The 103,719-nt window shown below is 43.8% G+C and overlaps 1 protein-coding gene and 1 pseudogene across 12 annotated transcripts; one reads left to right on the forward strand and one right to left on the reverse strand.

The window, feature by feature from the left end:
- Positions 1 to 6,369: 6,369 nt before the first annotated feature.
- SUSD6 (sushi domain containing 6) lies at positions 6,370 to 101,584 on the reverse strand. 11 transcript variants are annotated; one of them, XM_079127132.1, is made up of 9 exons: positions 101,331 to 101,584; positions 78,865 to 79,040; positions 67,769 to 67,847; positions 65,263 to 65,318; positions 54,152 to 54,353; positions 17,185 to 17,382; positions 16,014 to 16,152; positions 12,426 to 12,853; positions 6,370 to 10,447 (listed from the first exon to the last, which is right to left on the reverse strand). In XM_079127132.1, the coding sequence occupies exons 5-9, from the start codon at positions 54,270 to 54,272 to the stop codon at positions 10,422 to 10,424; spliced, it is 912 nt and encodes a 303-aa protein (XP_078983258.1). In that variant the 5' UTR covers positions 54,273 to 54,353; positions 65,263 to 65,318; positions 67,769 to 67,847; positions 78,865 to 79,040; positions 101,331 to 101,584; the 3' UTR covers positions 6,370 to 10,421. The 11 variants fall into 11 exon arrangements, with proteins under 11 accessions (XP_078983258.1, XP_078983262.1, XP_078983267.1 ...); XM_079127136.1 differs by having other exon boundaries at positions 78,855 to 79,040; XM_079127141.1 differs by lacking the exon at positions 78,865 to 79,040.
- On the forward strand, positions 56,812 to 58,692 carry LOC306653949 (cyclic GMP-AMP synthase-like; annotated as a pseudogene). Its single transcript has one exon. The product of its transcript is annotated as a cyclic GMP-AMP synthase-like (transcript).
- Positions 101,585 to 103,719: the final 2,135 nt, after the last annotated feature.

A 103,719-nucleotide genomic window follows, 5' to 3' on the forward strand; every position in this document is an offset into this window, starting at 1 on the left:
ACTTTCCTTACTTGTAAAATAAGCAAAATGGTGGTAGGGTTGTGACTGGGGATCCAACCCAGGGGCACCTTATCACTGAGCTACATCCTCTCACTCCTTTATTTTTTTATTTGAAAATACTTTTTATTAGTTGTTGATGGAACTTTATTTTATTTACTTATTTATATGTGGTGCTGAGAATTGAACCCAGTGCCTCACACATGCTAGGCAAGCACTACCAGAGTCACAACCCCAGCCCCTTATTTATTTATTTATTTATTTAGAGACAGAATCTCACTGAGTTGCCCAGGTTGACCTGAAACTACAATCCTCCTGTGTCACTGAGATTAAAGGTGTGTGCCACCATGCCAAGCTGATATCTGCCTTGCAAGAGTGGCTGAGTTGATTGAATAAAATAATATCTTTATGGCACCTTACCCAGTCTGAGAACCTTACAGGTGCTCAGCAAACATCAAGAAAGGGCAGAGAAAGGGGAGTTGTGTGATAGACGCTCTAGGCTGGCTGACACCCCACACAACTCTTCCCCAGATCAGTGTCTCTATTGGGGTACAACAGCATTGGCCCCAGGTATCTCTCTTCCTGAAGACAGACCCCAAGATCCTCCCCATGGAGACTGGGCTTCTTGGCTGTATGGGTAGGGTGGAGGGCAGGGCCCTTTCCCTAACCCTGGGTCATTGCTGGGAAGGTAGGCCAGCCAGCTCTAGCCCCCTAGCACTGCCTCTGGCCAGCAGGAGCAGAAAAACCTGCCACTTCCAACACAGGATAAAGGCCGCCTGTCACCCAGTGTTCCCCCTCACCCAGGGGCCTTCTTTCCCTAGTCCAGGCTGCAGATGAGCCTCAGCCTCAGGCCCAGAGATCTGGCCTTGAGAAGAAGAGTCAGAAGTTAAAATAAAAGTGTTGCCACAGATCTTAGATGCTCAGATGCACTCACTCCCTAGGCAGGGGCTCTCTCTTCTTGCCTCCTGTGTAAGTCCCTGACTGAAGAAACCAGGAAGGGAGGGAAGAGCTCCCCAGGCCAGAGACGGTTTGATTTTCTGCCAAGAGAACTTCTTGGAAGACATCCTCTGATGTCCTCCAGCCACTCTGGCATGGGGTGCCCTGGAGCAATGAGCTGTGACTGCTCAGGGTGCAGAGGGAAGCTGGGTTAGAGATGACCAGGAGCTGCACTGCCAAACAGAAGAGTGGACTTGTTGAAGGTGGTGGCATGGGGACACATACTGGTCCTGGACAGGAAGCCTAGAATTTTAGCCCAGCTCAGCTGCAACAGGCAACATGGCCTTGGACAATCAGTGTGTAGCCATGCACATCAGTATCCAGTGCTTCTAAAACTGGATGTTTTATAAATGACCACTGAGGTTTGTGGTTTCTTTTCTTTCCTGCTCTGAAGACTGAAGTGAGACTCAGAGTTTCAGAGGAAGAAAATGTAGTCATTTGAGCTGTCTTGGTACATCTGGCCTCAGTTGGGTGTTGTGGCTTCAGCCAGTCAGGTTCTGTTCTTGTGTCTTAAGGCAGACTGGATGCTGTGGGCTGTGCTCATTGAGGCATAGGGTAAGACGTGAGACTGTGAGATAGTTATGTTGGACCCACTTTCCATTGTTTCAGAGCTGGGTGACCTTCAGATAGTTTCACCTCAGGATTTTGAGCCTGGTTTCTCCACCTGCTATTAGGGTTAGCCAAGGGATGGGGGTGTGGCTTTGTGACGGGCTGGCATGGTTGACTCCATGGAAATGTTATGGGCCAGGCTACGTGGGCAATGACTAAACAGACTCCATTTTACTCTGAGACTCCATGTTATGTAGGGCACGCTTCTCCCGTGGGAACACCCCGCCTCTGTACCCATCAACAGTTGCTTAGTATAGCATGTTTGGCAACACAAAATGGCAATTCTTATATAATGTAAAATTGTTCTCTTTTTGGTTCCTATTTCTCTTGGACAATGTCCTCTATTAGCAACGATTGTCTAGATGTTAGTACCCGTTCTTTAACTTGTACCCCATTAAGGTCATTTTGACCCACTTCTCCTTCTGCTTATAATTTTAGGTCTCATGATGTTAGTTTGTAGTTTTGAATCATAGCAGCAGACACTTATGATTGATGTACTGACTGATAGTATAAAACCCCCTGCAACCCTATGCTCAGGACTGTTCTCCCAATAGCCATTTTGGGCGTTGTGTGCGACAGTCAGCTGGCCGGTTAATAAAGACTCAAATTTGGACTTCTCAGTGGTGATCAGCCTGTTCTTAAGTTGTGCCCCACAACAGCTTAGTGGTAGAGGGTCTGCTTGGCATGTGCAAGGCGCTGGGTTCAATCCCCAGCACTGTTAAAAAAACAAAGTTAGGGTTAATTATAATCCTGCAGGCCAAGAGCTGAGCAGTGTGCCTGGTGCACCGGAACACTCAGTATAAGCCATGCTGCCAGCTGCCTTTCGGCTTCCCAAATGTGTCCCTACCATCTCCAGAGTTCCAGCTGCTCCTCTCCCGCTGATGGGCCTGCAATGCCTACCACTGCCATGGCTTCTCCCAGGCAAGCAGAATGCTTCCCTTGACTGAGTCCCCACTGTCTTTCCCCCAAAATCCCTAGTGTTTTGGAAGTCATACCACAGTTCTTCATCTCCTCTTTCTTGCTCCAAGATATTTGCCCATTCCAGAAATGTCATCCAAAGTGTCACTTTCGTGAGCCCAGTTCAGGTGCCTTCCTGATGGCATGAAAGCTTTTGTGGTTTCTGCTCAGTTAGAATCTCCCTGTTGTTCCCTTCTATCCCAAGCACCCCCACCCCACTCACACACATCCCTGTAAGCTTTGGTGACCATGTCTCCTCATTTTCCAAATCCAAACCCATCTTAGCTCATTTTCCCAAGAAAATTTCTCAAGACAGTATCATGTGCTCTCTTAGCACCCAAGTCAAAGACGTGCTTTCCCTTCATCACGCTGGAATAGGAACCCATTAGGAAAACTGCTAGTAATGAGTAATTCCGTCTCCAGGTCCAGGGCAGTAACCTCCTTCCTCTTTGCAGCTTGCAGAGTTTTTGTTTTTTTTTTTTGGTTTGGTTTTTAGTTGGTTTAGAACCTTTATTTATCTTTATGTGGTGCTGGGGACGGAACCTAGTGTCTCACACATGCTAGGCAAGCGCTTCACCGCTGAGCCACACCCCAACCCCTTGCAGGTTATTTTACATACACAGGTACTTAGAATTGAGAAAGGGAATCATTGTTTTGACTTTTTGTCATCTCAAATTTGAATTTCTTCAAAATTTCCAAGATGGCTTTATTGCAAAGATTGTATGAACATAAAAACTCAAATTCAGGAATAATAAAAAAAAGTGTATTAAAACAAAACCATTCTTTTTTAAAAAATTATTCTTTTTGTAGTTGTGTATGGACAGAATGCCTTTATTTTTATACAGTGCTGAGGATGGAACCCAGTGCCTTGCACATGCTAGGCAAGCACTCTGCCTCTGAGCTACAGTCCCAGTCCATTCTCTTTCAACTGGTATTTTTAAAATCTCAATTCCAGTATTCCAGTGTTGGTGAGGTTGTAGAAAAAGAAACTTTCTGCTAATAGAGTATACCTTGGAGTTACTGTTAGGGTAGGTGATTTGTGATATATTAAAGGTCATTAAATGTATAGCTCTTGATCTGGAAGTTTCATTTTCAGAATGTCATTCTAAGGAAAAAACTGAAATGATTTTTGACATCCTTTAAGTCCCAATTACCAATATTATATGCAGTCACTAAAACTGATGTTTTGTGAGTACAATAGATTGTAAAACTTTATAAAATCCACAGAAAATATTATCAAAAAGTTTTGGTTATTGGTACTGGGGATTGAACCCAGGAGCACTCTATCATTGAGCCACATCCCTAGTCCTTTTTATTTTGAGAAGGGATCTCACTGAGTTACCCAGGCTGGTCTTGAACTTATGATCGTCCTGCCTTGGTCTCCTCCATCACTGGGATTACAGGTGTGGACCATCTTACCCAGCTAAAGTGATCTTTTATAAGAGGCAGATATGTGACACATTGCTAGTATGAGATGGTACCATGAGTGGTTTTAATATTTCTTCTAGATTATCTGAAATGAATATGTATTACTTTTATGTGTTTAAAGGTATTTTTCAGTTGTCTAAGACCCATGAGATGGTGACCACTTTTGTTGTCTGGGGTCTCCTCTTTCCCAGTTCTGCAGCAGGGCAGGAGATTCCTCTTCTCTCCACCCACACCATTCACACCTGAGTCAACCACTTCAGCCAGCCTTTTGCCTGGCTGCTCTGTGGGTTTTATTACCTTTGCCCCTCTTCATCTGTCATCAAGAAAAAGGCAAAGGTCCATGACTGACCGACCCTGCGTTGACAGTCTCTTCCCCCAGCTCTCTGCTTCTTTCTGTATGGGGCCAGCATTCCTTACCTGATGGGACACTTGTCTGCACCTGTTTCCAGAGATGAGATGAGAGGAGATGCACTGGTCACTAAGAGTTTTTCCTTCTGTGTTTTTTTCTTGTAGAGGAAATTTTCTTACCATGTTCTGCATGTCTTAAATGCCTCCTCCCCAACACTGCCATTCTTTAAGAGTTTATTTTCATCTCCCTGAAGCCCAGTGGTTGGAACAAAGACCCTGAAAGGCAGAAGGGAGGTGGTAACACCCTGGAGGGCCTTGAGAGAGGCAGGCAATGCCTGATGAGGAAGGAATGGTAGTCCCAGAACTACCTGGGTTTTTCAAGGCTGCATGAAAAGGCCATTTTGCTTCTCCATACCTCAGCTTCAGTATACTTGAGGGGATACAGGCAAAAAAGGCACGTGCCTCTGGAGTCACTGTGTGGTTGCCAGCAGCTTATACACACACAGCGCTTACAGGAAGCACTGGAAGACAGGAAGTACTTAAAAAGTATCAGCTATTATCACCATTTTTATTTTTTTGGCAGTGGGGATTGAACTTGGGGTTCTAAGCCACTGAGTCACACCCCTGGCTCTTTTTACATTTTATAGAGATAGGGTCTCACTAAGTTGCTGAGGATGGTTTTGAACTTGTGACCCTCCTGCCTTAGCCTTCAGAGTTGCTGGGATTACAGGTGTGTTCCACCACATCTAGTCAATCTCCATTAGTTTTTTTTTTTTTTTTTTAATTTATTTATTTTTTAGTTGTAGATTGACACAATACCTTTGATCAAACCCAGTGCCTCATACGTGCTAGAGAAGCGCTCAACCACTAAGCTACAACCCCAGCCCCATCACCATTAGTTTTAAAAGCTGGTGAAGTGCTCAGTAAACGGCAGCCCTCTTCTCTCCACCCTCCTCTCAACTGCCAACAGTGATGTTGTGCAGAATCTAGATGCTTTTTTTTTCTTCCCACATCAAGTTCAGTCACCAAATTGCCAATTGTACTTTCAGAATAAATCTCTCTTCAACTTAGCAACTTCTCTCCATCCCTACTGCCAACACCCTAATGGAAACCATTATCTTCTCTCAGACAAGACCAACAACTTCTTCCTTGATCTCCCACCTGATACAGCATGCTTCTCTGCCCCCCAAATTCCTCTCTTCCCTCCCCAAACTGCAGATCTTACAAAGCTACTCTGTCACTGAAAACTGCTAAGGTGCTGCTTCCTACTGCTCTTGGTGCGGGCCCTCACACTAGGCCCTGCCTCCCCTCCCTTAGCTTGGGTTGTGTGGGGAGGGAACCAGGGATTGAACCCAGGGACCTCACCCACTGACCTTCATCCCCAGCTCTTTTCTTATTTTGAACCAGGATCTCACTAAGTTGCCCAGACTGGCTTCAAACTTGTGATCCTCCTGACTCAGCACATCGAGTTGCTGAGATCAGATATTCACCACTGTGCCCAGCTCCCACAGCTCTTTCTGAGCCACCGTCTCCCCAGCCCTGCAGCGCAGCTCCACAGGGCTCCTTCTGGTTTCCTGAACAGAATGTGCTGTCCATTCCACTTGCACCTACGCACAGGGAGCGTCCTGCTGTTTAACCCCACTGTACCGGCCCTTCGCATCTCAGCTTCAATGCCATTCCATCCGAAAGGAGTTCTCTGCCCGCCCTGCCACACTCCCTGTGCCTCTGTGGTGCTCTGCCCTCCCGGCACGGCTGACGTTCCACAAAGGCCCAAAACACAATGTCTAGTGTTCTGCTGAATCCCAGCTTGAACACAGGTTGGCATCCTGAGAGCACCTGAACAAGGAATAAGGCAACGACGCCGGTGGCCACACTCCCTTGTGCCACAGCCCACCTCCCCACTGCATCTCTTGCCAGGCACCCTGCCCCAGAGTCAGTGCTTCAACCCTTCATGAGCTCATGCACACATCTGTTCTTTTCAATGCAGGGATTCTGCAAAAATCCTCTGGAAGGATCACATCTCCCACAACTGCCTCCATAAGAATTTTTTATTATTATTTAGAAATGCAGTTATATACATAGAACAATTAAAATTAAATTAAACTTTGTACAAATATTAAAATACTATCTTCACACCCACTGCAATGTACAGGATACCAAAAAATATATATATAAAATAAAATAAAGCAAACCCAAACTGATTGAGTGACATCCTGCACAGTCAATTATGCATGTGTTGTCTGAAACCATTACATGAGTACCATTCTGCAAAGGATCCCAGAGTGGCGCAACAATCTTAAGAAGCTGGGGCAGGGGTGGGCACTGCCATACAACCCACAACCATCTCACCTCCCTGCTTGGCAATCCAAGTGCTTTGCCCTGCATCCCCTCTGGCTAACTCTGCTCTTGGCAGAGGGCTCAACACTGGGGTTTTTGTTCAAAATTCTACTAGGGTTTCAACTGGAAATTAAAGAGTCACTTCCCAGCAAAGCTGGGCCTGCCACCTTTCCCTCTCTAGGAAACCAGCTATCATACCACTCAGTCCAAACATCTGCCGAGAAAAATATTCTGCAAGCCCTGCAGGAGGCCCAGCAGGCTCCACAGGCCCACAAGAAGTTCTTAGCCTTGCTGTCCTTGGCATGTGCACCTGGAATTCACCTGTGAAGCCTGTGTCACTTCCCTTCCAGCCCCTTTTTGCTCTTTGAGAAGGGGAGAGGGGAGGAGGAAAAAGTCTAGAAATGTCTGCAGCATATTCCATTCTCTATGAAAGGATGTTCCCCAGAAATGGAAGCAACATTGTTATGTAGGAAGCAAGTGGTTCGAGCACTCCGTGGGCATTAGGAGGAAAAGGCCAAGTGCCATCTATCCCCATGCCACCACTCATGAAGCAGGAAAGGTATACCTTTGTCCATCTTGCCGCCTGGTTTCTCCACAGAACTTTAAAGCTGGGGGTGGGAGGAGGAGGGCAAGTTGAATGGGAAGACAATCTTGGTTTAAGTTCTGTTTGCAAATGGAGTGCTTGTAGAATGTACATTGAAATGCCTCATAAAACCAAACTCACAAAGTGGCCAGGACTCGGCCCATTTCACAGTTCACATCCAGTGAAACAGGAGCACAGCACACAAAATACAGAAATGGCAAAAGACAGAGCCTACCTGCTAAACTAAGGCATGGAAGGGACGGAAATTTTAAGTGATTTTCACCATATTCTGGCTCTTAAAATTGCTAAAATGTGACTGCAAGTCACCAGGATATAAAACCTGCACTGAGTCAGCTCAAGTGTGCAAACAAAACGAAACAAAACGTCTTTCTGTAAGTCCTTTGGTGCTGACCATTTCTCCTGGACAAGTCTGCAGGGCTCCCCCAGAAATGAGCTCAGGAGAGCACGGCTGTGGCTACTGTTCCTTCCCATCTGCTCCAGGCTTCAGGCGGCCTCCTAACAGTCTGCCCGTGACACTGGCCCTGTCTCCAGCCAGGCCCCACCTCAAGGCAGCTGTGGAGTCCCCAATCCCTTGACAAGGGACAAAGCCCAAAAGGCCCAGGAACAGTAGCACATGGCTGATGGTTAAGAAATTGCTTTGGGGGAAAGAGAAGTAACTGTAGGAAGAAACTGACCCAGACATCAGGAGCAAAGCAGGCAGAGCCGCAGCGCCTGCACAAGCCCGGAGCCTCGGGAGGGCAGCCTCCTCAAACCTGAGGAGGGGGTGGCCCACTTGTTCAGGCTTCTTACGTTCCTACCAGGCAGGCAAGCCCGGGCTTGTGATCCCCAGAGTGGTGTCAATGCACGGCAAGAGAGAAGGAGGCACCAGAAGGAAGGCTGTTCGTTTTACCAAGGGCCATGCCAGTCACCTATGTGGCTGAATAAACCCCACACAAAAAGTGCAATCTTTCAGGGGGCAAAACCCCAGAGTAACCAGATAGAAAAGGGTAGGATCTTCCATTTAAAAAATATTCTAGAATAGAATCCAGGTTTTGAAAGACTGGAAAATAAAAGCTAAAGGCTCCAAAGTGAGACTTCAGCTCTCTCCTACCCACTTCCCCCTGCTCTGTCCTGGAAGAAGATAAGGACGGCACCAGGGTGCAGGAGAGCCCAGGGTCTATAAGGCAGCGGAGGGCCTCAGGACCCCTGGGGAGGGGGGCATGCCAGCGACTGCCAGGAGGTGCGTCTCACCTCCCTCAGGTGTCAGCCTTCTAGTTCTAGCACCTTCTCACCTCGTTCCCAGCTGGCCACACTTGCCTGGACTCGAGGCACAGCAGCTGGTGCTCCTGGGTAGGGGACATGTGGGAGTGTCCAGCAGGCACTGCCCTCACCCTGAGAGGAAGGAAGATGAGGGGAGGCAGGAGGCCGGGAGTGACCACGACCAGGGAGTAAAGTGCGCTGTGAGATTGGAGGCAGAGGAGGAGTGGGCTGGGAGGTGGCTGCTCCCCTATCTTCAAGGCCACCCACACCTGGAGCTAACCCTATTAAGTCAGGTACTGAAAATGCACTGGGCCTTTTATTATTTTTACCACCCCAGAGGCTCAGGGGAGGAGCAGAGGTACAGCACAGGGTCAGCTTAGAAGTTTCCCAGCCCCAGTGCTTCAGGGGATAAAAAAGCAAAAGCAAAAGCAAACATTCCTTAATGCCACATCTATCTTCTGAAGATGGGAGCAGCCAGTCGGAGCTCATCCGCCCAGCCTTGTTAGCATTCAACACAGGGCCAGGGGAGGCCCTGGCAGAAGTGGCTGGAACACCCCCTCATTACCAAGGGCCCACACCCAGGCTTCAGTCTAAAGGGGCCTTGGCAGTCAGGCTGCTGGGCACTTACTGGCCCACCTTAGCCAGTTAGGCCAGGTTTGCTATGAACCATTTTTCAGCTCTTCCCTAGGGTGCAGGGAAGACAAGGAGTGGCTTGCCAGCCAGGATTTATGTAGGGGTGCAGGGAAGGGCAGAAGTAGGAAAAGCAGTGGTGCAGCAGGGCACAGGTCACTTCCTGGGCACAGTTACTAAGGCACGTGACCGTGGTGAGGAGGATCCTCAGGACCGGGCTGGAGCTGCCTGCAGCTACCAGGGGACTTGGTCTGTGCCTCTTGGCCTCCCCTCCATCACCACAAACTCAAAAAGGGGCAACCTGCCCAGACTGCCAGTGACCAGATGAGCATTTGATGGCATCTCAGCAACTCTCCTGCCCTAGGCATGATGTGCCTCAGGCCCCTGTGGGCAGCCAGGAAGCCAGAGCTGCCTGAAAGAAAGCTCAGGAGGCAGCATGCAACTTCCCCTTATCCAGGGAGACAGAAAAGCGGTGGCCCAAGCAGCTGATCTGGAAGCAGGAAGTGAGAACTTGCATATTAGGAAGCGAACTATTATCAGTCACCTTCCTTCTCTCCCTCAGGATCTTCTGGATGTTTCTGGAAACTCTCAACTTGACAGAGCGAAAGGCTGCACCTGAGCTGGACAACTGGGTGCCAGGACGGCTTTGGCATAATTTTCCCAAATCCTCCATTTTTAGCCAAGGAAATGTGCCACCAGAATCAGCCGAGGGCAAGCCCAGGGACCCACACTTCTGCCCCAACGAGGGCCACTCCTCCCTTGGGAGCTCTCACTCTTGGACATGTTCCTGCAAGGGGCAGCAATTCCAGCCCCAGGCTCAGGCCCTGTGTGTAGGGGCAGCAGCCACCAAGGCCTATGGACAGCAACATGCCTGCATGACAGGGAAATTGGAGGGTGAGGGAAGGCACAAGTAAACACGGTGGCGCTCAGGCCCACAGGGACTGTGGGGGCTGCCACCAGAGAGCTGGCTGGAAGGGACCCAGAAGCTCAGGAAAAGGGAGAGTTCGATCCAACACATTCAAATATGTCCCTGACAGATGGGAAGGCTGAGCCAGGCACAAAGCCAGCTCCTCCAGCTGTCCAGGCAGATGGCGAGAATCTTCCTTGAGTTTCCAGCGAGGTGGTCTGCAGGCCTTCAGAGACACACAGATGTACAGGTGGCAGCTCAGGTGTCCAGGTGGGGTGGCTGGAAAGTACAGGGTGCTCAGACCCAATGGGAGAGGGAGGAAGGGCAGAGAGGACCCTTGCAGAAAAGGAGAGAGGCTGGAGGCAGCCCTCATGCTTCTTTCAACAGCGGGATATCTGCAGGAAGACAGGGAGGGAAGGACAGTGGTTATCCCAGGGGGTTCCTCCATTGCACTTGTGATCCATCTTCATAGTCCCTTACAGATACACTTCAAGGTAGTCAAAAATTCCCAGCCTCTTTCACAGGCTTTTCTGGTTCATCCCTCTTACTGCCTGTGTGATAAAATCTGAACATTTGTCCTGGTATTCAAATCCTTTCTAGTCCCAACAATAGAAACCTCCTCTCTGCCTCTGCTCCACTGGTCCAGTCATTTCCATTTTCTCTCCTAAACCCTCCCTCCACAAGGTCCTGCTTAATTCTCATCTCCTCCTTAAAGCCATCTGCCAGCTGTGTGACCTTGGACAATCGCCCCCTCTGGGTTTTGGTCTTCTCATCTGTCAATGGGAGGCGGTGTTAGACAGTGCCTCAAGCTCCTGGCATCCTATGATACCATCAGTCCTGGACAGCTCAGGCCTGGCCTGCCACAAACTCCCTAACCTTCATGTTGTGTTATTGAGCTCTGCGTTTTGATGAGAACCCTAAAATTCCTTGTTCCACTGGTTCCCTCATACAGGCCCCACCATCTTTCTGACTAACACTCTATATAGCAGAGTGTGTTTCCTATTTCTTTGTGTCAGTTTGGAAATCTCATCCAGCACCAAGTGTAAGATGGGCTCTCAAAAATGCTTGTTCAATACTAAACAAAGCAAGGCTGTGAGGAAGGGCAGAGCAGGGTACCTCCTTGGCTGCTTAGGGAGGACAAGGGCTGCAATTTGCTCTTAGACACATCTCCTAATACATGTGGTTGGGAGTCACTGGCCCCCATATCCAAACCTGGGTCAACTTTTGAGGTCCTTTGCCATCTCTCTAGCCAATCAAGAAAAAAGAGGGCAAGCTATTGATAGTTGGGAAACTGCAAACACGATCTGTGTTCAAAAACTTCCAACTTTCAGACACTCTTAGTGTGAGACAATCTTAGTGAGTGTCTAAAAGTATGAAATTTCCTCTCAGGCTCTCTGAGTATAGAGGGTGTTGTCATCGAAAGGGAAACTTCTAGGCTTAGTCTACATCCTGAACTATAATGGAATTTCCCTCTAAGTTATTTTATAAAGTGAAAGGCTCAAGTCCAAGGTTGAACCTCTAGACTCCATCAAATGCAGAAATGTAAGGGGGCAGTGATTTCATTTCATGGGTAGTTTGCTACAAAGGAGCAAAAGGAGCTAGAGTTACCTGGGAGCAGCATGGCACAGTAGGGTTAGAAACATAAGTTCTGGAGCCAGAGCCATCGGGTTTATCTCAGTTGTCATTTACCAATGGGCAAGTGACTTACCTTTCTTGAACCTGTTTCCCCATTTGTAAACTTGGGATGGTAATAAATGTCTACTCAGGATCATTGTAGGTTTCACTGAGATAGTACAAGAAAACTAATGAGCACAGAACCAGGCATGCAGGCATACTCCTTTTTTTTCTTTTTCTTTTCGTTTTTGGAACTGGGGATCAAACCCCAGGCTATGCAAATAAATGGGAGGCAAGCACTTTGCCCCTGAGCTGCACCTCAGCAGAATTGGGCATGCTCTTTATTATTCAGAATGAAGCTACAATCTGCACTGGAAGAGACAGACTCCTGTTTTCCTTGCAATAGAATCCCAGGTCTCCTTATCATTCCTGACCTCTTGGGAACATAAAAATTACAATAGGACACCCCGCCCCCACCCCACCATCCATCTTTTCATTTAGCCCAGCCTGTGGTCATCGACAGCAACAGAGACTCCAGACCATCAACATTCACAGGCAACAGTGACTGCTCTCCCTACACAAAGCCCAAAGTCCTACCTGGTGTTCTGAGGGTGAAATCCTATTTTATAGGCTAAAGCCCTAGGTATTTTCTTTCATTGCTGAAAATATACCAATGATTAGAGGACCATAGTCCTTCCTCACTCCCAGCAAGGACTCCAAACAACTAATAATTCCTCCTGTTCAGCATACACCACCTACCATCTGTGTACTCCTCCGATGTGAGGGATAAAAGGCTTTGTATGTCGCTATTCTCGGAATCTGCCACTTCTTTGTGCGCCAGTCGGCTGCTCCCTGAGCCCGCTGCCCAGGAAGAGGTGGTTGCCTGATGTACCATCACAGTCTCTGAGCCCCGGGAGCCCCAGGCTTCACATAGTCCAGACTGGCCTGGGGTCTCATCCTCTCCACTGGCAGAGGAGCAGGCCCCCTGGCCCTGCTGCTGCGGATCCCTCGGTACATTTCTTCCACTAGGCCCAGACCCTTCTGACAGCACAATCTGCACTCTGTGGTCAGCCGGTGGCATGCAGTGACCGGAACTGCCATACACAGCCTCCTCATATGAAGGTAGTGCAACCTGGACTCCATCCACCATAATGGAGACCTGGTCCCCAGATACTCCCTGGTCACGCCTGGATTGGAAGAGAAAAAAACAAAGAAAGAATCAGAATAAACACCCAGATAAGTAAAAAAATACCATAATGCCAACCAAAGCCTTGAATTCTAAGCATTTATTATGTACCAGACATAGCACTAGATGCTTTAAACAAATTGACAGGGCTGAGGTGTGGTTCAGTGGCAGAGCACTTGACTAGCATGTGTGAGGCCCTAGGTTACAGCCCCACTACTGCAAAAACAAAGTACACTAAAAAAAAAAAAAAACCCACTTTACCAAACCGGATCCTCACCAAGAATGCAGAGGAGGGCTGGGGATGTGGCTCAGTGGTAAAGTGCTTGTTTAGTGTGCACAAGGCCCTGAGTTCAATCCCCAGGACTGGGGGGAGTGTGGTGGTACAGATGAGGTTCAGAAGTTCAGTAACTTGCTCAACAGTCAGAGCTGGTAAGAGAGGGACATAGGACTTGAATCCAGTTCCACCCAATTTCAGAGACTGTGTCCCTAACCTATGGGTACATAGGCATCCAGACTTCTGTGCAAAAGCTAAGAGCCTAAAGAACTAGAAACAAAGCCAGCACAGCTAGGTGAGAAAATAAGAGAGTGATGGTGGCACATATCATAAAATACTAAAAATTCCTATCTTGTTTGGGAAAGGGAGCCCTGCCATACCCTAGACAAGTCATGCCTGTCCCAGCTGCTTCTGCTCCACACCACCCCAATAACCACTATCCTGACTAGCATGGAAATCACTCCTTTGCTTTCTAGTTTAATCACATTATTGTCTAAATATGAATCTTTTATTATGAATCTTTCAACACTAGTTCTGCACATTTTTGATCTTTTACGAATGGGATACAGGGTAACTTTAGGTGTTAGGTATGTCTTTGGCTTCTTCAGCTCAACGTTATATGTAAGATTTATCCACAGTTGTGTTACACACATACATATACCCTTTTTTGGGAACCATCTGAAAGTAAGGTGTGTAGCATGTACCTCCTCAGCACCATTTCTCCTATGCACTTGCAGCAACAGCATATGCCGGAAATTCACCACCAGTATAACACTGTAATAAGGATTCCCCAGACTAGCCAAAAATAGATCCATTTCAGCTGCAGTCCCTTTTGTTTTCATCTAGGATCCAATTAAGGATCATGCACTCCATTTAGTTGCCCCGTTTCTTTCATCTCCATTAATTTAGAATAGTCCATTTAGTTTTTCTTTTATGACACTGACATCTTTTGAAGAATCCAGGCCAGCTGTCCTGTGGGATGTCCAATAATCTGGATGTGCCTAACCATTTCTTCAGGACTAGAATTCAAGCTAGTTTTTGCCAAGTTTTGCCACACAGGCAATGCTGTGTCTCCTCAGCTCAGCATACTATGATCCGATCTTCTGAGAGACCACACTAGTTTTGCTGCACTGTTAGTAGCTCTCAATTTTCTTACATGAAATTGCAGATAAAATCCATGTTAATTTAAATAATTAAATTAGGATTAATTTAATTAGGGTGCCCTTAGGATGAGAGAAGTGGCACCCTTAGAGGTTTCTAGAAGGAAGAGAAACCTTGATGGCGAGGTGGCATAGAAAGCATGTGCATGTGTGCTGGCGTGTGTTTATCTTTTGCTATTCAAAAGAAATTTTTGTGGTTTAAAAAGTAATACATGTACACAGTACAAAGTTTAAATAGGGTCCATAATGAAAACCCAATCCCCCTTCTACTCAAGTCAGGCAAAAAAAAAAAAAAAAAAAAAAAAAAAAAATCAGGTGGTCATTTAACAGACTTACTAGTTAAATACACAGAATATAAGACTACTTAACCACTTAACCTAAATGAAATGCACACTAGATCAGTGGAAATAGCTGATTCTTTCAAGTAAACAGTTCCCTTAAAATCCTCTATTCTGAGGAATGATCTCACTGATAAGCAGATGATGACACTTAATGGGGGGTGGGAGTGGGACAAGAATGGAGGAAGGAGGGACTGTATAGAGGGAAAAGAGAGGTGGGAGGGGTGGGGGGGAAGGAAAAAAATAACGGAATGAATCAAACATCATTACTCTATGTAAATGTATGAATATGCAAATGGAATGCTGTTACTCCATGTACAAACAGAAACATGTATCCCATTTGTTTACAATAAAAATAAATTTTAAAAAATCCTCTATTCTATTAACTTTTAAAAATAACTGCTACTCTTCCCTCCAAAGCAAAATAAAAGGAAGAAAGAAAAATCACAGAGTTAAATTTAGCCCGATAATTATCTGTAAGTTCTAAACCTAGAGTATTTTATAGAAGGTTTAGTTTGGCCCTCCTTGTATGACGGTGACTGATGTGGAACTGTGAATGAACATAAAAGGTGTATTCAAGGGGCAGTGAGGTAGCCACCGGGGATGACAAGCAACCCGAGAGAGCTGTGATAGCCCAGCGGGGAAAGTCTGCCATCGGAGACACACTCAGGGTCACCGCCATCAGGGTGGCACCACTGGTTGCCCCCAACCCCTGCCACCTCTCCCAACACAGCCTGGCATGGATAATGCACTATATTAGAAAAAGGAGAGTGATAAATGCAGACAAGAAAACCTACTTCCTTGGTTTCTTAAATAGTGTAGTGCAAAGGTTCTCAAACCACAATAAAACCACTGAGAAGCTTTCTGTACATCAGGGTTCCACTCCAAACCAAAGATCCATTCAGGAGTAGAAGCCAAGAGTTCAGGGCAGGGGCTGGTAACACGGGTGAGTATCACCATCATCTGGAGTGTCTCATTCAGGCAGTCTGGAGCAGGGCCTGGAAATATGCATTCCTAACAAGCTCCCAGTGATGCTGCTGCTAGAACCACACTCTGAGAGCTACTGATGAAACAGAAATGACATGGCTTTGGAGTTGAACAGGTTTAGGACCAACCTCAGCTTTACGTCATTTAAAGGTAAGACCTTGAATGAATGGCTCAATCTCCCTGAGCCTCAGTTTCCTCCCTCAAATGCAATGTTCCTAGAGAATTGAGATAATGTATGCAAAGCATCAAGCACAGTGCCAGGCACACCAGGGCCCTCCCTGTCCACTTTCCTAGGACACGTAGACCTGGTAGGCCACCAGCCTCCCTAGGCCAGTCAAAAGCCGGCACCCACAGTGATGCTTGCTGCCTGTTCCAAAGCAGCACCAGAGGTGCTGGGCTCACCTGCTGTGATGGAAAGACTTCAGCTTCGGCTGCAGCAGCACAAACAGCACCACGAGGAGGAGAATGAGCGCCACGGAGCTGGCAGTGGAAGCCACTATGGACAGTGTGGGAACCCCAAGTGATGTGTGGGTTTCTTTGTCTATGAAAATAAGCCATTGTCAGAATCATTTTGTACCCAGACACATAAAACATGAACTTTAAAGCTGATACAGTTAAATGCCACCTGCAGAGTCATACATAGATATCTAGTGGCTATACCTTTTCAAGAGGACAATGGAGATGGCCTATGTTCACATGGTACCCCTGGAAAGGGAACATTTCCTTCTGTTTCCTGAATACTAAATGTTCCTCACTTCCAGACTTTTCAATACTTCTGATGCTAGCTTACTTAACCCTGGAGAGCTTACTTTTATAAACTACTCTGATCTTGCCTTCCATAGTAGGTTGATGAACATCAACCATTAAAATGGGCATATGGTTCCACCACATCGAGTCACCCATGTTCTCTCCCCATGGCAGGATAATTTAGAAGAACTGAGCTTCAATAAGCCTCTGCAGTAAGGTCCTACAGCTTTGGCTGTAAATGAGGCTGATGCCCACCCTCCTCTGGGTCGTCACAGGCTCAATGTGTTCTGTTCTAGAAGCCCACATATAAAACACGAAGATGGTCATGTTCTCTTCTCTTCAGGTGGCTGAATTTTCTTGTCATGTAAGATAGAAGGAGGCAGGAGGGAAGAAGGGGCCTCTAGAGTCTAGCTGGACAATAGCTCCATAACAAAACAGTCCATTTTCATCCAAGGAAAAATGAAAGAGACCCTGAAGGTGTTAGCATCACACTCACTGTGCTAGTAGAATATGGTCAAAGGTCACCAGGACTTGGCTAGGCAAACAAGAGATCCTGAACATCAAAGGGGTTTTACATAGCAGGGCAGATGCCTCAGTAAAGATAGGGAGCCCCTTGGTGGCTCAGTGGAATCTAATGGGACATGCACCAGCAACCCCAGTGTTTTCCACAAAGATATGAAATCCCAAAGGAAGGGAAGCCACAGGGCATCAAGTATACAGCTGTGCTGCAGCACAGCCATGTACACTCTGAAGGCAGAAGGCGCCACTTCCCAGGAGCTGAAAGAAAACAGAAGCCCAGAACACCCTTTCTCCTCTGCAGACTGACCCTCATTGAGATGGCAGCTAATCTCCATGGCCGGCTTCCACTCGCCATTCTTACACGTCAGGTATTTGTAGTCACCCTTCAACATGTAGCCTTCTGCACACAGGTACTCGATGACACTGCCTGCTGTCAGGGGGTCTCTGCAGGGCCGGGGGTGGCAGATGTAGCCACCATTCTCTGGCTGCGGGGGCAGGGGACACACTGCAAAGACAGAGAGAGCAGTGAGGCTTTTGGTGGGTATCTCCTCTCGATGACACGATGACATGGCTCTGAGGGCCTCAACAGGAGCCCTGGAATTTAGGGTGCCACTGACAGGGAAGTCCGCTTGAAACATTTCCTCTCCCTCCCCACTGTCTTCAGAGAACTGTATCCACAACTCAACAGGAGATATGGCTCTTTTTCTCTTTTGGTACAGGGGATTGAACCCAGGGGTGCTTCACCACGAGTTACATACCCAGTCCTTGTAATTTTTTAATTTTGAGACAAGGTCTCAGAAAGTTTCTGAAGCTGACCTCAAACTTACCATCTTCCTGACTTGGCCTCCTAGGTGGCTGGAGTTACAGGCGTATACCACCTCATCTGGCTCCAACCCTTTTTATTTTTTATTTTGAGACAGGGTCTCTCTATATTGCCCAGGCTGGTCTCAAAATTGAGGCCCTCCTGCCTCATTCTCCCAAGATGCTGGGATTACAGGCTTGCGCCACAACTCTCAGCTTGAGACATGGTTCTGAGTCAGAGTGAGAGGAGATGACAATACTGTTAGCTCATGAGGAACATCAATGCCAGAAAGAACTCTGAGGAATAGGAAGAATGTTCTGACCTCAGAGGGATTTCTTTTTCTTTTTCTTTTTCTTTTTTTCCTTGGGTACTGGAGATTAAACTCCAGGGCATTCAACCACTGAGCCACATCCCCAGACTTACTTTGTATTTTATTTAGAGACAGCATCTCACTGAGTTGCTTAGTGCTTTGCTTTTGCTGAGACTGGCTTTGAACTTAAGATCCTCCTGCCTCAGCCTCCTGAGCTGCTGGGATTACAGGCAAGTGCCACCATACCCAGCCTCAGAAAGAATTTCTGATGAATTTCTTGGGAGGCTTCCCTACCTCTGTGCACCATTCTCTGGTATCACTTGTCTCTATCCCATAGTATGTCCTGTATTTTTCTGTCCACATATAACAGTCTAGTTTTAAAAACACCTTTACCTCCTGTCTTATTTGTTTATCCTTACAACTCTATGAGATAGTTATCATTTCTCTGCTTTGAAGATGAGAACAACAAGGCCCACAAAAGTGAAGTGATTTTTAGCCAAACTCAAGGCAGGGTGAAGGCAGACTTGGGACCAGAGTCAGGCTGATTCTGAACTTGGGCTCTTTCCACCAGCATATCCTACTCTTGACCCAGGAGCAGAGTAGCTTGTAAGGGGTGCATGTATCAAGTCACCTCCCCTTCATTCCTTCAAACTGATCAGTTAAGAAGATGGCAATGGAGCCTACGTGTGGTGGTGCCCTGGAACACATAGCTGTAGTAATTGAAGAGGATCTGGAAGGTCTGCAGGAGGAGGCAGGTGACCTCTTATTCTCCTGGGGACAGAATGCAAAACTGAAGCTCCACACAGTGCACTGCAGGCTGCAGCCAGCCAAAATGAGAGGGGCCCAATGAGGACACTAAGGGATCAATGTTTGGAAGGTTGGGCTGGAGGAAAGCACGATGGACAGGCACCCACGAACTTCAACTTTTCAAACATCTTAAAATGCAAGATATACCAAATGTCTTCCAAAGGAAATTCAATTTTATTGACTATAACCCACCCCAATCCTGAATATCACAGACATCTATCTGTATGAGAACTGGAATGGTCATTTTCTTTTTCTCATTTCCTCTAACAGGCTTGGAGTGGCTGGGAGTCACACGGCAGTGTCTGACTATCCAAGATAAGGTGCTGGCTTGCTCCAATCCCCTAACCCCTTACAGCCTCTCCCAGCACCACCTCTCTCTAATCTAGAATGTTATTAGCAGGCTGACTGCCAGATGGGTTGGAGGTTAGAGACCAGATAGAAAGAGAGGTGACAGTTTTCTGCTTCAAGCTGCATATCATTGGTCTGTTTTGTTTTTGTTTTTTGGTACTGAGGATTGAACACAGGGGTGCTTAAACACATCCCCGGCCCTTTTAAATATTTTATTTAGAGACAGGTTCTCCGTGAGTTGCACAAACTGGCTTTGAACTTGTGATCCTGCTGCCTCAGGCTCCCAAGTCACTGGACAGGTATGTGCCACTGAACATGGCTAAAGTTGCATATCAGTGGAGATGCCCCATTTTCTCTTTTCTTTCATATATTATTCATTTTTGGTAGTGCAGGGGAATTGAATCCAGGGCCTTGTACATGCTAGGCACACACTTTGCTACTAAGCTACACCCCAGACCTAACATTTTAAAAAAACTGTTAACAAAAAGAGCTAGAGTAGGTGCCAAGGGATCCAGAAGTCTGGCAGTTTCTCTGAAATAAGAGATGAACCCAATAAGCCCCTCAGCTCCCTCTGACCTCCCCACCATATACCTGGGCCAGAGTCTTGACAGGAGAGCCAAGCTGTTCTGGGAACTAGAAGTCAGTGAACTGCTTTACCCCTTCCCTTGCCCTCTTTTGTTCAGGTGGCAAGCCTGCCACAGGCCTCCCCGACTTACTCCCTGGTTCTCCTCAAACTGTGTCTAATTAGCTCATTTCCTGAGAGCAGCAAGGACTCAAAGACAGGACCAATATGCTGGGAAAGAGGTTCTCAGGGGGAAGGGCTGCAGATTCTCGGGCTGTTTCTGCTCTGCTATGTATTTCTGCCTATAAAACCCACATATCAGGGCTGGGGTTGTGGCTCAGTAGTAGAGCACCTACCTAGCACACAGGAGGCCCTGGGTTCGATCCTCGGCACCACATAAAAATAAAATAAAGGTATTGTGTGTCCACCTACAACTAAAAAAAAAAAAAAAATGTATACACACACACGCGCACGCGCACCCCACATATCCACAGAATCTTGAGTAGAACCCTGGAGGTCATCTAGCACTCATTTTATAAGTGAAAAAAAGTAAGGTCTACAAAGAAGTGACTTGCAATTCAATTTAGTTTTAATTCAACTAACATTTATTGATTACTGCATAGGGATCAGTATGCTATGGTTCCCCCAATAAGGATAATAAGATAAGCACTCCTGGCACTTGCAGCCAAATAGGGATATAACATACACTCTCATACACACATTTAAAAAATTATTTTCTTCATGGTTTCTGGGTTTCCGTTTGGTTTAAGGACATTTTCCCTACTCAGAGGTTATAAACATACCCTCCAAAGTTTCCTTGTAATGTTTTATGGATTGGGTTTTTGTTATTTAAATAATACTTTTACCGAAAACAACTTATGGAGAAAAAATATAAGTACATACATACATATATATATACACACACATATATATATGTAAACACACATATGTAAATATATACTATATGAATATAAAATATTTAATATATTTAAATATATACATACTTCATGGGAAATATGTATAACATATACATGTGTATGCATATATATGTACACATACATGGTATAAAGTTCAAAAGAAAGGCTGTATGGCAAAAAGCAAGCCCCTCTTCTGAGCCCTAGCAGTTCAGTTCCTCTCTAAACACATCACAGACTTCTACTGTGTCCTTCCAAAGATACTCTGCATACACATTTATTCTAATGAGTCAAAGAATGTGATTCATGTGCCAAAGAGGACAAGATGAGAGCAGGAGAGATCGCATCTCGAGTGGGGAAACTCACAGTGGCTCTGGGAGGAAGTGGCACCTCAGATGGCATTTCATTTCATCAGGAAGGGAGGTGGCAGTTTCAAGTGGGAAAATGTAGGCTGAACCCAGAGAACAAGTAGCCGAGTTTAGCTAAACTGATTAATAAAAAAAAAAAATTGTCCCAAAAAAGCTGTGAAGAGTGATAAATTTGACAAGAGGTGGACGAGAGACTGCTTAGAATATAGCAACCCTAGTATACTAAAATAAATTCAGTATACAAATTCTTTTATGTTTATCCATGAAGGTCACACAAAAGAAATAAGCATGTCAGGGCCAGTGTCACAAGATGTTCCCTACCCCAAGTTCAAGAAAGAAAAAAGAGGACTTAGAAGGATCAGAAGCAAGTGGAGCAGGTAAGAGCATTTAAGACACCACGAGCACACACAGCACAGCTCTTTGGCCCAAAGAGCAGAGTGGGAGAGTCTGGCCAAGGGCAGGCATTGGAGTAGACCCCTTCAGGGACACCTGGCGTTAACAGGAAAGGGAGACATCAAGGAAGAGCAAAACCCGTGTAGCAAATAAATCACCCAGCTGCTTCAAGAAGCCATCGCTGTCCTGGGTAGGAGGCTAACAAATCTGTAACATTGGGTTCTCTCTCTCTGACAACTCTGAGTCCACAGACGGAATTCAAGTTCCTTGACCCCAAGAGGACGAAGAACTCATCTGATATGGCAATGACACAAAGTTTTTTTTTTTGTTTTGTTTTTGATTCACTGTACACAAATGGGGTACAACTTCTCATTTCTCTGGTTGTACATGAAGTAGAGTCACACTGTTTGTGGATCATACATGTACACAGGGTATTGTTTGTTCCATTATCTTTCCTTCTCCCTACCCCCTCCACACCCCTCATTTCCCTCAACGGGAGAGGGAGAAAGCCAGATATTAGAGAAAAGAAAGGGGGGGGGGCAGAAACAACAAAAACAAAAACTTCTGGCTTCCTCTTTGCATTCCATTGTTCCCTCAGGCACTCAGGCCCCCAGGGTGCACAGGGAGAGGGGATACAATCCCTCAGGGTGCCTGGTGCACAACAGGCATTCAGTGAAAGTGCATCCAGTCAGCTGAAGGATGCAGATGGGAGAGAAGATAGCCTGGCCAGACTTCCACCTCAGTCACCTCAGCCCAATGCCCCTCTCCCAAACCACCAAGAACATTCCTCTGCCCTGGGCATTGTGCTTTTGTTGTTTCAGGGCCCAGTCTTTCAGAAGGAAGAGGCAAAGCAAAACAAACACTTATAGCATTCCATAACAAGCACAGTAAAACAAGCTCCAGGAAAGGCCCTGGGGTCAAAGGGTTAAGTTTAACAAAGGAATAAATACTGGGGTCCCTTCAAAACAAGGTGTGGGGAGTGGGAAGTATGCACTCCCGAAGCCTCTGAAGAATTTGATATTTAGTGCACTTTCAGAAGACTCAACAAAAGAGGTTTCTGGCTGCCAGGCAATCATCAAGGAAACACCAGAGTATCAAAAAGGAACAGAGGACTTCAGAAAATGTGCTGGGTCAAGTATTCACTCAGGTCTGAGATATGTAGCTTTAGACAAAAGCTTAGGTTTCTTAGCACTTAGGACAAAGGGGAGCACACAGAAATAGGTGTTTAATGAAGATACTGAATGAATCAAACAACATTGCCCTATGTAAATTTATGATTTTTAATTAAAATTTAAAAAGTAAACTTTTAGTATTAAAAAAAAAAAAAAAAGAAATAGGTGTTTAATGAAGATACTGAAAGAAAGGAGGGTCAGAGAGAAGCTTTCCTAAGAATTCAAGGGAGAAGAAGTTCCTCCACAGCCTACTCCCCAAACTGCAGTTGTGATCATCAGGAGCACAACTGAGGTGGTCCCCACGGTCCCTGCTGGGCTGTAAATCCAATAGAAAGAGTGGGCCTTCTCCACCCTACCCTCTAGGAAGGCTGTACAGGTTAAGTGTGGCAGAACCACACCCTTCAAGAGCTTAAGATCTAAAGAAGACACAGACACACACTACTGCCAACTCTAAAGTAAACCAATGATATGACACAAGCGCTCAACTGTGAGCTTTTCTATTAGCTAGCCCAGGTATCCTTCCTGGTAGAGACGATCCTACTATCTGGCAAGAGGGAGGGGCGACAGGCTGGGGCAAAGAAGACAGGAGCACAAACTAAGAGGGGTGGGAGAGAAAGGAAAGAAGGGAAATCATCCTAGCACAGGCCACAGAAATATAATGTGGGCCACAGAGGTTGTCTTAAATTTCCTAGTAGGCATATTAAAAAGGTGAAAGGAAACAAGTGAAACCTATTTTAATAATATAGTCTCTTTAACCCGATATAGGGTTATGTTCTGTTAAACCCATTGTAAATTGAAAATATAACTCAAAAAATTAAAAACAGAACTACCATATAATCCAGCAATCCTACAACTATGTCCAAATGAAATGAAATCAGTATGTCGAAGAGACATTTGCACTCCCAAGTTTGCTGCAGCACTATTTACAATTGCCAAGAATGGGCAACAACCCGAGTGTCCATCAGCTGATCAATGAATAAAGAAAATGTGGTACATATGTACAACCTAATACTATTTAGCCATAAAAATGATGAAATCCTGTCATCTGGAACAACATGGATGGAACTGGAAGCATTACGTTAAGTGAAATAAGCCAGGCACAGAAAGACAAATACCATATGATCTTACTCGTATGCAGAATCTTGAAGAGCTGATCTCATAAAAATTGAGAGCAGGGCAGAACAGTGGCTACCAGGCACTGGTGAGAGCAGGAGGGAGGGGAAAAGGGTGAAGGCTGGTCATAGCTGCTCTTCTGCAAGCAGTCCTTTTGCAAGGTTACTTGCCCTACCCTTTGATATTCTAGAGAAGCTGCCCTTAAGTGATTAAGATGTTAACTGCTAAATAACCTTTCTTGAGATTTATAGAATGTAGAACATCTGGTGACCTTCAGATTACATCAGAATATGTATGTAAGTTCCTTCCTTACTCTTCAGTTCTGTACATCAGCTAACACAGAGAATGTAAACTGCTGTAAAGTTTAACTTGCAGAGAAGTAATGTCTCCCTAAAGAACTACAGGGACTAGGACCAGGAGGTCAAGATCCATTGCAATGTGCACAACAGAGAAGAGTGGGGAAAAGGAGATACATGCCTGCTCAGCGACCCCTGCCCCTCCTCTTTTCCTCTCTATAATACCCCTTTCATAGACCCGAGGTCCCCAAGGTATTATTTTTGCCTGGGGGAGGGGCAATAAGGGAGGTGAATGCTTCTTCCCATCTTCTAGGGTGCCAGTCCTTATATAAACCTGATTTTCTTCCCACCAACACTTGTCTCTGAGTATTGGATTCCCAAAGGTGAGCAGTCAGACCAGGGTCCAATAATAAATGAGTACTTACTTACAGACAGATAGTAGAAATAAGTTCTGATGTTCTTTGCCTTTGAGGGGATATTTGGGCACTGGCTCTTTCTCTCTCTTTGCTTTCCAACCACCATAAGGTAAAAAGCCGTGCTTACCACATGCCATTATGTTCTGGCAAAGGCCCAAAGCAAAGGGTCAAGTGACCATGGACTGAAACCTGAGACACCTCTGAAATCATGTGTCAGAATAAATCTTTTCTCCTTTTAAGTTGAATTTCTCAGGTATTTTGTCCAGTACCAGAAAGTTGCCTAACACAGGGCGAGTAAAGGTTAGTGTAGTGGTTAGCAGAATCTTAATGAAGGAGTTCCTGACTAGAACTCAGAGAATGGGTCCGGGGATCTGAAAATAGCAGAAAGAGTCTAGGGAATGAAATATGCAGTTAAAAAGCAGATGTGGGGGTTGGGACTATAGCTCAGTGGCACAGCACTTGCCTGGCATGTGTGAGCCACTGGGTTCAATTCTTAGCACCATGTAAAAATAAATAAGGCATTCTATCCATCTACAAATACAAATTAAAAAAAAAAAAAAGCAGATGTGGAACTATAATATATCCATTAAAAAAAAGGGAGGTAGGGGAAAACAGATATGATAAGAAGGTAGTATTTGGCACTGAGGATCCCGAGCTTAGGACTGTTTAGAAAAGCCCTATATTTATGTGTTTGCTCTCAAAATCCTTTCTTGGTATAATAAGTTCCAATTTTTGTTTGGACCTCAATAGATTATTAGGAGAAGAGAGCCAGAGAAAAAGGTGAAGAGATTACAGAGAACAAAGGCACTCAAATGTGCAATTTATAAGACAAGGAAAATAGTGGTTACTGTCAACAGAGTGTGCCACCCATGCCAAGCACTCTTATAAGTTTTGTCTGCATGAAGCAGGTACTCCAGCCTCTCCATCCTACCGCTAAGGACAAGGAGGCTTGGTGGAGTTGAGAGATTTGCCCAAAGATGCACATGTAAAGGGTAGGCAGTGGTGGATTCAGCAGCCACACTGGCTCAGACTGCAATCTCAGCCACCAAGTTAGGCTGGGAGGTCAGAACACCAGGAAAATCTCCAAAGGTTCTCTGGCTAACCCCTATCCCACCCCCTGCACTCAGCCTGTGCCTTGGCAACACCTGGCTGCTTTGCAAGTGAGAGGAGAGTTAGACTTCAGTGTGAGCTGCCTGGTTCAAATGGGAGGTTTCTCCTCAGTCAAGTGGGGTGGGGGGTGGGATCTCCCCAGGCAAGTTAGAATTTGAACATTCCAGACAAATACAAGGGGGAGAAGGAAGGGTGACCATCTGATTTAGTCAGAAGGTTTCTTCTGAGGCCTCCTTTAGAAAGCTTGGTAGTAACAGTCCCTGCTTATTGACCACAGGGCAGGCACTGATCTAAGCACCTGACATGTGCAACTCCTTTAAGCTTTACAAAAGCCCTGTAAGAAACCTGCTGTTACACTGTTACACAGATGAACAAATACAGCAAGGTCAAGGTCATCCAGCAAATAAATGGCACAGTGAGGATTTGAACCCAGAAGGCTGGTTTCCCACTCCATGGCACTGGGTACAACAGAAGGTTTTGGAACCTGACTTCTCACACATCCAAAACCTGCCAAGGGAGCCTTAGCAAGGAGAGTCCAGTGACAAGGACAATCTGGGTACTGGCTGTGATCACTTGTCTTCTTGGGCTTCAGTCTCAACACATGAAGTCAATGAACCAGACCACATCTGAGATCTCTTCTGATATTTGCAAATCTGTCTAGTTGGCTGGGTGGCTGGCCTCACCACCTCTCTGGGGTTCATCTATAAATGCACTGCAATCATATGGTTTCAAACTGAGCACAGGGCATGAGGGGCCAGAGACAACTCTGTCCATGCAGAAGCTCCTTCATTGAGGCAGATTCTTGCCATGGGCTTACAGTGGGCGCAGGAAAGCAGGCATGAATGAGTCCCGTTACTTAAAGAGATACCAAGGCTGCTTCTGTCCACAGTTTTCCCAGGCTTCTGCTTTCCTAACCTCTCACTCCAACAGTCAAAAGTCTAAAACAGGCTGCAGTGAAAGGGAAGTAAGATGACTGCTCATGCCCTTTGCAACCTTCCCCTTATATGAGACAAACCTTCCCAGCAGTCAGACAGGAAGCCCATTGTCCAGCCAGGACCCCTTTTTTCATGAGAACTTCCCACACACCCGAGAGCGGGGACAGGGAGCAGGGAAGCACAGACCTTGTAGCTCAAAACTTTCAGGGTGTGGCACTGGTGCTAGGGGTGGGAGAACACAGGGACAAACCACCAAGGCTTAGGCCATCCTCTGTGGCTCCTCTCAGTCCCCACTGCCATTTTCCTAAGAGAGGCCCAATCCAAGCCCTGCTCTAGGACATCAGCAGTCGACAGGTAGGACTGAACCAGAGTCCACCCATCTTATTTTAGGAGTGGGTTCCCTACTCTCTCTAGCTCACAGCCAGTAGTCTCAGAGCCAGCAAGGAGAAGGAACCATTTTCTTATTGCCACTAACATGGAAGCTCTTGTCACCTGGAGAGAGTCACAAAAATCCTTGGACATTCAGAGAAAAGTGCTTTTCCTCTTGGTTCCAAGGTTCCAAGGCACCTGCTCCAGGATACCTCCCAGAGGTTATCACCAGAGAGGATTAATGAGCAGAACAGGGTAGAGCCTACCAGCACGGGCCAAGCACTGGCTGCATGCTGCTCTCATGGTTATCCACTGTGCAGTTTCAGGAGATCTTCTAATCCTCAGTTTCTTCATTTGTATGTAACAAGAGGGACACAAAAGGTATCTACCTCATTTGGTTGTTACGCAGATTAACTACAATTACACAGGTCAAGTACCTGGAAATGGGTCTGTCGCACACTAAGTGTTCAATAAACAGTAGCTCTATTATTCTTCCTCTGAGTTCCCATAACATCTTCATTCCTCTCTCTAAACTACCAATGTATTAATGTCTCTGCAATTTCTCACAGGTGGCCCTTCTGCCATCTCCCCACTTCCCTACCCACCTACCCATCCATGCTGTGTGTAGGGCAGGACCCTGTTCTGCTCATTTTTGTATGCAAAGTGCTTGGCACATAATGTGGCAGATAATAGATGCTTAATAGAAAAGTGCTATGATTTGCAAAATTTTGCCTACTTGAAAATTGTCTTGTTTGTAACTACAATGGGACACAATAGTTTCTAATTTGAGATGAGTCAATAATAGGCAATGGCAAAGAGAATCCCCTCTCCAGGGTATATCTTGTATTCTCTAAATTGGTATCTAACCATAAAATTACACTTCTTGTAGTCAGATGCAGAGATGCATGTACTTGAGAGGCTGAGGCAGGAGGATCCTAAGGTTAAGGCTAGCCTCGGCAACTTAATGAGACCCTTCTCAAAATAAAAAATAAAAAGGGCAGGGGATGTAGTTAAGTGGTAAAATGCCTCTGGGTTCAATCCAAGAAAGAAAGAATGAAAGCTAGAAGAAAGCAAGCAAGGAAGGAAGGGAGGGAGGGGAAAGGAAAGGAAGGAAATACAGTTCCTAACAGGACTGGGATGCACAGTCAGACAGATGAATATGGTTTGACCCAGAGCCAGTTCTGTAGCCTATCTCTTCTCTGTCTTCTCTGAGCCTTACTCTTCAATAGCAATTCCTAGATTCATGAGTATGCTCTCCAGCATGGAGCTAGAAATTCAAAATAATAAAACTATATGTGAAACTGTCTTGTATCATTCCTAGCATGTACAGGTACTGATAAATTTTTATATTTATTTTCACATAGCAAACTAAACCCTTGTCTCTGATTTTTGGAATGGTGTAGGGCAAAAGCTTTTGGCAAAAACAGAAAAAAGGACTGTTTCAGGAATATCTGAGTATCTGGAAAGGAGGCAGGCAGAAAACCGAGCAAGATGTGCACTTAGGAAGATCTTTCTTTCCTCTGCCCTTACTCCAGGCTCAGCAAGAAACAGCCCCTTCCCGTTTCCCTTCTTGGCTATACAGTCCAGGCTGCTCTCGGCTGACAAATGGCCTCCATATGGCGTGTCAACCTTTCACCTCTCCTTGTTTCTGCAGCTCAGGGACCCCAGGGGAACAGGCTGTGACTGATTGCCCCTCCCCTCCCACTATCATGACTGCTAAAAGGAGGGGCAGGCAGGAGGATAACCTCTTCATCCTGCTGCTCCAAGTCCAGGCCTGGGCCACTCAGTGCTAAAGCCACCCCCATCCTAGTACACTGACCTAAAAAGTATAGCCTATAGCTATTCCCTACCTCTACCCACCAGGAGGGTGGGATGACCACAAAACCAGGGAGCTAGGTTATTACGTGTATGTTAACAAATGTTACCATGCTTCCCTTAAGGGTGCAAGAAGGGTTAAGAGAAGACAGAGGAAGTTCAGTTTTTTCCTTACCAGCAATGGCTACCTGGTCTCATCTCTTTCACCCTATCATCTACAGAGAATGCTCAGCTGTGTGCTCTGTGCCCTCTGATTGCCCCACCTGAAGGAGGACCCCAGTTAGCTGTTCAGATACCATTCAACCTCAGAAGGTAACTATAAACTGATGACAATTAACTGAAGGTTTAGTTTAAACAAGGATTGGATTTCTGGGTACAAAGGTCAAAGTTGTGGTTTAATTTCTAATTCTTCCATCTAACATTAATTCCTCATGCCAAGGCCAGTGCCAAGCATACAAAGCAGGCCTTTAAGAAGGAAACATTTAAGTTTCCAATGGGTGGTAGTGAGGAAGAGAATTAATATATATCACCAGGTACTACAATGGTTCCTCAAAATCATCCTCATGTTCAGTTCTCCCACACTACAAGGAAAGTGGTATAAGACTCAATTTGTTCAGGTGAAGAAACCAAGGCTCTGAAAACTTTACTGATGATTTCCGGTCTCATGGCTACTGAGTAACAGTGTCTGGATTTGAATTTGGCCTTGCCTTTCTCCCTGCCACAGGGGAGCTCCTTGATCACAGATGTTATTGGGCATTTATCCCCAAACCTGCAAATCAGGAGGGCAGGGGACATGGACAAAAGCTGCTATGACTCCTGTCTAGAGAAGAATACAGACTAAGGAGTTCACCTGTGCACACAGGACTTGGTCCATGTCGCAGTGGACTACATTTTCCCAGAGAAGTGAAGGGAAAAGGACCACTTCTTTCACTAATCTCTGCTCACTCCAAAAAGTGGAGATATTTAAAGATCACAGATACCAAAGATGCAATTAGAAGACATGGAGTAATTTTCAGCTGAGAACACAATTTTTCTAAGATGAGTATGTGAAAAGAAGGCTGACACTAAATGCAGAACTGGGATGTGACCTGGAATCGGGGGTGAGCCACTCAGCCACATACAGGATCACTGAGCTTCTCTGCCCAAGATCCAAATAAACAGCTGCTGCCAGGTAGTATCTGTGAGCCAGGCACTGTTTACTTCTCGCAGGTGCTCAAGAGGCCACTGCTACTCACAGAGGCCTGGGCTGTTGTAAAGAATGAAACACTGCTAAACACAGGTTATGGCTGGGCCACAGATCTGCTGAGGCAGTGACCTAACCCTGTAAAAACCACATTTTTGAAAAGCACTCACCAGTAGTAGAGGCACAGAGGTCCAACTGTTCTTTTTTGAACAAAGAGACGAGACTGGGTTTGAGTAGGGTACACAGTGATCCTTACATTCTATGGGGTATATGTTAGGCCTGGGCCGGCCATAAGACAGGGACAATGAATAAAAGGGACAATAAAAGGTTATGGGTACTTTAGTGGTTGGGAGGCAGTGGCTGAAGCTGCCAGGACTACAGGTCTTGTCTGTATCACTGGGATTATAGGTGTACGCCGCTATACCTGGCACTCTTTAATTTCTTACCCTCTAAAAACTGGATATAACTTTCACCCAAAAGACAGTAAAACACATTTACAAGTGTTAATCTAGTTGTCTTTGGGTTTTGTTCGCTTTCTTAACAGTAATTCCTCCATTAAATTGTCAAGTATCTATTGAGCATCTATTATGTGCCAGCGTGGAGCTAGAAATTCTAAAGCAAATTATACAGGGTCTGTCCTTGTAGAGACTTCAGTGTCTCTGGGGGTATTGTTAAGGAGCCCAAACCAAGTTACAATGATATAAATATATAATCATATAATATCTACTTTGTCAATCTTCTAGAGTAAGGAGTACATTTATTCTTCCATTCTTTTGACAAGATTTTACTCAGTACCAAAGCACTACAGTAGACAATAGGAGGATGAAGGAGGAATGATGAAAAACAGTCCCTGGTCCTATTCTCTAAGAGCCTCCTGCCTAGTAAGTGAATATAACAAGAATCAATATGGGTCACTAGAGGTTCTGAAGAAGGATCAACACAATGGGGAGGAGGCCAGAGGAGATGGAAGACATGGTAACAGAACTCCAACTTGAGGGGAAGTAGGACTGTGACCACAGGATAAAGGAGAAAGGGAAGAACAAATCAGTAGAAGATAAAGGCACAAAGAAAGCAGAGAAGCAAGAGATGGTTTGTGGTGGGAAGTAGCATGTTTCCAGGATTAGCAGGAAATAAATGGCAATTTAGAAAATCAATCCGGCACCAGGGAAGGTCCTGAATACAAGGCTAAAGAATGTGAAATCTTGGGTTTCTTCTCCATGAGAGGGGATTGTTAAGGACCTTTCCAGTCCTAAATTGCAAAGCCATGTTATTCATAAACAATAAAATGAAATTCTGCTCTGTAGAAATAATTCTGCCAAAGAAGTCAGCCATAGAAGTCTGCCTGCCTACCTTGGAAACCAGTATTTTTCAATGAAGAAATGTGCTGGTGGGGTAGAGTGGGGAAAGTAAAATGGGGAAATCATGTGTCTTGCAGTACAGATTCATCTTGCTTCTCACGTTTTCCTAGGTGAGAGGGGACAGAAAAAAACAGGAGGAGCTGGTGTAAAGAAAAGGAACACAAAGAGGTCTTGTGATCATTTTCTTTCCCAGGATTCTCTCACATGACAGCAGATGGTCTATCCCTGGAGAACTGGATCCCAGAAAGCAGCTGCTCCCAGGTCCTGGTTCTAACAGCTGGGGTCACAGGTCCTCTATGCACAAGTTGAATGCCAGAAATCAATGGGTTGCATTGTGCCTGCACGCAGAGCTCTCAAATCCAGCCTCACGCTCTATGACTGCCTGGAACAGAGGACTGGGAAAAGTAACACTACACACTTTGAAAGATTGCATTTGCAAATTAGTGGAAAGACAGACTATTATAAATCCAATCGTTTATAAATTACCTTGACTTTGCTAAGAAAGTACTGAGATGCCATTGTTCATGAAATAAGGAGGGGCGAGACAAGAAGGGCAGAACATAATCAGAGGAAAAGTCACTAAACACCTCTGGTTCTCTTTTTCCTGCGCAATGCACAGAGGAGTCTGGCTCCAGCCAAAAAGCAGGCTAAATGTTTCATGTATTAGAAGAGGGATAAGAATCCATAAAATGACGTGTATGTACACAGAGGAGTATAACTGTATGATTACATAATTAGGCATATTAAAGTATTTATACTGCTGAGACTAAAAGCCCCTACTCAAAGGCATTCCACCAAAGTTGAAAGGGGAAAAAGAAAATAGAAAATAAAGCATCTAATTGCAATCTTCCACAAAGCCAGACATCCCCAGCTGGTGCCACAGCTGAATTCTCTTAATTAACATGTTGTAACAGCAATATGAAAGACTCTGTATGCTTATCAACTCCATGCAGTGGCCAGCCAGGCATGGAAGAGGCCTGCTATAATTAGAGATTTTTTTTCCTCTTTTCTATTATAATGGTAACCCAGTGTGGGATGTCAGTTCATTTTTCCTAAAACCTGTGCTGTTTAAAGTACAAACATAATGATGCTATACCCACAAAGTAAGGGACTGAGACTAGAGAATATGGAAGAGTTCACAGTCTTAAGAGCTGGTTTACTTTTTGGTGGTTATTTTCTCTCAACTCCCCAAACTTGAGGCTTTACCTGGTAGAGAAGGCTAGCAATGTTTAAGCAGGCCAGCCTTTCATTTTATTTTTATTTATTTCAAAGCGGGGCAGGGTGTTGTGTATTGGGAATTAAACCAGGAGCACTTTAACACTGAGTTAGATTGCCAGTCCTTTATATTTTGAGACAGGGGTCTCACACTAAGTTACAGAGCTGGCTCCAAAGTTGTGGTCCTCTTGCTTCAGCCTGGGATTACAGGCATGTGCCACCATGCTCAGCTCAGGCCAGCCTTTTAAATAAAAGTCTGTCTCACAGCTTAAAATCACTTAGACATATAAATGTATCTAAGTGGAATAAAGATGACAGACATAATGGAGGGGGACATCAACATATGGAGATACTAGGTCAACATGTAATGTGTCCCAGGAAACAGACTCACAGTTATGGAAGGGTCTTTTACATTTATAAAGAGGGTTTTGTTTTTACACAACTTTTAGCCAGAGTAGAACGTGTTCCAGGAAGTCTCTTCCCTATCCTGAAAAGATCCCTCAAAGTCAAACAATAGATTTGCATACTACATGAAGCTTGTATACTCAGAAAGAAAAAAAAAAAAAATCACAAAATGCCCAATATACCTTGCCTCTGGTGTGTGTGTTCATGCGTGTTACTGGTAACTGAACCCAGAAATACTTTACCACTTAGCTACATTCCCAGCCCTTTAAAAATCTTATTTTGAGGGGGTAGGGATATAGCTCAGTTGGTAAAGTGCTTACCTTGCAAGCACAAGGCCCTGGGTTCAATTCCCAGCACCGCAAAAAAAAAAAAAAAAAAAAAAAAAAAAAAAAAATCTTATTTTGAAACAGGGTCTTGGTAAGTTGCTGAGGCTGACCTTAAACTTGTGATCTTCCTGCTTCTGCCTCCTGTGTCTCTGAGATTACTAAGTGTGCACCACTAGGTCCAGCTTATATCCTGCCTCTTAAAACACTGTAATCTGGGCATGTCTGACATTTTTCTTTCATTGTTTTTTTCCTTCTTCCCAGCTTAGTAGGGCTAGTGACTTGGTCAATGAGTATTCTATACACACTGCCTCCCCATGCTTAATGAATTCCAAAATCTCTCGATTATGTCAACTTTAAAAGACCTACCCTTCTCATAACTACCATCAGAAATTTCATTTTTCTATTTCAACTCAGCCAAATGATTCAAGTCACACAGATGGAGCAGGTGGCATTGTTCAGAGTGTACCACTGGCTGGTAGGCAGCCATAACTCACAACCCCTTAAAAAGTTTTTTTCTCCGTTGCCACTCCAAAGTCCAAATTCATTACAAAGATGACTGTCAATTTACAATGTACCATAGTACAGGTTGTTCCTAAGACAAATGTTTAGAAGTAGACTGTTCTGTTCCAGGTTCCTTCAGAACTCCCTCATAGGTTATTAAATTTAGGGTCCTTAACCCCTTACTTTCCTATCCCCAAAAGGTTCAGAATCATTTTGGAAAACCTAGAGGAAATATATTCTTAGGTAGGCCCACAAGCAAATGAGGATCATGTCCAAGACCAAGAATCTTTGGCACTCAGTGCACAACACCTGTGTTTCAGAGGCCAGGCCTGCATCCAGAGTCCAGAAGTTTGCAGCACTGCACTGAGGGAAGTCAAGCTAGGCAGCACCTGCACAAGCCTGTTACTCAGGGTGACAGCTCATCCCTATTTCCCTAGCCCCTATGCCCTGTTGATGGAAAACAGCTGTCAAACTTGCAATCAGGGCCCTAAAAACTCTTGACAGATGTCTCCAGTCAGATCATGCAGCAGACTAACATCAGTAGCAGAACAGATCCTTCCCCAACCAGAATCAACTTGACCTGTGGTAAACAGAATCAAGGTGCCTCCCCATACTACTCTCGGGCCAATTCATTTGTACTCCCAGTCAAACCCCTGCAAAGCCAAAGGAAATCATCCACCAAGGGCACGCACGAATGCTACAGAGCAACGGACTCTGAACTCTGGCAGCGGCTTTCTCCTTCAACACCTCCCAAGAACCCTCAATCTTCCTAGCTCAGAAAGAGAAAACTAAAAAGTTCCACTGTGACTTCTGCACAATGTGGACAGAGTCACTAAAAGTCAAGCATATTTTAGGGGGACACCCTGTTACTAGATGGTAACAAATACCTCGGAATGGTCTATCAACAATCTAAAACAGCAGCTTTTAAAAAGCTCTGGTCTTCATTAAAGGCAGTAAATAAGGTGAATTCTCAATGCTACTCCTTAGCACCTCTTCTACCATAAGGGCCCCAAACTCCTGGGCAGAGAATATAATAGCTAGCAGTGAAGACCTGGCCCGTCCTGCACCCCAGCCTAGCAATGGGCTGGGCTGATCCCCAAAGAGGAACCACTCACTTTCCAGGGCTTCAGGCCACCCATGGGTCTGCACCAGGCACCCGGGGTGGGCCTATTGGGACTGATAGCCCTGCCCAGGCCCAAGAGCCAGAACTGAAATTGTCATTCATTTTCTGTGGGCAGTACCTTCTGCTGGCATCATTTACTTTCACCACTTCTATGCGAAATTAATAGATCTTGGGATAAGAATAACATGTTTATGCTTGTTTGTTCCCACTGAAAAAATCTCTCTCAATAAAAATTTATTTTCCTAATATTGTTTTTCACCAATAGCAACTGTGAGATACTGTTATGAAGGATACTTTTGACTGATTCTCTTTTATTTTATTTATAATGTAAAGTTACCGGAATTTCTTATTTGAAATTTCAAGAAGGTACAGGGCTCAAAGGGAAGGTCATGCCCCCAAACACTGGCAAGAGTTTAAGGAAACAGCACTCTTTTACTGATCACTAGGTAGGAGGTGACTGGTTATCACAGCATCTAGGCAGCAATCCCTGGCCAATCTCATTCGACAATGACAAAATCAGGCCAGACCCCACTGGGTCCACCAGGAGACATCACTTCCACTTGAAACGGGACCTGGTCACAGCTTTCATCAGGGTGGCCCAACAGCTCATCCTACTCAGCCAGTTACAACCTCTGCCCTCAGAGGAAGTTAGATCCTGTCAGAGAAGCTGGCACAGCCACTGAGACCAGGCTTACCCAAGACAAAAGACAAACGCAGCAGCCTTCCACAGGCCACACCTTTCCAGTGCCTTCCTTCCAAGTTATCTATAGAGCTGGGGCTCCCTCCTGCTGCACGCATGGAGGCATACTCCAATTTACCTGCCTAGGCTAACCTTCCCTCGGAACACATCTTCCTCATGATGCTTTCTTCTTGGAATCTTCTAAAGGCTGTCGGTTTCCTTCTATTGCTCTCAGTGTTTCTGCTGATATGTCTCTCTGCACTTTGGCTTTTTCTACTTCTCCTATATCCAGTTCCACAAAGCCACCACCATTGGTCTTAGCTCAGTCTTCTGGCTCTTATCAGCTCTTCCTTTTTTCTTCTCCTTCAATATCCTCCCACTTTTTCTTCCATCAACTTAAACGCAATCCAAATGCAAGGAGGGATACAATGACCTCTTTTATAGGAATTTCCTTCCTTTCTGAATTAAAACATCCATTTCTACACAATTGAGCACGACACTATGTTCACTGTTTCTAGTGTGAATGGGTCTTGCCTCTTCAGAGTACCATAAATTCCTCAATTCACCATTCTGAGCACATTTAAGGCTCTGGACAAATACCTGATGGAGACTGTATCCAAAAGGGCTGGATCTTTTCATAACATGGAGAATCCAAAGGCTTAAAAAGTCCTTAGCTCTTGTTTCTCAGGGAGTCCCTTCTCCCGCTCTCCACTCATGATCCATTCCTGGCAAACTCTGAGACTTCTGCCTACGGAGCATGCATTCCAGCTTGCATCAAAGCATTGAACAAAGGATTTCACAACACCCCACCCCTGCTGCAGGCTCCAGAGCTCTTGAAGGACACCCTGTTTAAACAAGAGGTACAGTATATTTTTGGGAAATGATGAAGCAACTTCCCATAAGAGGAAAGAAAAAATCCCCCAAGTACAAAAAAGTCTTCTTGGAAAACCAACAGAACAGCTTTCCTGCCAGGGTAGAGAGAAAGGAATTCATATCCAGGCCCTTAGTCCCTGGCAAAGACTGTAGTGTAGGGAAGGAGAGATGAGGCTGCAGGGGATGGAGGCGGCTCCCTACTGCAGATGTGAAACTCTAGCTGCCAGAGTTCCAGCCCCATCAAATGCTGCATTTGATACTGTCTAAGGTGTGCCTGGGAGGTTAGCCCCCTACTTTTTTCATGACAGATATGATCTAGAAGTTGGGTGCAAAGGCAATCGCATTTTAGATATCTCAGAGCACTTGCTATTTAAAAACCACTTACAGGGTTGGGGATGTAGCTCAGTGGCAGAGTGCTTGCCTAGCATGCATGAGGCACCAGACTCAACCCCGAACACCACAAAATAAGTAAGTTAATAAATAAATACAATTGCACAGTGACTCCATTAGAGAATGATAAAATCCTTTTGCAATAATCACTCTCATTAAAAAAAAAAAAACTGGGGGGAGCGTTAATTTTAAAGTGCTTCATACATTTGGTTTGATTATGAGGTTTATTTTCTCACATACATCTTGCCTGCATTCCCTCCCTGCAGGCAAGATATGCTGAAAGGCAGTTTATAGGATGTTTACATCCACAAAAAAAGAAATCCCTTTCTCTTGCAACTACTAAAGAAATGGGTTACAAAATGACAGGGGTCAATCGTTTAAAAGGAATTTATGGGGAAGAAACTTGTGGGAGGAGGAGTAGAAATGTACCAGCTTTTTGAGTTTCAGAGTAGGGGACAAATGCTAGGGTAGAAGGATAAAATTCATATCATTCCACTCAAAATTCAAGGCATATCTAACTATTCCTCATATTTCACTTTTAAAGCCACTACTAATCGAATATTACAGCAACACTGGCAGTACTCTTCAAGTGGAAAGCAAGAAAAACAACAGCCACAAAGGAGTTTTTCAGGAGGACCTATGTTTCAATAACAGTCAACACCGAATTAAACCTGGTAACATAGCACTTGTGAAGGTTCAGACTCCACTTCTTAGGCATATACCTGTCTCTTGAATACAGAATTCATATCCATCAAGACTGTTTGTGTGGACTAAAAGGCGAAGTGCAACAGATCAAATCCTTTCTTTTCCCTAATCACAGAGACAGGAGAGGGTAATTTTCCCTTCCTTTCATTGTCCTACTTTCCCCAACTATATTACAATGACCATTCTCAAGAACTAACAAAAGATGACAAAGAACACTAATTCTTTCTTTGATATAAAGGTCAGTCTCCAACAAACTCCCCTTAAGGGCCCTCCCCTTCTTCAGCCCACCTTCTTACAGAAGCCACTTAGCCTGTGACTACTCAAACAGAAGCCTTCTTTCTTCAATTTCATGTGAATATCTGCTATAAATCTCTTTCAAAAAATTTAAGTTAACCGGCCTAATTTGCATGTCTAACAGATTTCCAGGGCTAACGAAATTTTGCTTTTTAAGGCTACAGGAGAAAAACAGAGCACCATCCAGAGTTCTTTCCCTGAGCAGGATCTTTCTGCAGGCAACATTAACATATATGCAACTCATATGCCACTTTTGAAATATGCCAGGTGCCCAATTTATTATTTTTCTAAATGAGTAATAAGTGAATTGGTGGTGGGGAAGGGAAAGGACTAGGTGTTTCCCTCAGCCTGTTCAGTGCATTCTCTTCCTGCAGGCAAGATATGCTGGGAGACATTTATTACCATGCATACATCAGCTCCTTAACCACTAAAAGAAATCCCCTTCTCTTGTAGCTACCAAAGAATTGGGTTGCATATGACAGGGACCAGTCCTTTAAATAGAATTTATGGGGAAGGAACTTGTGGGAAGGGGTAGAGATGTATCAGCTTTCTTCCGCTAACAAAGCCACAAATGAAACAAAGACAGAAATTAACTCTAAGGCTTCATTTTAATTGGAAAGGCTGAGTCAGTGAAGAGACTAAGGGAATTATCCTTTCAGAGTTCATTTTTGTAGAGTTCTGTGGGATCTGAGAGACAAAAAGGAGATCCCCAGTAGACAACTGGGGAGCAACAATGGAGCTGAAGGGAACAACATAAGCAAAGCACTGGGGGCACATGCCATGGTAGAGAAAGTGAACGACGAGGTGCCTGGGTAGAAAACTGAAAGCACAGCTAAGGTCATGTTCCTACACTGTACAGACCATACCCTAAGTCTCACAGTGAGAACTGAGGTTGTCTTCTTTTGTTTGTATCATGACAAGTCTGAGATTTTGAGTTATTCTGGCAACATGGCAGAAGGCAGATTTGTGGAGAGAGGGATGGAGAAGATGCTGGAGACAGAAAAACCAACAAGAGAAATGAGACATCTTGGATATTAGCAATGTTATTTTTATTTGGAGGGGGGCATCACTTTATACCTCTGACCGTAGTTAACAGCTGATATCTGCCTGCCCACCCAACACTTCAGCATAGACACCACCAAGAATAAGAGTACTAAGGCCTCTAGAGAAACCATAGCATGGCCTAAAGAGATGGTTCATATTATTTATTCCTTTTTAGAGCCAAAAAAGGAAAAAACACAAGAAAACAAGAGTTACAACCATGAACACACAGAAAGACAGACAACCTCAGGGACTACAGGCCTTAAGGTCTCTGTGTAGTTACTGCTCTACTGGAATCTCACCTCTGCATTTCCACCCAGGCCCAGAGGAAGTACTAGGGACATACTCAGTACTAGGATAGTGTCAGGCAAACCCTGGATAATCTAAAAATGTTGGGAATAAATGTAGGTGATGAAGCTTGCATAGCGACACACATCTGCAATTTCAGATACTTGGGAGGCTAAGGCTGGAAGATCACAAGTTCTTGCAATTTAGCAGAACATTGTCTCAATATAAAAAATAAAAATAAAAAAGGGCTGGGTTTGTAACTCAGTGGTAGAGCAACCCTAGTTTTCATTACTAGTAACCCCTTCCCCACCAGAATAGGGTGATGCAAAGTCTGCACATATACTACTTGGGACAAGAAAGAGTTCTCATGGGATCCCCCCACTGCTGCCACCTTAAGCACACCAAGAACCAAGTAACCTTGCAGGAAGGAGCAAGGTAAGCGAGACTAAGGACCCAAGTGGGTATGAACTTAAGTACAGCAATAGTCTCAGCTACTGGAAACACTACCCAAGCCAGACATTAAAATCAGCTTCAAACCATTCTGCAGTAAATGAAGAAATAGTGCAGTATCCAGCTGGGTCAGATTAAAGCAGGGTGGTGGGGGAAATGAGGAACAGTTAGGATTTCAAATTACTGCTAACAGGAGGGTGTTCAGAAGAGAGGAAATTAATGGAATCATCAAAAGGCCTGTGCTTTTACTTAAAATGAATTAACTCAATCTCAGTCTTTCCCTGTTTCAACAAAGACCTCAGGCTAGTCAGTGCTTGAGCTGCCTCAAAGCTGCCCAGTCTGGATCAGAGAGGCTAAGTGACAATTAACGATGGCTGGGAAATTTTCCTTCTGCTCTTTCAGACGCAGGCAGGAAAGACAAGGCCAGACAATGGTTCTGAGGCATAGCCTGCTAATTCCGCCAAGCCAGGAGTCCTTTAGCTTGCCAATACAAATGCTGTCAGGTTCCAGCGGGAAATAAACGCAGAATATGGGATTAAACTTGACCTGCAGAACAGGAAACTCCCCCAGGACAAAACATTCTGTAACTCACAGCTACCCTGGATGAAGTGGGCAGGAAAGAGAAGGGAAAGAAGACTGAGAGCCCCAGAGGGACCCTTCACACAGGTGACTTACGCAGGGGTCTTTGGTCATCACCTTGTGTGTGCCAATCCCTAACACACTCAACACACATGGACAGCTCTGCCAGAGTGCTGAGGAGTTAAGATGAGTGCAGAGGAAGGAGAACAGGGGAAGGATGAACAGGAGGAGGCAAACAAACGAACCATGTTAAGAAGAGAGAAACTGCAGGAAAGAAAAGGAGATGCTCGGATACAAGCCCCTATTCTGTCAAGGCATACCAAAAAAGAACCAAGCACTATGCCAGGCAGCAGAGAATGTCAAATAACAATCCTGGGCATCCTGCACAGCGTGTGTGGTCTTGCAGTGGAGTGTGATGATCCTGAGTAAAGAAAGGGACAGGGAGAGGCAGGTATTAGGGAAGCAGCAAGCTAGTCTTGGGATAGAATTCTGATATGGTACTGCTTACCAACAGTTCTCACCCAGAGAAACAATTAAAAGCAAGTCACAAGCAACCAGAAGTTCCTGGCCCTATGGGGGAGGAAGCTGTCTTAGCATTAAAGAGCCCAGGGCATCATCACCCTTGAGCAAAGTAAGGTACTCACTGGGGTGGTGCTGGGGCTGATGCCCAGCTCAAGCTCCTGTTCTTCATACCACAGAGACAATGCTGAGAACAGGCTCCCTAAAATCGTCTTTTAGAGCTCACTGCTGCCTAGCAGGTAAGTGGAGGGAGGGGACGCCCAAGGTGATCTAGCCCAGAAGCTAACCACGTCTGGCTCCTCTCTATAGGATAGTTCATAAGTACCAAATCACCCTGAAAAGATAAGGGATGGACCTGCCAGATTCACACTAAATCATCAGCCTTTTTCCAGGTTTATTTTATTTATTTTTTTATTGTAAACAAATGGGATACATGTTGTTTCTCTGTTTGTACATGGCGTAAAGGCATACCATTTGTGTAATCATAAATTTACATAGAGTAATGTTGTTTGATTCATTCTGTTATTTTTTTTCCCTTCCCCCCACCCCTCCCACCCCTCTTTACCCTCTATACAGTAGTTCCTTCCTCCATACTTGCCCCCCTCCCTAACCCTAACTCTAACCCTAACACTAACCCTTCCCTCCCCCCCATTATGTGTCATCCTCCACTTATTAGTGATATCATTCGTCCTTTGGCTTTTTGAGATTGGCTTATCTCACTTAGCATGATATTCTCCAATTTCATCCATTTGCCTGCAAATGCCATAATTTTATCATTCTTTATGGCTGAGTAATATTCCATTGTATATATATACCACAGTTTCTTTATCCACTCATCAATTGAAGGGCATCTAGGTTGGTTCCACAGTCTGGCTATTGTGAATTGAGCAGCTATGAACATTGATGTGGCTGTATCTCTGTAGTATGCAGATTTTAAGTCCTTTGGGTATAGGCCAAGGAGTGGGATAGCTGGGTCAAATTGAGGGTCCATTCCAAGTTTTCTAAGGAATCTCCACACTGCTTTCCAGAGTGGCTGCACTAATTTGCAGCCCCACCAGCAGTGTATGAGTGTACCTTTCTCCCCACATCCTCGCCAACACTTGTTGTTGCTCGTATTCTTGATAATCGCCATTCTAATTGGGGTGAGATGGAATCTTAGGGTGGTTTTGATTTGCATTTCTTTTATTACTAGAGATGTTGAACATTTTTCCATATGTTTGTTGATTGCTTGTAGATCTTCTTCTGTGAAGTGTCTATTCATTTCCTTAGCCCATTTTTCCAGGTTTAGAATTAGGTTGGTAACTTGTAGCTTCCTATTCTGAACCACCTCTCTCTTCACTGAATATAAGATGCCATCCCTCTGTCCCCACCTTATCAAAATTTGCTCTAAAATGGTCAGAGAGGTTTGTGTAAATTATGAATTGTGTAAACTGGTAATTACTAAAGTGTGGTCCTCAGAGTGCAACAGTCATTGCTGCATTTCTATTGAATTCTCTACCAAGTTCTTCTAATAAGAACCCAGTAGAAATGTAAATTTTCAAACCTCATCCAGATCTCTAGAATTTTAAGCCTGGGAGCCCACATAGCTGCCACTGGAGAAAGGAATAGCTTCTTGACTCGGCATATCCTTCACCTGCTCCCAGGCTTTAAGATCTTGTGCAAGAAAGCAAGCAAGGTAAATGGAAGTGCCCTTTAACCTTGGCCAGAGGCTAGAAAGCATGGGTTGGAGGAAAGTCCTGACAACCCCAAAGTTATATGAACAAAACAGAACTCTCCATGCTAAGCTAACTCCAGGCTAGTGAGACCAGCCTCCAGAAGAATCACAGGTAGGTTGATGGGCCTAGGAAGGCTGGCCTGAGGTCCATCTGCCTAAATCCCATCCTGCCAAACTGGGCTATGTACTTGTTCTGCAGCAAGACTGGCTGGACCAGACCCTCAAGGAGGTTACCGCACACATTCCCATTTCACCACTGAATCTGCTGTGGGTCCCCTGACTTGTCCAGCCTAACACAGCAGAGTTAAGAAGTACACCAGGGTCCCATTTGCCCCTCTGTTCTTTGTCACATATTGACTTTTCTTGGCCTTCTGCTTTTCCAGCTCATTTCCAAAAGGATTTCTGTGGTTTCTTAGAGGAGAATGAACTTCAGTCTTCCAGGTCACTAAAAACTCTGGCTATGACACCCTCCTTTTTAATGATCCCTCCCTTTCTCCTCTTATCATCTTTACTCCCAGAAATAAGGAAATCATTACATTTGGAAATCTACACTCCAGATAGAGACTCCAAATATTTGGGATGCAAACTCACTCGAGATTTGGGACTCTGTTGAAAATTTGGTCTAATCTTGTATACAAAGGGGACAACTGAATACCAGCATCCCACCCAAGAATGGACAGTGGATTAATCAGTTAGTGTTAACCAAGTGCTTTGAGTAACTCAGAAAAGAGATGCTGATGTTAAAAAAAAAAAAAAAAAATTATAATAATCACTTCCACTGGAATATACTTTCATTGATTATTAAATCAGTACACACACACACACATATATATATATATATATATATGTCTCACTTAATCCCATTATTCACAATCTTAAACATTCCTGCAAAGCCAAGGCCTGCCATTACTTGCAACCAATTTTCTGAATGCCAGAGAGAGTGACCAGACTGCAATGCCTCTACACTGCCTAACAACAAAGTACAGAGAACAATAGAGCAAAGATTGGGTTCCTTTGTTGAAAGCCATGCTAAAGAAATCTGAGACCCATCTCTGCTGGAAGTCACAACTGTTCTCTTCACCCTAGCCCACAAACACATCAAATCACAGACAATCCTCACCCCAGCTTCTCCAATCACCCCAGCCTTCTCCAATTACCCCAGCAGATCCAAGATGATGAACCCTGGAATCTGGCCACAGAGCCCCCATGCCAGCTGCTCCTTCTTCTCCCTTCCCCAATCAATTAAGAACCTCCCACCCCCTCCAGCCTCCCCATGGAATTCATGATGCCAACTAAGACCCACAGGGGACACAGTGGGTCAGGGAAATAAGAAGCCCTTGTCAACACATGCCTTCCACAGGCTGGCTGGGGTGAGGCAGCCAGGGGCAAAAGACATGGGCTCTGACTGCCTGTTCGACACTTACCCTAAGCACACTGGAATGGCCTCACCAGCCTGTCACTTCCTGTTCCATAGGCAAATAGGAGACTGACTGCTATTCTCATCCCTATCTTCTCCCACAACTTGTACTTAAAATTAACATCCTCCCCTAACACTTTTGGCTTTCCTGTTTAGACACATTTAACCCCTTGATTCATTAACTAGTGTTTGTTTTGCTTTCATCTTTTGATCCTTAGTACTCCAGCAGAGCTTGTTCTTCTTCCTCCTCCTCCTCAACTCTGACAACTCAGCTACGAAGGGGACCTGCCTCCATCAGGGGAATCCTGCCCTTCTAGATGCTTCCCCAAACTAGTTTTTGGTGATGTTCACCCTAAATCCCTGAATTCCCAGGCTAAGGCTAGACTTCATTTTTCTTTGTGGAAGTCCCAGCTTCTGAACATACTCCCCCAAAGTGGAGGAGACCACACATGCATTCACTCACAGAGCAAGGGGAAAACCAGTTGGGGATATAGTATACTGGATTCCCGGAATCCAGTATATACTGGTATATATATCCAGTGTACACTGGACACACTTCAATGGAAGTATATGGCAAGTTCAAGGGAAGGAGAGGAGACACTGAACTAACTCTCCTCTCTCTGCTAAGCCCACCAGAGGAAGGCACCACACAAGAACATTAATGAGTACTGCAACGCCTGACCTTCACCACAACCCTGTGTGGTATGTATGTTACTGTCCCACTGTTACAGATAAGATTGAGGACACACAGTTTGAGGGACTTGCTTAAAATTATACAAGATGCTCATGGCAGAACTAGGACTCAGACCAGCCAGTCTGGCCCAAGAGACTACATTCCTTTTTTTTTTTTTTTTAGTTGTAGATGACCATCATGCCTTTATTTTATTTTATTTTATTTTTATGTAGTGCTAAGGATTGAACCTAGTGCCTCACATGTGCTAGGAAAGCACTCTGCCACTGAACTACATATAGCCCTAGCCCAACAGACTGCATTCTTAACCTTCCTGTGCCATCTTGTGGCCCCTGATCACTCACTCCTACTAACTCCTGCTTGCCTTCAAATCTTGGTGTTGACTTCTCTCCCTTGAAAGGCCTTCCATTACCATCTCAATCTCAGTCAAGAGCCCCTCTTACCTGTATTCCAGAACAGGGCATTGACTTCCTTGACCACAGCAGGTAGCACATGGAACTGCCACAGTTTCAACAATGGCACAGCCTTGGCACTCAGCAGGAGCTCACCAAGTACGTGCAGAATAAACCACAGTGTTAAGCCATGAGCTCTGCCTTCCTTCCATGGCAGACAGAGCATGGTTCCTGGCTTCCACTGCCCTCCTCCCACAGGCTGATGGAGGTGGGATGTGTGGGAAAATACATGTGATCATTTCTGTCAAGAGCCAGTCCAGTACTTTGTTCCCAGAAAGACCTCCTTGTCATTACATACCTTCTGCTGCCCTCCCTACTCACCTTATGTCACCACATGCTACTTACGGACTTAATGCTAACTCTGAAAATACCAAACCCAATTTGCCTCACAGTGACCCTGGCAACTCTGGATCATTAGGGTTTGCCTCAAGTCTATAAGGTTTGTATTCTATGATCCACAGAACAAAGGACTCAGGATTCCCAATGCTGCAATTCCCCAAAGTTTAGCAAGTTGCCCAATCCCCTCAAATCAAAAACAGTCAAGGCATTGAATTCTGCCTCTCTCACATCCTCCCAAGAGAAAAGATCAGGACTAGGACCTCCTGTTAATTCCATTCAAGAAGTACAATCAAAGCCTACTCTCCTTTCTTCAATCCTATTAACCACAGTGTTAAAGATGGGGTGATGTCTCACAGAGAAGGTGACTCAGGCTGAAGAACACAGAGAAGTATGAAAGGAAGGGGGTGGGGGGGTTCTAGTTATAGAAAGACCAGGGGAAGAACAGGCTTGAAGGTGCTAATGGGGAATAAGGAGTCCCCTTAGCCTTGACCTTTTAGGTACAGAGGAGAAGGGCAGCTCTGAAATGCTGAGATAATCTCTCAAAAGAGGATGGCTTACTGTGAGACCACTTAGTGGCATCAAAGCACCAACATCTAAAAGGCACATTACACACTCTTTTCTACTTGTGGTCATGTGCAGAATGTCTGCAAGTAGCATTTGAGAATTCAGAGAATCAGAGAAACCACACAAATACCAGTCTACTTAGTTCTGTAGTGAACTGAATCAGACAGAATCCGAGAGATACAAAAGGAACAAGGCACATCTTCATCTGCATCTGTCTGAATCAATTAGCCGTGGCATCATCAAAGCAAGTATAGAATGGTATCAGCTGATGCTAGAATCTGATCTTCCAATATGAAATTACTTCTCTGTACACCAGGCAATGTTCCAAGTGTCTTAGAAATGCTATCTTATTTAATTTTCAAAATAACCTTATCAAGTAGGCACTATTACATTCCCATTCTGGGGAAACAGAATGTGACCAGGAAAGCTAACCAAGGTAACAGAGGTAGCAAAAAATAGAGGCAGTAGTCAAACCCAGACAACCTGGCCCTGGAGTCCATGCTTTTTTTTTTTTTTTTTTTTGGTACTGGGTATTGAACGCAGGGGCGTTTAACCACTGGGCTAATCCCTAGCCCTTTTTATTTTTTTATTGTGAGGCAGGGTCTCACTGAGTTGCTAGCGCTCCCTAAGTTGCTGAGGCTGGTCTCAAACTTGCAATCCTTCTGCCTCAGCCTCCAGAGTTACTGGATTATAGGCATGTGCCAGTATGTCCAGCTGGAGCCCATGTTTTTAATCACACTATGCTGCCTCTCTAAAAGTCAAGGCAGGGAGTAAAACATAATAACAGCTATACTGAGCTACACTTAGTGATCTCAGAAGCTCCATGGGAGTTACAGGTGACATTTACTTATTTTAAGGTATATATGAATTGGATCCTATTCTACTAAGAAAGAGACAGCTATGGGAAGAAATTCTAGATACAATCCTTTAAAAAAAAAAAAAGTTATAATCTCACCTTCATCTTCCAATGATTTCAGATTTCCATATGTTAAACTGCCTTAGGGTGAGGTCAACGGCCAGAGCACTCCTCATTCACACTGTCCCACCAAAAAAAGGTTGTCATTTAAAGGTGCCAAAACCATATTTTGGAGAAAAGACTGGCTTTTTAACAAATGGTGCTGGGAAAACTGCATAGATATATACAGAAAAATGAAATTAGAGCCCTCTCTCTTTCTCCCTACACAAAACTCAAATCAAAATGGACCAAAGACTAAAGAATTAGACCAGAAACTTTACAACTACTAGAAGAAAACATAGGGTCAACAGTCTATCATATAAGTGCTGGCACTGACTTCCTTAACAAGATCCCCAAAGTGCAAGAAATAAAACCAACAATCAGTAAGTGGGATGCCATCAAACTAAAAAGCTTTAGCATAGCAAAGGAAATGAGTAAGAGTGTGAAGAGAGAGTCTAGAGAATGGGAGAATATCTTGGCCAGCTACTCCCAATTTGGGGATTAATATCCAGAATATACAAAGAACTCAAAAAACACAAATGAAAAACACTCATCCAATCAATGAATGGGCAAAACAACTAAACAAACTTCTCAAAAGAAGGAACACAAATGGCTAACAGATACATGAAAAAATGTTCAACATCTCTTGCAATCAGAGAATGCAGACCAAAACTTAGATTTCATCTCACTCCAGGCAGAACGGTAATGATCAAGAATACGAACAGCAATAAATCCTGGCAAGGTTGTGGGGGAAAAGGGTACACTTGTACATTGTTGGTGGGATTGTAGACTAGTACAACCAGTCTGGAAAGCAGTATGAGAATTCCTCAAAACACCAGGGATGGAACCACCATATTACCCAGCTATCCCACTCCTTGGTATTTTCCCCAAAGATCTAAAAGCAGCTTACCACAGTGACACAGTCACATCAATGTTTATAGCAGCACGATCCACAATAGCTAAATTATGGAAATTAACCCAGATGCTGGTCAATAAGTGAATGGATTATACACACACACACACACACACACACAATGCAGTTCTACTCAGGTATAAAAAAGAATGAAATTATGGCATTTGCTGGTAAATGGATAAAAATAGAGAATGTCATGCTAAGTGAAATAAATTAAACTCAGAAACTAAAAAGATTGAATGTTTTCTCTCATAGGCAGAAGCTAGAGTTAAAAAAAGGAAAGGAGGAGGGATGGACAGGATAATAATCAAATATAAATTAGTAGGTGAGCAAAAGGAAGTGAAGCAGAGTAGAGGAAGAAGAATGGGAGAAGGGAGGGAGGACCAAAGGGAAAAGGGGGGAATATGAGCTGAAATTGATTTTTATGCATGCATGAGTTTGTCAGGATGAACACAACTACTATGTATAACTATGGAGCTCTAATAGAAAAAAAGAAAAAGAAAAGGTTGTCTTTAAAATGCTGTCATCTCTCTGGGCCCCAAAGCTAAACATAAGGCTGGCCAAGGTCACTCCTGATCTGGCCATAGTCCTGGCAGCCAGCCATAGCAGCACAGGCCACCTGGAAAGGGAGAGTTGTCCAGGATCACACTTCTGAGTGACACTGTGGAATGGAATCTTCTAAAGGTAAGAGGTAATGAAAAGAGTTCATCTGGAAACCTACCTAGAATCATCAGGCTCTATTCAGAGCCTAATTTTTTATTAGCACCCAATCCTAATTTTTTATTAGCACCTGGTGACTTCCTTTTGCTGAAAGAGTTAGGTAAGAAGAATCATCTCCAAGTTGGCAAGTTAGACTAGGGTAATGAAACACCGCTTCAAATTTGTGTTTGATGAGGGGTTTAACCCAAATGATACCCAAGTAGGTGTGGAGTTTGGTGAACTCTGAGTCTCTTGTTAGAAAGTTATTGTCAAGGGCAGTACCATGTACTTGTACTGCAATTAGCCTAACTTCTCAATGTCGTTTCATGACACCAGGGTTCAACCAGTCCTATAATGACCCAACCAGTCTCCTACCACAATCCCCAAGTCTTTTTATAGTCACAGGTAATTACCCCATGGAGAGATTACATCACTTTGGTCAGCTGGGTTTGCAGCTGACAGGAAGATGCTCTGTGGATGTTTTGGGAACTACATCCTCATTTAGCAAACACTTTACTATGGTCCCTATTGTTCCTTTCCAAGAATAGAAGTGTCCTGGCAAACCTTGTGCCTGAAGTGGAACCAAACAACCAAGGGCTACTGTAGATGAGAACAGACTCCTATGTTCTTTTTTAACCATGAGGAGAGAATGCAGGGCTTTTTGTTGTTGTTGATTGTTTGTTTGGGGTTTTTGGTTTTGTTTTGTTTTGTTTGTTTGGCAGTACTGTGGATTGAATCCAGGGGTGTTTTATCACTGAGCTACATCCCTAGCCCTTTCTGGTTTTAATTTTGAGACAGGGTTTCACTAACTTGCTGATAATCTCACTAAGTTGCCCAAGCTGGCCTTGAACTTGTGATCCTCCTGCCCCAGTCTCCCAAGTAACTGGAATTACAGGCATGTGCTACCACATCCAGCTCAGTCAGGGTCTTTCTTCCTCTGTCAAAATAATCCTCTGAAGGCTGGGCTGAGCACTTCTATCAGGAAACAGATGCCTTCCAATCAGCACATATAGTGTGGTTCCAGCAAAGATCATGGGCAACAGAGAAAGAGACAGGGGATAAATCCCAGCCAGTTCTACCACTTACAATCATACCTCCAAGTAAGCAATCTAACATCTTTGCCTCAGTTTCCCTTCTGTAAAATGGTCTTATGACCACCTAGGCCTATGTGTTCTAAGAGCTTACATGGGGTAATAGCACAGAGACTGACACAAAAATGATGGCTACACATGTGAGTTTCTCATCTGTCCTCTCCCCACAGTTCAGTGTATATCATCTGACTTCAGGTCCCTTCAAAGATAGTGGTGAGCCAGGATGCCCACCAACATTTCTCTGCCATGGTACTGCTGAGGGCAAAAGCCATGTCATCCCCCAAAGAACCTGGTTCTCATGATTTTCCACCTTCAAAGAAAACTAATGCCTGGCTTTCTCATTGTGTTGTGCAGAAATGAACATGCTTCCCCTGCTATTTAAAAAGTTGCTTTATGTGACTGTGATGTTTAACATGGCTCAATGTGCCATGGAAACATTTTAAGGGGGAGAAAATCAGAAACAAGGAAAATACTGAGTTTGTTCAGTAAATATGTTTAGGAAGGAGAGAATGCAAAGCAAAAGCTTTTTATGTGAGTCAGCAGGCCAGCTGGGTTGAGATCATATCAAGTTATGCAAACATGAGCTTTCTCGAAGGCAAGGGGGATTCCTGAAATGATCACTTTATTCTTTGGTCAAATTTGACACCTGCTCCTAAATTCCTAACCCTCAAACCAAATAATGACTCTGCATATTCAGTTGTGTGAGTGTGTGTGTGCGTGTGTGTGTGTGTTTTCGTACTGGGGAGAGAACTCAGGGGCACTCAACCACTGAGCCACTGAGTTCAATTCCCAACCCTCTTTTGTATTTTATTTAGAGACAGGGTCTCACTGAGTTACTTAGGGCCTCGCTAAGTTGCTGAGGCTGGCTTTGAATTCATAATCCTCCTGCCTCAGTCTCCTGAGCTATTGGGATTATAGGTGGGAGCCATCACCAACGGCTCAGTTGTGTTTTTATGACAGCAAAGGATGTCATCTGCACGAAGTCTCCTGCACAATGTGACTCAACAGTAGGTCACATACCAACTCTGTTATTGTTATTATTTGGGAATTACAATGCATGTTTTACATGCCAAGTGCCCTCCAATTATTTTTATTAGTCTACCCAACACCATCACCTAACATTCTTAAGGATGGATCATTGTTTCTGTTTTATAAGAGACATGAAAAGGTCAAGTGATTCACCTAAGGTTACAGCAGGTAAAGAGCTGTGAGACATGGGAGATGCTGCTACACAGCTAGGATCCTAGTCCCTCCCCAGTCCAAGAAAGGCAAGTTGGGTAGTATGTGCACACATCTATTTTTAATTCTTGTTTCTTCCCACTCACTGCATGGTATGACTGTATGTGAAGAATAAGATATACTTCCTTTTGCCACTCCTAAAAAGGAGTCTTCAACAATTCTTCCCCATTTAAAGGAAAGACCAAGAGAAAACTGGACCCCTGGTTAATGCCTCTCTTTAACACCTTCTCTGCTACAACTCTCAATCCCAAATTGTAGATAAGACAAACCATTATGGAACTTGATCCTGAAATATGAGCTAATTCTACCCCAGAACTCTCAAATGCCTCTTAACACAAGATTCTTTTCTATTCAACCTGAGATTATCACCAAGCATAGAGCATGACTGTGGTATTTATGATCAGAGACTTGTGGGCAAGTTGCCACCCCAAGAAAGTCCATTTATTTACCCAGGGTCTTTCAGGATTCTCAGTTATAAAGGAGCATGGCATATGAGCACATTTAGGGTCTATCAGAGCCTACTGGGGAAGAAGGCTGTGTATTTTAAAAGCACCTCCATGTAAAATGTTTCTGGAATTGTGCATACTCATGTAGCTACTCAGGAGACTGGGGCAGGAGGATCACAAATTCAAGGTCAGCCTAGCCAACTTGGCAAGACCCTATCTCAAAATAAAATTTAAAATATAAAAAGGGCTGGGGGATATAGTTCGGTGACCAAAAACCACTGGATTCAATCTCCGTTACTGAGAAGGGGGAAAAAAAAAAAAGCGGGGGGGGGGGGGGGGTTCCCAGAATGGGCATTCAAGAGTAGCTACAGGAACAGGTAAGAAATGCAGGAAGGGGAAGAAGGGACTTTTCCTGAATGGAACTGCCTTTCCTTGACTTTCCAGCATCTGAGAGTCTTGCTTTCCTGGCAAGCTTGCTTGGCATGCTGCTAGTGGCAGACCCAGTCATACAGCTGTATTCTGAGTTTCAGGCCAAGGAGTGGGCAACTCTCTCCCCCAGAAGCCACTCCACAGTGAGGGGAAAACACTGGCAGCAACTTCAAGCACTAGATCTAAGTAATGGTGAAACTCCTCTCCCTGCCTATACCTTGCTTTGAGGAGCAGAAAAAACTTGGGGCTGGGGTTATAAGAGCAAGGGGGATTCTTTTCAATGGGGGAGGGGTAAGAAAACAACAGAGCCAAGTTCCCCATCCTGGTCTGAGCCCACACTACAAACACACATTTTTCCACACTGGAGAATAATAATCCCTTTATCCAGCCAGTCTGGAACCTGATAATTGATTGCAGACCTTGGGTGGAAAGCGGGAAGGTGTGGGTAGATGGAAAATGGGGTGGGAAATGGAAGAAGTGAAGCATGGAGCCAACAAAAAGGAGGGTAGGGGAAGGTGGGATGGTTTAATGAAGTTAAAGAGGCTCAAGACTTCTGAAATTTTACCACTAATACTGCTGCCTAACATCCCAGAGCAGTTTTCCCAGAGGAGCTCTGGAGGAGGAAGATCACTGTAGTATGCCAGGCACTAAGTCAGGTTCTGGTCCTGGCCCTACCAAGAGCTATAAGAATCTAGACAAGTACATAACCTGTGAAGTACAAACCAGCCCTGTCAAGTCCTTCCTGGTCCGACAGTCATTCCACTCAGGCACGTATCTAGTGAGCATCATTTGTTTTGGGTTAGCTAGGGGTGGGGAGAACCTCTTTTATAAAGAGCCAAATATCTTAAAGCCTGAATATTTAAGGTTTTGTATGCCACATGGTCTTTGTCATACCTAGTCTACTTTGTCCCTATAGCACAAAAGCAGACACGATGTATTCATGAATGAGCATTACTAGATTCCAAACTTTATTTACAGATACTGAAATTTGAATTTCATATAATTTCTACATGTCATGAAATATTATTATTCTTATTTTTTCCCACCAGTTAAAAGCAGATGGAGGGCAAGATTTGGCCATGGTTTACTAACTTCTGCTCCACAGGTACAGAGGTGAGCAAGATACTTTGTGGTTCTATAACTACCATATCTAGAGGCTTCCTCTGGCTTTGGAGTGGCCTAATGAATGTAGGCCCTACTTCATTTTGTTACACACTAGTGTAGTCTGGTCTTATTTTCCTTTGAAACCTCATACAACCATGATGCCCATACCATGGGGTCCGAACCATCATGGCCCTGGGGGTTGTGCCAGGGTTCCTCATGGTTAGGGAGTAAAGGTTTGGGTTTGGTGTCAGAATGGGGTGGACGCAGAGGTAGCAGAAAAGGAACTGTGTATGTATGTGGTGGGGAAGGCTATGATAGTAGAATAACAACAACAAATATTGTTTCTTCAAATAATTTGGAAGGAAAAAAAAAAGATTAGATGAGTTTACCCCATTATCTGTTATGTGTTGGGTAAATAGATGACAGAAGTTGACAGAAAGGTAAGAAAAGAGCAGTAAGCTACAGGGACTCTATAGCCACAACATGCTGCTCCCCTGCCATCAATTTCAGAACCTAAGTTCCAAAATCCCTTTCTCAGGGAAACACTATCCAAGGAAGTCTTTCTAAGGAAGTCTGGTAGGGGCACCATTACTATTGAGCTCAATGATGACACCAGGACTCACAGATACAGAGGCAGGTTCTGGCACATTCCCTAGAAGCCTTCTGGACACACTGGAAAATGTTCTTTCTGAAAAGGATGCCAGGTCTAGAGGACCACACAAAGAGAAGCTAGAAGGGTCATCCGACCCTAGTCAAAAGCAACAAGGACCATAAAAACTCAAAAGAACGCACTACTGTATTTCCAGGCTCTATTAGGGACCCATCAGCTCACCATCTTCAAACAGAAAGTCCTTAGAATCATGAAATATAGACTGTGAGAGCTAGAAGAGAACTTAAAAGTTATCCAGATCAACACCTTTATGTAACAGAAGGAGAAACTGAGGCCACAGAATGGTTAAGTGGCTTGTCCAAGATTACAATGTTTATAGTCAGTTACCAGGTCCTACTCTGACTAAATCACAATACCTCAATTATGCACTCGCTCCAAGAAAAAGCAAAAACAGACAACAAACTAAAAGAGTAAACTGTTGGTACATGCTTATTGTGTTATCTCAGCAATCTTTACAACCACACTATAAAGTAGGTACTATTATTATCCCCTTCTACAGCTGAGGAGGTTTGAGGCTCACAGCAGCAAAGCAACTTGCTCAGCATCACAGAGCAAGCTGGGTTCTGAAGATAGCCAGTCTGATTTGAAAGCCTGCCCGCTTCCCTGGACATCAGGCCCTGGGTACTACACCTCCGTCCTGCCCAATGATAATGAGAGCTGGGGAAAGGGAGATAACATTATCACCAGTAGGCTCCCCACACCACCTCCTGCTGCTGGTTCACTAGTCCCTAGGAAGGACTGGTTCCTTGCTATATATCACAGCACAAAAGCCCCAAACCCCCTACTCTCCCTGAAACTGCCTGCCAAGAGAGTCACCTTATCCCAGGTGCCAGGAGAAGCAATGGTATGAAGTCTTTTCCCTCCCACACGCAGAAGGCAGGTTGGAACTTACCGGAGGCAAGTCCGTCTCCAAGCAAGGTGCTAAGGATCACCAGTGGAAGGAACACTCCATGTCCCACGAAGACCACGGCAAATGCTGAGGTGCTCTTTGGTGCTATCCTGCCATGGCACATTTTTTATCCGTCCAAGTTTTTTTAAAAGAAAAAATTTAAAATTCCAGAAGAATCCTATAGCCAGTCAGAGGGTAGAGTCACCTATAGCAAATAAACAAAAAACAAGGATTCTTAAATAAAGTGAAATTTTCTGCCATAAGTTAGAAAAGCAAGCTCACACAAATCACACACAAATAATCACATATAAATCTGAAAGAATTCTAGTCACTGAATCCCTGCTGCCTGAAGAGACTAGCACAGAACAGGCTTTTCAACTCCTGGGAAACACTAAGGCCTGCATACTAGCTGCTGTCAAGGTCCCATCCTGGAGCCAGATCCTTGTGATAGGACCAGGAGACAGCTCTGGCTCACCTGGACATCTTTAGGGCACAGCGTGGCTTTCAGACTTCTGGGCCCTGCCTCCCTACCAGCCTCTGAGACTCCAGCAGAGAGGCAGCTGTTGACACAGTGCGGCTACACCCGTCAGGTTCTATCTTTGCCACCTGGACTCAGAACAAGTTCAACTAACCAAAGGGAAAAAAAAAAGAGCGAGCACGTGTCTTAAAGGGAGAAATATACGGCCTAGAGAAGGAATGCAGCAGCAAGAGCCAAGACCCCGCCTGCCTGCTAACCTGCCAGAAGCCGGAGGAGCCCCCAAGGATCTGACTAGACAGCCATGAATCTCAAAAATGGCTAATTAATCAAGGCTCACCCAACATACCATTGACCAGAGAGGCCACGGTCTGTTGGCTGTCCTTGACAGCGATGTGGGGTGGACAACAGGCTGTAGTTGCTAATTAGCCTTACCACCCACTTTGATTCAGACAGACTTCAGAAGAGGAGAAACCAATATCTTTAAAAAACTGAACAAGTCAGGGGTCAAGACTTTTAATGGTTATTTTCTACATCCCTTCAAGGGTTGATGATACAATACAATGTGGGCCTACTATATTTTCGTTAAGTTACTTGACTTCATTTGCCAGCTACTCATATATTCTACTTTATAACAGGTACTTCATTATACTTCCTTTTTTTAAAAAAAATTCCACACATTTCCTTCTCTAGTAATAAGGCTATATGTGCATAGATAAGGGAGCCTGATATTCACAGCCCTAATGAAGGGTGCGACTGAGATGATGTTTGAACTACGAAGCAGACCTGATCTTAATCCACATCTGAAGCCTTGACTCAGGTCTATGATCCTTGTAGGGTGGGCAACTGCAAACAGCAACATGAGTTCTCTTAGTTCAGGGGAGAAGAGATCCAGGGGAATCAGCATATTCAAAATAAGCATTAGCCAGGGATTAAGAACAGAGCTCGTCAGGTGAAGTGACACACACCTGTAATCCCAGTGGCTTGGGAGGCTGAGACGGGAGGTTCATGAGTTCAAAGCCAGCCTCAGCAACTTAGCAAGACCCTAGGCAACTTAGTGAGACCCTGTCTCCAAACAAAATATAAAAAAGGGCTGGGGATGTGACTCAGTAGTTAAGTGCCCCTGGGTTCAATCCCTGGTATCAAAACAACAACAGAAAAACAACAACAAAACAGAACTAGCCACTAGTCTTCATTTCATTCCAGGTGAAAACTGAACCACAGCATCTTTGTCCTCGGCTTTTACCCAGACTCCAACTTGATGAGCCTTTAAAGTTAAAGACAGGTGGTTGGTGAAGAGATCTGTGGTATAGGCGGCAAGTGACCCAAACAGTACACAAAGCAGTCCATGTGTGAATGTGTGTACATTTATGTGGCTGAGAACGGCAGAATCACAATGCTTCGATTCAAATCTGTTTCCTCTATTGTGACCTTGTCTCCAAGTCAGAGAACCTCTATTAGTCTGTTTCCTTAGCTGGGAATGGGGACTGAAATCATAGTGAGGTCATAGGGTTGATGTAAGAATTAGGTTCAAAGTGCTTGGCAAAGTTCCTATCCCGTTCTGAGTCCTCAGTAACCCCTGGTTGCTGCTGTATTAAACCACCAATAATATCTGAGTGGTAAGGACATTTGAGCTCATTAAGTACCATCTTTTTATTGACAGATGTCCAAACCAAATCCAAAGATGTCAAAGGATGTGCCTGGGGCCCCAACTGGCTAGTGACAGGTTGGCAATGGGCCCCGATGTGTTGCCTTTTCAGAAGCAGTCACACCAGGTAAGCCTAAGGGGCAGTCATCATCTCCTCAAGGTAACAATCTATGGATCATCAAGAATGCCATCTGTACGTGCCATGTCACACCACCGCACCTGCACGGCACATATTTAAGTGCTGAGTGGGTGAGCATGTATGAGGCCATGCTTGGGTGTTGGGTGCACAAGTACATGCAGTCAGCAAAGGCTACTCTTGTGTAGGATGTGTCTGGCAGAAAAAAGAGGCGGGGAAGGTGGTATGAAAACAAGTGGATCAGGCGGGGCGTGGCTCCACGTGACCTCCTGGCGTGGGTTTCTCCTCAGTACCAACTCCCAGGCGACAGACGCTGCATTCCCACCACATTTCTAAGTTTCATTTCTATCGATCATTGCAAGCTCCTCCTCCCATGGCCTTCTCTGTCCCAACGCCCCCAAGTCGACTCTTCTTTCCGGCAAAAGAGAGCATCAGCCATGGAGCCTGAATGCAGAAAAGCAACTCGGAGAGCTTCGAAAGTCAGAGCTGCCACCCCCAATGTTTCAGAGCAAGGTACGAGGGTCACTCTGACAGAGCCCTGAGAGTCTCCAGCTGCTCCCCGGGCCGCCCAGCCCAACGCGGGAAAGTGCGGCCCAGTTGGGGAGTTGTGATGCTTGCAGACCAAGAGCGCCAGGCACCCTCAGAAGAAGCTGCAGGAACCTGCGCCCAGAGCCCGCTCCAATAAGGCATCTCTGCATGCGAAGGGTGCGCCGCAGGAGCTGAGGCGCAGACGATTCCCGCTGAGGCACTGGAGCCTCCAGTGGCCCGGGCCACTCCCTCCGGAGGCAGGGTCTCACCATGAGGGGAGAACGCATGCTCGGCTTGGGAACAGACACCCCCTGAAGTGCCTTACTCAAGCACACCCATCTGCGCCCCAAGTCTGGGCAGGAGGGAGGCGGCGCCGGGCGGCTGGAAGCCTGGTAAAGTGCTGGAGAAGTTGAAGCTCAGGAGTAAGGAAATCTCAGCCTCAGTCACAGACCGAGAACAAGGACACAGACCTCCTGCTTTGGAGATTGGAGATCACAGAACTACGATTCTTTTGAGTTCAAAGGTGTCAAGCTGCTGAACACCAGGAGCTACCACGAGCACGTGAAGATTTCTGCACCTAATGAATTCGATGTCATGTTTAAACTGAAAGTCCCCAGAATTCAGCTAGAAGAATATTGTAATACTGGTGCTTATTACTTTGTGAAGTTCAAAAAAAATTCCAAAGGAAATCCTCTGAAGCAGTTTGTAGAAGAGGAAATATTAGCTTCTAAGATGTTGTTAAAGTTTAGGAAAATCATTAAAGAAATTAAAAACACTGAAGATATAGACATCATTATGGAGAGGAAAAGAGGAGAGAGCCCTGCTGTAACACTTCTTATTAGAAAACCTGAAAAAATATCTGTGGATATAATTCTGACTTTGGAATCAAAAAGTAGCTGGCTTGTTAGCACCCAGAAAGGTCTGCCCACCAATAAATGGCTTGGACCAAGAGTTAGAAGCAAACTAAGACAAAAACCATTTTACCTCATATCCCAAGCATGCAAAAAAAAAGGAAATGGTTTTCAAGAAAAGACATAGTGGCTATCTTTCTCTTACACTGAAAAACCGTGGACAAACTAGCGTATGTTGTGAAACTAATAGAGTGAAATGTTACAGGATGGATGGTTTAAAAATAATGAAATAGCTTTTGGAACAGCTGGGGAAAAAAAGTTTGCAAACCAAAAAGAACTGGATAAATTCTTTTCTTATCATGTGAAAACTGCCTTCCTGCACATATATACCCAGGACCACAAGATAGTCAATGGCACCTTAAAGACCGAGTACTCTGCTTTGATAATTGTGTGATCTTCTCTCTTGAGTATCTCAGGGCAGAACAAGTTGAGCATTATTTTATTCCTGTTGTCAGTCTATTCCCTCAAAACCATATTGGCAAAAGAAGTAAAGAATTTCTGTCAAAGCAAATCAAATATGAAAGCAACAACTGATTTCCAATTTTTAATGAATTTTGAAATTTTATTTTAAGGGAAAAAAACAAGAATTAAAGTGACTGCAGTAATTGGGGATTGTCACAGCAATGATTGACTAAAATGAATGTAAGTACTCAGTTCTCAGTTTGTCATAAACAATCCTAATATAAAGGATTGTAGATAAAGTGTGAAGGATTGACAATCCTAGAAAAGAGATTAGTTAAGAAATAAAAAGCAGGGGCTGGGGAGATAGATCAGTTGGTAGAGTGCTTGCCTTGTAAGCACAAGGCCCTGGGTTCGATCCCCAGCACCCAAAAAAAGAAATAAAAAGCAAAACAAGTAAAGTGTAAAAACTTTACCAGGCCAGGCACTGTGGTACATACTTATAATTCTAGCTACTTGGGAGATTGAGGCAGGAGGAGCCCAGGAGTTCAAAGCCAGCCTGGGCAACTTGGGAGACCCTGTCTCAAATTTTAAGAATAAAAAATAATAAACTTAAATTAACAAATAAAAACTTTACCAGATTGGAAAGTGGAAAAAGGATAAAATACATATCCTCCACGATTAAGTTTATCAAACACTTATTGAATTCCAGTTCTCACCTAGCACAGGTATGTGGAAGATTGTGAGAGTCAGCAGTAAAAATCATCATTGCTTCCCATAAAGTGGTAGGCTCTGTTCACCTTAAAAATATACTTGGGGCTGGGCACCATGACGCATGCAGTAATCCCAGTAGCTCGGGAGGCTGAGGCAGGAGGACTGCAAGTTCAAAGCCAGCTTCAGCAACAGCTAGGTGTTAAGCAACTCAGTGAGACCCTGTCTCCAAATACAAAAAAGGACTGGAGATGTGGCTCAGTGGTTGAGTGCCTCTGAGTTCAATACCTGGTACCAAAATAAAATAAAATAAAATAAAATAAATTTTATATATGTGTGTGTGTGTGTGTGTATCTGGGGCTTTGGGAATGTGGTTCTTGCCTAGTGTGCAGGAGGCCCTGAGTTCAATCCCCATCACCACATACAAAAATGTGTGTGTGTGTGTGTGTGTGTGTATACATACTATATTTGAAGCAATGTCTGGTCCTATGCACTAGGATAGGAAAGAAGGAAATGAAAAAATAAATATTATATTGTCTCTACATGTCTCAGGAAATACATAATAATATAGGAAAATATAGGATATTTTACTACATGTGGCTAAATATAAAACTTTCTTTTTTTATTTTTATTTTCAGTAATACTTTTCTATGTGTTTCTGGAAGGGTAATACACATTACCATACTCAGAGGAAAGGGTGTGAGGTAAAACGTGACTCTCCTCTGTATTCAGGCAGCACTCAACCTAGAGGCACTGATGTTCATTAACTTTTTCTTTTGGTGCATTTTGCATGTTATCTTGTGGGCTGGTTTATCGTTTTCTCATTGCTTTGTATTTCTTTATGTGTTTTAGATACTTATTTTTTATTGCCACATGTAACATAGAACTTCTACCATGTGGAATGTCTTCTAGTAAACAAGGCTTAAAAGAAAAAAAAGTGGATCAGAATACTGTGAGAGCAGAAGGCACAGGAGCAGGATAGAGCTCACCTGAGGAGTCTTAATGCTACCCCCCGCCCCGCCCCACCGCCCACAACCAGATGGTGCTAACACGAATGATAAGCAGAGAAGTCACAAGATAAAATTCATTTAAGGCCATTCTGGCAGGGATTTTAGAGAACTGGTAGGGGTGGGGGTGAGGGGGAAGAGGTCAGTGACAAAATGATAAAGAATCTTAAATTTCCTATGTTCTAATCAAAAAATTGACAACTGTTTGGAGGACAAGTTGAAAATATCTGTCAAAAATCTCTGACCTATCAATTCTTCTAGACTCTGTTCTTAGAAATCAAATGTGTGCCCAGGCATGAAGGTCGGGGGTAGGACAAACCTGTAATCTCAGCTACTCAGGAGGCTGAGGCAGGATAGTAAGTTTGAAGTCAGCCTGGACAACTTAGAGACCATGTCTCAAAATAAAAAATAAAAAGAGTTGGGGATGTAGCTTAGTGGTAGAGAGTTTGCTTAGCATGCATGAGGCCCTGAGTTTTGATTACTAGTACTGCAGAAAATAAAGACAGACTGAGTATTTTTTATCCCTAATCCTGAAGCTCAAACTCCGTTCAAAAAGGAGGAAGGAAACTTTCCACTTCAGTATTCTTTTGGTACATTAGTAACTACATCCTCTAACTTTTAAAAATGATCACTGAAAAGGAAACTTAAACTAAGTCTCATTTTCAAAGCTAGCACTCTTCACTGGAATATAACATCTAAACTTACAAATGTGCAAAGAGAAGGGCTGAGGGCTGCCACAAGCCAGCTGGCTGGTCTTAAAGGCTCTCTAACCTCTCAGCCACAGAATTCTCCACTGCTTCTTCACTTCTTTGTGTAACCCAGGTCTTCCTACAGCAGCTGGCTTTCTCCTCCAAAACAGGTGAGGAGGAGACAAGGAAAACCTGCATTCACCCTTACAGTTCTCTTTCTTGGACATGAGTGCCACTGACCCAACAACAAGGCGAGAGTCAGCCTTTCCTACCAGTGAACCCAGAATATCGAAACCTGGGTGACTGAGCCCTGCTAAAGCGATGGATACATGTGGACAGTCGTATCAGTCCAGACTGCCCTTGAGCCATGGATCTGACCTTTAGGAAGCCACTTACCTCATCTCTACCTCTGTTCCCTTGTTTGTAAAGTGCTTGCTTTAATTATCTCACTAGACTCCGGTGAGGCTCAGAAGGGACAAAAGACAAGGAAATGTAAATTAGAAAGACCCAGAGCATCTATTTATAGTCTTAGGCACAGCCGAGACAGCAGAGGAATATCTGAGAAATGATGCCAAACATGGCAGGCTTCTGGTGCTAAGGAGAATGTGCACCTCAAGCCCAAAGTTCACATGGTTTACTGCTTGTTATTGCCACAGATGCCTCCAGGTTAACCCAACAGTCTGCTAAGATTAAAGGTACCCTGGAGTCATCTTCAAAACTGGCTCTTGGCCTAGGGAGGCAGCAGCAGGTATAGCACGAGACAAGAAACAACCATGGCACCCTGTTTCCTAAGCAGCCAAGGTCCAGAGGTTCTTAGCCCTTGTGCCTGGCTGCCTTGGAGTCTATCCCGTGCACAGAATACCACAGTCGTGCTGGAGGTACAGGTCTTGACACAATGAGCTTTCCTCTGTGAAGGCAAGTGAAGCCTGCTTTAGTCAAGCTTGGCTCCCACATGCTGGGTGGGCAAAGTCAACCTCAGTTCCCATTTATTTATTCTGAACCCAGCAGCACTTAATCACTGAGCCACATCCCCAGCCCTTTTTATTTTTCATTATAAGACAGGGTCTCACTAAGTTGCCTAGGGCCTTGCTAAATTGCTGGGGCTGGTTTTGAATTTGCAATCCTCCTGCCTCAGCCTCCCAAGCTGCTGGGATTACAGGCCTGTACCCCACATCAGGCTTACATTTTAGACAAATCTTCCTAATCTCTGGCTCATCTGTTCATTAACTAGGAAAGGGAACTAGGAAGAGGAAATCAACTTAAATCCTTTTCATACATCAGACTAATGCAGAAACTGGGTGGTGGTAGTCATGGTGAGAGTCTAGAAAAACAGAGTTTATTCCTTTGCTCAACCATCTTCACCAATCCCCATGCTACCACGTGATGAGAGAAAACAAAGATCAGTTCATGAAATATGAAGTTTAACCAGCTAATTACATCTCTCAGAGTATAAGGGCAAGAAGTCCAAAGTTCCCCTGAGGGGAATGAGAAAAAGTAACTAGCAAGGCCAAACTGTACACAGGCCCTCCCTTACCTCTCCATTTCTTCCCTTTAATATCTTCTCTCTCTACTCTCACTTTCCCTAAAATGATCAGGCTACATTTAAAACAAAAACAAAAAAATCTCCTGCTGTCTCCCGACAAAAAATAAAGACCAAAGTTAATTTTGTAGATGCCTTCTTTTCCTTCCCTTCTGGATCTATGGTTCTTCCCAAACTTGGGGCAGGGGATACTAGGGATTGCCCAGAGGCTCTCCACCACTAAACTACATCCTCAGTCCTATTTTTTAATTTTGAGACAGGGTCTAAGTTGCTAAGGCTGGCAGCAAATTTGTGATCTTCCTGCCTCAGCCTCCCAAGTCACTTGGGATTACAGATGTATGCCAACTTCCTTCCAGTCTTACTAAGCTCTATTTCCATTGTGCCTCTAATACCTCAGAGTTTAAATAGCCACAAATTTTCCTACTGGAATTTGAGATCCTTTGGCAGAATACTACCTTTATGTCTTTTAATCTTTAGTTCAGTTCCAAAGTTATAAATTTTTGTTGAAACTTTACATCATCCAAATCATAAGAAAAAAAAAACTACCCTCAACTACCCTTGGCTTTCTTCTTAAGCCACCTAAACCACTATAAGGTGCCAGAAGCTTTCTTGAATTGCTAAATTTATACCAGTGCTGGGGATGGAACCCAGGGCCTCATACACACTAGGCAAGCACTCTACCACTGAGCTATACTCACCGCACCCTCTGGGCATCACCACACTTTCCCCCCACATTATTCCCCACAGTCCAGATGGCAGCAACACCAGGCAGACACCACTACCATGCCCTCCCTAAGCTGACTCTCCCACAATAGCCAACACCTCTTTTTAGAGCCTAACAGCAGGATGACTGCAACAGGGAGCTGAATGTAGGAGGCAGAACTAGGTCCCAGATCCACAACTAAGCTGTAGCTTGGCCTCAGGCAAGTCAGTCAGTCTTATTGGTCCTTCAGGGTAAACCTGGATGATCCCCAGAGGCCCTTTCTGTTCTAAGGAATATGGAATGTCTTCTAGGGAATAGGAGGGGCCCAAAAGTATTTCCTCTGAAAATAAGTCAACAAAAGTTCTGACTAGAAGAAAGAAATGTTAAATATATTCTCATTGTTTGGCATGAGTGTCCCTTTCCCCTTTCATTTTGCAAAACCAATCCCTAGCATCTATCTCCCTCTGCAATGCAGCAAACCCAGGAAGAGTCCACTTTCCCGCTTAGAGCTTAATCAATCCATCAGCACATTTGTATGGGCCATCCGTACACAGTGTCCTAAAGTGCTTTCCAAAAATAACAAGCGTCTAACAAAAAAAATCCAGCCTCCACACACACAAGAATCACAGCAAAGCTGTAGGAGCCCAGGGAGGAAGAAAAAAAGAGGCAAAAGAAGGTCAGAAGAGGAGAATAAAACAAGACAGGCTCAAGACAGGAAAGGAACAAGAAGAAAGGAGGCTGTGCACCTGTGAGCAGAACTTGGCCTGCCATCCATTTCAGACCTGAAAGCAGGAAACCACTTCCCTAAGCACAACTTCACAAGGACTGATAAGCTGACCGATATCGAACACTTCATTTCCCATGCCTCTGCTTCCTCATCTGTAAAAGGAAACAGTTCGACTAAACAGCTCTCAGGGAGGCTGGGATCATGGAAAGAGTCTGAAAGACCAGGCCACAATCTCTGGTCTGATGAATACTATGAACTGGGTAGTTTAGGCAAGTAATTTCATCTCCCATCTATAAACTGGATAAATGATATCCATCTCATTGGATTTTGTGAGGTGGAAAAGAGACAGATATGAGATGAAGGATGGTGTCTGAAAATACGGGCACTCACGTAGTGCTGGTGAAGGTCCCTTTCCAATCTAACATGCTGGAGCTGACCCCCCACTGAGCCCCCAGAGGGCACTCTTTCAGCTGGTCTGGAAATTTAACTATGAGATTAGGCTCAAAACACAAGTTCACTTTGGACAAAAGAACAGTCAACAGCTTAAATAAGTGAAACTTCCAGATTCTTTTCCGACAAATTCCAAAAATGTTTTTAAGGCTCGTAGCACTACCCCTCTCCCAAAAATTAAATACCTATTTGTGACTCTACCACAGTTGTATTACTGTATGGGGGACAGAGAGAATATATCTATACACACATACTTCCACCCTCATTACACAAATAGATGATATTACCCCCATGTTATGGATAAATGGAATCTAAGGGATCTGTAAGATTTTCCTCCTCCTGCTTTCCCACAGAAAAGGATTCCCTGCTCTTTTGTTTTCCAAATAAAAGGTCAACCTGGGTTCTCTTCAGGGAAAAACCCATCACTTTAGCCCACAGGTCTAGGAGACTCTTCTGAAACCATACATGAGCACCCAGGCCATGAACAGGATGACCAAGTACATACCTCCCTGAAGCCCACTCAGAGCTACTGAGTTTTGGGGCACTACATACCCACAGGAAAAAATGCCTGCAGAGACCATCAATTTTGTTTCTCTCCAAGACCCATGCCCCAGAGTGCTCAATAAACACTTGCTACATGAAGATATATCTACATAGAAAACACAAGATGGCAAAGCAGCAGCAGGTAATAAAACTAGAGGGAAAAGGGTATAAATCCTCAAGTTTTGGCTAGGTAGCACAATAGATGCTTGGCACTTTTGGCTGTAATCGATTTCTAGGCCCCAGAGATAGATCTTATGTGTCATCACACCTCACTGCTTGGTTCCCAGCAGAGCCAAGTTCAACAGGCTTCAATACTGACTTTGCAAATAAAGACCATGAAGCTAACTTGCTCAAACTGACTTCTTAGTGCTCTATGTCTCCAGAAACTACATGCAATTCAGCAAATATTTACTGTCTTCTGTGCAAGGTTTGGGTGATCTCAGAGATGAAGTGGGACATAGTCCTTATTCTCAAAGAATTCACAGTATACTGGAGAGAAATTACATATTTATCTGTATAGTTTCAGATTGTTACTAAGGCCCAAAATATAGTCTTTAATGAATACTATGAGAACACAAAGGCGACAGGAACAGACTTCAGAGGGCAAGGGGAGAAAGGAAATGGAAAACTTTAAGCTGGATCCTTACCTCAACTGACACTTTAGAGTGGGCTACCAGACAGTGTTTTGGATGTAGAGAGCTACCTGAAAGATAAATAAACAGAAGAGCAATTCACCAAAAACATTTGGGGTGGGGGAGCGGATCATTCTGTCTGCCTAGAACCAACCGCTGAATGTTGCTGTCCAATAATTAGAAATAAGAATCTGCCGGGTGCGGTGGTACATGCCTGTAATCCCAGAGAATTTGGAGGCTGAGGCAGGAGGATCACAAGTTTGAGGCCAGCCTAGGCAATCTAGCAAAACTTTGTCTCAAAATAAAAAATAAGCTTCCTGTAATCCCAGCAGCTCGGGAGGCTGAGATAGGAGGATCACAAGTTCAAAACCTGCCTCAGAAACTTAGGAAGGCCCCAAGCAATTTAGCAAGACCCTATCTCTAAATAAAATATAAAAAAAGGACTGGGGATGTGGTTCAGTGGTCAAGCAACCCTGGGTTCAAGCCCTGGTACCAAAAAATAATATAATAATAATAAAAAATTAAAAAGGGCTGGGAATGTAGCTTGGTGGGAGAGCATCCCTGGGTTCAATTCCCACCAAAAAAAAAAAAAAAAAAACAAGACAGAAGAGAAAAGAAAGATCTATCTATATACTTTCACTCAAGTGTATATTTAAGAGCTAGATTTTGGTTTTCAAAGTACTTACAGTTGTGTAGGAAACACCTCCTCTGGGTCAAAAATAGCAAACCCAAGGGAACTGTCTGCTGCAGTTATGTTTACCTTTTACCATCTCTGTGGATGGCTTTCATAAGGCCCCCAAGTGGGATGGTATAAACAGGTCTGTGTCACTTCCTGGTTCTCAGGCCTTCTGCTACATTCCCAGTCAGTCTGGGAAGGCTGCCTATTTAAAAATAAACTTAAAAAACTCACCAAAAACCCCAACTGTAAACCACCCTTCCCTCTATTTCATTTAATTTCACTGAAATTAAAAGGAGCAGAGCAAGAAATGAGACAAAATGACCAGAGAGAATGAATCCTCAGGTCAAAACAAAAAAAATATGTGCTCAACTAAGTTCAAGGACAAGAGACTTGGAACCTACTTGTGTTTTGCTTCTAACTAGAAAAACTGACCTTAAGTAGGGAAGATGCTTCATCTCTGCACAATAGCTGCTTGTGCATATGTGTATATATGTATACATATATATATTTGTTGGTGGGGTTGGGGGTTGGACCCAGAACTGCTCTACCACTGAGCCACATCCCCAGTCCTTTGAATTTTTTATTTTAAGACAGGGTCTCACTAAGTTGCTGAGGCTGGCCTCAAACTTGTGATCCTCCTGCCTCATTCTCCCGAAGTCACCACACCTGGCTACTTGTGTGTTATCTTAATCCCAATATAGTTATCCAACCTTTCTGGATTTCAGCTTCCTCGTCTATAAAATGGCATCAATAAAACCTATTTCAGGATTTTTGTAAGTATTATAAGGGGAAATGTACACAAAACACTTAGCATAATGCCTGGCACACTGTGAGTCATCACAAATGGTAGTGACCATTACAGTCATCACATCCATCATTATTATTGTCGTTGTTACTGAAAACATAGGGTGGGAGTCCGACGTAATGATACACACCTGTAATCCCAGCTACCAAAGAGGCTGAGACGGGACAATCGCAAACTTGAAGTCAGCCTCAGCTACTTAGTGAGAAGCTATTGTCCAAAATAAATAAAAAGTGTCAGAAGTATAGTTCAGTGGTAGAGTACCTCTGAGTTCAATTCCCAGTATTATAAATAAAAAACAAAGATACAGGAAAAAAGTGTTTGGGGGGCAGCATTCAGTGGTAGCTTGCCTAGCATGTAAAAGGCCCTGGGTCCCATATTCAGGGCTTGAAAAAGAAAACACAGCGTTGCCACAGATTATCTCTATTGAAGAGCTTCTCTGGCTCCAAATCCTATGATTCTTTAAGCCACTTTCTCATCTTTTCTTTTTTTTTAAAGGGGGCTAGACAAGATAAGGGAGATAAACTAGCATGATATTCAAACACATATCCTCAGCCTTTATGTTAGAATTAGTGGGACAGGATTAGGAAATCTATCAGTAGCTGAAATGGGTCACATCACTCTCCCCAATGGAAAAGACTTGCCTATTTCTTGCATTAAACCCACAGCATTATGGCAAGTTCACCCACAATGAACTGTTTGTACTCCCATGAACACTAAGGACAATAACCCTCTGGGCCACCACAATCTGACCTTAGCCACCTCACCTTTAAATATAAAGGATTTTCCAAGCATCTCCTTAGGGCAGCCCTAAAATACAACTCACCCATTTCAAATAATGACTGCTCTCCACCAACTATTTCAGTTTAAAAGAGTGTTCTTGGGGTTGGAGTTGGGGCTTAGTGGTACAGCGCTTGTCTGGCACATGTGAGGCCCTGGGTTTGATACTCAGCACTATAAATAAATAAATAAAGGAGCCACTGACAACTTAAAAAAAAAAAAAAAAAAGTCTTGAGCTTGCTGGACGCGGTGGCACACACCTGTAATCCCAGTGGTGGCTTGGAGGCTGAGGCAGGAGGATCAGAAGTTCAAAGCCAGCCTCAGCAACTTAGCAAGGCCCTGTCTCAAAACAAAAAATAAAAAGGGTTGAGGATGTGCTAGTGGTAAAGCACCCTTTACCACTAGCACCCTAGGTTCAATCCCCAGTACCAAAAAACAAAACAGAACAAAAAACGAGTCTTTTTCTTCATGTAACTTTAATGTGGTCAAAGATTAAATGCACTTCTCAAAAGTTCAAAGTATAACCAGGAGCATTCAGTTTTACCAAGGGCAAGGTTCTAAACTGTAATTAAATTCAGGCAAAATAATAAATGTTTTATTTCATTCATTCAATTATTCATTGATTCAGTGTCTATGATGTGCCATGTTATAGAAGATGCCAAAAATTAATAGGATGGAGGTTGGCAAGATAGCTCAGTGGTAGAATGCCTGCCTAGAAGCATGAGGCCCTTGGTTTGATCACCAGTACCAAAAAAAAAAAAAAGAAAAAGAAAAAGAAAGAAACCCACAACACACACAATAGGATGGGGTGAGTGAAACAATAAAAGATAGTGCTGTTTTATTCTATTCTCTATTACCAAACTGAACACCACAAACTGAGTAATTTATAAAGAATAAAGGTTTAAGAGGGGTGTAGTGGTATATGCATGTAATCCCAGCAATTTGGGAGATGGAGGCAAGAGGATCACTAAATTCAAGGCCAGCCTCCAGCAATTTAGCAGGACTCTGTCTTAAAATAAAAAATAAATAAATAAATATAAGGTTTGGAGATGTAGCAGATCAGGGTAAAGTGTGCCTGGGTTCAATCCCCAGTATGAAAAGAAAGGTTTATTTATTTAGCTCCTGGTTCTGAAGGCTGAGAACTTCAAGGCCAGGTGGCCACATCTGGTGAGTACTTGCTAGTGAGGACTCTACAGCTACAGAGTCCTAAGGCAGCCCAGGGCATCACATTAACACACATCCTAGCTCACTCAGGTCCTTCCTGTTCTTAGAAAACCACCAATGCAGTCGTGGGCTCTCACCCTCAATGATTTCATCTAATTCTGATTATCTCCCAAAGGTCCTTTCCAAATACCATTAACATATGACTTTGGGGATTAAAATGCTAACACATGAATTCTAGAGGACACACTCAAACCACAGCAGCTATTGAGGTTTCTGGTCCAAGTCAAAGAATTTATGGTAGAAGCTACCACAGAAGAAAAAGAACACAGGTAGACAAGCAGATATGGGCAGGGAATGTAATGAACTCAGTTCAGATTATTCTTGAGCATGATAAGTTGGAGGTACTTGAAGGATAATCAGTGGAAAGTTCTAGCAGATAAATTAGGAATGAGTATGAAACCCTCAGAGCACTCAGCTTGGGGAAGAGCTCTGGTTGAACCAAACAAAATAGATGAGCTCACCTAGGAAAGAGAAGTGAGAGGAAAAGAGTGTCAAGGACAGAATCTTGGGGAGAACATTAATTTGGAAGAGGAATATAGAGGAATAAGAGCCCATGAAGGACCCTCCAAAATATACAGGGAAACCCGGAGCTTGTGCATCACAGATGCTAAGAGACAGAAACACTCAAAGGAGGATGTAGGAATGAGTGGTGAATGCAGCAAAGATTCTGTAAGATGAAAACTTTAAAAAGGCCCATTGGAAGGCTGGGGTTGTAACTCAGTGGTAGAGCACCTGCCTAGCATGTGTGAGACACTGGGTTCAATCCTCAGCACCACATAAAGATAAATAAATAAAATAAAGGTATTGTGTCCATCTACAACTAAAAATATTGGAAGAAAAAAAAAGGCCCATTTGATTTAGCCACTAGGAGATAACTGGTGAGCACATCAAGAGCAGTTAATTTCATTAGAGTGGCGAGGGCAGACCATATTGACTTGAACATGAATTCAAAATGACAAAGTGGACACAAAAATAACAAAACTATTTGGGAGGGGTCAGACATGAAGGAGGAAGATAGACTGGATAGTGGCTAGAGAGGATTTGTGTCTTACAACTATGCCTTCTCAGTTAACCTACTGATTTTAGTTAAGGCTTCCTGAACCATCCAGACAGCTCAGAGAAACTCCATAGACTAATGTGAACTAAGGTTTTTTCATACACTCTGAGAAGCAAATGCTAGCAAGAGGCTGAATGCTTTCTTGGTGCCTATCAGATGCATATCAGAGAGGTGAATGCTTCCTGGGTGTTCAAAAACAAAAACAAAAGAAGGTCTTTCTATCCCAGTATCCCCTCTCCTGAAATCGCAACATCTTCTGCAGGAATCGTTAGTCGGGTAAAAAAGACTTAACTCTAGTGGCAGAGTCAAAGAAGTGACTAGTGACTAGTGAGTGACTCCACTAGGGTTTCTCAGATAAGGTTCTCCACAAATATGGTTCCAGTTTATGCCATATCCCTCCTTCCTACTCAAACATCTGAGTATTTTCTCCTAAGGTTCATGTTTAGGAGTCTAGAAGCATGTTCTTTACCTTCATCTATTGAAGCTTAACAGCCTCAAAGAGGCTCAAGCCAAACAAGACTCTATCTTCTGCCTCCAAATGTTCTCCAACACATGAGTTCTAGTAAGTCTCCTAATTTAAAACCAAACCAGGGACACGTCCAACTAAGCTGCTTGTGACTGATTGACTTTGTTCTTTGCTTGTGTTTTTATTTTTCCTGTAATGCACACATTAACATTTAAAAAATAAATGCTATTTTAAAAACAAAAACAAACAAACAAAAAAACCAAACTATGATTTTTCCTGTCCTCTTCCTTACAAATTACCCAAACTTCCTATGGGTGAAGCCCATAGGGCTAACTAACTGTGAAGCCCAAGCAAAAACCAGAAGTAGTAAGTTGTCAATTATTCCTTCCCTTGGATTAGTCCCATGCCCGGCCCCTTCCTATGTTCTATATAACTCCTTATTGTACAAAGTCCTTTCCGCAAAGCCTACATGTTCTAGTTCTAGGCCCAATCATACTTCCAGTTCCCTCCAATTAGGCCCTAACTCAGGAACCAGAAAGAGTGAAACTAATTCATATCGAGGGATATTCCTTTAAATCTTCAAATAGAGATGACCAAAAAAAAATATCTCCAATATGTCAAAATTCAGGCAGAGGCACCAAAAGAACTTCATAAAGTCCAGTTAATATCCTAAAGATGTTAAGAGGGATTGTGGTAAACACAGAGCCAATGAGGAAGAAACATCATAAATTAGTGAAAAATTTTTGGTATTTCTCTCCAGATAGGGTTTCTGGACTCATTTCTATCAGACTTTCTCAAGAAACTCACTGCCTTTATTCAGCACATATACTGACCACCTAAAAATACTAGATTCCACGAGAATGCAAAGCCCTTAAAGAGTTAACAAACTTCTCTATATATCCACATACATGATATAACTACAATATGAAACAGAAAGTGAAAAGATATAAGAAGATACATAACCAATGTGTCAAAGACAAAACATGAGGTAAGTTGGAGTCTAGAAGAGGGAAGTAAAACAGATAATTATAGGGTCAATCAACATGGTCAAATGAACAGAGCACAGGTTTTAGAGTCAAAGGGCAGTTCAAATCCTGATTCTGCTGCTTGTTTCTCATAGGGCCTATACATGATGTTTTAGTGGTGAGCCTCTGCTTTATCACATATAAAATCAAAGTAACAGTACCAACTTTATAGAATTTTTAAAAAAATGTTTTACTTGATGGACCTTTATTTTATTCATTTATTTATATGTGGTGCTGAGAATCAAACCCAGTGCCTCACACATGCCAGACAAGCGCTCTACCATTGAGCCACAACCCCCAGCCCCTAGCTAGATTCCATGAGAATGCAAAGTCCTTAAAGAGTTGAGTCAGGAATTCACACATATCTGAAAGTTCAATATAGTATCTGGAACACAGTAAGGCCAGGTAAGTAAGACCCACCATACATAGACAAATGTTCTATCCCCTGCCCCTCACGGGGCTGTCTGGACTTGACTCAGGGATAGGCAGTCAGCCAAGCACCTGATGTTTGCTCATCGATTGGGACCAGATAGTTCAGTTGGTTCCCCAAGATTAATGGGACCTCAGTGAGGAGGTACAGGAAGAAGGTTCCAAGGGCATATATGTTACATGCTTGCCAGGATAACACCTGGAAACACAAGCCCAGTCTCCTGCTAAGAAAGTACAGCATTAGGATACAGGTATAGTTACAGATTACACTACATACAGCAAGACACTGGGCCATGCCATTTTTTTTTTTTTTTTATATAGCAAGTATTCAATGACTGCTGGACAAACTGACATGATCTGAATTCTCAATAAAATCTGTCTAAATGGATCCATGTTTAAACAAGTACACACAAGAAGAAAATAACATCCAAGGTCTGAATTGACAACCTAAGGAACTTCTATCTCCACTCATGATGAAATAACAGGGACTAAATGTACTTTCCTTTCTTGAACAATTGAAAACCAGGTAAAGATATGCAATGATGGTTTTTTAAACATTTTGGCAATGGGCAACACAGGGCATTGATCCCTTGAAAAAAGGGGAAAGTAGTAATCCCTCCTAGGATCCCAGCTAATGACCCAGAGTTCCCAGGCCATAGGCAGGGAAGAGACCTGAGAGTTCAAAATCTCAATGTATTAAGAATTTGGAGAGGCCAAAGTGGCTAGAATCTGCAGGCACAGTATCTGAGAGGAGGAAGTTACAAAGAGAAAACGCTCCAGATTGGCAGAGGGATCCCTCTAGGCTTTTGGCCTACTATTAACCTGAATACGCCTGTGAGAAAATTCATGCAAGGATGAGGAAATAACCATCAAAGGAAGTAGATGCACAACTACCAGAGTTCACTCAGATAGAGATGTATTTCATATTCCCACCAGCCAGAATGGACAAATCCCCTGAAACAAACGGAATTGGGTGGGATATTCAAGAAGGGTTTTGGCTTAATAGTGAGACCATTTTATCTCTAGACCAAAGGCTATCCTGGACCAGCCACAACAAAGCATAAATATAAAGATTTAAGCCAGGGCTGGGGCTGGGGCTCAGTGGCAGAGCACTTGTCTAGCATGTGTGAGGCACTGGATTTGATCCTTAGCACCACATAAAAATAAACAAATAAAGTCAAGCTGTCTATCTATGACTACAAAAAAATTTAAAAAAAAAAAGTTCATCCTATTCCAAGTAACTGAATTGCTCCTGAGAATAAAGCTCCAAAGTATATATTTATAGGAAAACAAAAAGTTTTAGCACAATTTAGCACATAGCAAGGTAAAGCTCACTCTGTATGAACTCCAATTTAAAAAAAAAAAAATTAAGCATGCAAAGAAAGAAAAATATGACCCCAAATTAGGAGAATAATAATAGAAATAAGTCTATAAATTATACAGATGACAGAACTAGTAGACAAGGATATCAAAATCTCTATTGTAAATATACTCCATCTGTTCAAGAGAGAAGAGGAAGGCATGAAAGAAATGGAAGAAAAGAAAATTCAAACTGAACTTCTATAGAGAAAAACACAAATTCCTAAAATGAAAACTATACAGGATCAAATTGACTACAAATTAGCCAATGCAGAAGAAAAAGTTAGTGAATATGAAAATATAGCATTGGAAACTGCCCAAAATGGTATACAGAGAGAAAAAAAGAAGACTGAAAAAACAAAAGAAAGAAAAAAGAATGGAATGAACCTTGGGACTATATCAAGCAACCTAATCTAAATGGAATGGGGAGTAGAAGAGAGGTAGCAAGGCTCAGAAATAGTATTTTGAGAGAAAATGTCCACATATTTAAAAAATTTGATTAAAACTATAAAGTCACAGATCTAAGAAGTTCATCAAACCCCAAGAAACACAAAAGGAAAACACAAGGCACACCACCATCAAAATGTTGAAACCAGTAATGAAATGAAAACCTTAAAAGCATGGTGGGAGGGGAGACAGACGCACAGCACACAGAGGAATGAAGAACTAACAGTATACTTAACATCAGAAGTCGTGTGAGACAGGAGACAATGGAGGTTCCATTCTATCCCTAATGCTTTCTGTGGGCCAAAATATTTTTAGGGAGACCTAGTGTTAAGCACAAGGTAGGGACTCAGTGGCTTTAAAAAAGCAAGTCTGGTATCTGCTGAAGAGTAAAAAGGGAAAAAAAAACATTAGGCTCACATAAAAGGGATTTACCTATGTTCTCACAATATTACAGACCCCCACAGACCTTTACAGTCTTATGGCAATAATAACACACTGAAAAAGAGACAGGAAAGGTCTATCAAAATATTTACCCCATCACAGAATAAAATCAACTTAAAAAATAAGAAATGAAATCAGGAGTGGTAGCACATATCTATAATTCTAGCTACTTGGGAGGCTGAGGCAGAAGGATCCCAAGTTCAAAGCCAGTCTGTCTCAAAATTTAAAAAATTTAAGGAAAGGGCTGGAGATGTAATTCAGTGACACAGCACTTGCCTAGCATGTGCAAGGCCCTGGGTTCAATCATCATAATGCGCGCACACGTGCACACACACACACACACACTTAATAAGGAAATGAGGTAGCCTTCCCACAACAGGTATAAGTAGGTCTCCTTTCCTTCAAGTACAGACATTTGTTGGTCAATGTTTCTGGCCTCAACAAATTCAGATAAAAGCTTTCTGTCAAAATGAAAGAATGCTCCTTGACAGTCACAGATAAGAATAACTCAAGATGTGAATGAGAGATATTCAGTTCTTGCTATGCAATCCAGCACAGGGTTGCGAAATCTCTTCCTCATTAAATGCACAAGTTCAAAGTTCAGCCTGAAGCTCTACATTCTGGAGGGGCCATGAAGGCGGCAATTCATTTTTTCCATGAGTTTTGGTCTGGTTTCTTCATATGGCAGCATATGGAGGTAATCCGGGTTGTCACAACATGGTGGGGGTTGGAAGTGACTACTAGGATCTAAGGATAGGGCCAGGGATGCTTCTAAACATTGTACTGTGCATAGGATAGGCCCCGAAACACACACCCACACATAACCACCAACACCAAAGAATTACTAGTCCCAACATGTCATCAGTGCTGTACCAGACCTAAGTGAATAAATGCTAAGCTGCAGGATGTCAGGGGCTCTATCTTGGTGATACATATAGGGTGCAATTCCCTCACACCACTGGAAAGCCTTCTGTCCTACCACCAGGTTCCCAAACCAATATTTTGATCCCTCATCTTTAACTCAAACTTACAGTCTCTCAGAGAGAGGAACTAGGGAATGAAGACATCTGGTCTTATAGCCCATCTCTGCTACTGACTGAGACTATGGACATGTCACATAACTTTTTTGGTACCATTTCCTAAAAACCATTTTCCTCCTAACTGGAGGAGTTAGAAAAGATGATCTAAGAGTACTTCCACCTATAAAATTCTAAAATTTCAATGCTAGGACTGGTCTTATCTACTTAAAATGAACCACAGGAATGGGGCCAGGATCCAGCCTTATGCATAAGAACATCCATCCTCTGAAGGACAGAGATTCTTATTCTTACATCATAGAAATCAAACTGAACAAAAAGAACTACAGAGAAGCCAGGAACTCAGGTAAGAGGAGCCGACAAAAAGGTTCTACAGACAAAGGTCAGCCCAGGCCCTCAGGTTTAAAATATGAAAGTTAGAAATCAATCTCTCTCCTTCATTCCTCAAGTCAAGCTCTTCGATCAAGTATTAAGAGGTGAAAGAGTAAGGACAGGGCCTTGCTAGTCACACTGCCGTTCATCAAAGGCAGCACTAGCATCATCTAGAAGCTTACAGAAACCTGAACTTCACCTTGATCCCAGATCCACAGAAGCAGAATCTACATTTCAGTAAGATTACCTCGGTGATGCAAACATACCTTAAAGTTTAGGAAGCCCTGCTTTAGGGTATGCTGACTTTATAGTTCCTGCTTTGTCACTTTTTCACTTAAATATGGCTTTTGTTTCTATGTACATTCTCCCCTAATCCTACTTCTCTGCGCAAGTGTGTGTGCACGCACACCAACATACACACATTAAAGAGAGACTGAGAATTTCCAAATCCAGAATTACTGAGAGCAATGGGCAACTTCCCCTCTACATCTTTCCTATATTCACAAAAGGCCAGAGAAGCACAAGTTAAATTATACCTCTTCTAAGGGAGTCAATCAGCCACCCCTGCCATTCAGATTCCCCAGGAGGAACAGAAAACAGGATGGTGCACCCAAAGGTACAAACTCAGATGGCATGAGAGTCACCATTTGCATCTGAACAAAGATCAATGGGGATCCAGAGTTTCATTTTTGAAGTTAACCCCCACCCCCATGGGCACTGGTGGGGGGAGTCATCTTATGTAAAGATTCTTGGGGGCAAGAGCAAAAGGGCAAAGAACACACACCAAGTAAAGAACATCGCTGCAAGGGTTCTCCTAGCAGAGTGGGGGTTGGGTGGGTGGGCAGTATTTGGAACAAAACCAAGACTTGGAGGAAGTGAGCATAACAGAGCACTGGAACAGGAGGCGGAAGGTGGAGAGAAGGGGAGTGGACCCTGCCACGGAGGTGGGTTCTGGAAGAGGTGAGGTTACAATACACACCACACTTCCTCCCCTGCTAAGGTCACTCACCACAAGCAACAGATGGCCCAGCCCCAGGCAGCTGGCAGGGGACAGCAGTCTACACATGCCTGCAGGCCCCGCCCCCAGGGCTGAAGAGGGAAAGGAGTGGGATAAAGTCAAGGCCCACTGAGTTCCCTGGGGGCAGGGGTGGCAACTTCCCCCAGTGCTTTGCACTAGCAAAAACAATGCTCAGCATTATCTAAGGTTCTCCAAGCACCCACACAACTCAGAAAGAGAGATTGAGTGCAGTGAAGAAGTTGGGGTTGAGAGAGGAGGAGCCAACAGAGTTCCCAGAATGGGAACTGAGATGTGCTGGCCCAGGAGGGGTTGCGCACTCATTCAACATTTACTGTGTATATACCACATTCCAGGCACAGTACCAGCTACTAGGGAACCTGGTGACAGCAGACAATTTGCCCTCAGGAAGCTCATGCTAAGGTCAAAAATGAACAAGGAAACAGATGGTAATGTCATCAGAGGAATTCCTGGAGATGGGGACCTAACTCAGGTCAAGTGAGATGCTGGGCATATATGAAGGAAAAGAATTTCAGCATGTGCCAATCCAAGACACAAACAGATTTTTTTAGGAAAGCAGATATACATTCAAGGGAGAATATGGGCCATCTCCAGAGGGAGAGACAGCAAACCCTTGGTCTGGGGTGTTAATATTTACAAAGGGACAAAAACTGAGGGCTGGACTTATACAAGTGGAGTTACACAATTTAGTGCCAGTTTCTATGTGTTGCTCTTGGATCATGTTACTTCTGTGGACAGGGACAAGCAAGGACATGCGTCAAGGGCAAGGGCCAAAGACTTTGGTAAAGGACACTGGCTGGGTTGCTCACTAGTTGCTTGTTTTGTATTCCAAAGGTTCATGGATGTTTTGTGCTTTCCACCAGTGCCTGGGTTCTTGTTTTTCAGAGTTAGTATATCTTTCTTTTTCTCTATCCCCAAATTCCCATCTCAGTAATACAGTTGGGAAGTGCTGAGCACAGGGCAATGTGTCAGCACTCACATCTGTAGGGGGGCATGCAGCAGTCAAAACTAACTCTGGTTTTAGGGAGGTTATTAGTCAGGTAAAGAAGAGGTGAGTAAAGAAAGGGACTGGAAGCCAGTGCAATGGCACACATCTCTAATGCCTGCAACGCAGGCAGCTGAGGCAGCAGGATTCCAAGTTGAAGGCCGGCCTCGACAACTTAACAAGGGCCTAAGCAATTTAGCAAGACCTTGTCTCAAATTAAAAAATAAAAATAAAAAGCATGGGGATGTAGCTCAGTGGTGAAGTGCTCCTGAGTTCAATTCTCAGTACAAAAAAAAAAAAAAAAAAAGAGGAGGAAAGAAGGAAGGAAGAGAGGGAGGGAAGAATGGAGGGATAGATGGATTGGGAATGGGGGATACTGCAAGAATAAACAACATATGCCAAAGCTGGGAGGCAAAAAAAACTGGAAAATGTCCAGCCTTTGCTGCCTCTGGTCACCTTCACCAGTAGCAGACACCTGCTTTGCCATGGGATCCCAATCATTTTTGCCTAAAGGAACTGTAGGGTCGTCTTGTAAAGTCCAATCTATCCATTTTAAGAAGGAGAAACTGCCCTGGAGAGGGACAAAAACTTGCCCCAGGATATAGGGCTTGTGAATGGCTAAATCAGAACCCTGTTCTCCTAACTCTTCACCAAGTTCCCAAGGCTATCTCCCAATCAGAATCTGACTGCTGACAGAGCCCTCTGGGACATATAGGAGGCACCAGACTGCTAGGTCTGTTCTGAGCCAAGGAATGGTTCCCATCCAGTCCTCTGTCAGAAGAGAAGGTCAGCAGCACAGGCCTTCAGGAATTCCAGTGTGGCAGAAATGGCTCATAAGAAATAAGTGGTTATTGGCTCTTCTGGAAAGAAGGCAGAAGGCGCATACAATGGTACCTAAGGTAGACTCTGTGCATATATATATATAGTATTAGCAGAAATGGGTCCCCCTCAGAAATGAAAGATGATTGTTCTGAGAGCCGAGGGAAACTATCTGCCAGTACAGAGGGGACGGCAAGGCTGGGGTGTGCCAAATAAGGCAGGCTTACTTAAGACTCCCCACCTTCTTCCCCAGGAGCCCACCCCCTCCTCTGGCTGGTCACAGTAACCTCGCTGTGAAAAGCAGTCACTTCAGGGAAGCTGCCAGTCTCCCTCTTGGCCTACCCTTGGGGGATGGACCAGAAGCCCCTGGAGCATGAGGACCCAGTTGCCCTTATTGTCACTTCAATCCCCACAGTCCTCAGCCTGCTGCCACCCTGGATCAGGCCACGTGTAGAGTGATGGAGAACACTCATTAGCTTTGGGTATAACCCCCTACACAATTTAAATAGAAGATGCAGTTATTCAACTGCCCAAGTAGAATTTCTCCTTTGCCCATAAGAAAGAAAAGATCCATGTCAACACCCAGCTAGCTCATTAAAACCGAACAGAAAGAGGTTAAGGGGCACAAGGTTTAAAATCATTTACTAACCCATTACTACCTGGTGATCCTCAGCTTCAAGACCTTGAAGCAAGGGTGCTCAGAAATCTTTGTTGTGCAAAACGTCCTCAGATGCTGTCTCTGCACACTCCTGGGCAATCACCAAAGGCAGGCCTTGGCTCAGTGCTGGAGCGCTTGCCTAGCATACACCATGCCCTGGGTGATGGACTCCCACCACTGAAAAAAGAAAAAAAGACATTTTGTAAAGGCTGGTACTGGCCCTCAGGGTCAACACCAGATAGTGATATTCAGGGCAAGAGAGTGGCCTACCAAAAGGACTGACTTTCTCAGGGGCTAAAAAGCCATGTTTTGTCTAGGAGAACAAAGGGGTCATAAGGAGTACCTTGTGTCCCAAACTCCTTCATATCTTCCAAAAAGAAGCATCTGATTGGAGTTGACTGAGAAAATATATGAATGTGTGTGTGTGTGTGTGTGATGACATTATAACCACACTTCCTCCTCTCCAAAACACCATTCTGAACTTGCCCTCCTGAAAGGCAAATGCAGTTCTGATTTTCAGAGAACTTCTTGTCTTCTCTCCCAGCTTTTTACAACAGATGAATGCTCCCCTGGGGAAAAAGCAGCTGTAAACACAGGAGAGGGTGGAAAAAGAAGCCAGCTATGAGTTCCAGAGGAACCATTGTACTATTGTAAAGGCCTTCTTAAAAGAAGCAACACCCTATTCCAAATAGAAAACACACAACTTCATTCAAAGTACTTCTTTAAAGTGCAACATTTGGGCACTCTTTACCCTGCAGGGCTGCTTTCTCCCCTATTTGACATTAAGACCCTTACTTAAAAAGTGATCTGGCAAATTTCTTCCTGGGTCCCTCAGAAAGCATTTGTTCACAGTTCGAACAATGTACTTGTAACTGAGTGTCTATCATTGCCATCACCACCAAAGGACTGAATTTTATTACCAAACTGCCCTAGACATTCAGACAAATTTAAGTCATTTTCTTTTTAGGCAGACTGAAGCCACAGAATTTATTAGTTTAGAACAGAATGGGAAGAGGGTATAAATCTGAGACAGGTGGCCCTTCTGCACTCATTACTTTCCAAAAGCAACAGTAATTTTTCAAAAGCTCAGGATTCAATCACTCACTGATTTCTTCTATCCCTCCATCACAATAGTAATAGGGCTGCCACCTAAAACCCATTTGCCAAAAACAAAAAATCTAAAGAGGGGTCTTACAGAAAGTTTGTGAGAAGAAAATTTAACCTGGTAGCTAGTTTTATTTTTACACAAGTTAGAATTAAATAGGTTTTGCCTTTGCAACCATACTTGTTATCTAGAATTCCAGTAAATTTAGACCTGACCACTGGTTAAACTGGATATCAAGAAATTAAGCTGGCTGAAACTGCTCCCAGCCCACAGATGTTTCCACCATGTTCTACAGTTCTAGGTGGATCTGAGAAATGAAAGGAAAACTTGGTGAAAAGTCAGCATAATACTTAACTCTATCCCCAAGTCAGTAGTGGAGAGCAGTGCTTTAATTTTGTGCAAGATTCTATTACTGAAAGAGAAAAAATGCAACATAAGCAAAGTGACAAAGGCAAAGAAAGATGTTTGTATTTGCAGAATACATTCAAATCTCCAAACTTCCCAGAAATCAGTACAAATAAATCAAATCCTCAGTTTGACAATTTAAGGGAATGGACAGTTAGGGGCAAGAGTGTCTACCAACTCTTGCCCCTAACTGTCCATTCCCTTAAATTATAAGTTTCCCTGTGCAGCTTTTACACCCCCTTTTGGGGTGATTCATCACACAAAGAACCTGGATCAAACAGGTTTGATCCCCACCACCATGCCCCAAGAATTCCACTCAACTTTTAGGAGAATCTCAAGGTGGGATGACCTCTTAGGGCACAAGTCTGATCCTGCCTACTTTCTATTTTTATTCAGGTCTTGGTTCCCAGGGTCCTAAAACTCTTGGATGGCCTCCAGGCCCCTGCTCTGCTCGAGGCCAGCCAAAGCCCTGAGAGGAATTTCCCTTTCACCTCTGATAGTTGACCTATCAGAGGTCTGTCCCATGTTCTGTCATTTCTTAACAGTCTTCAATACACAGTATGCAAAATGTACAGAAAACCGTTTCCAACGCTCCAGGAACGTTTCCTTTTTTTGGTACTGGGGCCCTTTACCACTGAGTCATATCCCCAGTCCTTTTTATTTTGAGACAGGGTCTCACTAAGTTGCTTAGGGCCTTGCTGAAGGGCTGAGGCTGGTTTGAACTTGTGAGCCTCCTGCATCAGTGTCCTGAGTTTCTGGGATTATAAGTATGGGCGACTGAGCCTGTCACCCTCTAGGAACTTTCAGCAGTTTAGGAAGGGTACATACCCGGATAGCAAAAAACCAACATGGCCAAGAACACAAGAAAATCTATTTCGGTATTCTGTTTTGTTTTCATTTTTGCTTTTATTTTTTATTTTTTTATTTTTTTTGTGGTGTGAACTTGGGACACTAAGCCACATCCCCAGCCCTATTTTGTATTTTATTTAGAAACAGGGCCTCACTGTGTTGCTTAGCACCTCACTTTTGCTGAGGCTGGCTTTGAACTCTCAATCTTCCTGCCTCAGTCTACCAAGTTGCTGGGATTACAGGCATGCGCCACAGTGCCTATTTTTAGTATTCTGTTAAGTGTAACCAAACGCTAAATTCTGAGGTATGAATAATTAGAAAATAAGGACAAGCAGCAGCTACTTGTGAGTTCTGGACAAAATAATGGAAAAAATAGAGAACAGCAAAACTGACCTAAACCAAGATAATGAAAGAGGGCCTTAAAACAAAGGAGGGGGGCTGGGGAGATAGCTCAGTCGGTAGAGTGCTTGCCTTGTAAGCACAAGGCCCTGGGTTCGATCCCCAGCACCCAAAAAAAAAAAAAAAAAGGAGGGAGATGGAACCTGAAAGCTCTGAAAGCTGAAAAAGAGGGAGAAGGTAAGAAGGAATATATTATGAAAGAACATTTCAAAATGGGCACAGTGGTGCACAAGTATAATCCTCAGTGAGAATGAGGTAGGAGGATTAACTGTTTAATGCCAGCCTCACCAACTCATTGAGACCCTGTTTAAATATAAAAAATAAAAAGGTTTGGAGATATGGCTCAGTGGTAAAGCACCCCTGGTTCAATTCCCATACAAAAAGTAAGAGAAGGAACATTCCTTCTGGGGCAGGAACACTGAAGTAAGCTTGCCAGATTGTGGGGTGGATTGCGGATGGGGGTTACAGAAAATAAATTCCATTCTAAAATTCTTCAAGGCAAGGAACAATTCTTACTGGTTTCCCTAGTTTCTAACACCTACCAGACTCTGGTTATTTCACAAAGTATTTAGTATTCGGTTGACTCCTTAAGGTAAGGCCAGTTTGCACAGCTATGAAAAACGTAATGTTCTTGGGCAGGCTACCTAACCTAATCCAATTCTGCAGCATCTTCTAAGGTCCTCAAGGAGCACCTCACCATGGCAAGGAACAGCAGTGCCAACTCTCACACACTGAGGGCTTTATTCTCTTACCTAGTCCCCAGAGATAAGCACTAACTGAAAGGTACATAAACCTGGCAAGAGAGACTAAAGCAACTGGAAAGCCAGGCAGGAAAGCAAGGTTCAGTCAGGACCGATGTAAAAGGAACCTGCAGAAGGTGGCAGGGACTGGTAACAAACTAGAATGGAAGAGCTCAGAGGCATGCAGGGTGGAGCAGGAAGACTCAGGTTTCCATTCCCAGATGGTACCATTATATTCAGGCAATGCTTTGGCTCAGTGACCACCAAATGCTAAGGTCAGTTAGCTTGGACATTCTGCCTATTTCTGGGAATGGTAGAAACATATTCCATCCTTCCCATCTGCCTGTGGTTTTTTAATGCTAGCTGTGATTTCCTGTAATTCCTGGTTGTCAGAGGGTGAAGGGAGTCGAAGGGAAGATAAGGAATGGAGGCACTGACAATTCCTGTACATCACACTGTGATACACACATCTCAAGAATCCTGCATTACCATTTTACTGGCAGCTCTTATTCTAGGAAGAAGAGAAAAGGGGAAGGAAGCATTACGTTTTGAAAACCAAGAGGGAAGTGCTGTCTTTACGCAATGAGTTTCCCATCCTAGTCAGAGTCTCCCCAGCTGCTTTCAGTGAAGGAGGAAAGAAGAGACTCAGTACCCACCCTGAAAGCTGGAACCAATCCCTACAGAAGAGCCCCAGATCGCTTGCTACCTGGTTGTGTGAAAAATGATCATGAAATCAGGAGACCACCATCAATGTGCACCAGGCCAAAACACTTCCAAGTACACAGCATCACTGCAAACAGGGAGATGGACTTCCACAGGGAGATGAATACACACAGGGGCATCAATGTTCCCAAGTGCTTGGCTCAAATAGGACAGTGGTGGCAAAAAGCTATGAGCCCTAGGAGGGTCAGCCTGGCTCTTAGCAATTAAGTCCACCCGTGGAGAAGCCCAACACCCTGAGAGCCACTTTGCCATCCATTACCATCCTAGACCAGAGAAAGAAACAGTATAAGAACAGGGTGGACAAGGACCCTCTATGAAACAGCTGTGATTAACCTGAATTTCCTAATCTTTTTCAAGCAAGACTTCTAAAAAACAAGTCAGTTCCTGGAGAAAACAATTTAAAATGTGCTTCTTTACAAAAGAAAAGTGCAATCTGGCCCTTTCCTAACTATACACAGGCATAAGGCGAAAAGAGCCCAGAAAGAATGAAGAACAAATTGTTGGTTATAAAAACTTGGTGGATTCTCTGACATTTTCTAAGCAAGTACTTCCTCCCACCTATGACAGAATTTGGCTACCCCATAACAGTCATGCTGTATTCTTCCACACAGGAGCCTTGGAAAATTAAAACTGAGAATATCTGTTAAGGCAACCATTTTCCCCATGTTAGGCTTCCCTAGGGTTAAGGTTAAAATTTCAAATTGAGTAGTCTGACCCCAAAGAATACAATCTGGTAGAAGTTCAAATTTACTCTATGTCATATAATGTAATTCATTTTAAATGTTAACATTATTCTGGATATACTGTGAACTAGGAAGCACTGTCACAAAAACAAAACAGGAAGTTTTGAAAATTGTTCCCACTGACACCTGAAGCTATCCACCCCCCTCCAGCTCTACTTCAGAACTCAGGCAGAAGAGATCTTGTTGAATACATGCAGCCAGGATCCCACCCTCAAGGGAACATATTTTTGAAGGTCTAAGATAGGTCATATGATTCTAAAGCACACTTGGGAGAGAAACTGCTTCAGAGCATTCTAGGAGACTTCAGAAACCACTCTAAGATTTGAGAATACAGATCACTAGATGATGGATCACTGCCCACCAGCCCCGAACTGCTAACAAGCTGGATAATCACTTTTCAGTCATAGGCACTGCATGTTAAAGCCACTGGCAGAATGGAATGGAATGAAAAAGGAAGTCAAAGATATTAACCCAAGAGCTGTCTATACATGCATGATTTGAGATTGCTTTTTCCATGATCTGCATATGTTTGCTCCCAATCTTTCACATCTGAAATAACCTAGCTAGAGTTGCCTCAAAAATATAAGCTTGATTTCTCTGGAAAACAACTGTCAAAAATGAATGCACTGCATATTGATGGTCAAATTCAGACAGTCTTAAGAAATTTTTCAATAGAAAAGGACTGAGAGAAGTTTGTTGTTTGGTTTTTAAAATGTGCTTTTTAAGAGTTCAAACACAAAAACATGTTGCTGGAGTCTCTGTACTCATTTGTGAAATGATTAAAGAGGGCAGGCACTCTAAGGTAGTGCCTCTCGGCGCTTCAGTTAGCATCAGTAAATGTCCATCCTTCTACACAAGCTCACCAATATTGTCCTTCCTTCTTGACTTCATTTATCTATTTAAACTGTATTACTCTCCAAGAAAGATGGCTCCAAGCTCAGAAACAGTTTCAGTAATTTAATTAAGTTGTGCAGAAATGTCAGTTTCTTGGGCACCAGCCTGACCTTCCTCTGCTCCTTTCTGGTTTCTGAGGGTAAGCTGTGGCTGCTACTTCCCCTTGGGGTGGGCCTACCTCAATTCTTTTTCCACAAGGTCATGACTTCCACAAGGTCATTACAGGGGCTGCAGTTTGTGGTCAAGAGTTCAGAAGAACTGGCTCTGCTACTTACCAGCTGTGCTAGGCTAGGCAAACTTTTAAAATCCTCTCAACTGTCAAATGGGTACAAATAAATGACCTACTTCAAAGGTGCTGTGAAGATTAAATAAGCTAATATATACAAAGCACAAAGAACAGTGTCTGGCCCATAGAAAGAATTCAATGTGTTCACATTTATTATCCACGTACCTGGATTGAGAGTTTTGTATGAACCTAGGGCTTTATAATTCCCAAAGCAGTCTCAGTTCCTTATGGCTACATTCAATTCTCAAAAAAACCACGTAAATTAGATAAGACTGAACATTATCGACATTTCCCTGTACAAGGAAAAGGAAGCAGCTGGGCTGTAGAGGCTGATCACACATCGGTCTCCCTCTTTGTTAGACACCTGTCTCTGTCTTCTCTGTATACAACCAACATACACACACACACTACCAGGCACTCAGGTACTGCAGGACTGACTGCAGGGTTGATCAACTGTAAACATACCAGAATCATCATTCCCGGACATTGCTGGCCAACTTGAACAGGGACAAAAGGGCTAGCTTTCCCAGGCCTAACTCATCCCTGAAAGGAAAGGAAGGAGCCAGAGGTCACTTAGAGGAAAATGTCAGAACAGGACAGGCATGACCTCTGATGCAACAGGGAATTGGGATAACTGAACAGGGCATTGCCAGACCCTCCCATTGGGTCAAATGGGGATCCACAAAGGCACATTTCAAAGGCAGATAATCGTGCCTTGGTAACTGAAATGGTTACCAATGCCTTTCAGCAGAGCATAGACCAGTTTATAAAAACCAGGGATTAAAGGGTTTCCTGTGGGGGCTCAATTGCCACCTGACTAAATATAGAAGCTATCTAGTTCTCTGGGTCCCAAGCAAATCCCAGGGTGCCACTCAGGGAAGAACTGCCATCATCCAACTGCACACCCTCAGACAGACCCCTTACACCTCACCCTCTCTTTTTCCATTTAGCTGGTCTTTGTTGATTTCTCCTTTCCACACCCTTCAGCGAGGCAATTCACTCCCACGCACTCCTACACTGCAGCTCCCCCTCCCCACTACCCACCTTTCTCCAGGCATTTGTTCTCCTGATTCCCTCATCACCTCATCCCCCATCCCAAATTTCTAAACTACAAAAACTTTATCTGCCATAAAAGAAACACCTTGGAATTACTCCAACTCTGTCCGCACTCCAACACAGTAAATTACAGCACTTAATGTTGCAAGCCTGGTGTCCTGATCTAGCAAAGCCCACCTAGGGAAAGCACCGAGCAGTGCCTGGCACTCAACACCTTCCTGCCTTGTCCCACTCCCCGGGGGATTTTTTTTCTTCCTTTTCTGGGCTACTCAGACACGGTTACTCTTTCTAAATATCATACCTGCTAAATCCAAAAGTCTTGACCAAGTGATGGCCACTTTGGTCACCAAAGGTATCTCTGTAGCCAGGACATGATCCCATCAGCAATCTTCAGCTTACGCTAAGGGAAGATTCGCCACTTTGTACCTCTCCCCAACAAATTACCCATTTGGAGAAAAAAAGTAATCAGAAGGGATAGAAAAGCAGAGTTAAGAGTTACGAAGTCTCCGAAAGGTAAGGGCAGCCCCCCAACCCATGACCAAAACCCCAAAAGCAAGAGTTCCATAAATCTACACTGACATGTAAAAATTTTAAATTAATTCTGACAGCAAGAACATCTGCCACAGTTTTACTAGAAATACCATCTGGTTCATTTCTGATAAGACACAGGCACGACTTTACATAGGCCAGGGACTGTCTACAATATGGTTCCCAAAAGGTGACATCCTTGATGACAGCTCCAAGGCAGTGTGCCATACCTCCCTCCCTGGTGTCCTGAAGCTGCTCCTGCAAACTCAGGATTAGCTCTATAATAAATACAGAACTTAGTTCTTTTATAAAATCACCTCTTCCAAAATTTTCAGTCATCACCCTTAAAACCAGAATTAGTTCAAACAAAACTAACTTCAAAACCAAGATGAATACCAGGAAAACATGATAAAGGTCCTGAACAACTTGTATTTTTGAGGAGCTTTCACCTTTGGTGGGTGGTTTCTTATTTTTATTTTGTAATTAGCTAAGAGAAAGGAAGTCCCTTCCAGGAAGTCTTCAAGATTCAAGCCAAAAGAAGTGAGAACAGACTCCTCTAAAGAGGTACAGTCACCTGGTTAGCAGTGAGTATAAAAAGGTGGGTGACTTGGGACTGGGGTTGTAGCTCAGTTAGAGCACTTGCCTAGCATGTGCGAGTTATGGGTTCGATTCTCAGCACCACATATAAATAAATGAATAAAAATAAAGGCCTATCAACATCTAAAAAAAATTTAAAAAACAAAAAGGTGGATGACTCAAGGGTAGATTCCCTCATACTTTTAAGATCCTGCTGGGAAATAATGAACTATAAACCCAATACCCACAAAAAAGAAGAAAATCCAAAGAAAAATGGACTACAGAGTTTGCTAATCACCACTGAATGCAATGTGGCAAAGGGTGTATTTGAAACACAGGTGAACAATACCAAAAAAAAAAAAAAATGAAGAGCAGGAATCTGTACAAATTTGCACCAGCCTTCTTACAGTTCACTACACAGACTGGTAAAACTTTTGGCATTGCATTGTCTGTATTTTCCCTACCTGGTTAGTATTTCGGGACCCCTGTGAAGAAGGAAGGGAACAGGGCAAATGTGGAAATGCCTGATATGGAGAAAACAGAAAGGAAAAGGATGAAAAGTATGCCTTAAAAACCCAAGGTGCGAAGCTGGGGGCTTAATCAGCTCTGATTCCAGGGCTGCGTTTGGGGATGAGAATCTCTTCTCTGGAAACAGCCCTGGGTAGAAACCACTCAAGGATTTTTGTTCTCCAAATGTGAATATATAGAAGTCCCCAGTGAAGTTCAGAACCTATTTCCTACCAAGAATGGCTTCAGTGCCACCATTCAGTCTCCCGAAACAGGCAGATAGTTACTGTGGTGGGTCAGACATTATGGTAGAACCAAGGAGGATCGAGAGGGAGGCCTTCTCCTAGAGAAGCTGTACTTGTCCTCTGCAGGTCTGCCAGGATAAAGGAAGAAGAAAATGCACAGGTTCCTGAGGTGGCTGTCAGGGTGTCCTCTAGCAGCAGGGACAGTCTCACAGAAGACCAGACTTGAATGTTCTGAATGTGAATCTGAATTCAGAGAACTGACCACAACAAGAGCTGTGGCAGGGAGTCTGTCACCTACCAACAAGGAGGATGTGGAAGAAAAAGGAGAGGAAACAAGTCCCTCCCTTTAGTCACTCAGGATGTGGTCCATCTGCCCGGGAATGCAGGGAAAGGATGTGGTCCAAGGCTGGTCTCCACCCCACCAAACAAAATGACCCTTGCTAACCCCTCTGTGCAGACCAACAGTGCTCTGCTTCATTGCAAGTCTGTAGCCCTGGCCAGACTCCTCTTTGCACATCTGAAAGACCTCTGGGTTTGCTACTTTCCACTCTGACAAAGCAAGCACTGACTGAGACCATGCAGGTGCCAAGCACCACTTCTGCTGTAACCCAATATCAGGCCTTTAAAACATCACCTAATTATGCTATGCCTCACTTTCGGTAACTTTAAAGTAGGCACAACTCACGCCACATTTTAAGCATAGTCATGAAGGTAACAACATTAATATATACTGAGCACTTACTATGTGCCAAATCCCAGGTAAAAAATTCAAATGATACAAAAAGGAAGTTTTAGAAGTCATAGTTCCCTTTATCTTCACAACAAAGAATTCCTTACCCAGATAATTAATATTTGGTAGCTACCCTTCTAGAAATAGCGTTAACACCATTTTCATTTTACAAATGATAAAACTCAGCCTCAAAGAGGTTAAATTTGCTCAAGGTTATAAAATTGGTAAGCGGCAGTGACGAGGCTGAAAGCAGGATCACTCTAATTTTAAAGTCCACTACCCTCCACTGGCTTCACATAAGTACCCACTTCTGTTCATTTTCACTGGACATGGGAAGGGGTAAACTGCAAGGCCAATAGCCAGCCTTACTCCTCCACTCTCCCAACTAAATGGGAAAAACAGACTAAAAAGCACATCCCTGCCCAAGAACATTAGTACTGCTTTATATTCCTTCAACTCTAAGCTGCCAGGGGTAAGGCAATCCCTCCACTGCTAACCGCCTTACTACCCACACAGGCTCATCTTGGGGCTCTGCAAACAAGGGCAGTACAGTGGGGAAGAGGAACCTGGCCTATAGGAGATACTGCGCTCCTGGTGACAAAAGCAAAAGCAAGGAAGTGTCTTCAGGAGCCCTCATAGTTCCTGAGGCAAAGACAGTTTCCCTTTGGAAGTAGCACAGGCATTTCAGGGGCAGGCCCTAGACTCACTTTGATGCCCAGAGTCAAAACACACATGCAGAAGAATGGTTAGGACAAAGATTCCAACAATGCCTGATTCAGAGTAAGCTTCCAAAGCTGCTCAAAATCTTCATGGCACAGTCCTTGGGTCCCAACAAATTCAGAATTTCTGCTGTTTTACTTTCATCTGGACCTTCTAATAACCTGCCAACTACATAGATTTCTAAATAAGAGGGTTTTGTCCCTATGGTCTTTCCCTCTTCTTCCAAAAGAATAAAAATAAAAACCTCTTATATTGTAAACAGAACACATTTCCTTAGTTAGGATAAGAAGACTGCCATTTAAGTTAGTACACATATGCTAAAATGGTGGCTCACACTTGTAATCCCAGAAACTTTTGAGGCTGAGAGAGAAGGATCCCAAGTTCAAGGCCAGTCTCAGAAACTTTGCAAGACCCTGTCTCAAAATAAAAAATAAGCTAGGCATGGTGCCTGTAATCAGCTTGCGAGGCTGAGACAGGAGGATCATGAGTTCAAAGCCAACCTCAGCAATGGCAAGACGTTAGGCAACTCAGTGAGACCATCTCTAAATAAAAATACGAAATAAGGATGGGGATGTGGCTCAGGAGTCAAGTGCCCATGAGTTCAATCCCCAGTACCCTGAAAAAATTTTTTAAAATAAAATAATTTTAAAAGGCCTGGGGATATAGCTCAGTGGTAAAGCACCCCTGGGTTCAATGCTCAGTACCAAAAAAAAAAAGTAGACATTCACAGTTTTGTCCCATAAGTACACAAGAGCATACTGACCTTGTATTGAGATAGTGGTGAGGGATCAGGAAAGGAACTACTGCTATTATATTGCTGTTTCTCAGCAAGTAAGTTTATCAATTGCGCAATCCCCAGAGGTTCCTCATTTCCCAGCATGAGCTACAAATATTTGATTTAGTGTTTGAGCCCCAGATGACTCAGCATCCCTACTATACAAGTACAGTAGCTGCTGAATACCTACTGTTTGCCAAATTTGGGTTTTCCTTTTCCCATATGAAAAATGGGACTAAAATTGTCCTTGATGTATAGTCCTCTCTTACTACCCACAGGGACTGGTTTATTTCCATGAATAACAAAATCTGTAGATGTTCAAGTTCCTTATATAAAATGGTGTCGTATTTGTACATAATCTACACTAATCTTCCTATCTATAGTAAATCATCTTTAGATTACTTATAAGACATAATACAATGTAAATTCTATGCAAATAGTTTTTATACCAAATTGCTTAATGACTCCTTCAAAAAAAGGCTGTACACATTGTTTGCACAAACACAACCTTTTTCCCCAAAAGTGTTCAATTCAAGGTTGCTTGAATATGCAGAGTCAGAACCCAAAGGTATAGAAGATCACCTGTTTTTCACGAGATGTCTTAAGTGAAAGCATTCTGTAAAATGAAAAAAGCTTTGCTGATATTAATATGGAAGCCCAGCCTCCAAATTAAACACAGAAGAAACTTAAATCATCCTCAAGGGGTTTGAAGTTTATGAACAGAAAAGACTAACCAAAACATTGGAGAACAAATCAAAATGCATAATTAAGTATTAAATTGTCTACTGCAAAGAATCCCAGTGGGGAGATAACTATATAGTAGACAGCATTCAATAAATACTTGTTCAATTAACGAATGAGTCAGATACACTGCTTGAAAAATATTCACCTTGTCACCTACCAATATCTTCCCTATTGACAGACAGTGACACTTACACCAAAGGCTCTGAAATCTCTTCATTTTACTACTGCTCACATGAATTCCTAGAAAAGCATGTCAGCATTTGTACAGAATAGCTCCAGTTTCAAAAATGTGCTTTTAAAAAAGCACACACAGGCCATCAAAGGAGATGACCCACACAATTATATTCTATAATTCCATAAGTAACAGAAGTGCCACCAAAAGAGTTCAATGCCAGAGAACAAAGAAACAAGCCATCTCATATTATTCATTCATGCTGGACACAAAATATATTTATTTCTCCAAACTGCAGGGGCAAATGTGTAACTTGGCTTCAGGGAGTGACTGAGGCCTCCTGAGGCTTTTACAAGAACTACGGAATCTAGAAATAAAGATCTGCACATGAAAATCAGCAGAAATGGCTCTTTGGTATATTCCAACCATAACACTTAAGAGGCACTAGAGTTTGTGTCTGATCTTGTTAAAACATTCTGGACAACATCCCCTCTTTCCTTCACTTCCCAACACCATGGTTCCTAAACAGTCTTCTTTTCCTGCGACCAGAGTAAACTTGGCAAATTTTCAACAGCTTTTACCACCTTATTTGTGTTTTTCACTCAAACCAAGTCCCCTTCCAAATATCTTCAATTTCAGAATTTAATCAACAATAACACTGTTTCATTCCTTATCATCAAGACTCAGTGCCTCAACATCACCTTGCCCTCCCACACTTTTAATTTTAATCCTTTACTCCTGGTCAATCACTTATTCATCAACCTATTAATTGAGAAGTGGGTAAAAAGAAGTGAATGAGGTAGTCCCTGACTTCAGGGAACTTACAATGTCAGCCTGGGACTGCACAGACAAAGCTACCTAGAGAGGTAAAAATACAGGGGAACCTATGTCTATTGGGAGCCTAAGTCCTCAGCTGCCCCTAAGGGGTTATTAAGTCATAGAAACAAAGAAACAGGAAAAAAGATTTCACAAATCAATATTCATATCTAAAACTGAGGGTTGGGGAGATAAGAGAAGGAAAATGATTTCCTTAGGAATCTGAGCTATTCTGAGTAGTCTACCGACTACTTTCCAAATTCCTTTTTTTATAAATATTTTTTTAGTTGTCAATGGACCTTATTTCATTTATTCATATGCAGTGCTGAGAATCAAACCCAATGCCTCACACATGCTAGGCAGCACTCTACTACTGAGCCACAACCCCAAACCATACTTTCCAAATTTCTTACTGTAAAATTCTCACCTGCATTTTCTCCCTTAATTAAAAAAAGAAAAAAGCATATTCAGGTCCCCAAAACACTTATGGATTAAAATCTGATTGGTTAAGTAAACCTGGACAGCAGGAATCCTCAGGACATAACAAACTCCTAGATTACCTTACTCCAGAAAATGGAAAGCGGTTTGCTAGGGAGGCAAGGGGGACTCTCCAGGGATAGTTCTCCAGTCATTCTGTCCCTTCCAGGGTGACTACAGGCTTAGAGGACAGAAGTCACAGACAAGTGAGAGCAGTCAGGATGAGAGTCTACTGCACACACAGCAGGCATGCACCACCACATACCCAGCAGAATTCTCCAGTACTGTCTCATATTAACCCCTGGGTATTCCCCAGACTGCTAACTCCATGCAGGCAAGTACTGTGCCCATCTTGTTCTTTGTCACACCTAATACGTAGTATAGTATACCTAATGCCCAGAACAGGCATTCACTAAATACATGCCAAACAAATGACTAGAGTTACTTCCTTTTCGTTTCTGCAGCAACTATCTACTCACCTCCCACCAGACCAGCATCACAGCCCAACCAGATAATCAGCTCACAAATTATCATGACTTGAGGGTGCATGTAAAGGGGAAAAAAAGATGGACCGATGAACTCTTATGAAACCCAGAGCCTGTTTTTCTTGCTATCATCCTGGGTAACAAGCAAAATCCCCACAGGACTGAAACAAGGAGGGAGATGGCCTTCCCACAGCAGAGTTTCTATCTGGAGGCGGGATGGAAAATTAAGGATTGATAAAGAAGTGGACCAGCCAACATTCCATTCATTAATTCTCTAGTAATGTCTTAAGCATGCCAAATGAAGCAGCAGCACCCAGTCAACATAAAACTGTGCTAACTGGCTTTCTGGGATGAGGAAAGCCAGCATATATGACCTGTTTCCTTCCTGACTAGTTAGAAACATACAGTTAGAGATGTGCATTCACACTCCATCTGAGTGGGTGGCTGATTCCACAAAAAACAAGCCTGAGGAAGTAAGAACTGCAACTGAGAGGGTTTTGGTCTATTAAAAGGGTTAGGTGGGGTTGGGTGGGGTGAAATGGAAGCAAGGATGGGGGTAGAGGATGGAATCAGCTCTCCCAGATTGCTTCGTGTTGTCTCTCGATCAATCGGAAAGAATACTACTCAGTCTAGGATGTTAATTAGAAATTGCCACTGTCCCACCTGGGCTAGAGGGCCCCAAAGGGAAAACTGGCAGAGAACACACCTCACTGGCCTGAAGTCAGGTGGTATTTTGAATTGCAAACAAGCACAGCATAGAGATAAAATACCTAGGCCCTGCCTAGGTACAACTGCACCCATTTTAAGAATAGTTTTCAGAGAGCCAGACGTGGTGGCACACTCCTATAATCCCAGCAACTGGGGAGGCTGAGGCACGAGGATCCCAAGTCTGAGACCATCTCAGCAATTTAGCAAGACTCTGTCTCAAAATAAAAATCAAAAAAGACCCAGGCATGGTGGCCTATCCCAGCTCAGGGGGCTGAGGCAAGAGGATTGAAAGTTCGAAGATAGCCTCAGTAACTTAGGGAGGCCCTGTCTCAATATAAAAAATAAAATAAAGTAAGAGTTGAGGATGTGGCTCAGTGGTAAAGCACTTGCCTAGCATATTCAAAAGTTTGAAGTGCTAAGTTTAATCCTCCAGTACCACCCAAAATGAAAGACAGAATGGTTCTCCAGGAGACAAACTGACCTTAAAGACTCATTCCCTTTGTAATCTCAATATTCAACTCAAAAGCACAATCATAACAAAAACAGAAGAGACATGAATTTTGTTCAAAACAATATGAACCACAAACTCTGTTAGGTTTCCAGTTCCCTTTCATGGGAAGGACCCAGAGGAGAAACAAGGTGATCACACTGGGGTAGAAAAAGCACTAGACTAGGAATATGGAGCCCGGATTTTCCATTGGTCCTGTCAACACTCAGTTAAGTCAGCTCTGAGGATCCATATCCCATTTTTACTTTCTAAAAAAATGAGAAGATAGAATAAGACAATTCCCTAAGTCTCATTCTGTTAATTCTTAACATCTCCTGGGTCTATTGTGTCTCTTTTCCCATGCTTGGTTGTTGTGCAAGGAATTTTGGTAGCAACTAGATACCTACTGTCAAGAATCTGAACCTTCAGGGGCTGTGGCTGTAGCTCAGTGGTAGAGCACTTACCTAGCCATGTGTGAGGCACTGGGTTCGATCCTCAGCACCACATAAAAATAAATACTATTGTGTTCATCTACAACTAAAAAACTTTTAAGAAATAATAATTTGAACCTTCATATAAGACTGTCATGTCACCTCACTCAACCTTTTGAAACTCCTAGGACTTGGGAACAGAACTTGTATTAACAGGCAGGGTCTGCTCCAAATCCCAAAACTTTGGCAAGAAAGTTATGACTACATTCACACACACACACACACACACACACACACACACAATAGAGAACTTTCTGGAGGTTCCTTGGGCTTGGTTACAGAGAAAATAATTCAAGTTCCATGTTTTTATCTGTCTTGTTGGACAAAGGGCATGTGCCCTATGCCACATCTGTCCAAGAGTAGAACTATCTTTACCTCCTGATAAAACAATTAGGTGACCTACATGTGTACACTTTCAAGAGCATTTAGTAGGGATCTAGAGGCAGGGGAAAGGAAGACCAGTTTTTGGTCATGAACACTAATTACAATTAGGGCAAGGGCAAAAGAAGACACACTGTTGCATTATTCTAGTAAGACCGTTGGTATGATATAAAATCACTCAGGGGTAGATCCTGTAGAGGAAATGACAGCTCAGCGGCACCATCTGCTCCTTTTGGTATCCAGCCTGATCTGCATTTTTTAACCTCAGGTGTAACCGAGGTCCACCTGTGAGAGCCCATGAAAGCTGTGCTAGAGCATTTTCCATCAGCCCTGCATTTTCGCTGCAGTTAGTCCCTCCCTCTCCTCCCTACCTTGCTGGTTCGCTTCCCAGCCTAGCAGAAGCAGGTGCACAGAACCCTGGCATGAAATTTTTCACAAGGAAAGGAAAAACTTCTGAGAACTATAAATTTCACTTGATAAGGAAGGCTCTCATGGGGTACAGTAAAGTTCCCTGTAAAACACGACATGATTTAGAAGTGAGGCTTCAGAATGAAAATTCTTTTTTTTTTTAAAGCAGTAGTACACGTACATGAATTTAAGCACTTTTAGATTTGTCAATTCTCACCAATGTGTAAAGTTCTGCATCAAAGATTTGAAAACAATGTCACTGGAGAGTTCAAACTTCAAAACTAAGGTAAAAATTTTTTCCTGGCAGCATCTTTTCTTGATTCAATATAAAATACTCCAAACCACAGGACCAAAAGATTCTGCTATAACACTGTTCTCCCTAAAATAAACTGTATAACTAAATAGAATGTCAACTTCAAAGTGTAAATATAGAGTGGAATATAGGTATAGTTTTTAAAATCTCTCCCTGAGCCTAGCATACTGATGCACACTTGTAATCCCAGCAACTCAGGAGGTTAAGGCAGAAGAATTACAAGTTCAAGGTCAGCCTGGGCAACTTAGACCCTGTCTCAAAATAAAAAAGAAGCCAGGCATGGTGGTGCACAAATGTAATCCCAGTGACTCAGGAGGCTGAAGCAGAAGGATTGCAAGTCTGAGGCCAGTCTCAGTCTCTTAGTGAGGCCCTAGGCAACATAGCAAGACACTGTCTCAAAATAAAAAATTAAAAGGGCTGGGAATGTAGCTCACTGGTAAAGTATTCCTGGGTTTGAGCCCTAGCACTAAAATAAAAAATAATGATAAAGGGTGCATCACAGGAAACTGTTTTTGATATAAAGCTAATGAGGGGAAAAAAACACAATACAAAATTGAATTACCACTAAAGATAGAAAAAAACAGGATACACAGAAAGGATGTTTGTTAGGATGGTCAAATCATGGTGAGTTCTCCTCCTTCCCCAACTCCCCACTGCCCCACCCCACCCCCTCTATCTTCCAAACACTATAATCTCATTCCAGTGTATTGGCAATTAAAAAACAAAATTTCCCTCAATCAGTTTGCTCAGACTACTATGATTTAAAATGCAAAGTAAGCAAAGCGATCTTATTCTTTTTCAAACTTCCACCCACTTTACTGAGATCAACAGAAAACAACCCAAAGAAGGAAGAGTTGGATAAACAGCCTTCTATCCAGTCTCAGAAGCCAGTTTCACTTTTACTGACCTTGTTAGAAGTTGAATCCTAATAGCTGAAATGAAAAATTAAGCAAGATGGTGTACACAAAGAATAGCTCCACACTCTAATCTTAAACTTCTATGGGTGAAGGCAAGTCACTGCTGGCAACTAAACTGGATTTGGAAAGATGAGATAGATGTTTCTCCCCCTTAAGAAAAGGTATTAAAAGGAGGCTGGGAAAGAGTCCCTATTCTGTCTCTTTGAGATTCTGTTTCCAATCTCAATAGCAAGAGAAAAAAGAATCCTGTTTAACTTTTCACCATAGAAGATCCTCTTCTGAGTAATAAAGAATTGTCAGTCACCACCTCTGCAGCCTACAGACTCACTGAGAATCTATTGCTGTTATCCGGAATCCCAAGCTAACTTTCCCAAATCAAGAAATGGGGTTCTATTTTTAAAAATTTTAAATGAAATACTGCTGTGTGGGGGGGGTACACATTAGGACACACATTATCAGGTAATTCTAAGGATCTACTAACAATGGCCATAGTAACAGGGAACTACATCTGTTTCTGCTTGAGAAAATGCTTCAGTAATATCCTGTTTTGGGAGTACAGCATGAATTCTTGGCATGCGGCCTTCAGATGTTTCAAGGATGGCTGTTTTCCTTTTTTGAGATGTAAAAGCCAGGCAGGGAGAGTACATCACAAGCAACACTAGAGTCTGTGAAGTCTGGTTCAGTTCTTGCTGCAGTTGTTGCACTTCCTACTGTGCTATACCCCGTATCTTCAGAGATACTGCTCAACCCCACCTTGACAGTAGTATAGCTGGCCTTTCACAGGTGCAGCAATCCAGCTCAGTGCCACTGCTGAGGACTACCATATAAAGACTTCCACACTCAGCTGAGAACCAGAGGATGAGAGAGCCACTGGTTTCTAGGCCAAAACAAAACTAAAGGGCACCTTATAGATAGTCATGAGCACAAGAAGGAAGAACACAGAGGGCCTATCAGGACCTCCACCTTCTCACATAAAAGGTTTACACACAACAGTACTCACAGAATGTTTGCCTAGCTCATGTGAGGCACTGGGTTCGATCCTCAGCATCGCATGAAGGCACTGTGGCCATATACAACTAAAAAAATATTTTTTAAAAAATGAACTTACGATCATCCAAGGAAACAATGATTACACTGAATCTGAGCCAGGGTCCAGTGAACAGATCTTGATGTTTGAAGGCAGTCACCCCAACGCTTGCCTGACAGCTTCCTAGGTCTCAGATCCAAAGCCATAAACAGCTTCACATGCCCATCACAAAGCCTCCAGCTCTAAACTCAAGCTATAGTCTTTGCTCCCATCAACAGAGAAACAGCTCTCCCACATTACAGGCGGTATTTCTCATTGCTCTGGTTTCCAAGTATTCCATGATGTAGCAACATAACTTAAGAACATGAATTTTTAAAAGATTACTCCACTAAATTGAAACTTCACTATAGTGAGGTATATAAGTGCTCTGGTTAAAACGTGTCCCCTAAAAATTCAAGTGTTGGAATTTTAAATTTCAAATGTATATGTTAATGCTATTTGGAGGTAGGATAGGAAGGTGGAGGTATTGACAGGTAATTAGGTCCGGATAAGGTCATGAGGGTGGGGCCTCCATGATGGCATTAGTGGCTTAAGAGGAGGAAGAGACACAAACTATCAAGAATGCTGCTTCACTATGTGATGCCCTATGATGCAGAATGCCAGCACCAAGCTCTTGAACTTCCCAGTCTCCAAAACTGTGAGTCAAATAAACTTCGACCCTTAAATTACCTGATTCTCAGAAATTTTGTTACAGCAACAGAAAATGGACTATGTAGGTAACCCCACATAGATTTGGAGAGAAACCAGGGGAGCCTCTCATCACACATGCATTTGTCTAAGTGCTTCCCTTAACCCAAATGTCCTAATCGTCAATACTCATGTCTGCAAAAGAGCAATGTTTGCTTTCACGGCTTAAAAAAAAAAAAAAAAAAAGCCACAGAATTCCTTTCTCTGTTCCTTCTCATGGTTCTCTTACTGCTTGAGGAAATCCCAAAACAAGTATTCCCTAGAGTCTAAGGAGACAGAAAAGGGAAAATGAATCCTGCTTTCAGCTTCAGCCTAGAGATCGCATGTCAACTCAGGAGTTCAGTAAAATGCCCTATGTATGGCAGTTATGCAACCTGGCCCAGTGGATCTGCAAATGGCCCTGCTACTGTCTCTCATGAATTGTCCCTTGGTAAATGGGGAAGCAGAAGGGAAAGACAAGCGCCTGTGCTCTCAGTCTTTTCCTTTCTACCAGCAAGTGTTTTATTCTCCCAGTTCACCTGCTACTGCAATGAAGGAATATCATATTCCTCGCTGACTTTTTGTTTGTTTTGTAAAGCTGCTGTATTTCCCTGAACCCACAGAGGATACTAGCAGTAAACTGGTTGTCAGGAGAGCTAAGGATATGGAGCAAGAACACAAGGAAAGTTTTGAAACAAAAGGCAAGTTTTTATCTAGGGAATGGACAAGCTTGCAGCAAGTGAAACAATGCTTAGTAACAATAAACTTGAAAGAAGTCTTACTTTTAGAAGCCAGGTGAATTACTACCTTTGGAGGGTGAGTGCATATGTATGTGTGGAGGGGGTAGGGAGCAGCAGGAACTGCTGCCCCAGCAACAGCCAAGGAGGAAATCCCCTGCCAGGAGATGCACCATTACATAAGAGCACAAGTTCAATCACGGCACCATGGAGACCTGCCAGGAAACCAAGCAAAGTGCTGAGGCCTCCTCACCTGCCAGCCTCTGCATGTAGCACCTTATTCAACCTGTCTTCCTCTTCTTTCAGTGGGCTAAATTCTGGGTTTTGAGAAGGCGAGCCTCTGCAATTAAGTAAAACTGTGCCATTTGATAGTGGCTTTGTTCTCAGGTTTAAACACTGACCACCTAGAGTTCTAAGCCCTTCCAGTAATAGGTGAGGATTTGTTTCATATACCATTTCTACTACAGTATCCAAGAACTCGCTCTGTACACAAGAATCCCATCTCCAGGCTTCATACTGATACTGTCCCTTATTTAACTTACTAGGCAGAAGTTTCTTAAACAGCAAATGGACCCTAAGGAAAGCAAACAACACAAACCAAAACAAGTTGACTTAGTGAACTCTATGAGGACTTATTCTGTCTTATTCATTGCAGTATCCCAACACCTAGTATAGAATGTGTCTGGCAAACATTCTGTATCACATAAATACTTGTGAAACTGAATGAACAAATAAGTGTTGTGCAAATATACCATAAATGTGTATCTTGGAGAGTTAAGGATACTCATAATCTCAGAAACAGGCTGAAGTAATAGTGCAAGAAAGCTCTAGAAAGACTCCAGAATCTATCTTTGTGATCTCTGGCAAGTTATTTAACTTGTCTAGCTTTGGTCTCAATTGAAAAACGGGAAGACAATAACCACCTAAAAAATCTGTTATTAAATGAAATGCAAAAGTGAAACTCTCAGCAAAAAGCTTGGCACACAGGAAGTCCTCAAGAACTTTTCCACATTATTGCTATTATTGTTGTTTTATTAAAATACTCCTTTACTGAGGGGTAGAAATATCCAACTCTGAGAAAAATATTCATTTCTGGTTGAATATGCATCTAACTAAAAAATGCAAAGCTCAGAAAACTCAGAACTCAGCGCCAAGGGCATGTCTCTACTAGCCTCCACTAGATGGTGACAATTTGGGTGTGGAATTCCCAAGACAGAAAAAGTTCATACACATTTTTTAACCCAAAGGGATTCAAACAGTAAAAGAACTGTACCAATCACTGAGAAGGATGGAAAGACATACTCCCCACTCTGCAGATCTAGAAAGGAAGTAAAAATGTGGTTAAACTGAACGGGGTAATCCTCTTCAACTCTGTGCAGAGCACACACAACCCCAGTTAGCAAGAGCAACAAAGCCCTGCAATGCCGCCTGCCACAGAGAAAAAAATTCGGTGGCAACAGCAGCTGCATTAGGCCTCTTTGCTGAGAGGTGAATTTCCCTTTACCCACGCAAACACTTGATTTTGATGCCTCTTTTCTCCTGAGTCTTACAGTCCCCATAACCATCTGCCCGTCCCAATCCCGTTACAGGTAACTTTTTCCACTGTGGCAGCTGCACTGCCACCACCGTGCTGGAGAGTCAGACTCACGCTAATATTTGGAGTCTCTAAAAGTCAGGCGTAAAAAAGGAAGTCTGCATGTATATCCAAAAAAAAAATAAAGAAAGAAAAAACAGACAGGAAGTGGCTTTGGTGAGTTTCAGTCCAGATAATTAGAAAAGTTTTTGAGATTAAAAGCGCAGACGAGGCACAGGGGCTCCAGAAGGCTCACGCATACGCACAGGCGACTCCACGATTTCCTCAGGAAATCCACCTCCGCTAAGCCTGCCCTGCCCAGCGCAAGACCCGCAGCTTTATTCGGTCGGAGGGAAATAGTAACAGTAATAAAGACGGCCTCCGCCTACCCCTCTGCTAGGACCCGGTAAAGAGTGCTGGCCCCACTGGCTCTGCCCAGAGTGCGGGTGACCAAGTGCTCGACCTCCAGCCAGCCGTCCGGTCCTCCCCACCCCGATACAGCCCACAAGGCCACCCCGCAGTCCCGCCGGGCCGGGCCGGGCCAAGCCGGCGCGGGGCTAAGGCCGGTGCCGCTCGCAGCCGGGTGACAGCAGGCCGGCGCGGGGAGCAGACGGCCCGGGCTCCAAACAGAGCCAATCCCGGCGGTGCGCGCCCACCCGCGCCCTGACAGCCGGCCAGGCGCGCTAGTGACACAATGCCCGCCCCGGCCACGGTGACAACTCACCCAGGAGCGGCGCGGAGACCTCCGGGAGGGCAGCACTCGCAGCTTCCGCGCCGCAGGATCCGCTCCGTCGCTGCGCGAGCCCGCAACCCTTTCGGGTCTCGGCGAGGCCCCGCGTGCCCTTGTCTAGCTGGCGCTGGCCGGCGCTGCGGGAGGAGGAGGCAGGCGAGAGAGGGAGGGAGGCGGCGAGGCGGTCGCCGGCTTCGGAGAATGGAACGCGGCGGCGGCGGCGGCGCCAGCGTCACTGACCCAGCTGTACTGCGCGGGCGGGGGAGGCCCCGCAGAGGGAGGAGGGGAAGGGGCGGGGCCAGGCGCGCACGCAACAAGCGCCGGCGTCGCGCCGCCGCGACCGACCCTGGGAGAGGCTCCGCACGCACGCGCCGCCAGCCAGCCTGAGGTCCAGCGGGAGGCGAAATGGCGATGGGGCGGGGGGGGTGCTTAAAGGGACAGTCGCTCTGACTGAGGTGGTGTGGGACCAGCTGTGGTAACTACTGGGACTGCGAAGTTTGTAGTGCACTCTCCAGTTTTTGTACGGTTATTATCATTTAGGTGTTATTTTGGAGTATTGAGTTACTATTATTTGCAAAGAAGTGGGTTGCTCTAGGTTTACAAGACTTTCACGCATGTTGCCTTGTTAGCTCGCCTGACCAATCTCTGAAGCAGGTTATTATCCTTCTATTAAGCAGTACTCCTTAAACTCTAGTGAGCAGCCTACCAACCTCAAAATTGCCTCGAGGGTTGGGTGGGTGTGGAAATAAGATCTGGGGCCCCACCTCCAGTTATTCGGATTCAATAAAGCTGGGGTCAGCCTCACGCATCTGTTTTAATGAGCATTCCCAAGTGATCTCTCAGGCATATTAAAATAAAATCACACGAAGGATCTCAAGGTTAAGAAATCTGAAGTTTAGAGCGAAGACTGGCAGAGCCATGCTCCTAGCTTTTCTTTCCCCTCCCCGAGCCTTGCCTCCTGGGGCTACTTTCCAGCAAATCCTATGTGAGCAGTTTGTGCACCGTATGGTTACATCATTTGGTGGTGACCTCTCACTACAGATGCTTCTTGGGCTTATGTGTTTACAATGCTCGTGGCCCCTTGATGTTTGGCAATATGACCTTTTATCTTGTGCCCTGGCCCTTGTACCTTGCCTCTCAGAGGTACTTCATAAATGTTGAGGTGGCACTCCAACTTGAAAAGCAGTGGCAGAAGCCGCACATTTATGTCTCCACTGCAGCTTGGATCAGGCAGGCCTATCCTCCCAGATGTGTTCTTGTTTTTTCCTCCTGCCCTTGCAGTGCTGGGGATGGAACCCAAGGCTTATGCATGCTCTACCACTGAGCTACACCCCAGGCCCGTAATTTTTATTTATTTATTTTTCTTTTGCCAGATGCCCTTTGGTAAGAATACAACACCTCAAGGCCTCTCAACGGACCTAGTTCTAGAAGGCTTTCAGGCTGTGAATTAAAAGGGTAGGTCCTTGAAGAAACTCAAACAAGGCCAGCAGGGTGCCCTGCCCCTGGCCACACACACATCCCCAAGAGAGCCCTCACCTGGGCCCCACAGCAACTGTGACATGTTGCTACCTTTAACTATCCTTGCTCTGCCTTCTTTCTTCCTTGCCTTCTTTGGGGAATATGGACACCCTCCCTTCCTGCTCATTGCCCCCCTCTAGTGGAGCTGCACTGCCCAGATCATCACGGGGTTGAAAAGCAAGTATCAGAATTGCTTAGCAGCAGAGCTTAGCAAAACCTGTGCCCAGACAGGGACAGCCTGGAGCCATGGACGATGGGATAAAGAGAAAGGAAGCAAGGGCAAAGGGTGGAAGAATAACTGAAGGAGACAAATGGAGAGGAGAAAAAAGAGGAAAAGGGGAAAAGTAGGCATCGACATGCAGGTCAGATCATCTATGAAACAGCTAACTAATTCCCTGACTGTGCACCAGAGTTTGGCCACTAACAGGTGACCTCATGCAAAACCTGCCACCTCAGACATCGTAAAATGGCTTCTGAGACCCTACACAGCTGTTAATCACTACTTAAAATACTTCCCTGAAACCCAGGCCCACAGGATGAAATCAAACTCCCAGGCAAGTACTCAGGAGGCTGCGGAAGGAGGATTACAAGTTCAAGGCCAGCCTGGACATCTTAGTGAGACCCTGTCTCAAAAACAAAAGGGGCTCAGGATGTAGCTCAATGGTAGAGTGCCCTTGGGTTCAGTCCCCAGTACCACAAACAAACTCCCCAGCTAGCACCAAGAGTCCAGCGCTACCCACAATCTGGCCCAAATCCTCCCTTTCCTCCACACTCCCCAGACTCCAGCCTTCCCCTACTACTTGCTGGTCTCTAACAAGCCACTGTTGTTACATCTCAGAGCCTGTGCCCCAGCTGTTCCCTCTAC

Source organism: Sciurus vulgaris, assembly GCF_902686455.1.
Source record: "Sciurus vulgaris genome assembly, chromosome: 2".
NCBI lineage: Eukaryota > Metazoa > Chordata > Mammalia > Rodentia > Sciuridae > Sciurus > Sciurus vulgaris.

What these genes read in the sequence shown, in the direction of transcription:
- SUSD6 (XM_079127133.1), bottom strand. Translation starts at nt 54,272, where the DNA reads ATGTGCCATGGCAGGATAGCACCAAAGAGCACCTCAGCATTTGCCGTG. An exon ending in TGGAGACGGACTTGCCTCCG is followed by an intron (nt 17,383 to 54,151) that starts GTAAGTTCCAAC and finishes CTGTCTTTGCAG; the next exon opens with TGTGTCCCCTGCCCCCGCAG. An exon ending in ATCGGAGGAGTACACAGATG is followed by an intron (nt 10,448 to 12,425) that starts GTAGGTGGTGTA and finishes GTCTTCCTGCAG; the next exon opens with ATATCCCGCTGTTGAAAGAA.